This window comes from Notechis scutatus, chromosome 6 (assembly GCF_049901735.1).
Source record: "Notechis scutatus isolate UNSWTSFEM ecotype Mainland chromosome 6, rNotScu1.2, whole genome shotgun sequence".
NCBI lineage: Eukaryota > Metazoa > Chordata > Lepidosauria > Squamata > Elapidae > Notechis > Notechis scutatus.
The window spans coordinates 37,232,731-37,376,909 of record NC_142014.1 but is presented as its reverse complement, the minus strand read 5'-3'; the positions used below and the strand labels follow the sequence as shown (position 1 = coordinate 37,376,909).

The window sequence follows — 144,179 nt, the reverse complement described above, 5'->3', positions numbered from 1 at the left end:
GCTCCCTTACCCCTCCCTTACCTGGGTCAGCAGGTGGGCAGCATCAGCGTGGATGTCCGGCAGCATTTCAGCCACTTCTCAGGCCTCCATAGCTCCCACGGTTCCCACCGGTGCTGGCACCTCTCTCGCCAGCGCCGTCTCCAACAACAGTGTCTGAGTCAATCCCGCTTTTCCCCCGTCCCCGTAACAACAGGAAAAAAAACATTTTGAGGTACCTGGGAGCGCAGCGTGCTGCATTTTGGTTTAATCCTGAGCGGCTGGGTGGGCATGAGAAGAGCTGAGTGAGCATCTCTGCTGCTGCTAACCTTGGTGCTCCAGCCTCGGGTTCTGCAAGTTTGCAAAAGTCCCAGTGTTTAGCCCATTCCTGCATTCCAAGCACCCAGGCTGAGCCACAGCTGTCCCTCTCGCCAGCGCCACCTCCAATAACAGTGGCAGCAGCGGCGGGAACCGTGGAAGTTATGCAGGTGGCTCCCCCACCGGAGAAGTGGCTGAAACGCTTCCACAGTTTCCGCTGCTGCTGCTGCTTTTATTGGAGACAGTGCTGGCAAGAGAGGGACAGCTGCAGGCCTGGGTGCTTGGAATGCAGGAACGGGCTGCGCACTGGGACTTTTGCAAACTTGCAGAGCCCAAGGCTAGAGCACCAAGAATAGCAGCAGCAGAGACGCTCACTCGGTTCTTCTCACGCCACCTAGCCACTCAGGATTAAACCAAAATGCAGCATGCGGTGCTCCCAGGTACCTCAAAATCTTTTTTTTCCTGTTGTTACGGGGACGGGGGAAAAGCGGGAGCGACTCAGACGCTGTTGTTGGAGATGGCGCTGGTGCGCGGGGGGGTAGAAATTCACCCCCAAAAAGACGTCCTAGCTGTTTTTTCGGGGCTCAAAAAAAAATAAGGCCTGGCCTTATTTTGTGAGAAACACAATAGCACAGTTGAGAAAGTTCAGAAATATTTCACAAGAGTTCTCCACTCCTCTACTCGTTGTAGAATACTTTATGCCATCAGACTTGAAATTCTAGTCCTAGAAAACCTTGAATTACGCCGTCTTCGGTCTGATCTAAGTATTGTATATAAAATCATACATTGCAATGACTTACCTGTCAATGAATATTCAGCTTCAACCATAACAACACAAGAGCAAACAATAGATACAAACTCAAGGTTAACTGCACCGAACTTGATTGCAGGAAATACGACTTCAGCAACAGAGTGGTCAATGTCTGGAATACTCTACCTGACTCTGTGGTTTCTTCCCCAAACCCCAAAAACTTTAACCTTAGACTGTCTACTATTGACCTTACCCCTTTCCTAAGAGGTCTGTAGGGGGTGTGCATAAGTGCACCAATGTGCCTACCATCCCTGTCCTATTGTTTCTTTTATTTTTCTTATATGTACCCATTTCATGTATTCATAACTATGTTTTTACTTATACCTATTATTTTGTAAGCGATTGACAAACCAAAAATAAATAAATAAAAATAAAAAGGAAGGAAGGAAGGAAGGAAGGAAGGAAGGAAGGAAGGAAGGAAGGAAGGAAGGAAGGAAGGCAGGCCTAATCTCAGATTTACAGGCAGATGTTGCTTCATTGCCCCTGATGCAGCCAGAGTCAAGCTGAATTTTGAAAACAGAGAAAAGAACGAAATCAGCAATGTATCTTGGATCATTGCAAATAAGTAAAAATGGCCAAAAGCTTTCAGTTAACTTTCCCTCCCTTTTTGCTAGCATTTAAGTATTAGAATAAACTTTTCAAGCATAAAACATAACATTTCCCAGATTAAAAAAAGAAACTGCTGACATCTCAAAAGACATTTTGTATAAAATCTTACAATAATTTTTTTCAGACATATTGGTCATTGTACAAAATCAAATCCTAATCTGATGAAAGACCCCCTAATATTGAAAGAGAGGGTTTCTTCAACCTATGGAAAATTTAAAAGGAATTGTTCATCATCTCTTAAGTATTCTGACAGAAGTTTTGTAGACAGAAAAAAAAAACCAATAGCCATTTGATGATTTTAAAACATTCATTTCAAATTTCTTTCCTGAAAAAGATTTGTTGGATTTACTGGCATACAAATGGATGGATTTATTCACATTTTCCCCCTATGATGTGATGATAATATTCAAAATTTCTGATGAATTTTATTTCCACTAGCTTTATTTACATGCCATCTTTCCAGCAAGATGTCCAAGCTTCACATTTACGGTAAAAGAAAAGTCAAGACAAAAATCAGATTTAAATAACAACAGAATAGCAATAGAAAAAGTATATAAATAAATATAGCTAAGACTAGCAGGAAATAAAACATGATGTCACTGTAAAAGCATTCTAGCCTAAACCTTTATATATTTATTTAGAAATTAGTCTCACCAAGTTACTTTATCCTAGGTAAATAAATAAACGGCTGAATGAACAAAACCTTCAAATCAAATAATAGATGGAAAACTTCAAAGTTACCTTAAGGATATTTTATAACAAATTAGATAAAGCAGTTAAAGACACTGAGCTTGACAGCCAAGGTTTGTGACCTGAGTGCCACACGATAGAGTGAGCTCCCATTACTTGCCCCAACTCCCCAATCTAGCAGTTTGAGAGCAAGCAAGTGTAACTAGATTAATAGGTACCACTTTGGTGGGAAGTTAACAGTATTCTGTATGCCTCAGCCTATAATCATGTTGGCTACATGTCCATAGAAGTGTCTTCGGACAACCCTGGCTCTCTTGGCTAAGAAATGGAGATGGGTACTGCCCCATAGAATCAGACACAACTGGAGAGGAGAAATCTTTCCCTTTATTGCAACAAAGGATATATATTTCCTTGATGATTACTATCTTATCTGATTATCTTACAATCCAGGTGATTTAAGGGTGATGAGAATATTATGTATCACCACCACACAATTAAATTTAATTATTTTCATGAAATTCCAAATATGTTAGAGTTGATTGCTGAAGTGTTCATCTGATGCTTTCATAGTAAGTTCTGTTTTAAGAGGAAAACATTTTTCCTAATAATACATATTGTACGAAAAAAATGATTAGGTGGAAGATTACAATTATCAACCTGAAGCATACTTCACAGGTTTTCAAATAGTTTTTTTAGTGTTCTACTTAATATTACAAAGAATAATAAAATTGCATAATGCTGTCCTCAAATTATTTGTCTAGAATGTGGAACAGTTGAATGGAAGTACTGAATGGTTCTTTGAATGGAAAATACTAGAAACTGAATAGGTTTCTGATATGGATTTGTGCTAAGTAAATCAGATACCCATAATATATTTTTATATCAGCTGGGTGATATAAAAATATCAATTTATATTATCTCCTATAAGCAAAAACAAAAAAACAAAAAAAAAACAAAGTTAAATTTAGAATAAGTGTCTATCACGGGAGAAGAAGGAATTCAGAAGCAGCACAATTCCCTTGTCACCAAGGAGACAGATGGAGCAGATGCTGTTTCATTTTTAGTATTTTGCAGGCCAGGTGCATTGTCACAACAAAATGCAGTGACTAGCTGAAAGAAAACTCCCACAATACATCTGTAAAATGTGAACTAAATTGAAGTGGAATTTACTTTACAGAATTTACTCTACAGAATTCTACATATTGAATGCTTTCACAGTGTTCTAATTGTTCTGAGATGCTTCAGTCCCTTATAAACCTGCTTTTAATTCATAGGTTGCTTGAATATTTGCTTGAATAAGAATATTTATTCTTTAATCATTTATTACAGTCTGACATCCTTGATATAGGATGTATGTGTTATAATTGTGAATGGTGTATAATATAATTCCTCCTCTCAGCCTGCAAGTAATATGCCTACGAGATCATTTAGCCAGAATGTGGCATTTATTAGAGGAAAGTGAAGACTAGAGAATATGTTCTATCAATATTCTCAGTATGATTTTCCAAATGTGAAATTCTGCACTACCAGAGTACATTTATGCACACTTTATATGACTGCATATTCAACATAGGCAAAACATATGGGTACTTGAGAACGGAGAAAAAATGCATAGTTATCTTTTCTCTCGCCAAAGTAACAAAGACTTTTACCTCAAAGAGGAGAGATAAAATTTACAACCATGATAGCCAGACAGCAAAACAAAAGGAGATAAATCCTGACAATATTACCAATAATAAAATGGCAGCTTAGTGTGTGTGATTTTGAAAAAAATATCAATAGTACTGTATAAATTATATCCTATTTTGTTTATGTTATCTACTGTAATACTATAATTATTTCTGCTGAGGAAATCAATCAAATTCAGTAATATACAATATGATGTGAGGGCAAGCATTCTGGAGTGTACATTCTTGTTACAAACTCTGTCAGGGATTACAAAAGGCAATCCTCATTTCCATTTTTTTCCCCTTTATATGTACAGTCCGTATAAATAAGACCACATCAGTCTCTGGCTCCCAACATACATCTTGAGCATTTAAGCATGATGTTCTTATAATTTCAATAAAAGAGAATACCTGTAGCTCACAGGGCTGAACTGTGGAGTGTTTGCTCCTCTCTGATTTTGGTTGTTTGCTTGAGGATGTTTTATTACAGCAACTTGCCCCTGTTTATATAAAGACATTTGTGATTGCATAAATCACAACTGTATCACTATTGTAATAAATCACAGTTGTATTTGTGATTGCATAAATATGAACATCCTTCAGGTATGAGACTCACCGCTAGACAAGATGTGCAGCACATAAATCTAATAAATAAACAAACAGAACATTCCTCTTAATGCAGTACAGATGAATGAAAGGATGGGTGGCATTTGAACTGCTTTTGCATGCAAAAATATCATTAGAATTAAATAAATTCCATTCATCAGCACCATTCCAGGAGTAATAGATACCCTAATAAGAGAGTAAAAGCATGTAAATGTTACATCAAAATCCAGCACCCTATTATGCTGTGCAAATAACCTCCTATGTGTATGAAGAATACCATGCAAGGATTACTGAACATTGCTTTACAACCACTAAATAGGATTTTTATAATTGTTTAATAAAGCATTTCACTAAAATAGACATTTAACAAGTCCACAGCTTTGTGGGGGAAAAGAATTTAGTCCAACAAATTCTCCAATTATGTTAGTAGCTTCTTTTTAAAAATATAGATACAATCTGAAGAAACCACTGCCGCGCACCAAGCTATGCATATGTCCCAAAATATAAAACTAATTTGATGAGCTTCATTTAACAATCCAAAACTTCTTTAAAAAAAATAATAATTATTGGTTTTTAAGACAAACATACACAAAACATAAAAACATCAAGTCATCTTCCATATATATATACATACTGTGTGTCGGTTGGTTTACAAATTGTTTTGTGCTTCCATTTCGTAGTCTTCAATTACAATTACATTGTATATATTCTCATATTTTCAATCAAATATTAAATACATTAATATCATTGTTAATCAATCATTTGACTATACTTTTATTCATTCACGTTTTACAAAATAATCCATATTTTACTTAATTTGTTTTATGACAGTTCATATTATCATCTCAAATCTATCCTACAATCATTTTGTAGATATAATAAAAAAACATCATTATATATTTATTATTTTCTATGAATCTACATATTTCATTACCATGTTTTATTGTCTAACTATTGATAGAATAGATCCCAAATTTTATAAAATTGTTTATCATCTTGTTCTCTGATTTCAAGTGTCAATCTACTCATTTCAGCACATTCCAATATTTTCTTAATGATTTCCTCCTGTAATGGTATTTTCTCATTTTTCCAGTTTTTGGCAAATACAATCCTAGCCACTGTTAATATATTTACAATCAGGTATTTCAATTCTTTACTATATATTTCAGGTAAAATTCCCAATAAAAATATCTCTGGTTTCAAGTCTAGATGCTTTTTTGTCATTTTTTCCAACCACGTGTGGATTTTAGTCCAATATTTTTTGGCATCCGCACAAGTCCACCACATATGGTAATATGAGCCAGGTATCTGATAACATTTCCAACATTTTTCAGATTTGTTCTTGAACATTCTTGCTATTCTTGTCGGGGGGAAATGCCACCTGTAAAATTTCTTATACAAATTTTCTTTATATGCTGTTGACATTGTCATTTTATAATTTTGAGACCACAATTTTTTCCATTTCTCTAGATCAATCCCATATCCAAAATTCTTCCCCCAAGCAATCATAGTTTCTTTAACTTATTCTTCTTCTAGTTTAATTTCTAATAAATATCCATACAATTTTTTAATCACCTTTTCATCAGTACCTGTCAAAATCTTATCTAAGTCAGTCAGTTTATCATAGAAACCTTTTGTTTTAAAATCTTTGTCATACCTTGAATGTATTTGCGCAATTCATCTTTATAACTTGTTCCTCTAATTTTTGCATAGATTTAAGTTCACCCTTTTCATTCAATATTTCACCATATCTAACTGTTTGTTCCTCTTTATGTATTATAGCAGTGGTCCCCAACCTTTTTTGTACCAGGGACCAGTTTCAAGCACAAACACTTTTTCAAGGACCTGAGGGGGGGAGAAGAATCCGAGTTTGGTGGTTTGCTTGCAGACGTTTCATTACCTGACTAGGTAACATCTGATGTTGTTACCTAGTCGGGTAATAAAACGTCTGCCAGCAAACCACCAAGTTCAGGGAGCACCTCGGCCCTGCCTCCCTCAGCCCCATCCCTCAGGTGTCTCCCTCCCTCCCTCAGGTGTCTGCCTCGTTCCTCTCTCAGTCGCTCTCTCGCTGCTCCACCAGCCCAAGAAGAAACTGCTTCAAAGAAGCCGGGGGGGGTGGCTTTTTCTGTCGCCGCAGCACCTCCGAGCGCCCATTTACCCCCCCCCACCCGCCCGCGCGGTTCAATCCCACAGTGCTCCGTTCTGCCTGCCTGCCTGCCTGCCTTCGTTTCGGAGCAGCTTCGGCTGATAAAAAGAGGTGAATAGTTATTATTCTCACCAGAAACGAAGAAGGCAGGCAGGCAGGCAGAACAGAGCACTGTGGATTGAAGCGCGGGTGGGCGGGCGGGGTGGGGGTAAACGGGCGCTTCGGGGGAGTTGCGCAGACAGGAAAAGCCACCCTGCCGGCTTCTTTGAAGCAGTTTCTTCCTGGGCTGGTGGAGGAGCGAGAGAGCGACTGAGAGAGGAACGAGGCGGGAGGAAACCGAAGCCGCTGAGCCAGAGAGTAGGACAGGCTTCGGTTGCTTCCTCCCTCCCCTTCTCTCATTTGTGTCCTTGATCCCCGATCCCAGCAGCATTCACCGAAGGCGAAGAATTTTTTTTTCTTTGCGGCCCGGTACAGAGTGCTCCACGGACCGGTACTGGTCCGCGGCCCGGTGGTTGAGGACCCCTGTATTATAGGATAAGAAAATGCTTCAATAATTCCAGACAAATAACATTGCCTTTTAGTCTTCTCCCAGTTTAACCACAGAGACTCCTGTATATAATATCTTCTTGCAATCCAAAACTTCTTATAAGCTATACTTAATCAGTGAATACCATATTATAAAGAAAATTGGTATGGGATTAAATACTACAAAATGAATAAGAATCAGTATGATTTAGGATGCCTAATCCACTATTTCTTAGCCTTTAATTCAGAGGAAGGACATTCTATAAAAGAAGCGTTTCTGTTAGAAAATAATCTTCTTTTACAAGTAACACAGCAAAAACAGCAATGACTTATTTGATTATAACCCAATCCTGCAAAATTTAAAAGGATTTTTTTAAAAAAATATTTCAATGGGTAAATGAGTATTTTGAAGTATATTATTAATGTCTTCCACTAACCAGTGAGTTTTGATGATAGTTTTTACTATGATTGACGCACAGAAAAATATTAAAGACATGGGTGCACCTGTGTAACCATGTCTGTGTATGTGTGTTTCTGAGTCTGCAACTATAAACTTTTAATTGTATGGGTTTTTAAAAATTTTGTTCAATGCAAATATAAATCATAGATTTAAAGAATTCATTCCATTTTAATTAGCTGTGCAAATCCGTAAAAGTTCCATCAATTACAACTTGTATAAAAGCAAAATTTGAAATGCTCAGAGAGTAGGAAATTACATAGGACAATTTGAACTGTTCGTAAATCTATTTGCTCTAGCTACTTTTGCGCTGATTAAAAGATTCTTGGGGCAGCCTTGGTTAACCTACTTGATTGTTTCATCATTAAAAAAATAGTTATGGAGCAATGAGAGATAATACTGCACTATTATTTGCTCTGAAGACAATTCTACAGCATATAAATTATGGTTTCCAGGGAGATAATGCCCACAGTGGCTACTCATTTCAATATCTGAGAGATTAAGAATCTCTTTACTTTGCATGGGTTTAACCAAGTAAGAACAATTTAATGCTATCAAAAAATAATTTAGTGCTTTAGTAACAATGCATAGAGTATCCTTGAAAAGCAGCATCTCAGGTATTTAAAAAAATGGTATGTAGTATAAGCTATTTAAGCAGAAATAACAACACATTAGTTTTGTGCAATTCTATCAATCTTACATTTATTGAGACCAAACCCATTAAGAGTAATGAGATTTGTTAAGAGGGACCTCACTATCGGTACATGTGTGGGATATTCCTGGTGGGCCTAGGAAGAGAGTTTTATTTGTTGTGTCTGGTCTTTGTAACCTAATCACCATAGAGCAGGGGTGTAAAACTCACAGTATCACATTGTCCCATGACTTTTCCCCCTTTGCTAAACTGGGGTGGGCATGGCCAGCACATCACACATCCAGCCCACAAGCAATGAATTCGACACCCCTGCCCTAGAGATTAGATTAGACTGAAGGCTGGTGGTCCTTAAGACAACTTTGAGAACCTGTATATTCCATCAGACATGAGAGTCAGAATATATGGGATGTACAGCCCATGGGATAGTTGTTGATGGCTGTCATAATTTTTAATATTGCCTGCTGATTTGTATTTAATGATGTGTTGTTGTTATGTTTTTAACTATTATTTGCCACCCAAAGCCATAAAGTTGAGATAGGTAGCCACATAGACAGAAAGAAAGAAACAAGTTCATAAACCACCACAACATGTACAGCAAATTTGTACATTTGTGTGTGTATACACAAATATAAACACAAGACATTCTATTCTCTGTTAAAAAACTGAAAAAATGAGAATATATTACATTTTGCTGCATTCATTCTTGTGATGATGATCCTAACAACAGAAAACTATTGTTTATGGCCCCATGAATTTAGGTCCCAGCTTCTTGCTGGGGAGCTTAAACCTTAAGTATTTGGTGGAGAGGTAGACCTTCTCCACCAACTGGAATGGTCCTTGTAGGGATTGGTGTTTGTCTGCCTGTTGTTTACGTTTGCACCACTTTAGCTAGTGCTTTCTTGACATTTTCCCATGCCGCTTTTAGGGTTGCCAGCCAATCAGTCAAACTGACTAGGGAGGGGAGTTTCCTTGGGTATTCCGATATTGGGATGAAGTCCATGCCACTTATTACTTTGAAAGGGGTTAATCCCATGCTACTGTGAACAGCATTATTGTAACCAACCTCTGCAAATAGCAGGAGTCCATCCAATTGGACTGTTTGTAGTTCACGTGGCACCTCAGGCATTGTTCAACCATGGTGTTAAGTCTCTCTGCCCGCCATTGGTCCTTGGATGGAAAGCCAAGCTAAGGTCCTGGGACATCCTAATGGATCCCAAAAACTCCCTTCAGAACTTAGCAGTGAACTGGACCCCTCTGTCTGAGATGATACAATTTTAGATCAATAAAACAGTACAGTTGAAACTTAAATAACTAACTTGCAAAAAAAAAATGCAATTATTTTAGAGTAGAGTAGAGTAGAGTAGAGTAGAGTAGAATAGAATAGAATAGAATAGAATAGAATAGAATAGAATAGAATAGAATAGAATAGAATAGAATAGAATAGAATAGAATAGAATAGAATAGAATAGCAAAGTTGGAAGGGACTTTGTCCAATCCCCTGCTTAGGCAGGAAACTTTATATCATTTCAGACAAATGGTTGTCCAATTTTTCTTTAAAACTTCCAGTATTGGAGCATTCACAACTTCTGGAGGCAAGTTGTTGCACTGATTAATAGTTCTGTCAGGAAATTTCTTCTTAATTTTAGGTTGCTTTTCTCCCTGATTAGTTTCTATCCATTGCTTCTTGTCCTGTGCTCAGGTGCTTTGGAGAATAGCTTGATTCCCTTTTCTTTGTGGCAACCCCTGAGATATCAGAACACTGCTGTCATGTCATCCCTAGTCCTTCTTTTCATTAAACTAAACATACCCAATTCCAGCAACCATTCTTTGTATGTTTTAGCCTCCAGTCCCCTAATCATCATTGTTACTCTTCTCTGGACTCTTTCTACAGTCTCAACATCTTTTTACATCATGGCAACCAAAACTGGATGCAGTATTCCAAGTGTGGCCTTACCAAGGCATCGTAAAGAGATACTAACACTTCAAGTGATCTTGATTCTATCTCTGTGTTAATTCAGCCTAGATCTGTGTTGGCTTTTTTGGTAGCTGCAGCACACTTCTGGTTCATATTTAAATGATTGTTTACTTGGGACCTATGAGGCCCACTGGTGGTCCGTGAGAAAATTTTGGTGGGCCGCAGTGCAGTCTCCCTAGCAAACCCATGTCATGGCTGCTGCCTCCTGCCTCAGCACATCAAGGAAGCTGAGCAGCAGCGGAAAGAGCGCAGACCTCCTGATCTGCAGGAAGCAGCTGCCAGCGATGCCCTCAGGTGAAGATGTTGTGAGGAGGAGGCTCAACCCCCTCTCCTCAGGAGTTTCTCTTCCTCCTCTCCAGAAGCACTCACATGACCAGCGGGAAGGAGGAGATTGGGGCAGGTGCCAGAGGGGCAGTGAGCGCTTTGCATGTGAGCACTTCTGGAAAGGAGGAAGAGAAGCTCCTGAGGGGAGGAGCACGGTAGATCATGCCCTCCCTTCACAGGTCAGGGAACACCCAGGAAGTGCTCTGATGCCGCGATCTCACACGCGTATCAGTCCATCCGCTACCGCTATCACCCCTGTTGCCCCACTTCCCCGCCAGCCATCTGGTCTTCAGCACTAAGTGCATCAGCCTCCACCACCAGATTACCACCACCCAGATTACACCCACCCAGCATCAGTTCAGAGGTTCCTTTCCCCCCACCCCCACCCCTGGGGATAGAGAGCGGGGAAAAGAGAGAGAGAGAGAAAGAGAAAGAGGGAGAAAGAGAGAAAGAGAAGGGGGAGGGAGAAAGAGAGATGAGAGAGAGAGAGAGATGAGAGATCTTGATGTTTTGTTTTCTGTGGGAAATGGGTCCAAATGACTGAGTATTTAAGATTGCAGAAACAGGCAGCCAAGCTAAGTGCCTGAAGGACCCCAACCTGTCAGTGGGAGTCCAGGTGCTTCAGCAAGCGGCATGCTGGATTCATATTAGTGGTCCATGGGATTTAAAATTATGAGTTTGTTGGTCTCTGAGGTTCAAAAGATTGGCGACCCCTGCACTAGGACTCCAAGATCCCTCTCACAGTTACTATTATTGAGTGAGGTACCACCTATACTGTACCTTACTTTAATGAAATTTACATATGTTAAATGTCTTAGACCATATTTATCTACACCAATTTTTTCTTGGCCACAGTACAACTGTTGGAAAAATAAGCAGGCACAGAACTGTTTTAGAGGCACCAATTGCAAGATTTATGCATTCTTTTGAACTACAGTTGGTTTCAAACATAGTCTATTAAACAAGACTTAATGATCTAGCCCTCACATAATATTTCTGTCCCAAGCCATTAATTTACAAATCATACTGTCTGAGTTTAAATATGACATACTAAGCCAGAATCAAATAAAATATATTCTCATTAGAGCAAAGTATAAACAGTGCTCAGTATAAATTTTACGTCAATTTTGTTTGCAAGTCCAACAAGCATAAAAAACATGCACAGTATAATTCTTGCTTTGAATAGTATGTGTGTGAAAGTTGGTAGAAGGCAGGAAACAAAGGCAAGAGAAGGCAGAAAAAGGTTAGTTTCTGGTGTGCCACATACATAAACAACATGTCAGAAATTAACCTTTTCCTATGTTCTCTCAACTTCTGGGACCTTCCAGGTTGGAGTTGCAGACAGGTTTGTTTGTACTGGCAAACTTTTACAACTTGGAAGTTCATAGATAAAGTAATATCTGTACGAGTCTAGTTCAAAGTTTACATTTCCAATGGTAATTCCACTTACAATCAAAGTAATACTTTTGTACAGCTGAAAAGGCCCTCTGTCCCATGTCTGGTAGCAAAATATTGGTTCTCTGGTATCCAAAAGGAAAAGATAATACAGTATATTCTCCTTGCATTGCTTTTCCAATTATACTTCACTTTTTCTTTCAAGTCATAATTTTTATGCCTGATGTATTTGATTTAATTTTAATGTATGAAGCCATATAAATGCAGTTTTCCTCCTCCCTCCTCCCTATAGTTACGTTGTTTGTTGGATTGTTTTTTAAAGTGACATACATCCATAAGATCCCTGGTGGCACAGTGCTTAAAGTGCAGCATTGCAGGCAAACTCTGCCCATAGCCTGTAGTTTGATCCTGACATAGCTCAAAATTGACTTTCCATCATTCTGAGGTTGGTAAAATGAGGACCCAGACTGTGGAGGCAACATGCAAATAATGCTTCTACATTGTAAACTGCCCAGAGAGTGCTGCAAAGCACTGTAAGGTGGTATATAAGCATAAATGCTATTGCTATTGCTATAAGGACTGTCAACCCCTATGCAGCTGGACAAGAACTACATTGAGTTCAGCAACATAGATTGAACTCTTTCTTGGGGTTAATACAGAACTTTGGAAAAGGACAAAAATGATTTCCATCCTTGTTTACAGTGGGTTATTTAAGGCAGAGTCTGTGAATGGTTGGAAATGCTTCTTCTCAAGTTTCTTACTCACCTAGATTGAGTAGTCACTAAAATATTTGCCCTCTATCTCTTGTCTAAGTCTCTCTTCTATTCCTTTTCCAACCTCAATCTGAATCTCCCTGAAGCACTTACACAACTCTTCTGTGGTATCTACTTTCATGAATAGCCATAGCAATGAAATAAAGTAATGTGGAAAAATAAAAAATAATTACAACAAGAGAGGGGTTGTGGTTCGGAATGCATTCCACCAAACCCCCACAGTCCTTATCCCAATTTCCCAAAAAAAAAAAAAAAAAAGAATATAAATATAATATTCAATTCCCACCATAAAATTTACACTCTAAATAACATTTCAGATGACCTTTTCCTCATTTTGGACCAAGCAGATTACAGGATGATGCATATATTGGAACAAAACTAAAATCCTTAAAAGACCAAGTATTTGCAAACACTTTAAACCACATAACAAGAATTAATATATGTGGTTTTAATATTCAGACCACTCATATTCAGCACAAAATTGTGAGGAAGATGGGTTATGGATATTCTGAACTGTTTCCCACTGTAATGGTTTACACGTGAGACTTTTTAGAATGGAATTTATTTTTAAAATGACATTTTTCACTTTCAGTTCTATTCATCCTAGTCTGGAAAATACTTTGCCAACCAGACATAATAAATGTAGCAGGTGGTGTGAAGCTGATTGTGAACAATATATTTTTACATGCCTGGTTTAATTTTTATTGAAATAAAAATGGCTAACTGAAGTTCTTTTATAAATTAAGAAACTATAATGTGCAGCTATACTTTATTTTAGAAAAGAGAGTCTTCTGTTTGAATGCATTGACTATAGGCTTTATAATAATGTAAACATATCAAGGTGGATGGACTGAATTACAGCAGCATTTTGCACATTGGACGATTTGGAAGGTTGGCATCCATAGAAAATCTATCCATGTGGTCTCTAAGGTTTAATTGACAAATTAATTGAAAAGTGATATGAAGTCTTGCTTAGTGACTGCAATGATCCACATTCCTTTTAGATCTAATGCTTCTATCAATTGGGATATTAAAAGGAATTTGAAATACACCCATTACAATCTAAATCTATTACAAACAATTGTAAACAGAGGCATACATCTAAACCTACATTAATTTTCTTAGATGAAGATATAGTGAAACTTGGATAGTGGTGGCATAACCTTCGTCATCTTACAGCTGTTGATATTGTCAATTACATTATCCTTCAGGACTGTCTACTAGAGTTGGAAGCAGTAGGCACTACTTTTCTTTGTCCCCATTCCTTCCTAAATGGGAGGTTTCAATCACATCTTTGACTGTTATTTAGAAATGCACGTTCCAACCACAAATCTAAGAATTATCCAAATAATGTTTTAAGTTATCTGACAAGCAAGATAACGTTTGTAAATTCACAGTTGATTATGTGCCATCAAGTAATTTTTTATTTCTAATGAATGCATAGATAGATTTTTCTCTGTAATGATCTATTCCTAACCTGTTCTTTCAAGACACCCAAGGGTGCACACACTGCCACTGTTATTGAGTCCAATTACCTGTCTGCTGGTGGTCCTTTTCAATTTCCTTGATTGCATTAGATCAGGTGTGTCAATCTCACTTCATCATGGCAGTGTTACATGATGTATCGGGACTTTTTTCCCCTTTGGCCAGCATGTGACATATCTGGCCCACAGGCTGGGATTTTGACAGCCCTGTATAAGATCCTTCTCTAGAGAGCTAGGTGTTCACATAATATGTCTGAAGTAAGATAATTTTAACCTGGTCACCACAGTTGATACAGCTGAAATATTTAGTTATCATAAAAAATGGTTCAACCTGTTTATTACTCTGCTAATATTCCAATTACTATAGAGATGACCTCTGTAAGATCTCTTCCATAATTATTCATTTTGATCTTTATAGTTTGTAAACTTTTCCTCAATTCTGCTGTCCCTCAATATTACCACATTTACAAAAAATACTACTTCTGACAGTAAGAACAACCAACCAGTGGAACAACTTTCCTTCAGAAGTTGTGGGTACTCCAACAATGGAGACTTTTAGGAAGGCACTGGTCAATCTTTGTCAAAAATGGAATAGGGACTCCTGCTTAAACAGGGGGTTGGATTAAAAAACCTCCAAGGTCCTTTCCATTATTCTTTAATTATTATTGATTCTGATATGCTGTATTCCAAACAGCAATGATGAGCTCTGAATGCATGTATACATGCTTCTTGTAAAGCATCATTATTTCCTACGACTTTGAAATTACACCACATTTGGAAAATTCAACAGCTGATCTACCATGATATTAATTGTGTATCTGAGAAGCTTTGTTGCACCATAGGTTTACATTTGCTGCTGTCTTGTATGCTTTGAATCCTCCATTTCATTATATCTCTTTGTAATGTTTATTCTTGAACTGCAAATATTAATTCTTTTGATTCATCCTTAACAGGGTCAGCTGGTAACCATTGCCAATTCCTGATTTTTCTCCAGTTTATTTTTAGTCCATGTATGGGTCATGTAAGAACCAGTTTGTTGCAGTGGTTAAAACATCATGCTAGAAACTGGAACTATGAATTCTAGGCCCATCTAGACACAGAACCAGCTGGGTGATCTTGAGCCAGTCAATCTCCTCCAGCCCTTAGAAGGAGGCAAAGGCAAGCTACTTTTGATAAACTTTCCTAAGTGCATAGGACTTGTCTAGGCAGTCTCCAAGAATTAAATGAAAGGGGGGGGGGAATGCTATGTAATATTTTACTTCTCTATTTTATAATTAATTTTCCAATTATTCATTTTTATAAATATCCATATTTTGTTTTCGTGACTTTCAGAATTTTTAAAATATTATTATTATTCTATAAATAGCAAGGAGCTTTTTTTTTCTTTGTTTGCCTTGATATAATCTTTTAATTCACATAGGGGTTTTAGTGCAGTAAACTACAACTTTCTATTTTTGGTGCTAAATGTAATCAGTTACCATCACTTCATTGATGCAATCATTTTGGGGTTTTCCAATTCAAACTCTGTCCAGTTTAATTCTTTCAGGAGTATATCTGATTGCTTGGGGGTTTATGGCTTTGATTCTATTTCTGTTATTTAATTTTGACTTTAGATGTTTTCACACTTGTTCTAAATATTCTAAACTGGTTTTTCTTTTTAATTTCACCATGAAAATTTTTAGCTGGCTTGAGTATTTCTAGATATTGGTAACCATCCTGTATATGTGAATATTATGTAAGATTCCATTTTTTTACTTGTATACTTCCTTTGGTTCTGTTTCTTTTCTTTTCGTTGAATGTTATACATTTGTCAAATCCAAGTTTTTCTTACTATGATTTGGAGTATACAATATTTGTATTGATGCACCCTAAAATTGGCTTTGCCTTTAGTAACTATATTGGACTTCTGACATGTTTACTTTATGAGCAATGACAATCTTGAAATCCCTTTTACACATTATCAGGTGTCTCAAATCATCTGCCTGTGCATTTAACTTTTTTTTCCTGATAGGAGAACTTTGCATTTATGTCTGTATTCAATTCTCAACCTATGTAGACCATTTCTAATTTTACTAATAGCTATGCTTCCCAAATTTTGTGTCATCTGCCATTTTAAATAAACGGGAGACATGGGGAGACGTAGTGAGAGTAATGTTGAATAACACACACACAGCACACAGCTACACTGTATAGTAAAATGTAGGTTTTACTTCCAGTAAACGGTTAAGCAAAGTCCAAAAAACAGTCCAAGTCATACATGGTTATAGCAGTCAGTTTTCAGTCCAGGGATAATCCAACAACAAAGTCCAGTATCAAAAACAGTTCAGTAATAGACTCACATCAATCCAAGAATGACGACGATTAGTAACAGTCAATAGGGAAAATGCAGGAACCAAAAACAGCTAACATCAGAACATCAACCAACTAGCAACTAGCAACACTCTCTGGGAAACCAGATTTCTGGCTCCATCTTATGGCCGTTTGAGAAACCACACCCAATTACAATTTTAGCATTCCCTTAAAGAGACAGTATTAAATGTCTATCTGGTTTATATATTTCCAACCCAACTGTTAGGTGACTTACATTCCTAACATTCCCACTACATCTTTTTTGTGTAATCTTAACTTAGTATGCTAATTTTTGTATACTTTCATTTGGCACTATTTCCACTCTCCAGTCCCTCCAAAGGTTTTTTTTTTAAGTAAAAAATTTATTGAATGAACATTTAAAACAATTGAACACAGTATGACTTTCCTGGCAGTTATTTTGCCATACATGCTATAACATAAAATCACTTATAACAATTAATCTCTTCCTCATTTTACATTACTAAATTGGTGGTATAAATGTATATAATTTCCTATTTACAACCTTAATTTACATCCCTAATTTCCTTGCACATTCTTTTTACATAGTCATTATATCCACTATATTACATTGTCTTTAGCTTAAAGATTTTCCACCTTCCATCTTATAAAGTGTCACAATTTTTTTTCTTTGTTCCGACTTCCTTTTTTCGAGTCAATTTTCGAGCCAACAATTTGTTCCAGACTTTATAATATTCTGTCTTGCCCTTATCTTTAATTTCCAGTGTTAGCCTGTCCATCTCTGCACAGACCAAAATTTTCTTTATTATTTCACTTTGATTGGGGATATTTACTTTCTTTCAATTTTGGGCATAAAACAATTTTGACCAAAATTGATATATTAGATATATCATTCTGTTGCTATATTTTCCTTCAATAAATCCCAATAGGAACAATTCTGGTCTATTTTTTGGCCAACCATTTCTTCCAGCCATTTCTTAATCTGCCACCAAAATTATTTTGCTTTGGTGCATGACCACCACATAGAATAGTATATCCCTAACATTGTCTTTCATTTCCAACATTGTGGTGATACGTTTCTACTCATTTTTGCCAATCTTGTTGGTGGGAGGTGCCATCTGTAGAACATTTTGTATAGGTTTTCTTTGTAAGAAGTGGCCAAGGTTGGTTTCCTGTTCCTTTCCCATAACTTTTGTCATTTGTCTAATTCAATATTGTAACCAAAATGTTTTGCCCATACTACCATTACTTTTCACTTGTTCCTCCTCCATTTTGTATTCCAATAAGTATTTATAAATTTTCTTAATTGCTTTATCCTCTATTCCTAATAGGATTCTATCTAATGTTGTCGATTCTCCCTGTATACCCCATTTGTTTTTATCTTTCTTATACCCTCCAAAGTTTTTTTAATGCCAGCTGTTCTATCCTCTATACTCCTCTTAATCTCAAAACATTGACAACAGACTAGGAATAATCATGCCCATCTAATCAACCAACAGGAGAGTGCAGAAAAAGGGAGAAAAAAAATCAGACTTCAGCCAGTGCCCTAGCACCTAAGTTACAGTTCCTGGATAACAAAAATATATCTCTATTGTAAGTAACAAAAGGAAAAACAGCGAGTACTAGCCTGTGCTTTAAAACGCATATGATGTGCCTTTGTTTGTTTGATTCACAAAAGATGGAGGATGGAATGATGTCATGACATGAGGTTCAATCATGACAATTGGGGGCTTTTCAAAAGCATTCACATCTTTTCTGAGGTTGGATGATCAGCAATGGGCTCCAAATACTGTAGCACTTTTATTCCCTTTTCCACTTATTTTAAAATGATAGTCTCAATACAGGTAGAACTTGACTTACGACCACAATGGAACCTAAAATTCCTGTTGTTAAGTGAGATGTTTGTTAAGTGAATTTTGCCCCATTTTATTACCTTGCTTGCCAGAGTTGTTAAGTGAACTACTGCGACCATTTACATTAGGAACATGGTTGCTAAGTGAATCTGCCATCCCCGTTGAATTTGTTTGTCAGAAAGTTGCAAAAGGGGATCACAGGACCCCGGGACACTGCGACCGTCATGAATATGAACCAGATTTTGATCATGTGACTATGGGGATGCTGCAATGGTCGTAAGTGTGAAAAATGGTCATAAGTCACTTTTTTCAGTGCTGTTGTAACTTCAAACGGTCACTAATTGAACTGTTGTAAGTTGTAAGTTGAGTACCACCACCTTAAGGCTTCTGTGCAGATATTTTTAATCAATTTTTTAAAATAACAAACCTTCTTTTGTTCCTTTCCAACATGGTGTAATCTTTACATACTGTACATATTTATCTGTTTCCTCAAAGTTTGGATACCACAGAATATAATTAAAGTAGAACTTTATCAGCTTTTAAAGAAACACATTATCTGGCTTTTAATCGTAGAAATATTTTAATGGCTTAGCATAATGTCATTGCTTTCAATATACTGAACACTGAGAAATCGCATGGCGAAGGAATGAATTTCACCTGTTTCCAATGACTCATTGCACAGATTCCAGTCTCAAAGTCAGTGAAAGGAACTGGAAATGTGCATCTAAGAAAAACAAGTGAAAACAGAAGTTGTTTGAGGCAGGTAATTAGGAGACACTTTTTATTTTCAGTTATTTGTTAATTATCTGAAAGTAGATTAAGGAAACTAGGCACATCGCATATTTTTGTGCATGATTAGGAACAGGCATGAATAATTGCTACTACAGTATATAGATCTCATTCTTCATTGATTTCCCCTGTTTCTTATCTCAGTAATTCAAATATTTCAAGTGTTTTGGAAAGCAGATGGCAAGACATGCTCCTAAATAGGAAATTATAAAACTAAAATAGGCATATATTTATAAAGATAAGATTGTCAAAAATTTCTGCATGGCATTTAGTGTTACTCTTTGAGTGTTTATTTCATGGAAGTCCTTGTCCTTCAGTGAAGGGCATTGAAGAAGAGACATCATATATTACATTGGTAGATTTCTTGAAATAAGATATTAATGACTGCTAGATTAGCCCATTTCCAATTCTTCTTCCCACCAATTTCATCATTTCTGTTTATGGATGCTCTAGACCAGTTGTTTTTCAACTTGGCAGTCTTCAGATATGTGGATTCAACTCCCAGGACAGCCTATTTTGGGGGCATGATTATTTTCAAAGGAGAGAATACTTGATTTTTAAATTTAGATTTGGCACAGCAAAGGCAAAGAAGGACCCTAAATCCTCTGACAAATCCTCTGAAATTCCTGCATGTAAAAGTGCATTTTAAGCAATGTGATTTGATTTTTCCCTATAATTCCATTATCAAATGGCTATTTTGGACCAAATGTAAATAATGTTTTCCTGTGGGATGAGCCATGTGACATTATTATGTACATGACTGATGCAACACACAATTATACACTTTACCTTAGTATTATTATTTTTATAATAACTATTATTCCTCTACTACTAGATTATAATAACATTTCCAAGTACCTATCTCTTCCCACTTACGACTATAACCATGTTGCTTGTATCTTTACAATTTATATTGTTTTATTTGTTTCCTAGTATGATTTGATTGCTTATTAGTAACCTATGACTATCACTAAGTGTTGTATCTTATGATCCTTGATGAATGCATTTTTTTCCCCTTATGTACACTGAGACCATATGCACCAAAGACAAATTCCTTGTGTGTCCAATCACACTTGGCCAATAAAGAATTCTATTCTATTCTATTCCTGGTTGTACAGACTGGACAACAACTGGAGCTTCTTTTATATCAATTCTAATTTAAGAGTGCTGGAAGAACCACACATTTTGTCTACTTCATTTCAGTTTTATTTAATGTTTATGAATATTTTGATTACAACTGGACAAGATACTTGGTTTCTACTTCTGTAACCAAGTCAACCAATTTTAAATAGAACACAATAAAACACAACGGATAATGAGAAAGGGCTTCTTACAGATTTGTCAATACCACATAAATACCAATAGCATATTTCAAAGGAAACATAATGTGATATTCTCTGAGCATTGTTATTTTCTCACAGATGTTTCATCACCTGGCTAAGTATATCTTCAGTGCTAGATGGGTGTGGAGTTTGTTCTCTGTGTATATACTGTAGCTTGCCTGTTAATGTTGATGTGGTGTTGCTTTCTTCTTGGTAGTCCTTTGTCAGGCTGTTCTTTACCACTTGATTGTTTACCTGAGTTAGTAATTCCTTGATTAAGGTATTGTTACTGATTGATTGTCTGGTGTTGCTTCTGATGTTAATCCCTGGTGTTAATCCCTGTTTATCTATATATTGATTGTGGATGAAGAGATGTTTGGTCTTTTGTTTCCTTTTTAGTTTTTTTTTAATTGTCTCTGTTGAATGGTGAGTAAATGTGGTTAATTCCTATGAACTTGGTGGCTGATACACTGTTCAACCCTAAGCTACATATATTCTCCTCTATTGAAACATAATGTCTCCCTAAAGAAGATGAAGCAGATGTCAGTCTCATAGATATTGATATGACAGACCGTTGTGTTTAACTTTTCTTTCTGAATTGTCTGTTTAAAAGTAATGTGAGAAGTCAGCTTCAGATTTCTATATTATCTTTTCAAAGTCAAATGTTACAACTGAACCTTAGTTTGAAGGAACTGATAGCCTCTCCCTCCTCCCCTCTTTTAGCATCATTCCTATAGTTCAGTATGTTTTTTAAAAACACGGTTTGCTTCTACCCAGTTTTGTTTATGGAATAATTTTTTTCTTCATTTTATTAGTGTGGACATCTCTCTGAATGGAATAAAACTTAAAGTAAATTGCTTTTAATGCAACCAAAGGAATTGATGCACACTAAAGAGATATTCTTAAAGTTCTCAAATTATTTGTGCCTGTTTATTTGCTAACTCAGCTACTGCAGAGGGCAACAGCTTGGTTCTCATGCATTCAACTCCCTTAAGGACTTAGGCATCTAGTACAAATGGGGGAATGACCAAACAATGGAATATGCATTACATTACATCAGATGCAAGTTTGTAAGTAATGCAGTTTGAGTTGCGATTAAATGATGCACATTTAATCGCTTGTCGTCCCCCCCCCCCATGAATGTCTATAGTAAAAGAGCACATGCAGGTGACATTTCTGGCAAATGAGACATTAATTCACTAGCATTATTGGAGATATGGGAAACAAAAGTTGGTCTATTTTAAGAGGTTTTGAGGAATTACAGGAATTGATAGATTCACTTGCAGGAGAAGGACACTTTTTTAAAAAATCAAGTTCATAATAGTATTACAGGAGCAGTATAATCTAAGTTACTTGTTTGTATGACAGGGAAATTCCAAACCCATCCCTGAGTTATACTAACAAAGAAAACATTCATTATTTCCTGCCTAAATTGCTAACTCATTCCTTGTGCTTATTGTGCAGATTTTCAGTCACATTGGCATCCCTTCACACCTTCCAACTTAATATAGTTTGGAAGTCTAATTAGATTTGTTTTTCCTCTTACCTTGGATTCGCTGCAAAAAGCAATGAAAATATACATCATAAAATTAGGATATGTCAGATATCTGAGCTTATTGATGGCCATTCAGGATTTTCAATATATAATATTTATTTCCTTTTCATTTCATTTCATTTTCAATTTTTTCAGTTCATTCATGTCCAATTCTTGAAGACTGCCTGGACAAATCCCTGCAGTTTTCTTTAGGAGGTTATTTTAGTTGTCGTTTGCTGTTGCCTCCTTTCTAGGGCTAAGAGAAAGTGACTGGTCTAAGTTCACTAATGGCTTTCTAACTTATTGTGGGACTAGAACTCATGGTTTCCCAGTTTCTGGCATGATGTGTAGTGGCATGGAAGTGTAGTGGTTAAGGCATTATACTTTCCAAACATTACTTTATGATAAAAGGAACTTCCTTACTTTTGAGTACATTCATTCACCTGATATTTCTAGCTTTCATTTTTTTCTGAATATGTAATAACAATAATAATATATTAAATGTATCGGCCAACCAATTCTCAGCAACTCTAGAAGATTATCGATGTCAGTGTCATCCACAGGCTCATAAATGTCAGGATGGTGGTTATGCAATTAAAAATCCATCCCTTTTTATATGCAATACATATGTGATACCAAAAAAAAGTCAGCTATCAACTTCTTTGACTGTCCCTCCATAATGTCCTTGTCTGGTATGCAGATATGTTCAAATTTCTTATTATTATTTGCTTCTTTTCTAGTCATTCTTTTGTCTGGGCTGATAATGAAGAACAAAGAAACAACAATTTTTCGATCTCAATTTCATAAAGCATTCACATAATGAAAATTATATTTCCTTACATTCTGAGCATAGTATTCAATGCCATTTTAGCACAGTCAGTGCCAGCATTATGATAAATTTGAGGGATAATAACTGATTATCAGAATTTGCTGATATTTGAGATCTTCACTAGACAGTGAAATGTCTCTGAATAAACATTGTATGCTTGCAAATAACAGAATAAAAGAGTTGGGAGGGACCTTGAAGCAGTGGTGGGATTCAAAAAATTTTACTACTGCTTCTGTGGGCATGGCTTGGTGGGCGTGGCTTGGCTTGGTGGGTGTGGCTTGGTGGGTGTGGCAGGGGAAAGCTATACTGCAAAATCGTCATTCCCTCCCCACTCCAGGGGAAGATTACCGCATTACCTCCCCACCCCGCTAACTTGATTTCCAGCTCCATTCTCCTGTACAGGGCAACAAAAGAAGACCCAGCCAATCAGCTGGGACTTGGGAGGCAGAGAATAGATGGGGACGGGGCCAGTCAGAGGTGGTATTTGCCAGTTCTCTGGACTACTCAAAATTTCCGCTACTGGTTCTCCAGAACTAGTCAGAACCTGCTGAAAACCACCTCTGCCTTGAAGGTCTTCTAATCCAACCCACTGCTAAGCAGGAGACCGTACACCATTTCAGACAAAGAGTTGCCCAATCTCTTCCTTAAAACCTCCACCTGCAATTAGAAGATATTTCTGAGAGGCAGCTTAAATGGCAACCCCTTCAGAATCCTTGAAATTTAATGTCTTTAGATTTACCACTGAAAGCTCTTCCTCTTATCTGACCTACAAAAAGTGATGAAATCAGAAAAGCATTTTCTCCCAATTGTTTAAATAGTAAATTAAGAAAAATCTTGCTTTCATAATACAGATGCATTTTGTGCTACTTCAGTAATCACCCTTCAGCTGTGTGCTTCAATTTTCAGCATGTACTCATTGCACGATACTTTGAAGAATAATGTAGCTATTGCCAAAGTTAATTTTGTGAAGTCCATTTAATTTCTTGAAACACAGCTCAAGTGGGTATTTGAGAAATCTCAGCCGCTATTTTATATTTTTCTTTGTAGAACTTGTCATTGTAAAAGTGACAGCCTTTTTTCTTCTTTTGTCTTTTGTAGGCTGGTATGAGAAATAACCAACTAATACAAGCTGTTGGTTCTATAAATGTAAAAAAAAAATTAATGTTCTTAACAGTTGGTATTTAAGCACTGTTGAAAAGCTGGATCAAAGACAAAAATATTCAACTAAGTAAAAGAATTATGAAGAATGGAAAGCTGCATTAACCTCTACAAAGACAGAAACAAAGATTTATCAATAGCTTCAGGCCAACCAGGAGCTTTGCTCCAGATGTATTACTCATGCAGGAACAGTCAATCCTTTCATTTGAGAATGCATCAATGATACTAGTTGTTCTGCTGTGAAATATTTTTTTCAGAAATTTAAATCTCTCCAGTGTATTGGAATATCTCCATATATTCTGTTTGGACAGTGGGAAGAGAAAAGCAGAAAATAGGAATAGATGGTAATTTACATGAAGTTATTTGTTGCATTTTAAAACTGCACACGTCTCAAACCTCTCTCTGGGTTAACACACCCTAACTGCAATTCCTTCTGTGGTGTATGGTAGGTAGTTGTCCTTTATAGGAGTATGGTAAATCCTTGAAGAAGTTCTACAAGTGATGTAACAAAAATATTACCTTAATCCAAAAAAGCAGGAGGAAGTGAGGAAGAAACTTAAAACCTCCCTGCTTTCATTGTTTTTGTCATAAGAAGAGAGAATAAGAAAAACTATCAGGCTTTCAAGATTCTGTTGCAGTATTTTATACAAAAAAAAAAGAGAGAGAGAGTAGAATTCCTGTGGTGCTGATGATTTTTGTTTCCTTACTGGGCTAATCTTGAAGGATTGATAGCTCCCTGCCATCACCATGAATTTCTTACCCCTGCCCCCAAGGGAAGTCTTTTTAGATCTTTTACTGCCTGCTTTTTCATTATGATTTCCAGGGAAACTTGTGGTAATGCCTTTTTTTTAACCAGCGATAGAAAAATAAAATGGAAATGGAAAATGAAGATTTTGATCAGACTGTAAATAATATTAGTCTATTACCTAAGGAACTACAGTTGATGGGCCTGCGTGGAGAAAATAAATATCAGAGATGAAAAAAAAAACACAATCAGAATGAAAATAATGTCATGTTATCTTTATAACTAAACTACTTACGATATCCTTTCAGAGCTAAGTGGAGATCCTAAAGCAAAAGACTGCTCCTTGCTAACATACATAAATGCACATTGTACACACACATATTGTAGATTGCAATCCTTTATCAGAGGTTCAGATGCAATCTGCATACATTCTGCCTTTGTTTTAAAGGAAATAAAATGTGAAAAGGGAAGTGTTTGCTATGTGGTCTTCAGTCATGTCTCTGCTACACTAAACTTTCACTGAGCATCTGATCCTGTCTCACATATGGGAGGGGCTCCTCTCATGTCATATATTGTGAAAACCTTCCCTTTTAAGCACAATAACCAATCATTTTCATACTTTAAAGTTAATGTCTTAAGAAATACTCATGTCTGCCCCCACAGTTTACCAAACTTTCTTGGTTCCACAATGCCAATCTCATTTTTCAACAAAAATATGGCAACTGCCATAGTTTCCACTCATTTCTACACTTACTTTTTCTCTCTGTATCATAACCATTCTCATCCCAGTTACTAAAACTGATATAACCAGGCTCATTGTTTTAGATATCATTAAGATCAACCGGTTGTGTTCAAGTCACCATTATTTTAGTTTTACTTCAATAGAAGTAAGGTGCTTCTTGCACATAAACCTTTGTTTTATTTCTGCCTCTTGCATGGATGTTTCCTAGCAGTGGAAAGGATCTATGATCACCATCTTTCATCTGTAGCTTTCTTCCATTTTCCCAACTCTTTTTCTTTAATAGAAATACTAAGATTTATACCACACCAAAAAAAATAGTGTTTTTTTAAATAATTGTCATTTAATAAAGAGTAAGTTTTTGAGCTTTATTTTAAAGAGAATTTCAATTTTCACTGATAAAAATTTTGTTTTCCCTGTTTTTCCACTTCTCCAATAAATCTGATGAGGAAACATGATTTTCCTTCTTGTCTTCAAACTGTGAAGTTTGGGCAGGTAGGAAGGAACCAAGAACAACAATAGTAACACCTTCTCTCACTTAAAAAAGAAAACAAAGCTTAAAATATCAAAGAAATGTAAATAAACCTTCAAGAACCCTGTGACTCAAGCTGAAATACAAAAGCCTGTTTTGCAGAGGAAATAGATATTTGAGAAATCACACGACAGATTGCAGATTCACTCCAAGTTAGACTTAACAGAATGTAAATTCACATTCTTGATGGACTCTCAACTCCACTGTTTGGTTTTCTTTTTTAGCTGAGAAAATTTAGAAAATATAACTGTAGCCCTCAAACACTAGAGAATACATATCCACTACATCTTGATTTTGATTCATCCTCTAAAGTGGGATCTTTTATAAATGATAAAGCTCCAATTTGAATTACAGGCCTCTTTCAGTTAGACTCAGAACACCATTAATAGAATTTAAGGAAAGATATGTACATACATGTTCTAATGATTCCTTGTGTTGAATTTATTGAATAAAGCAAAGAGGAAGCAGATTTCTTAACAAATAAAAATCTAATTGCCACACATGAAAGGGAATTCATGTCCTTTAATAAAACTGAGTATGACAGAGTTTAGTGAAGCAAAATTCTTCAAAGTAAAGGCAGTATAAATATTGAATAAAATCAAAACAGTCTGCTGTGCCTAAGATGAGATATATGCTCAGCAGGTTATATTTGAAAAATATGCAATAAAAGCACCTTTCAAAGGATATCATCTTTTACTTAGGAACCAGAAATAACAAATTCAAAAAAGAAATCATTTAATAGGTATGTCAACAATAATGGATTCAACAGACAATCCAATCAATAGCATTGCTTTTAGGCACTTTGGAATAATTATCATATTTCCTTTTGATTCAATGATCCAAAATGTTGGACTGAGAAAAATGGAAAAGTGATTTTAAAAAATTGTAATAAACAGACCAGGAGACCATCTGATTCATGAATACAAGATTTGTCTAGTGCTCCTCACAAGTGCTCAAGAATTTGTTTCCCAAGGAGATCCTCATACAAAACGTGACAATGCTTCTCTTTCTTCATCAATATCACAAAATTGTTAAACTGCTGTAGTCTATAGACATAACACATTAAAATTATGTTTCATAAAGCATTTGGAACTGTCCTACATATTATGTTACTTGAAATGGAAACTCAAAATGGCCTATTCTCCTTTGTACTAACAGCTTGACAGCTCACGATCTATTGGGTCATTGTTTCAGAGATATTTCTTTACCAAAACAGAGAAATAGAATGACCAAGGTCAGGACAAAAAAAAAGCAGTGGGAGCAGGAGCAACTTCTGACTTCCTGAAGGTTTGACCATGGCTGACAATCCTCCAGCAGCTGATTGGGGGACTGGTCTACCTGGTCTCCAGTGCAGTGGTGGGATTCAATTTTTTTTACCTCCGGTTCTGTTGGCGTGGCTTGGTGGGTGTGGCAGGAGAAGGATACTGTAAAATCTTCAGTCAGAGGTATTTGCCAGTTCTCCGAACTACTCAAAATTTCCACTACCGGTTCTCCAGAACTGGTCAGAACCAGAGGTGGTATTCAGCAGGAACCGGTAGTAAAAAAAAATTGAATCCCACCACTGGTCAGAACCCGCTGAATATCATCTCTGCTCCAGTGGGCTATTGTGGAACTACTCTACCTGATCTCCAAGAAGCCAGTCTATCCAGGTTCCTGAGGGCAGAACTGGTCCACTGAATTTCTGAGAGACAGTGGATCTCTTAATAGAGATTGAATAAAAAAAGGATTTATATATTACTAACTAAAAACAATAAATAAAATACTTAGTGGAGTAGTCAAAGCACCCTCACCTCATTTCAGAAAAATAGATGATAGATAGATAGATAGATAGATAGATAGATAGATAGATAGATAGATAATAAATAGACTGATAGATAACAAACCAGTTGGATATAATACTTTCATCTACACAGTTATGTCCAAAGGAAAAAGAATTTTTGTCATAATTTCAGTAAACTGGTAAAATGACTAGAAACTGGTAATTTTTTCTTTTTGTCTATGTAACAGTGCCAAGTCCTGGAACAGAACAGAAAATTAGAACCTTGGAAGTCTTTGGGTTCATTCTGGACAAATGGCTGTCCAGTCTCTTCCTGAAAACCTCCAGGATAGAGTGTGAACAATGCTTGGTTACCAAAGCCACAGAACAACAGGAATATAGGAATAAGTCTTGATAGCAACAATACAGTCAGTCCTTGACTTACAATTAATCTGATGACCAAAGTTATAAGGCATTGAAAAAAGGGACTTAATGACTATTGCACTTACAACCATTGCAGCATCCCTGTTGTCACATGATCAAAATCGACTATTTGACAGCTGGTTCATATTTATGACAATTGTTGTGTACTGAGGTCGTGTGATCACCTTTTGCGATCTTCTGCCAAGTAAAGTCAATGGGGAAGCCAGATTCACTTAACAATCCTGTGACTAACTTAACAACAATTGTTAAATTCACTTAACAACTCTGGCAAGAAAAGTCATGAGGTAAAACTCAGTTAACAAATGCCTCACCTAGCAACAGAAAATTTGGGCTCAATTGTGGTCTTAAGTTGAGGACTATCTGTATAACTGTCATTAAAAGACAGAAACACATTTAGTTGATTAATACAATATTATGGTTTCCTTGGGGTGTGAATAGTTTTCATTATGGAATATTTCAACATCATTAATGAAAGTGAATATACGTGTCCCAGTATAATGTTGCAGGATCCAAAGCTTGGAAGACAAAACCTCTGTTCCTGGTGACCAACCCAAATTGGATCCTATTTCAACATCCATTTCCCTCCCCACAGAGAAATGGCTTTCTTGGCTGTGGGAAGGGCATGTGTCCTTGGTATGTGGGGAGGGGTCACAGGCTTCTGCACTGGTAGCATGCTTCATTTATGGGCAAAGCCATATCTCACCCACTCAGGAAAGAAATGTGCTATATCCAATTCTACAGGACTCTTAGCCTCCAAAAATTAAGTTGAATTTCCAAATGGAACTCCTGCCATCCAGAAGATCATCATAGCAAGCAGGAAATCAACTCCAAAGAAACAACAGTTGCATGGAGCATGCTTGACTCTATTTTCCAGGAGAGAATTCCAGTAGAATTGAAATACATCAGAACCATTTGTAGTCCATTTTTGTCATTATTTTTCATATCAGTATGTAACAATTCTTACAAAATACTAGATGATGAGGATGAAGATAAAGATAAGGCAATAGTAGTAACAATAATATTTGGCTTTGCAATCTAGTGAGTCTTGGCAGAAAATGTTACTCTTGGGAGCATGGCAAGGGTAATGTAACAAGTGAAATAAACTTGAACCAACAGCATTTAGGATCATATAAATTTTAAAAAATACATGAGGATTCACTGTAGTCTCTTGAACATGAGTGTTATCTCTGTTTTGTGACAGAACTTCTAACAGTCATATGAGGAACTAAAAGATCAAAGTCAGAAGTAAAGAGTAAAGGGATCAGATACCTTCATTACAATTAATAATGCACTGATATCAACCACTCTTTCCACTGAAAAATAACTAACTCTTGGTCAGCCGGGGGACACAGGCAGGAAAATGAATAAAAATTAGAACCTTGGAAAAATAGAACAAAAATATATGGCTGGAAGCTTCTAATTGCCAGCTGCTAACTTTCTGCTCTACTTATGCCATAGTTGCAAAAATAAAAACTAGTTAGGGTCCTAGAATCTCCTCCTGTTACTTTTTGAGTAACAATTAGGAAAAGAGCTGATAAGAAATATGAACTCGCAATAGACAATTTTCATCATACAGAGAAATACATATGAAGGAAAATGTGGCAGCAAAAAAAGAACATGAATCATTCCCAAAAATCAAATTTCAATTCCCAAAATAATTTTTCTATATTCTGAGTTTTAAATGGTTAATTTTAAAGAATACTCAGTAAGACTGATATTGTGTGATATTTTGTTTTTGACCCTAAAGCAAATCAGTCCACAAAAGACACATGCTAATAAAAACAAACACTTTTTAATATTTGAGAAATACAGTCTATGAGAAAGGAAGTAATAAATATTCAAGACTAAATAATAGCATTAAGAAAGATAAATTTACTAAGATGAAGTCAACCACAATTTGGGTTTTCACACTTTGTCCTCCATTCCATCAGAGACTTTGATTTCATTGAATGAAGGTTTGATGCACCTTAGGATCATTTAGTGGAAAAAAACACACTTGCTTTGATAATGGCAGAAACAGCTAGTTAACATGTCACAGCATGGTCACCTAGGCATCAGCAAGACCAGCAGTTGGCAATACACTGGGAATGGGCATTGCTGGGAACACCAGAGAAATGATAGTCAGTCACATTTGGCATTCCCTCATCTTGTCTTGAACGGTGTCCTCCATTTAGAAATGCTTCTTCTTCTTCATAGTTTCTGCCTTGACAGCCAAGCTCTTTGCACAGATGGTCAAGACCACAATTAGGATTCCAACCAGGAATGTGACCACTGGCCAAAGGAAGCAGTGCAAAAGAACAGATTCATCATGTGTACGTTGTAGCAATACATCATCTGGTCTGTAATAGGAAAGACAGCAGAATTGTGGGTAGAGAGTTAGAATCAGCCATCTATGAACCTTAAAAGATATGTTGTTTGCAACATCTCAGAAACAATGTACTGTAGTGATTTCTCTACATTTTTACAACAATCACATTTGCAGAGAAAAGCTAAATGAAATACAATTGATCTTGATATGTTCTTGGATATGTTAATATGGTTTGGAGCCCTGGTGGTGCAGTGATTAGGAGGCATTATTGCAGGCTGACTGTCCGCTGCCAAGAGTTCAATCCTGATGGCTCAAGGTTGACTCAGCCTTCCATCTTCTGAGGTCAGTAAAATGGGAGCCGAGAATGTTGGAGGCGCTATGCTGACTCTATAAACCACTTAGAGAGTGCTGTGAAGCACTATGAAGTGGTTATAAGTCTAAGAACTATTGCTTTGCTACTGAATACAGTTCTAATTCTCATGAAATAAAAATGCTCGCTTGTTTTTTTAATTTAATTCCTTATTTTTAACAAATTCACAGATTAAAAACAAACTATTTCAGAAATACCACTGCAGTATATATACAATAGCTATAGTATGCAACATATAGCATAGTATGTAGAAGTATCTACTGCAATATACTTGCTGGTACCCACTGAACACAGTGCAAATTCCAGCATGCATGCACACAGTTCCTAACAAAGTACAAAGTTAAATACAATATATTTGCACAAATTGCATTTTACTATTATATAGCCTTAGAAAAAATGATAACAAGCTGGAGACTGAATGCCTTCAAATACAAATATCATTTGGCTGCAAATCAACATTGCAGGTGTTTAGAAACAGAATCCGAAAGAAGGATGGATATCTTAGAAACATGCTTCCAAATTAAGTACGGGGTGGGGGGAGAGAAAATCATTTAGAATTGCCTTCATAGACCCCAAACTTGAAGATTATTGAAAAATAAAAAAAAATCAATGAATATAACAAGCACCTGGGAAAGACAGAAGTGTACGAAACTTCCTAAGGCATACCTGTCAACGAGCATCACTTTTCAACATCTTTTGGACTTTGGGAGAAATACTGTAACATTTCCCATAAGCCCCCCCCCCCCCTCAATCCCTAGAAGCAGAATTGGGGGAGAAAAAAAATGATCCCCCCCCCCCCCCCCCCCTCTCTTTCGAACAGGAGATTATTGATCTTCTGGAAGACCACCATCCTTATAATTTGTAAATAAATAAAAATCTTGCCTGTTAGGCAAACAAAGTACATGGAATGAAGCTGAAGGAAGCTCTGATTATGTGCCTGCAAATTCACTCCTGCTCCGTCCTCTATCTTTCTTAACCCCATCAACTTGTTAGTCAGGCTATTTCTTCTGGAAATAGTACTAGCACTAGATATTTATTTCTAGTACTAGCAGTAGTTATTTATTAATATCTAACAAATCAATAGAGATAAAGCAGGAGGTGCTGGTGTACTTGTAAGCTCATTTCCTCTTCCACCCCATCAACTTGTTAGAAAGATATTTCTGGACATGGGAATATTGATCTTCTGAAAGACTGGCGTTCCCTAATCAGAAATTCCAGTAACTCTAAATTCAGTCAGAACATGGTTAATTAAACTTTCCATTTCAAGCATGTGCCCAGGGAGCCTCAACCCTGCCCTGCCATGTTATGAAGACAAATTGATGGCTGTTTTTCTAATGGCAGATAGTGCTGGATAAAGAGACAAAATAAAAAAGTAGTCAAGGAATCAACCAATCACTGCTTTGAAACATTTCCTTATTAAAGCTGTAAGGTCGGTACAATGTGCCAGCCTTATTCCAGAGACACATGAAGCTCAATTGAGTGAGTAATCTGTGGAAACAGTGCGATTTATGCTGATATGCCTTTCCTGGTTGACTCAAGAATGGAAGAAATGCATATTAATCTTGCTACTTGAAAGTGTCTTTAGTATATCTTTTTTTAAGACTAAACCAGAATCTGCTCACTTCTTTAAGCAACAATACAATGTGTGTAGTTTATAACCATAGAGAGACAGCCAAGTTAAAGAGGGTTTGTGATCTTTTCACCCAGAGGCTCTCAGTCTGTATTAGAATTCAGCAGTTGGTCGCCACTCAAAAGAGAAAACAACCAACTAAGATGACAAAATAAAGGTTGGCAGATGTTCTATTCTCTAAAAGCAGAACATTCTATTCTCTGAAAGCCCTTATTTACAGAGGGTTCCTTTGCTGCAACAAAGTAATTATCCTAAGATGAATGACTCTGAAATGCAACATAGTGCTCTGCAGATGGTTATTATCTATTGCATTCTTTCATTTAGTAACTCTAAACAAATATTTGGGCACAGCATTTATCCTGACATAGAATAAAAGATTTCAGTGAGCTATAGTACAAGTCACAATGGAAAATAAACACTAGACTTAATTTGGCATAATGAGTGAAGAGATACATACCTGTCGAACTATAGTGTTGCAGAGAATGAGATAGAGAGATACAATACAAGTCTACTGCATGTGTATACAGTGGTTAACTATATACTGTATGGCAAGGGTGAAACATATTGCACTATAAGTAACCCTGTGTGAAGATTTCTCCCTCCTCTTATGAAATCTGTGCCAAGAGGCCATGTTACCTATGGTAGAGTCTCCAACCTTTTTGAGCTATAGGGTTGCTGTTGAATTCTACATCTGTTGTGAGTGTTTTGAGTGATTGAGGGATTGCCCGTCAACAGAAAAGTTGCAAAAATGGTCAGTCACAAAATGACCATTTTCTGAAAGACAGTCTGGTCAGGCTGTATTTGCCACCCACTAACTCCCCAAAGGCAGTTTAAGTTTCCAACACAACTATGACTAGTACATTTTCAATTATGATTTTTCTCCTGCTTCCCTTTTATAAGTTATTGTTCAGTAAAGATGCAAAAGGCTCAAATGTCATTGCCAGCAGAATTTAGATCATGAGTATAAAACACAAGGAGTTCAAGACCAAACTAACCAGAAGCCTATGCAATCAATTCCATCATTGAGATCACAAAGTAATTAAGACCAAGACAATAAGCCAGCTCTACAACCAAAACTTTGTTGCAGTTCATCTGTCAGCATTGTATCCTTGTTGGCTGTTTGCTTTTGAAACTGAATATTCCTGAAGGGGCTCCTGAACTTCCAAGTTCAGGAGGTTTTTTTGGTGGGGGGGAGAAGAAACAGATAAATCAACATAAGAAGCACCAAAGTGTACTATATACTGAGAATTATTTCAGGAAAATGCCTCATCCAGACAAGAATGTTATTATTTGGCAAATCTTTTGACCTAAGCACAATGGAAATTCTGGTCATCTGAAAGGTTCTCCTGGATCTCTTTGTGAGTCTCAATCTCAAGACAGGAGTAGGAAAGCAACAATGGACATAGTTTGCATGTTGAGATTCTGTACCTGTCAACAGTGGTGTCCCCCAAGGCAGCGTTCTAGGACCAACTCTCTTCATACTCTAACTAAATGACATCTGTGATCATATCAAGAGCAACTGCGTTCTCTTTGCTGATGATGTAAAGCTATTCAATACCACAGACAATACTGCTACCCTTCAAAAAGACCTCGACTATGTATCAGAATGGTCAAACAAATGGCAACTTCAAATCTCAACAAATAAATGTTCTGTCTTACATATTGGCAAAAAAATTCAGAAAATAAAATACAAGCTAAATAGTCAAGACCTTGTTGAAGATACAAACTCTGTCAAGGATCTTGGAGTACTCATCTCTAATGATATAAGTGCTAGATCCCACTGTAACTACATAGCCAAAAAGGGATTAAGAGTTGTTAATCTAATCCTACGTAGCTTCTTCTCTGGTAATATCACACTACTAACTAGAGCATACAAAACATTTGCTAGACCTATACTTGAATACAGCTCATCAGTCTGGAACCCATATCATGTATCTGATATTAACACAATTGAAAAAGTCCAGAAATACTCCTCTACTCATTGCAGAATACCTTATGCCACCAGACTTGAAACTCTAGACCTAGAAAACCTAGAACTACGCCACCTCCGGTCCGATCTAAATATAGTATATAAAATCATACATTGCAATGTCCTACCTGCAAATGAATACTTCATCTTCAATCATAACAATACAAGAGCACACAATAGATACAAACTCAAGGTTAACCGCACCAAACTTGACTGCAGAAAATACGACTTCAGCAACAGTCAATGTTTGGAATACTCTACCTGACTCTGTGGTTTCTTCCCCAAACCCCAAAAACTTTAACCTTAGACTGTCTACTATTGGCCTCATGAAGTTTCATGAACTGCAGCTTGATTGATTGATTGATTGATTGATTGATTGCCACCAAGTCAGTCTTGACTCTTAACAACCAAATAGAGTTTCTCCATGATGATCTATTCCTAATCTGATAGGTTTTCCATTGTTGCATAGTACTATAACTGAGTCCATCCTCCTTGCTGCTAGCTATCCTCCTTCTCTTTCCTTCCATCTTTCCTAGAATTACAGCTTTCTTTAGGAAGCTAGATCTTTGCATAATGGGTTCAAAGTAGGATAATTTGAGCCTGGTCATTTGCACCTTGAGTGAGAATTCTGGATTGATTTGTTTGGTGATTCATTTGTTTTATTTCTTGGCTGTCCTTGGTATTCTCATGAGTCTCCTCCAACACAATACTCTTCCTATCCTGCTTCTTCAATGCCCAACTTTCACTTTCATAAGAAGTCACAGGAAGTACAGGTAATCCCTGGATTACGAGCGTTCACTTAGCAAACGTTCGAAGTTACGCGGTAAGCACCCCCTAGTGTTTACAAATGAGTCCCAAAACTATGGCAACACCAAGGCAGTTGTTTGCCCTTACAAACAACCATAGGGGCTCTGCAACATTCGTCTTGCACATTGCAGGCCAAAATGGAGCTTCCAAGGGGCAGATCCACCCCTCAGAAGCTCCATTTGAGCCTCTGCGGGCCTCCCCTGGCATGTTGCAGGCCGGGGAGCTCCTGAGGGGAAATATTTTAGTGGGTCAAGGAGTGGGTGGTCTTAGCCAGGTGGCCTGTTCCATCACTAGACCCCCTCCATGGCCTTCCCCACCATGAAATTTATTTTATTTTATTTATTTATTTGATTTGTCAATCGCTTACAAGATAATAGGTATAAGTATAAACATGAGTAAGAATACAGGAAATAGATATAAATAACTGGGGACAATAGGACAGGGACAATAAGCATGATTGTGCACTTATGCGCGCCCCTTACAGACCTCTTAGGAAAGGGGTAAGGTCATTACCTCGTGTGCACTTAACAAACCTCACGTTCAATTAGCGAATGTATGGGCAAAAGGAGGGAATGATCCCATTCAAGGTACGAGATTCACTCCCTTGAATCCTTGGGTTGCGAATGGAATGGGAAGTCTCTATTACATTCATAACTCAAGGACTACCTGTACCATTACAGGCTGGAGTTGTGACCAAATTTGTTCAGCAACTGTATGAAGTTGCAACTGAATGAAATGAATGTATGCCTTGTCCTTGAAGTTACAGCTCCATAGTCTATGCAGTGCCTCCATAGTCACCTGATCAAAATGCAGGCACTTGGCAACCCGCCCACACTTACAACTGCCAGAGCTCTTTAACTGCTCCCCTCCCCATCCCTGTCTTTTTATTATCCTGCTGAGTGGCACTCCTCAGCAGCAGTGGCAGTACTGGAGCTGAAGTAGAGGCCTAAGACTTTGCATAGTTTCATCCAGCCACCACCAACCCCAGGCTTCTACTTCAGCCCCAGGGCCACTGAGCAGTCTCATCCTTTATGAGCAAAGGACAAAACCCCAACCATTCCTTCCACCCTCACTGCCCTACACTCCACTCACCCTGCTATCTTGCTGCCTACCAATACTTTGCTATTTTTCTCCTATTGCTGGTGAGATGTATCCAGCCTGGTCCTATGTAAGGCTGATGCTGGCTGGGTTAGGCCTTCTTCCCAAGGTTCCTCACACCATTCTTCAAATAACACAGACCATTGTCACAACGTTTCTGAGGCTTTCTAAAACGTCACTGGAAGGCTGCATCAAAACATGTTGGCCATTCTACAGTTTTTCTGACAGTGTTCAAAAAGCTTCTGAAACTAAATCAACATTTGATGATCCATTACCACAGCAAATTACTGAACCTACAATTAGACTTCCAGAATTTTAACTGCCTGCTTCACAGGTGTGGTGTCATTCTATTGTCTGGATATCACAAGAAGGTCTTTCATGTCTCTGAATGTTCCCAAAACAGTGTTTGAGGAATGTAACACAAAAGGGTGAGCCAAGTCAGGTCCTTTTAATACACAGTGGGGGTTTTCCCCCAGTTTTCAGAGCAACTGGAGATCCAGTTGACTCATCAAGTCAATTAATAGTTACACTTCTGCAAATTGAAGCAATCATAATGCTGCACCAATTCTCGAATCATCTAACTCTAGCTTGCTGCTATACTTCAGATTTTGCATTGGATATTTAGTTTCTGCCAGGTCACTGCATCTCCTTTCTAAGTCTTGCCAATGCTGGCTTTTTCCAAGGCTAGCAGGTGCTCTGGGCTTCTGTAAGATTTGCCAGAGATATAAGCTGTTTCCCGCATTTCCATCTTCCCCCCAATCTGTCATGTGGCTTCTAATGCTGCAACTGAGACACGCTGACCACCACCTTTTCCAGATGCTATTACTGCAGCCACTGCCAAGTTCTTTGACAATGATCTCATTCCAAACCTCTTCCTATGGATATTCTTCAGTCAAGCCACTCTAACCTATCTTTTGTCAACAGTCTGTGCTGCATATGGTGCACCCAGCACTCACCAAACCTCTTTAGCTTCTTCCTCTTCTTCATGGACATTCCCTCCACCATTCCCAGCACACTAATGTCCCTCATGTCACCACTTCATGCACAGCAGTGTAGGTGGCAAACCCATTTACAGAAATGCATCCATTTTAAAGACATAAATTCAAACATTTCCCCTTTGTTCTCTATTTCCTCTTTCCAGATTTGCAAGTGACCGTTTTATTCTGGGACATTCTAATTGGAGCACAGGAACATTCTAAATAAATAAAATGTTGGTTAGAAGTTGATGCTTTACCAAGCAGTAGACTGTTTCCTCTCTTTTTTAACTTTACAAATCTTTACTTGAAATTAAAATCAGGAAAGACGAGCATTAACAAATATTGAGAAAGATGAATTATGCCTGTGAAAAAGTTGCTGTCTTTGTGTTATCCAAATTGAGGTTTGGGAGCAGAAATTTCATCAATTCCTGTTGAGTTGCTAGATTTCCCCTCCAAATCTTCAAATGAAAAAGGCGATGTTATGAGGAAACAGTATAGATTATGATAATGACAATGGTAATTTATTAAATTTGTATGCTGGCTGATGTTTCCAGGGTATGTTACGTTCTTGGTTAGAGGAAAGTTGGGAAAGACCATAAATCTTAATGTAAATTTCATCCTAGGGACTTGCCATTCATTCTAGATGAATGGCATACTCATTCCAAGGAGTATATGCTGTAATCAATTAAGATTATGGTTTAGACCTCTGGAGTCCTTAAGATGCTTATGGCTATGATCTATAATTCCACAATAGTCAGCTACAAAGAAATATAGGAACTTCTGTATCTATCTCTGTATCTTTACTGAAATGGTACAGGTAGTCCTTAATTTATGAGCTCAAAATTTCCATTGCTAAATGAGATATCTGTTAAGTAGATTTTGTCCCATTTCACAACCTTTCTTGCCACAGTTGTTAAATGAATCGCTGCAGTTGTTAAACTGGCAACACAGTTGTTAGGTGAATCTGGCTTCCCCATTGATTTTGCTTATCAGAAGATCACAAAAGGTGATCACATGACCCCAGGACATTGTCATAAATATGAGTCGGTTGCGAAGCACCTGAATTTTGATCATGTGATTATGAGGATGTTGCAATGGTCATCAGTGTGAAAAATGGTCAGAGCTGTTGTAACTTTGAACGGTCACTAATCGAACTGTTGTAAGTTGAAGACTACCTGTACATGGTCTCCTGCAGGAGGTTGGACTAGAAGACCCCCAAAGTCCCTTTGAACTCTGTTATTCTACTTCTATTCTACTCTACTCTATTCATTTTCATCTTTGTTTACATTAGCAACATCCTGCTCTTCAAGCTGTTCATTATAACTTCTTGGCCAATAGGGAAATAAGAACTTTTCTATTTTCATTATTGTTACTAATAGAAGTATTTTAATATGTCTGGAAGACAAATTGTTGTTTGTTTTTAGTACAAAATTCTGTTCCCAAAGGTCAGAAATCAATCAAGATTTATAAGGGAGGAAATGTTCTACACTCAGGATACTAACCAGGAATATACCTTCATCTATGCAAAATCTAGTAGTTTGACTTCTAAGGAGTCAAGGTTGTATTTAGACCTCAGCCCTGATTTAGCTCAACCTTATCCTTAAATTATGTGCACAACAAGCAAAGGTACTTACCTGAGGTGCTGATTAAAGTAGCAAGTGAAAGGCTGAGATCCTACTTCATCTTCCCAATAAATTTGCCAGTGCATTACAATATCAGAGTTCTTCTCATTTTCCCGTTCGCAGGGGGGAATGTATGAACACTGTGGAAATAAAAGGTCATTAAATGGCATCTTCTTAGTATGCAGCTTTTCAACTTGGCTCTTCCTTAACAGTTTTCATAATTAAATTTAAACCATATGGCTCAGAAATTCAGCAAAAAGACAAGTGAGAGATTTAAATGAATACAGTTGTGAATATTACTATTCAAGAATGGTCACTGAACACTGAAATTCTCCTATTCAAAGGAGCTAAATTTTCTCCATCTCTCCATGTGCACATCTCTCCAGCCTCTAATTTTAGACAGTTACATAAAAAGGGGTATGACACAATAGAATAAATCTGTTAAGAACATAAGAAGAGCTCCACTAGTGAGACTAAAGCCTTTCTAGGCACAAATTGAATTTTTATGAGAAACTCATAAAAACAAGGACAAAAGCTTAGTAATTACTTCCCTTACTGCATCTTAGAGCAAGGTTATGTTGTGAGTATATGCAATACAAGTAGTCCTCAACTTACGATCACAATTGAGCCCAAAATTTACGTTGCTAAATGAGAAATTTGTTAAGTGAGTTTTGTCCCATTTTATGACCTTTCTTGCTACATTTGTGAATCTGGCTTCCCCATTGACTTTGTCAGAAAGTCGCAAAAGGGGATCACTTGACCCCAGGACACTGCAACCGTCATACATGTGAGTCAGTGGTCAAGCATCTGAATGTAAATCACATGACCATGGGGAAGCTGCAACAGTCATAAGTGTGAAAAACAGTCATAAATCACTTTTTTCAGTGCCGTTATAACTTTGAACAGTCACTAAGCGAACTATTGTAAATTGAGGACTACCCGTACATTTGGTGAATAGGATTTTCTAGCATTTCCCTACATGGCCGATATAAAATAATATTGTATTCACTAAGGAACCTACCCATTCAGTCCAGAATCTGCCTCAGATAGACAATCCTGGAGATAGACTTTCCTCTCCTAAAAATTAATTCCTCCAGATACACAAATCTTCCCAAACAGGAACACCGTTGCTTTTTAGTGAGTCATGCCTGACAACATGTAAATCGGAGGGCTGACTGTCACCCCTTCCTGTTGGCTGGGAAGAACAAACGTTTCAAGCAAAAGGTGTTAGGGAAATCTTTTGCTTCAAAGTAAAGAGGACTTGTAATCAGAGTTGTTGATTTATTTTTGTTTTAAACTGATTTATTGTCTCTAGTATCTTGATGACTCTGGTAACCATCTAGTTACTTTTTTTGTCAAAATGTGCTGCAAACTCAAGTTTTGTGTTTATTTCTACTTCAAGCTTTGAGCTACAATTTCACTATGGATCTCTGACCAGTCTCTTGCTCGTTTTTATTGCAGACTGATGTTTAAAGAATCATTTGTGATTTTGTGCTGCTCAGTGCCTTATTTACTTGCTTGTAAAGGTTTTGATAGTTTGACTACTTAAGATGATGAGGATGTTTTCTATTGTTCTTATTTTTAATACTTTTTTTAAATTTTACCTTATGCTTTTCCACCTCCATTCAAAAAAAGGAAGGGGAAGCTCTTTTCCATGGTCACCTGACTCGAAGGTATAAAAGGCAGGAGCTATAGATTTTAATCTCCTTTTTCATTACTATTAACACAATAATTACTATAATTATTATTCCCAGTCTACTAACCAGTATGTGTTCAGGGGTCCCTATTTGTCCCATATCTAAGGGTTAATGAGAGGTGTTAGGGTTTGGGGAATTAACCCCTAGAAGAGTATTGCAGCAGTAGTCAAGCCAGGAAGCCAAAGGAGAGCGGAAGGGCCCCAGAGTATACACACACTGAACACAAACACTGTTTGTAGTTTAAATAGTTTTTAATCCAGTTAGAGTATAAGCATTGTCATTCAGTCCATTAAGTCATTCACAGTATTTCCATCCAGTAAGACTCACTAGTATAGTCCAAGTAAAGAGTCCTTGCAATATCTTTATCAGCCGATAAAGATATCTTCTCCTCCTCCGGTTTCACTTTCCAGAGAAACAAACGCTGGATATTCAGTAGAGTTACGCAGTAAATCAGCAAACAGTAGCAAACAATAACAGTTCAGTCACAGGCACTCACAGTAAGTCGCAGCAAGACACAGTTAGTCGCAGCAGCACTCAGTTACAGCCAGTAATCACAGTTACAGTAAACTCACAGTAAGCTTTCCAGCTTCTAATGCTTCCTTATATTGTAACTTCTAGCCGCACCCTTAATCGGCTAATTGCCTGCTGCATTGTGCTTAAAGTGATAAGCACTTAAACCATGATATCTAAGTTTTATATATTTATTCACCCAAACCATATTTGGTATCAATGTTATACCTAACATACTCCCTTTTGGGTGAAATAAATATATAATACCTTTACAATCTTATCCCATATTTTTCACAACTCTCCTGGTGCTTACTGGCACCTTGGGCTTTAGTAAAATTATCAGCTAAATTGTCCTCCGACATACAGTACTCTAGCTGAATCATCTTACTTCTTACAGATTGTCTCACGTTTAGGTATCTTAGATCTGTATGCTTGCTCCTTGTTTTTACTCCAATATTTGTGGCCATTTGAATTGCTGCCTGATTATCTTCATGTATAATTATAGGATAATCTACAGTTATACCTATATCAATTAACATTTGTTTATACATTATTAATTCTGTACATAACAATGATAAACAGGAGAATTCTGCCTCCATAGTAGACAAACTTATATGCTGTTGTCTTATTGACTTCCAGCCTATTAATGTATTACCCAGCATTATGGCTGTTCCTGAAGTCGACTTTCTAGTGTCTATTTCTGATGCAAAGCTAGCATCTGCATAAGCACTCAAAATTAAATCACCCTTTGGTTCTAAATACAATGAATAATTCATTGTCTTTTAAGATATCTTAATATCCTCTTAGCTGCAATCCAGTGTCTTTCACATGGTGCAGAATTGAATCTAGCCAACTGATTCACGCAGTACGATATATCTGGTCTAGACCAATTACTTATATAACTCAAACTACCAATTAAAGATTGATAAATCACCTTATCAAACTCAGGGCTTTGTACATCAGTGTTGCTAAACTCCTGACTCATTGGAGTCTTAGCTGGCTTACAAAGCTCCATCTTGTAATCTTTTAGCAATTTGCTTATCTTATCTTCCTGAGATATCTTATAACCTTTCCGTGTTTTCTTTATATTCAAACCGAGATACTTCTTTATCTCCCCTAATTGCTTGATCTTTATTCTCTTTCCTAATGATGTTATTATTTTATTTGCTTCATCATTAGTTTCAGTTTTCCTGAGATATCTTAAAACCTTTCCGTGTTTTCTTTATATTCAAACCGAGATACTTCTTTATCTCCCCTAATTGCTTGATCTTTATTCTCTTTCCTAATGATGCTATTATTTTATTTGCTTCATCATTAGTTTCAGTAATCAATGCAATGTCATCTGTGAATAGTAATAATAATGATACTTTCCCATTTGTCTCCTTCTTAAACAGACATGGATCGGCTAAACCAGCTTTAAATCCTATATTGTCTAGTTCCTTTACAATATACTGGTTCCATTCATAGCCTGATTGTTTTAGATCATAGAGGCTTTTCTTTAACAACCAACAATCATTATTATCCTTATTTTCACTTTTAATACCAACAGGTTTTTTCATATAAATAATATGTTTTAATGGGGCGTGCAAGTAAGCAGTTTCCACATCTAGATGGTTAACTATATAGTTTTTACTAGCTGCCCACACTAAAGCTGCCCTCAAGGTTGCTGCCTTAAGACTAGGTGCAAACACCTCATCGTAGTCATTAGCATTCTGCCTAAAACCTTGGGCTACTAACCTTGCCTTATGGATTAAATTACCATCCTTATCTGTTTTTACCTTAAATATCCATTTGCAGTCAATGGATTCCTTTCCTACAGGTAATTTAGCATTTTCATACACCTTCATATCTCTTAATGAATTCAGTTCCTTATTCATTGCTGCATACCATTTTTCTTTTTCCTTATTAGGATACTTTTTAATTTCTTCTACAGAATTAGGAACTTGATTAATCTGGCACACTGTGTTAGCCTGGTACCTATCAGGCGGTCTAGATACGTGTAGTTCTTCTGGGAATTACAGGGCTTACAGGAGGACTTTGTTGAACTACTACCTGTTCATCTTCCTCATCCTGTTCAGCTATTGAATCTGTTTCTTCCTTTATGGGCACTATTTCATCCTGTATTTGTCTCTTTACTTTATTTTTAAAGTTACAGGGATAACTAATGGGATTTCGATAGGATTCAATAATTACATCTTTATTGGCATCCTGTTCTAATTTCTCCCATCCTTCATGTTCTAGAAATTGGGCACTAGCACTACATAACACTTTAGATGTGCCTTTCTCCCAAAATCTATATGCCCTATGGTTTGCCTGATAACCAACGAAGAAAAATCTTTTAGCTCTATGTTGCCCTTTTTTTCTGAGTTGTGCAGGAATATGCACCCATGCTGGTGCACCAAATGTGTGCAGGTAACTTAGATCAGGTTTCCTGCCATGCCACCTGGTGAATGGAATTTCACCTGTTGTTGTATTAACAACGTTGTTCAATATGTTATTAGCACACATTGTAGCCTCCCCCCACAAAGAATCAGGTAATCCAGAATCATTTAACATTGTTCTAACCATTGCCTGTAGTGTTTGGCCTCTTCTTTCAATAAAAGCGTTATGTTCTGGCCTGTATGGAGCAGACTTCTTATGCTCTATTCCAGCTATCTTAAGTCTGTTCTGGAATTTGTTATTAACAAATTCCGTGCCATTATCTGTTACCAGGGTTATCAGTTGTCGTTTAGACTTTCTTTCAGCAAACCTAAGCCAATTGAAAAAATGTTGATATGTTTCAGTTTTGCTTTTCATTAAATAGCAAAACCCATATCTAGAATAATGGTCCATAATGCTCAGTATATATCTAGCACCCCCATACTGGGTTTCTTTGGACCTATTATGTCTGCAAATACTACTTCTAAAGGTTCTTTTGTTTTGAAACCATTTAGCCTATTTGCAGGCAATACCTTGCTCTTATCTTCACAGCAAACATTACAACGCAAATATTTATCACAAGATTTTAACCTTATTCCTTCAGATAACTCAACTGTACGTTTTAGCATTTTAAAATTTACATGCCCCAAACGCCTATGCAATAAATGGATACATTCTTCATGAGGCTTTATATTATTAAATACAGTATGAGCCTCCCCTTTCTTACTATTATCTAATACATATAATGTTCCATTTAAAGCTGCAGTTACCCTTTTGTTATCTTTTTCAATTATGCAATTATTATCTTTAAAAGTAATTACATAACCTAATTTATCTAATACCCTTACTGAAAGCAAATTAAACTTTAGTTGCGGTACATACAACATTTTTATATCCTGGTTTATGTACGGACAACGTGCAAAACCTTGACCTTTCGCTTTCAGGTTCCAGCCATTTGCAAGTGATATATGTTGAGAACTTGTAGACATTTTTATAAATTTTGTCTTATCTCTTGTGATGCAGTGGGATGCGCCACTGTCAACCACCCATAAATTATTCTTCACATCAGAGTTGCTAAACGTGGCTAGTTCAAATGCTTTCTTTGGCTTTTTTTACATTCTGGCTTTTTCTCTTTTTGCAGAATCTTGCCAAATGTCCTCTGCCTCCACAATTAAAACACTTTTTAATTGTGTATGCTGTTGAAGATAAATTCTCTTCTTCCAGGTGCTTTACTTTGCTTTGCTGGTTTCTTTCAAGCTTTGAAGATAATTTCTCTTCTTTCTTATCTTCTCTCAGCTCATCACGCTCACGCCTTCTTCTGGCTTCTTCTAGTAGCCTGCCTGTAATCTCGGTTAATGAGAGGCTTTCTTTTGGCAATACTTCCAATGAAGTCACATAGTCATCATAGCTTTGATCTAATGAAGATAATATTATGTAGACTTGTTGCAGTTCATTAAATATAAGCTCTTTTTCTTGCAAATCTTGAAAAATGCTCTTCATACAGTTTAAATGAACTAACATATCTCCATTCCTCTGAAGATGCGTTAAAAAGCTTCCGTGTAAGATTTATATGTGCTCCTACACTGTCCCGAACATAAATCTTCCTGAGGTTCTCCCAGCAGTTTGCAGCATTTTCTTCTCCACGAATATGGACAAGCTGCTGATCACAGAGAGTCAGTCCTATGATGCATAAAGCCTGCTCATTCTTCAGTTTAAAATCTTGTAACTTTTCGTTATCATCATCATTAGCAGGATCCCAGCTACTCACATCTGGTGGGTTTGCTATAATGTCCCACAAACCTTCTCTCGCGTGAGAAGTAAACTACATTTCATTGACCATGAAACATAGTTTGTTCCATCCAGCCTGGATATCATGGACAGTTGTGACAAATTTACTTGTGCCATTACTCTTCAGATATTTTGACTATTTTAAACTAATTAAAACAGTTTGTTTTTACAGTAATGTGCAACTCACACCAACTCTCTCTGCTATATCCTGGTTAGTTAGACTATGCTGCTGGGCCCATAACCAATGTTAGGGTTTGGGGAATTAACCCCTAGAAGAGTATTGCAGCAGTAGTCAAGCCAGGAAGCCAAAGGAGAGCGGAAGGGCCCCAGAGTATACACACACTGAACACAAACACTGTTTGTAGTTTAAATAGTTTTTAATCCAGTTAGAGTATAAGCATTGTCATTCAGTCCATTAAGTCATTCACAGTATTTCCATCCAGTAAGACTCACTAGTATAGTCCAAGTAAAGAGTCCTTGCAATATCTTTATCAGCCGATAAAGATATCTTCTCCTCCTCCGGTTTCACTTTCCAGAGAAACAAACGCTGGATATTCAGTAGAGTTACGCAGTAAATCAGCAAACAGTAGCAAACAATAACAGTTCAGTCACAGGCACTCACAGTAAGTCGCAGCAAGACACAGTTAGTCGCAGCAGCACTCAGTTACAGCCAGTAATCACAGTTACAGTAAACTCACAGTAAGCTTTCCAGCTTCTAATGCTTCCTTATATTGTAACTTCTAGCCGCACCCTTAATCGGCTAATTGCCTGCTGCATTGTGCTTAAAGTGATAAGCACTTAAACCATGATATCTAAGTTTTATATATTTATTCACCCAAACCATATTTGGTATCAATGTTATACCTAACAAGAGGGGTAGAAGATAAAGCTATCCCTTAAACATTAATGTGGTTGGTGCAATAATTATCAAGAAGCTCCACCAAAGGAGGAAAGTAAGCCTGGGAATGTAAAACGTAGTAGATTTCTGAGAGAGGAAGGTTGAATTCAATTTTTCAACCTACAGGCTCAGCCTCTGGCTGTTATAAATATATATAAATGTAAAACATGCTATTTTTATTTCTAATCAAAATTAGAAATTAGATTCAGAATGAGCATTAAATCTAAGAGTTGTCTTATGAAATATAATAGATAACAGATAATCAGAGTTGGAAGGGACCTTGTATGTCATCTAGTCCAACCCCCCGCCCAAGCAGGAGACCCTACACTATTTCTGACAAATGACAGTCCAATCTCTTTTTGAAAGTCTCAAGTGATGACACTCCCACAACTTCCGAGGGCAAGCTGTTCCACTGGTTGATTGTTCTCACTGACAGAAAGTTTCTCCTTATTTCCAGGTTAAATCTTTCTTTGTTCAGTTTCCATCCATTATTCCTTGTCAGGCCTACAGGCGCTTTAGAAAATAGCTTGACCCCCACCTCTCTGTGGCAGCCCCTCAAATATTGGAAGACTGCTATCATGTCTCCCCTGGTCCTTCTCTTCACTAGACTAGCCAAGCCCAGTTCCTGTAACCGTTCTTCATATGTCTTAGTCTCCAGTCCCCTAGCGAAGTGATATATAGTCTATATAGAGACTATATAGTGAAGTCTGGCATTATCACTCTGGCCATTTTCTGACTGAGGCCAATGAGGAATTAGCAACACTGAAGGGTTAAGACAAGGAAACTGATCTGCCACCATTTTGGGATAGTCATCATCTCTCAGTATGTCTAAGAAATAGAAAGAAAGTTGGGATGGCTGTGCAAAAAACAAACAACACATGGCACAATATTTGACTTATCTGTTAGCTCCCCATTAATTATAATTATCACAATAATTTCTCTGAGAACTTTTCCGCCTCATCATTAAGAATTGCTGATAAAGATGAACAACTCAAATAAAACTAGAATGCAGAGATTTTTCAGTAGCTCATCAGCAAAGAGCACTCCAGAATGTCTCTTCCTTTCTATTTATCAGATGAGGAAGATTCTTGAGATTGAACATTCTGGATACAGCACAAGAAGTTGCAAATAGACAAGGCAGTGAAATATTATATACTTTCATAGCAGACAGCTGCCTGGAACTTTCTTTATCTGGTCTCAACACCTCCACTCCAACCGCCTAACAGCCAGGCCTGTCAAAGTGGCAGCCCACGGGCCAGATATGTCACACGCAGGCCACGCTCACCTTGGTTCCGCAAAGGCAAAAAACGTTGCAATATGTCACGATCTGGTCCATGACGCGATCGAGTTTGACACCCGTGCCTAACTGAATGAATACACTTTGTGCTTTTTGGGAGTTAGTTATAGGCATCTGTGGCTATTTAGCAGAACCAATGCCCAGTTGACTGTAACCACATGCAGCAGGCATCAGTACTGATAACCATTTGTAGTGCTTATACCATATCAGTCTAGCTCAGCATTCTTTACGCTGATGAGTATGAATTGCCCTGTAAAACTGGAGGTCTGTTCCAACCCAGAAAGGTGAAATACTTTACAGTAAATGAAAATAGTAAAAATGAAAATCAATGCAAAACTTGGTGCTCACATAAATCTAACACGGAAGCTTTTCCGCACGTATCTTCAAAAGAATGGTGATATGCTGAGTCATTTGAATACTATGAAAAGCATTTTTCCAAGAACTTCAAGAGAAGGAGTTAATTTTCTCTGAGCTACACCAGGTCTACATAATTCTATCTTCATTGGACGAAAGTTTTGATGACTACGTAACTTCCCTTGAAATATTGCCTAAAGAAAGCCTAACTTTAACTGATATCACTGGCAGATTGATTGAAGAGGCCAGAAGAAGACTTGAAAGAGATCAGTTAAGGAGGGAGCAACCTCAAAAGGAAAATAATGAATCTCCTACTGCATACGCAATTAAAAAGTGTTTTAATTGTGGGGGGAGAGGACATTTTGCAAGATTTTGTAAGAAACCAAAGCGCCAGAATGCAAGCCAGAATGCTGGAAGCCAACAAAGAAGAAATAAGAATTATGAGTTAGCAATGTATAGTAATGGAGTTGTAAAAAATAATTTATGGGTGGTTGACAGTGGTGCATCCCACTGTATTACAAATGATAACAAAAAATTTGTAAAAATGTCTATGAGTTCACAACATATCTCATTGGCAAACGGAAGGAAACTGAAGGCAAAAGGTGAAGGTATAGCTCATTGTTCTTGTATAAAGGAGAACATAAAAATGTTATATGTACCTCAACTTAAATTTAATTTGCTTTCAGTTAGAATGTTGGTTAGATTAGGATACATAGTTACCTTTAGGGGAGATACTTGTTTAATTGAAAAGGAAGGTAAGAAAATTACTACATCTTTAAGAGGTGACTTATATGTGTTAAATGATAATGGTTTAGAGGTGGCTAACACAGTTTATGATAATAAAAAACCTCATGATGAATGTATTCACTTGTTACACCGAAGGTTAGGTCATTTAAATTTTAAAATGATTAAGAGAACTGTTCAACTATCTAAAGGAATAAGTTTAAAACCTTGTAATAAGTATTTGCAATGTTCTGCTTGTAATCAAAACAAAAGAAAAGTTATACCGGCAAATAGAGTTAATGGATTTACTACCAAAGAGCCTTTAGAGGTAGTATTTGCCGATATAATAGGTCCTAAAAAGCCAAGTGTAGGTGGTGCTAGATACATATTAAGCATAATGGACCACTATTCTAGGTATGGTTTCTGTTTTCTAATGAAGAGAAAAACTGAAACGTATACAAATTTCTTTAATTGGTTAAAATTTGCAGAGAGGAAAACTAAAAAGAAATTAGTAACTCTTATAACGGATAATGGTGCGGAATTTACAAATAATAAATTCCAGAATAGACTTAGAATGGCAGGTATTCAACATAAAAAGTATGCACCATATAGGCCTCAACATAATGCCTTTATAGAGAGACGAGGCCAAACACTGCAATCAATGGGAAGAACAATGTTATCTGATTCTGGATTACCTGACAATTTGTGAGGAGAAGCTATAATGTGTGGGAATCACATATTAAACAATGTTGTTAATTCAACAACAGGTGAATTACCATTCACTCTCTGGCATGGTAGAAAACCTGATTTGAGTTATATTCACACATTTGGTGCACCAGCATGGGTACATATCCCTACACAACTCAGGCACAAAGGACAACATAGAGCTAAAAGATTAATTTTTGTTGGATATCAAGCAAACCATAGATCTTATAGATTCTGGGAACCAGGTACATCTAGAGTATACTGCAGTGCTAGTGCACAATTCCTAGAACATATAGGATGGAATAGATTAGAGCAAGATTCAGATAATGATGTTATTATAGAACCCTATAAGAGGAAGAAAGAAAAGACTAGTTATAAGAAAAGTCCTGTTAGGTATAACATTGATACCAAATATGGTTTGGGTGAATAAATATATAAAACTTTGATATCATGGTTTAAGTGCTTATCACTTTAAGCACAATGCAGCAGGCAATTAGCCGATTAAGGGTGCGGTTAGAAGTTACAATATAAGGAAGCATTAGAAGCTGGAAAGCTTACTGTCTGTCTGCTGACTGTTACTGTCTGTAACTGTGTGCTTCTGTAACTGTGTCTTGCTGCGACTAACTGTGATTACTGACTGTGAGTGCCTGTGACTGAACTGTTTTTTGTTTGCTACTGTTTGCTGATTACTGCGTAATTCTACTGAATATCCAGCGTTTGTTTCTCTGGAGAGTGAAACCGGAGGAGGAGAAGATATCTTTATCGGCTGATAAAGATATTGCAAGGACTCTTAACTTAGACTATACTAGTGAGTCTTACTGGATGGAAATACTGTGAATGACTTAATGGACTGAATGACAATGCTTAAACTCTAACTGGATTAAAAACTATTTAAACTACAAACAGTGTTTGTGTTCAGTGTGTGTATACTCTGGGGCCCTTCCACTCTCGTTTTGGCTTCCTGGCTTGACTACTGCTGCAATACTCTGCTAGGGGTTAATCCTCAAAACCCTAACAAGTCCAATTAAAGAAGAAGTCCATGAAGAGCAAATAGAATCAGATCAAGAAGAAATAATTGATCATGAAGAGATAGATAGTCAAGAACAGGAAATAAAATAAAGTCCATCTGTAAGTCCTGTTATACCTAGACGCACAACGCGTATAACTAGACCACCTGAAAGATATCAGGCAAGTATAGTTTGCCAAGTAAATAAAGTTCCTACTAGCATAGATGAACTTAAGATGTATCCTGCTAAGGATCAGGAGAATTGGCAAAAAGCAATGGAAAAAGAGTTAAATTCATTAAAGGAAATGAAGGTTTATGAAGAAACCAAATTACCTCCAGGAGAAAAATCCATTGGGTGCAAATGGATATTTAAAGTAAAGACTGGAAATAATGGGAAAGTAACTTATAAAGCTAGATTAGTAGCACAAGGATTTAACCAAAATGTATTTGATTATGATGAGGTATTTGCACCAAATCTTAAGGCTACAACTTTAAGAGCAGCTTTAGTATGGGCAGCTAAGAATAATTATATAGTTAACCATTTAGACGTAGAAACTGCATATCTGCATGCACCATTGCAGCATACAATATATTTGAAAAAACCAGTTGGCATAAATGATAATAAAGTAAATAGCAATGATTGTTGGGAACTCAAGAAGAGTTTATATGGATTGAAACAATCTGGCTATGAATGGAACCAATATATTGTGAAAGAATTAAACAATATAGGGTTTAAATCTGGTTTAGCAGATCCATGTATGTTTAAAAGAGAAAATAATGGAACGGTGTCATTATTGTTATTATTTACAGATGATATTGCTTTGATTACTAAGACCAATAATGAAGCTACTGAGATTATTTCATTATTAGCCAAAAGGATAAAATTAAAGCATTTAGGTGAAATTAAAAAGTATCTAGGATTGACAATTAACAAAACCACAACAGGATTTAAGATATCTCAAGAGGATAAAATTTGCCAATTAATTAAATTGTATAAAATGGAACTTTGTAAGCCTGCAAAGACTCCAATGAGTCAGGAAATTTGCAAAATTGATGCTCAAAGTTCCAAATTTGATAAGACCATATATCAATCTTTGATTGGTAGCTTATCATATATAAGCAATTGGTCAAGGCCAGATATAGCTTATAGTATTAATCACGATATAATAATGATCCACATCAATGTCATTGGCAAGCACTAAAGAGAATTTTAAGATATCTTAAAGGAACAATGCATCATGCATTGTATCTAGAGCCAAAAGGTGATTTGAATCTTAGTGCCTATGCAGATGCAAGTTTTGCAACTGACATAAACACTAGAAAATCAACATCTGGGATGGTTATATTATTTGGTAAAACTTTAATAGGGTGGAGGTCAATCAGACAACAGCATATTAGCTTGTCAACGATGGAAGCAGAATTTTCATGTCTGTCATTACTATGCACTGACTTAATTCTGTACAAACAGTTATTATTAGACATGGGTATAACTGTTAAAGATTCTATTATTGTGTACGAGGACAACCAGGCAGCTATACAATTAGCTACTAATATTGCTGTAAAGACTAGATCAAAGCATACTGATTTAAGATACTTAAATGTTAGAGAATCTGTTAAAAATGGTCTAATTAAACTTGAGTACTGCATGACGGAAGAAAATATTGCAGACCAGTTTACAAAAGCTCAAGGTGTTGTAAAATTTAAAGAGAGTTGTGACAATTATGATTTAAAGGTGTAAATGATATATTATTGTAATATTTATTATTATTACCCAAAAGGGGAGAATGTTAGGGATAACATTGTTTTACCCTAACTGTTTTGGGTAAAGATAATAAAATGATGAATCATGGTTTGTCAGATAAAGTGTATGTGACTTTAAGCTAAAGGAATGTAATTAAGGGTGCAGCTGTAAAAGTACTATATAAGCAGCAAGGCACTCTCTGGCTCTTACTGGCTGGCTTATTGAAGACTGCATTCTTGCTGGATCGGGGGGGAGAAGAAGTGTTGGATTACTTTGAAGATATTTTTCAACGGAGAGAAGATAAGTTTTGGACAGATTTATTATATGTGTACTGACACTGGCTATTCGACACGGACTTTGCAATTAGAGTATCCTTGACAAGACTTGACTGAATTTGGTATTTGACTAATGGACTGTTTATAATGACTATGCTATAATTCTTAAATGGAATAAACTATATTCTTGATAGCACAAGCGTATCTGTATTTTTACTGTGTGTTAATGAGAAGGCTTATCTCACACATTTACCTGTCTTCCTATCTGACTTCGCTGCACGTTCTGTTTAGTTTGTTTTCCTTAACACCCGTTGGGGAATCCAGGCTTAACAAGCATATGCACTTAAAATCAGATCATCTTTTGGCTCCAAATACAATGCATAGTGCATTGTTCTTTTAAGATATCTTAAGATACGTTTTGTCGCTTGCCAGTGTCGTTCAGTAGGTTCAGCGTTGAATCGTGCCAATTGATTAACGCTATACGCAATATCTGGCCTTGACCAATTACTAATGTACGATAGACTACCAATTAGCAATTGATAGATAGTTTTATCAAACTTTGGACTTTGAATATCAGTGTGGCTAAATTCTTGACTCAATGGAGTTTTAGCCGGCTTACAAAGTTCCATCTTGTATGTTTTTAGTAATTGATAAATCTTATCCTCTTGAGATATCTTATAGCCACCTTTGGTTTTATTTATGGTTAATCCTAGATACTGCTTTATCTCTCCTAGTTGCTTTATTTTTATCTTCTTACCTAATAATGATATTATTTCAGTAGCTTCATTATTAGTTTTTGTGATTAAGGCAATATCATCAGTGAATAATAACAATTATACTGTTCCATTAGTCTCTCTCTCTTAAATAAATATGAATCAGCTAAACCTGCTTTAAACCCTATATTGGTTAACTCCTTAACAATATATTGGTTCCATTCGTAACCAGATTGTTTTAATCCATAGAGACTCTTTTTAAGCTTCCAACAGTCATTATTTGTTCTATCATTCTTAATTCCTACAGGTTTCTTTAGGTATATTGTGTGCTGCAATGGTGCATGCAGATAGGCAGTTTCTACATCTAAGTGATTTATGATATAGTTCTTCTTAGCTGCCCACACTAAAGCTGCTCTCAAGGTTGTTGCTTTTAGACTCGGTGCAAATACTTCGTCATAATCACTTGCAGTTTGATTAAATCCTTGAGCTACCAACCTAGCCTTATGGGTAACAGTTTCATATTTACCTGTTTTCAATTTAAATATCCATTTACAGCCAATGGATTTTTTACCTGGAGGTAATTTAACGTTTTCATAAACTTCCATTTGTTTCAGTGAATTTAGTTCCTTCTCCATCGCTCTATGCCAATTTTCTTGATCCTTTGCAGGATATATTCTAAGTTCTTCAACAGTAGTTGGAACTTTACTAACTTGGCAAACTACACTTGCTTGGTACCTGTCAGGTGGTCTGGTTTCATGTGTTGAACATCTAGGTATTACAGGGCTTACAGGTGGACTTTCATGTACTACTTGTTCCTGTTTATCTACCTCATCCTGTTCATCTATTCTTTCTTGTTCTGATTTTATGAGTTCTTCCTGTACTTCTTCTTTAATTGTACTCTTTTGCTTACTGATATATTGTTTTGATCTTCTATAGGTTTCTATGATTATATCCTTACTTGAATCTTGCTCCAGTTTTTCCATCCTACATGTTCAAGGAATTGTGCACTAGCACTACAGTAAACGCTAGATGTACCTTTTCCCCCAGAATCTGTATGATTTGTGATTAGATTCATAACCTACAAAGAATAACTTTTTAGCCCTATGCTGCCCCTTATGTCTCAGTTGTGTAGGAATGTGCACCCATGCTGGTGTTCCAAATGTCTGCATGTAGCTTAGGTCAAGGTTTTCTACCATGCCACCGTGTGAATGGTAATTAACCTGTTGTGTTAACAACATTATTTAATATATGATTACCACACATTATTGCTTCTCCCCACAAAGTTTCAGGTAATCCTGAATCTGACAACATAGTACGAGCCATTGCTTGTATTGTTTGGCCTCGTCTTTCTATAAAAGAATTATGTTGTGGCCTATATGGTGCAGACTTTTTATGTTCAACACCTGCCATCTTCAGTCTATTTTGGAATTTCTTATTTATAAATTCCGTACCATTATCAGTTACAAGAGTTATTAGTTTTCTTTTAGTTTTTCTTTCAGCAAACTTCAACCAATTAAAGAAATTCTGATATGTTTCCGTTTTACTCTTCATTAAATAACAGAAACCATATCTTGAGTAATGATCCATTATGCTTAATATATAATGAGCACCTCCCATACTAGGTTTTTTAGGACCTATAATATCAGCAAATGCGACCTCTAGAGGCTCTTTAGTTTTAAATCCATTAATTCTATTTGCTGGTATTACCTTGCTCTTTTCTTGACTGCAAGCATTGCAGTGCAAATACTTACTGCAAGGCTTCAGTTTTATACCTTCAGACAGTTCAACCGTTTGCTTGAGCATTTTAAAATTTATATGCCCTAAACGTCTGTGTAGCAAATGTATGCATTCGTCATGAGGCTTAACGTTATTATACACTGTATTAGCCACCTCTAATTGATTATCATTCAATACATACAATTCATCTTTTAAAGTTGCAGTCACTTTTTAACCTTCCTTTTCTATTATGCAGTTTTCTCCCCTAAAGGTAACTACATAACCTAGTTTAATCAAAACTCTAACTGAAAGCAAATTAAACTTAAGTTGTGGTACATACAACATTTTAACGTTTTCTTTTATACACGAACAATGTGCAATACCTTTAGCTTTTGCTTTCAATTTCCAGCCATTAGCTAACGATATCTGTTGTGAACTCGTTTACATCTTAATAAATCTTTTCTTATCTTTTGTTATGCAGTGCCACGCTCCACTATCTACAACCCATAAATTATTATTTACAATTTTGCTGCTATACATGGCTATTTCAAAAAACATTTCATCTTTTTGATGCTTTTTGGCATTCTGGCGTTTTCCTTTTTTGCAGAATCTAGCCAAATGTCCTTTTCCTCCACAATTAAAACATTTTTTTCCAATCCCGTACTGACTAGTGGAGTTAATTTGAAATGTCCCAGCTTAAATATTCTGTGAAATATTCTGCAGGAGTTCAACAATAGCAAGAGAGAAAAACTCAAGAATGATCAAGGGAGGAGTAGAGAGAAAGTGTCAGAATGTAGTCAGTGAAAATAATGGTTTCAATACACACATCGTTGTACTTTTTTACTGTTATGAAAAAAAATACATAACAGTAAAATAAACTGCTTATATTAACTTATTAAGTTTGATAAATGGTCAGATATTTACCTCAACTAAAATAGTCATTTATTTATATATTTATTAATATGAACCTCCTGCCAAACTGCAATTTCAAATGTGACAGGAATGCTATTAAATACATGATTGGCAATTAATGATTAATTAATGTAGTTGTAAATGAAATGAAAAAACAGTTTCCCTCCTGGAGCACACTCAGCATGCCACTCAAAGGTTATTCAAGTTCACAAGAAAAAATTGCACATTCCTATTCTAAATATTAAATGATTCAATGATTGGTGAAAAATCATCCCGATAATATCAGACTTTAACTTTGGACTGCCATGTTTCTAATTCAGCACATTTAAATATTTAAAAGTACAACATTTAAAAAAAAAACTAAGTAAAATATATTCCTTTGGTATGCATTCAGAAGACTCATTAAAAAAAAGGCCACTACTAGAGAATCCACAAGTTGCAAGGTGTTAAACTTTTTACTTTAATTTACTTTTTAATCAAAGTGATTTAAACAATTCAAAGTTATTTTTAAAAATCGCTCAGCAATGTATCAATCAGTTACACTAAAGAGTTTTGATCTCAGTTGATAAATTTATTTTCTAAGCCTATTCCCAGAAAAATGCTTTACAGATAAATTGTATTAAGTCTTACTGCTAAATTAAGCTCAGTCCCTTCAAATATAGTTTGTATAGTGTACAATATTGATACTGGATGAGCACACATTAATGCTCAGAAATTGAAACTATACAAAAAACTATACAAAAAATTAAGCATCCAAAATATGTGAATTGGAAAGAATTAAAAATAAATATTTGATATTGCCATTTTTAATACTGGTATATTTTAAAATATGTATTTGTATTCGTGCTTAAATACTTTGCTGAATGAATTACTTGTTTTGAAATGAAAACATTTTCCAGTGGTATTGTTGCCAAATAGTGACCTGAAATGTTATTTTTAATTTGCATTTTAACATCTACATTCTTGTGTTAAACCATTTTGAACCTACAAGAGTATTTTTATTTAAAAATGCTAAAAATGAAAGAAGAAAATGCTAAAAATGTATTTTAGCTTATTTAAAATATTATTTTTAAAATTGAGCCAATGATAAGGATGTTGAGTATTCACCATGTACAAAAATTTACAGTGGGCCCATTATGCAGTATTAATAAAAACTGCAGCAGCACACACAACCACATAAGAGCCTTGCAGTACTGCCATTGATTGGGTTTAAAGATTTGCATATTTTTTTAAAAAAAATACAACCCCCTTTTCCAAATTTAAGAGGGCCCATTCCAAATATACTAAGTCTATATTCAAGGCAATATGCTTTGGTTGGTTAGAACTGTTTGAGTAGGGACAGTATTAGATGACATATGAACCAATGGTAAATACAGCTAACTCCTTCTCATGCTTTTATCCACAGTGGTGACTGTAAGTTTTGGCTTGGCCTGTCTGATTAAAGTGCTCAAGTGGAAATCAGAAGATACCTCCATTAGGCATGAAGACCAGCTGGGTGACATTGGGCTAGTCCCTCTCTTAATCCAACCCTTCTCATGGAGTTTTTGTGGGGAAAATAGGAAAAGGAGTGTTAGGTATGCTCACCTCCTTATGTATATATAAAATAGCAAGTTAGAAATCTAACCAAAAAAACCATCCTATGTATTTATTGTGTTCTTTGTATAGGCATCTGCTATAACTGACTGGGTTAGGGAAAGAGAGCATGCCCTTACTTGACTAATAGGGGGGTGTTCTGCATTTCAAGAGCGTTTCAGGGATCCTGGTCTGAGATATGCTTTTATAATTATATAAAAGTGGTCATCATTTTACCTGTGAATGTTTTGTCCTTTTGATATTCCAGGGATGGTGCAGAAATCTAAGGTACCTATAAACAATCCATGAAAAGAAGTGTTATGGCTGTTTCTTATTTTATTTGGCCCCTTAGTATTGATACAATGTTCACACCATCCAAATCCATGTCTTCAATCTTCATCAAAAAAGGAAAAAGTAATATAGCTACAGTGTATAACTACACCTCTTGATATGCAGGTGGTTGTCTTCTTGGAGTCTTCTCAATCTTCTGTTTGATCATTGGTCCTTGTATACTTCTAACAGGTAGCAAATCATCACCTAACTGGTCTTTAAAAGTAGAGATATATAGCAATGAATCTGGAATGTACAGACTGAGCTATAGATTTTATATACTCCAATGTCATCTCATTGGGATTTGGGACAGCTGTGAGGGAGTGACTGAATCTCTCTGAACTCAAATAAATGAACTTTGGTAATATCATAATATGGCAACAACAAAGGGAGACTTACAAATAAATTATCTTACCATTTAAACGATATAACTATGGAAAGCTGTGTAATAATGCAGAGCATTACTAAAATACTTTATCTGAAGTCCTATTGAATTCAGTAAGTTACCTAGAAAGTTCCTCCAGATTTAAATGAATAAGCTTCTATAGCAGAAAAGTACCAAAAGGAAATTGAGTTGACCCAAAGAATATTATAAATGCAAAGGTCTAAGTATGTGCCTTTAAGTCAGTGATGAAGCCCAGTAACTGCCTGGACAAGCCCTGGAATTTCCTTGGCAAAAATGCAGAAGTGGTTTGTCCTTGCCTTCTTTCCACAGCTAAAATAGAGTGACTGATCCAAAGTCACCCACTGGCTCCATTCCTAAGGTAGGACTGGAACTCATGGTCTGTAAGTTTCTGCTCTGAAGACTTAACCATTACACCAAACTAGCTCTTAAATACAAATGGTATATACAAAATTGTGCAAGCAGAAATTTTTCCTGAAATCCCCAGTATCTGCCGTTTTTTAATTGAATAGGCCTGTTGGTTAGCTAACATGTTGGTATGTCTTCCATACATTCCTATGAAGAACATGAGTGTGAATATCCTGTTTTAAGAAACATGTTATTTAGATCAACTCAGCAAGTTGTAAAGATTTTATATTATGGAACAACCATTTTAAGTTTGCCAATCATATAATACTGTAAGTTATATTAAAAACTCCTGGTTTTTGTTGGTTTTATTGTGACCAGTTAAAAATGTTCTGCTTTGAGGAATATTTAAAATCAGTTTTAGAATGACACTCTTCCTGAAAATATTGATTCTGTATCTGTCTTATGACATCCCTGAGTGGAGTCCAGAGAAATGAAATATATTTAAGTCCTACATAAATCAATGAGATAAGTCAACTAAATTGACCAGAAACAATTTAGAATTAGACTGTTTCCATCAACTACAGCAATTCTTAATATGTTCTACCCAAAAGGCAACATTACAAGTAGTCTTCAACTTATGGCTGGTTTATAATAACTGTTCAAAATCACGACAGACTTTTAACAAGCTAATTTCGACTCATCCTAAACTTAGGACGCCCAGAGTCACATGATCATATTTCAAATACTTGCAACCAGTTAGGATTTATGACTGGTTGCAATGTTCCGCAGTCACATGACTCTGATTTGCAATGTGTTTTTTTGGAAGGGGGGGCATTTTTCCAGCAGAAAACAGAAGACACTCATCTACTGAAAAGGCTGAATTAAAGATCAGATGGTTCACTTAAGAATTCTGTAATTCGCATAACAACCATAGTGTTTTGTTTTACCACCATAAAAATGATCAAAAAAATCAAGTCCACTCATGTGGTATCTTGACTTATGACCAAAATTCTGGGCTCTATTGTTGAGAAGAACCTGTATTTACTCCTGTATAAAATGTTTCCCATTACCTCAGTTATACTTGCTTTCTGAATCACAGCAATTAGTTGTTTTACTGCAATAAACCTCTATGAGATTTACCATATACATTATTGAGGTTTTGAATATAATAAGAGAAAATCTTCTGTTTGAAAAAAATGATAAATCAATAAGGTTTGATATTGTTCAAGTAATTTTATTCAAAATTGGTTCTCATCTCAAAAGTGCTGTTTTGGTTCAAACGTTTTTTAAGAAAAACAAATACTGAAATACAGTATTTTGCATTGCCTCATGAGTACTTTAAGAATCCAGAGAATATAGTTCTCTCAAATAGCTTTAGTTCCTAAGTGACATTGTTTATGAGGGAGTATTTCAGAACATTGTTTATTGCATACAGCCTCTTCATTTATTATAAATGACATTGAAACATGAAGATCTTATTCTATAGCTCTTAAGTGCAAAAGACAGGTGTGTTTCCATTGATAAAACATGTTTAGTGTAGAACAGGGGTGTCAAACTCAATTTCATTGAGGGCTGCATCAGGATTGTATTTGACCTTGAGGGCGAAGGGGGGGCATGGCCAGAGTGGTCGCGGCCAGCTTGATGTCACTCGTATCAGGAGCGCTTGTGGCGGCCTGAGTACTCTGCCAGTGAAAATGGGTTCCTGAGCAGCCTCCTGCAACCCTCTGCCAGAAAAAACAGCGCTCGGGGGGGGGGGCAGCATGTGGCCCTTGCAAGATCTATTTTCAACTAGGATGGCCTCCTGCAATCCTTTGCCAGCAAAAACAGAGCTGGGGGGGGGAAGCACATGGCCCTTGCGAGCTCTATTTTCGACTAGGATGGCCTCCTACAACCCTCTGCCAATGAAAACGGAGCCTGCTGCCCACCCAACCTCCATTTTTGCAGGCAGAGGCACTGCAGGCCAGTTCTTTCATTTCCAGGGTGACCCCACAGGCCAGATCTAAGCACCCTGCAGGCCAGAACCAGGCAGAGCATAATAGTCTAACAGCTGATTTCTTACCAAGCCTTTTGGTAAGATGTATATTCTTCTACTGTCGTTCCTATAATTGATATAACTATAATTTGGAGAACCGCCTTGTCCAGCTCTTGGTAGTTTTACTCTCTATCAAATCCCCTTTTAAACCCAACCATTTTATGAACATTATTCCATTTTATGGTAATGAAGAATACCTTGTTTCCTGAATTTATTTTAATCATTTTAATTTCCACCCTGAGCAAAATAAATATGGCCTATCTCTAGCTTACATATTCCCTTCAGGAAAAGCAAATGTAAAATGTTAACTGCTGCAATTACTACATCATCCTTAAGCCTCTCTTTCACTTCCTTTTTATTTAACAGCCCACCTATTTTCCTGAAATTAAAAGTTTTGAGGTTCTCATTGCTCTCTTTTTTGGCCGTATGCTTCTTGTTTTTCATTCCACTGTGACACCTCACACTTTTCCATCAATGCTCTTTGTTCTCGTTAGAACTGGTTTTCTTGGGAAGGGCTTAATATTTATAACCGCTTTAAGAATTGGGACCTAAGCCTCTTACAAACTTAACATCCTTTCTTACACTGTGGTATTGTGGTTTTCAGTATTTTCCAGGTACTCTGGAAAAAAATGGCCTTTTTTCAATCATTCTTTTCTGACATAAAATGTGACTATGTTGAACTCTGCTAGCATTTTTCTCTTGAAAATAAGCTAAAATGTTAATAGCGTTATGCAGTTGCGATTCTACAATTTTTACATCTTACATTAGATGATAGATAATTCATCCCTAGATCTAATGTATATTTGTCACTGGATATTACCAATTGTAGATGTTATACTCTCCTTTATAAAGAGAAACAAATCTGCCAGTGTGCTCTTCTCTATCCCAGAATGAGTCAACTTATCACAACCAACTCACTGTGACTTACTTTGCCATGGCCAACTTGTTGCAGGACAATCAACCTTTCAGTTTTATTTGAAATCTTTTAAAAATATTTTATTTTTTGCAATTCATATTTCATTCTGTTCCTCCTTTTGCATCCTTACTTTAATGATTCTATTCCACCATTTCTTTGATAATGTAACTCTTGTCCTGCAGCGAGCTGGTAGCAGCAAGTTGCCCTAGACCCTCTATGATGGAAGCAGAGTAGAAAACACTAAGATCAATACTAAATTGATAATGGAGCTCATATAGTGCAGTAATTTGGTGCAGCAATTATCTCTAACCACCATTTACAGGGCTGCTACTATCAGGATAAAATGAGGGAACACTTAGAAGAATCAATCTCTAGCCAATGAAATGCAAGATATAATGTATAAATATGGCATTAACTTATATTTTTCAAAGAACAGGAGCAGATAAAGTAAGCACAGATTGAAATAAAGGACCATACATACAAAACCGGGAGACTCAAATGTTTGATCGATCCCAACATGTGTTAACCTATCCAAAATACCATTAAAAAAAACAAACAGAACAAAACTGTTATAAAGACAACAATCTAGAACAAGAGGCAAGCGCACTTCCTATTTTGACTCAAATATAATTTCAGACTTTAGGCATAATCAAAAACTACAATCTGGGAGGAATGCCCCCACAAACTCAAATGGAACTAATTTATGCAGACCTTCAAAATCAGTCCTATTAAAATCAAGGATCTAATAAACCCAGTTAGTTTAAATGGCCTTAAGGCCTACGTTTAGACTGTTTCTGAATACTACACTATCACCAGCAATCTATCAAAGGATCAAGCAATCTATTGAAGGATCAAACTATAGGCTAATTGTGTTTATAATTTCCAGATTCATCCCAAATTGAGAAGGAAGAATTAACCTTTTTCCCTTGGTCTTTTGATTTTCAAAATATTAAGTCTTTCCCATAAATACTGAAAGAGGGGGAAAATGTGTTATCTGAACCAAGTATTTTCATTAGATATAGGTTCTGGTTCTGACTTCCAAACACTGGGCTGGACTCCTCTACATTAATTAAAAATATAGGAAGGCACATGAATACTTCTCAAAACATAAACACAAATGTAATACTTTTTAAAATCTTGAAATTATTATCTCTATTAGAAAGCATTGTAAACTAAAATATACAATTTAAAGAGGCTATGTGAATATCTTATCAATTCTATCCTGAATATATGCCAAGTAAAGTATCTCTGGAAAAAGGTGTTAAGAAAAACCAGCTTGCAAAATACTCTGTAATTCTTTTAAACAGTAGAGACAAATGACATCCACCCCTCTATGCTACATAAGTATGAGGATGATAATAAAAAAGAGATTGCAAGGATGGAGAGCAATATTTAAAAAAAACTATAGGATTTCTTCAGAAGCCATGGAATTAAAATGCACTCCCCTGGACAGTGTCACTGGCAAACTAGTATATATAATGACTCCTTTGCATCAGATTTAATGTCACGTTAAAAATAGACTACATGTAAATTTCCTACTGAAAAATGTTTTTATCTGTATCTTTCAAAAGTTGTTTATGTACAGAATGAAATAAAAACATAAGGGGATATTAGAATGAACTGGAAATAAAATTAGTTTACTACTCTGAGAATACATATTTTAAAAAACTTATTGGAGGTATTTCAACTTAAGTGAAATTATATTAAACAGTAATATTAACCATCATACCACTACTCACTTGGATTACTACAATGCAGCCTTTATGGGGATGACTGAAGACTGCTCAGAAATTGCAACTGTTATAAAATGTATCAGGTCCTAGATTAAATCAATTGTATTCTTACAACATCCATTTTATGGTCATCACAATGTTTACCAATGTATTTCCTGTTGCTATTCAAAGTGATGGTTTTAACATATAAGCATTGCAGCAAGGAAGAACCATCTTCTTCACACAGAAGCAGCATAACTTACCCTTTGCACACATTCTTTCACCATCTTTTAATGATGCTTCAAATACATGAAGGGGCAAGACTGCAGGTAACATTTTTTGCTTAGAACTCTCATATTCCAAGTCTTCTTCTGGAAATTAGGCTGATGCCTTCTTTGGCAGCTTTCTGGAAGCTATTAAAGACTAAACCTGTTCCAGAGTGGCTTTGGGTAATGAATTGCAACCTTTGTGCCTAAAGTATTATGATATATTTGTGTTTTATTTAGATACCAGGTTTTTACTATGTTTTATGTTTTATGATGTAAGCTGTCTTAAGTTGCTTTTTCAGTCCAGGGGATACAAATGCAATACATTATTAAAGAAATATTAACTCGTATAAAGTTAAGGAACCATGGAAATCACTATATAATTATTACATATTTGCTGTAGGATGCAGTTTTGGTATAGCCTATTGATGCTATTAGAGCTATTCAATAATAAATAGATTGTAAACACTCTCTTACTTCAGTAAAAAGGATTAGTTTAATTAATATGGCTTTATCAAATGCTTCCAGTTTTAATTGTATTTTTCATGCAAAAACCTACTATTTTTGAAATTTTCATAAAAGATTGCTGGAACAGCTCAGTAAATACTATTTTTCTCATACATACATATTATTCACAAAATATGAAATTCAATGTTAAGTAGATTGCATGTAATAAGTTGAAGTGCATGGTTGTTTGGTAAATCACTACTGTCAATTCTTGATTCCATATTAATGACAATCTAGGTAGAATTTCTTTAATTGACAGCATGTAATGCTTTATTTTGTTAGCATTAACATATAATGGATCCTGTTTTTGTTTTATTTAACCAAAAGGTTTGTAAATGTACAATATTGCAAATTAGACCACAATAAAGTGCATCTAAAGTTGTATTTTTTTTAAAGCCATGGCCTTTTGAAACAGCAACATTCTTAATTAAGACACATTGCTTAATTGGGCATGAACTTGTCCTGCAATCATCCCATAACTTTAATTTTAAATAGCACTTGACTACATGAATTAAGCACACAATGGAGAAATCAATTTAAGAGATCACAGCTGTATTAACAGAATTTTTATGACTTATGTTTCTAGGTCAAGGTTGTAAATATTATGAAATTGTGAATATTTTCAGTTATTCTTTTTGAAAAGCTTGTAAATAGTAAAATGTATTTAAATAATGGAGCAACAAATATTCGCATGGTATATGTTATCAGAAATAACTGCTCAGACTGAGGAAGTGCTTTGTGTTAAATAATAAAATGACAGTTGTCTTTTTTATATTTTTATGTCTGCCAGTTAACCCAAAATACATATAAAATGTAGAATTTTATTTGCTGTACACCTGATATAGAAATATAATACTAGCAGCTGATTTCCCAAAGTTTTTTTTTTAAAAAAGCCAACAATTTTCTTTTACACTACATAGAAAAAAAAATAAAATTAAAACATTTCACTGACATTATTCTGCTGTATTTTCTTACTTTGGTAATTTCAGATAAATTGCACCAACTTTTAAGATCTGATTGCAATATAATAGCTGAGTTAAATTTGCAACAGTAAAGGGTTATACACTTTCTTCTACTCACAGTCTAAATAATATAGTTACAGTGCCTTTCACAAATAGAATGTGTTCACGTTGGTTTGGTTTTGAACCTCCAGGAAAAAAAAATTAAGCATCAAATGAAATGTTTCTCTCCTCTCAAAAGTTTAAAACATACCGACACAAAGTTATTTCAATGTGAATTTTTGGACCACCTTCCTTGATTGCCCAGCTAATCCATCCCAACTGCTTAACATACATTATTTTATTATGCTAATCTGTTTGGACATGACAACATGTTTAATCAAGCATTTAGGCTACAGTGGAAACGTATGTAACTCTTATTCATGAAATGTCTGCAGCAAAACTATTCTTCATATTAAGTGCCACAATCATTCTTATAGCTTTGCATTTTTAATACTTCAACTTTTTATATATTTTCATTGTTGAAGAAATGATATCACAATTTCAAATCAAAGTCAACACTGCAGTGAGGAGAGCTTTTCTACTTTATTACAAAGAGAAGAAGCCTTTATGTGGTCAGAAAATACAAGATTGATCTTTTTTTTTTTTCTCTTCCTATGAAACGCTGCTTTTCAAACAGCCAGTGTGAATTGTCTCAGTTCACTTCGTTAAGTCCCATCACATTCACTTGGGTATGGATGTCCTTGGCTGCTGAAATCTGGCCCTTTAGTGCACAGGGCGGCATAGATGTCCCCTGACCAGCAGTTCCAGAATGTCCCGTTTTCATATATTGCATCCATGCACACCTCCTAAAAATGAGGTACAGCAGGGCAAACATTTTCCAAAATAGATGTCATATATATAATATATACACATTCGTACATACATACCTTTATTCATGTGATGTCCAAAAATTTAAAAAAAATGTACACATTTATTACAAAATCGTAACAAAGACTGGACAGTGTTTTGCTCATTCTGGAAAGATGAAGCTCAGTTAACACACAACTTTGGAAATGAACCATAAGTTGTGGCAATATCTTTCTTCTAAACAGATATTCTTGCATTAAGTTGGCGAAAACTGCCTTTTCAGAAACTGAAGGGGAAGTAAAATGAAGGAAGCAGACCTTGCTCATCTTTCCAAATGAAATACGAGAAGGATCTTCACATAAAAATGCACAAACATTTTTTTTTATTACCAAGAGTGCTACAATGAACAATGCAAATTTTATTGTCTATTTTGTTTCTTTTTTCCTTTTTTTTACATTTTGGAAACTAAGTAGTAAACTTTTGTCAGTGTACTTGCTTGTCTTTACAGACCCAAGCTTGTCTGCTGGCAAAAAAATAAAAAAATAATATAAAAAAAAAATCCGACCCTGCTCAAACTAAAGGAAAACGAATTATAAATTTAGTTGTTGGGCAGCACATAATTAGTAAGGCAGGACTTCAAATGGTGACCCTTTTGCATGAACCAATTGCCAGATCCTCAAAAGGAATTAAAACCGGGATGCCTGAGCCACTTCAGTTTTGCAGTTATGTTGAGTATTGTGCTGAGACAGCCATACCCCAAGACAAGAGGGAAGTCTTCAGAAGGCTTGCTGAGCAGGGTTGTAGTTGAAAGTGGATGGCAGATGAGGCCGTTCTTCTAGTTTATCATATTCCAGATGGAACTCCTACAAACCCAAATAATGATAATTATTCTACTATCAGCTAACAGGTCATTAGAATTAATGGTTCGTTATTAGTGCACATTTAACCTAAAGAAAGCATTGTTTCTTTCAAATAAACAAACATTCCCTTAGGACAGCCTTTGAGAAACTAAATTTAATGTTTAAAAAGTCACTATTTTCCAAAGTTTGCAATATGTCTTACATTTACTTTATACTAACAAACATGAGATCTAACTGCAGCTAGATTTAAAAATGAAGAATTCAAAATAGAGATTTGTGTTAATATTATGAAAATACAATTATGTGAGAATGCATTTGCTTCCTGTCAGATTTTCTGAATTTCTGCATATTTTTGTCAATGAATGTTATCAGGACTTAATGTGGGACTTACAAAGACATAAATGTTTGGAGCTTATTTCAAAATTAGATAATCCAACATGATATGTATGAAAAGTAATCACATCCTTATATTAACTAATTGGTTACACCATCTTTAGCTGTAAATATGAACAGCCAATTGCTTCCTGAAATTGGTTATCAGTCTCTCACATCACTGTGTCCTATTGGCCTGGTTTTTATTTTTTTATTTTATAGAGAAATATCTTAAATCAGTGACATGAGAAAATTCTAACATGAACTCCTGTTTCAGACCATGTCACTGCATTTCTATGAGGCTGAGGTCTGGATTTTGACTTCACCATTCCAAACCACTGAATTTATTCTCTACTCCATTCCATTGTAGCCTTGCTTATTTATTAGGGATCACTGTCTTCTTACATGACCCACCTAATCTTCAGCTAGTGCACAGAATTCTTTGTGGAATTTTCCACAAATTTAAACTTACGATAAATTCTTCAACTTCTGAGGCAGTAAAATATATTCAAACAATGCAAGTCAACTTCCATACCTGACAGTTGTGATATTTTTATTATAGAATACAATATTTCATTTCTGCAAACTAACTATATTGACCGAACCAGGAAGGCAATTATTTTTCACATCTGAAATGCATATTGGATTATTTTATTTATGAAATAACTAAAATCAGCAACAAACAACCTTTACTTATCAATATATCCCCTGTGAAGCTTGGATAATATTTAGAATATATGCAACCATTTATAAAATCCAAGATGGATGAATATTTTCTCACAGAATTGTATTTATAGCTCCAATCATTTAAAAACTACTTGAAAAAAAACAATAAAAATATTAATTGCTAGAAATTAGACAGAAGATGGTACTCTCTAAATGCAAGCTTTTCTCTCTTTATTTCGGTATCCGAGATGAATCTCAATAGAAGATAATATATGTAGCTTAGAGTTGCTGAAGGCAGATGGCTCTGGTAAGAGATTTATTTTTAAAAAAATCTCAGGTTCAAGAAAAAGAATGCCTCCCTATCTTCAGTGACCCTTGTGATAGATCAGTCAATAAGTAATGAATGGTAGATATTCTGCAAGTAACTATTTATAGTATTGTTTTTACACAATCGTTATGCAAAGAACAAAATCAATCTCCATCTTTTCCCCCTAAAAGTATTGTAAAACATTTATCTTAAGTCATACATGAAGAAGCAGAGAAAGGTACAAATTGAATGGTAATTAAGTAAAATGGTTTTCACTACTAAGTTGTTTCAAGAATATTACTAGCTTTTTTCCCATTGACAATATAATATTTCTATTACTTACACACAATAAGGACAATTTATTCATTTTATTAGCACAACTTATATGCCTTTATATTTCCAGAAACTGAATGGCATACTGTAGTAAGTAATAAGATTAAAAACAGAATTAAATTAATACAATCACAATAATTGAATCCAATGGACCATTATTTGGGGATAACCTGATTTTATTAATTTCCAAATTATTTTTAAAGAGCCATGTTTTTACAATTCTTCAAAAATGTAGTAAGAATGCAGTGGACCAGTATCCCTCAGAAGGGAGGAGGCCTTCATCAAGAATCCAAATTCCCTGAAGGTGTCATTCCTTTTCTCCCAGATATTGCCAGAATAGTAAATTCAATTCAGAGATATCCTAGGCCCTAAGCAATATAAGGCTTTGTGACAATTCAGCATATTAACTTTCATCCAGAAAGTAACTGATAGCAACACAGCTCTCACAGTACTGATGTGGCATGGGCACTCATAACTACCTAGTACAAATAGTTTTCAAGGTAGCTATATCTACAGTAAATTGCAACAATCCAGCTGGTGACAAAGTGGCTACAAGAAATACCAACTGAGGAGGGACTACAATCAATACACAAGATGAAATTGTGCAATGTTTCTCTTAGCCCCAAAATCCACCTGCTGTTCAACAAGATTACTAGAAGCTATGACTCCAAAAGGATCCTAACTTGCAAGCCAGTTCTATCAAAGGCAATCCAGAATAAAAGATGAACTATTTCTATATTCAGTCAGATTCAGCAATAACCACCCTTTGTAGGTCCTAGCCTATTTAGTCCTAGCCTATTTTTCCTCCTATTTTTCCCCTAAAAATCCTCAAGCATTGGGTCTGAGTCCTTAGTCACTACATCTCTAGCCTGACTAAGGGGGAGACCCATAATGGCATATTATCAATATGCTGCTTATATATCACTCTGTGCCAGCAGATGAGTTCTTCTAGTAGTTTAACGTAGATGTTATGTTGCAGGAAAGCAAGGACCAAATAATAAATTAAAAATGGCTGAAAAGTGACCTCCCTTCACTCATCATCACTAACTGGAATTGGCTACTTAGAAAGGAGGATACCAGTGACAGGCATGATAAATGATACCGAAAGCTGCTAAAAGGCCCATCAAGACAAATCAAACCCATCTATCCTTATCCCATCAAAGGCCATCAATGAGAGTAAATATGGTTTCAGTCTCACATGGCAGACTGGTTTGAATCCTGTTTCTGATTCTGAATCCTGATACTGACTGAAAGTATTCTGATTGAAATCAGTTGATTTGATCTAGCCAGGTTCTTTGTAACTATGGTTCAACCACTTCTAATAAATGTCCCTAAAAAGAGAAGTGTCTGAGAATGGCTAATTGCTAATTTGAGCGATGGTTTCTTGAGATGTATCCCCTTTTTCAAGTGGGAGGCATCACTTCTTCACTCAGGGATGCATTTCCCCAGCATCTTCTCATTTTCCTACACTTTAATAGATACAGCAAGAAATTAATCTATAGGTAGGAGCTAATAGCACAAAGGATCCTGTTTACTTCTTCAGGGTTCACAGATGTAAATCAATCCCTGATAACTTCACAACACAAAGCTTATATTACCTCAGCTGAGTCTGCTCATCCAGTTATCTGTTTAATTAAAAAAAAGCAAATTGAAAACAAAAAAATAAGCTTCATTTAGTAAGGAGTCAGGATATGTTGCTGACCCATAGAAATAAAAGATCAGTGACAATTGAAATAAAAACACAATGCATGGAAACTGACCCAATAATAAATTTAAAATATTTTTCTTCCACCATATATACACCTTAATTCACCTGGTACATTTTTTTAGAACTGTAGCCTCAGACAGCATTGCATTTTAAACTAGTACTAGTCAGCATGTCTCAGTAAATAGAGAAGACCGCTGAATAGCAGTAATTTCTTGCAAATATCTGTAATGTGTTTTTTAAACTCCAAGCATGTTTACTAATCCAAAAGATTCCATACTCCCAAATAAGAATCTATGATGAAATAGAGAACACGAATTTTAAAGATTTATCTTAAAAAAATACCTTCGCTACTTTTCTCCAGTTAAGACAGTCAAAGAAATAATATGTTCCTCTCTCGTATGTATTGGTTTTCATTGTTGGCTCCATGCCTGGTGCTCTGGTAATCCATACCCTCTCTTCTTTGTGGTATCTCCAGTCTCGGTTAAATCTTTCGTCGTCGAATCAGGAAAAAGAAGATTCAATTAGATGGACTGATTTAAATTTCTTAAAAAGTAAAATTAGAATTATCAAAATACCTTTATCTATACAACTATATTAAGTATGTTCTATGTGCAACAATAACATATAAAAATTATACTATAATTTTCCTTGCAGCACTTAACCTAAATGAAATGGTAGGTTAATTGAAGGAAATATTTAAATATTTAAAGTGGAGTTGCTAGCCTTACAGTATATGAGAGTTTTATAGAAAAAAGAAACACTTATCAAAACTGACCATTTATAAATAGTGGAGTCCACTGAATAGCAGTCATTTTTTGTGAATATCCATAACGTGTTTTCTAAACTCCAGGCATGTTTACTAATCTAAGATTCCATACGCCTGACATAAGAGTTCTGCACCATGTAAAGCATGAGAGGAGAAAGTCTACAAGTGGAAGGGTGTTTTTTTAATTGCATAGTCTTTGCTTGAACTTCCCATTCCCATGGCAGACTACAGTAATTGGTTTTTTTAAAAGAAAAGCTATTCATAATTTTAAAAAACATCTAAATATCTTTTATGACAAAATTCATTAAAATGTGACATACAGCTCTACTGCTGCTAATAGTTGTAATACATCTCCTCCATTCATATAATAGAGATAAAAGAGTAGATCTTCCCCGTAGCGACCAAGCTTTATTGCAGCCAACTGAAAAGGAAAAAAAGACTTTCAAAATCCAATTTAAGTTTTCCTTATATATATTACTAAGATATGATTAAAAAATAAAAGATCTTAGAAATGAACTTATTCTTTGATGTTACACATACACATCCATGTAGTTGGTAAGAGATAGAAAGGCTGCCAGAATTTCTAATTGGCTTCCCTAAATTTCCCAAATCTTTATTCTGGTACCTATATCCAATAAGAAGGTAAAACACACCAAGGAAACTTGGTCATTAGCATTAAACCTAAACCTATTTCTCAATAAACCAGAATCATGACCACCCACATAACTTAAAATTCTTGATAGTTAGGAGAGATTGAAACCAAACCTCTTAGGGCTGATATAATGACAGACAAACCAGTGGTAAAGACTTTCCAGTCTCTTTGACTATTTTTCTGTCACGCATAACTAAGTAGAGATGACTAGCAACATCCATACTTGTATTACATTTGAACAGGATCTAAGACAACATTGATTATGAACCATTGTCCAAGTATATATTTTTCTTTACTGCAATAATAGAGTATGAAGTATCCTACTATAATTTACCTATTTAGGAGAATTGAATGAAGAATTAGAATTTTTTTTTACTTTAGAACTAGCTTTCTATCATATCCTTATAATTCTGTATTCCGCCTGTAGGTAATTATAATTCTGTCCTTTGATAAAATAAATCTTCTGCAAATGTAATTGTTTTGAATATTCCATTAGATTGCCATTTTTTTATATACACGCACATTCCGAAAACACAGTAACACTTTTTCAGTGGAAATAGCAAAACTGTACAATATATAGATTGATTATACTGTTAAAGTAGAATTTATTATGTTAATAAAAATGTCTATTCTCCCAAAATATAAACTAAGAGCAAATGAAGTGATTTTATTTAATAAAACATTTTAAAAATATAAAACTATTTATTAAGATGCTTTATATTTAAAAAAACTTCTCTAAAATATAGAATAAATGCATACTATAATAGGAAAATGTGTTTCAGTAGGAATAATATTTAGCAATTATATATAGATTTTTCTTTAGCATTTGAAACATTTTACAATATTCATCTGAAAAATATTTCATTAAATTAATAGTACTGTAGAATGATACTTTATTCAGGCCATTTGATATTAATACCACTATATTTACAGATTGTAAAAAACATAATTGCCTGAGATTTTTTTTATTTCTACTTTATTCTGTTATAAGGGACCATAAAGTATACTCACCTTATCCCTAATGTGAATATTTGTTAAGTATTCAGAAGGAACATGGAAGTCTGAATAAGGGAATGAGATGTGATTTAATTCTTAATCCATGATACTAATTTTCAAGAATATTAGAGTATATTAAGTTAAAAATACATGTATTAATTGATCAACCTTACCTATGTCTTGAGGTCGACAGGGTGAAGAAGCCCAAGGTGATGCAAATTTGGGGTAAAGATTTCTGTACAGAAAAAAAGATACTTAATTGCTAAAGATTATTCCTTCTCAAAATGCTGTGACTTCGAATACAAAAAAAGACTATCTGTTGCACACTATCTAGCTTAAATAGATTATCTGGATCTACATTAATATGAAGAATTATATAATACAATAACACAAAACACTGATTAGAAATAGTGAGAAAGTATTTAATAATATCCAATATTAGAAGAAATTTGTGATGAATTTTAAACAATAATATTTACATTTTTTGATGTATAAGATGCACTCCCCCCCCCCAAGCGGGTGGAAATGTCTGTGTGTCTTCTACAGTGAATGTTGCTGAAGCCCCACCCGCCCACTGGCCCCCATCCTTCGGCCTCTGCATCCCAACAATTTGCCTCTGCAGCGAACAGGCTGGTCAGCTTCAGCACAGCCTGATTAGCATAAGCAGCTGATTGTGGGTTGGATCAGCCTCCCAACGATTGGCTGTTTCAGACCGCAGGGATGGTGCTACCCAAAACGGGCCGAAAAATGGGGCGCGCAGAGGCTGAAAATGGGATGCTGAAAATGGGCCACAAGGAGGCGGCACTAGGCAATGACAATCATTTCAGCCTGAAACAGGTGATCGCCGGGAGGCCAATCCAACCGACAATCAGCTGCTTGTGCTGATCAGGCTGTGATGAAGCTGACCAGGCTGTTTGCTGCAACGAGGCAAATTGCTGGGAGGCAGAGGCAGATTTTTGTTTCCTTGTTTTCCTCCCCAAAAGCTAGGTGTGTCATATACTTCGGAGTGTCTTATACTCCAAAAGATATGGTACATAACATTAAATTAGAACCTAATTCTCAGTATAAAAAGAGATGTTAACATGACTTAACTATTTTCACTAATTACTATATACTATAATCCTCTCTTATAATACTACCAATACTTTATTGATAATAACAAGTAACTTTGTTAGATCCAAATTAGCCAGATGAAGCAATTAAATGTAATTCTACTTTGTGGTGTAATGTTGTCATTTAAACTTGCCATTATGTCAATGCAACATAATATCAACTTTTGGCAATCATAATCATCACAAATAATGCAACTCATAATTTATTTTGAATTAATAAATGTACTTCTGTCATTTTACTCTTATATCTTTGAAAGAATTGAAATATTATAGACAATTCCTTCCCAAAATGAGTGTATTAAGTTGATATTTCACCGTGTTACTGTTTTGTCATTAATGGTCATTACATTTTTTCCATTGTTGCAACAATCAATTATTAACATACGCTATCAACAAAATATCACTTTTCTTTCATCATATTATTTTTTGATGTGTGTCATTAATCATATTAGTTTTTGATTGTGACTAAATTAACATTATTTCAATATTTCAAAAAGGTATATGCTTGGAATAATTTAAAACATGAATGAAAATTTTGTCTATTAATCTGATATAAACTTAATTGAATCAAAGAAATAGTGCAAACCTACCATACCTTTGCAAAGCCTTTGATAGTCTCATGTTATTTATAAAGTAAAATATGAGCACAATAATTTTTGTTGGGACTCACAGTTGGCTGAGAAACTACACACAGAAAATGCCCATTAATAATTTCATTTCAACTTGGAAGAAAGTCTCATTGGAGTGCTACAGGACTATTCCTTGGGTCCTGTACTATTCAACATTTCTATCAATTAACTTGGATAAGGGAGATGGGAAAATACTTAGCATGTTTGTAGATCATACAAAGCTAGGATGACCAGAACCAGAGGGTGAAAACTGCAATTCAGATGCAATGTAACAAATAACTTCCTAACTGAATATATTGCCAGCTAGTGAAAAAGGCTATATATATATTAAGTGATTTCGTTTTTACTACTGGTCTTTACACAGAGGCTACATAATCAATTGTTAAAAAATGTTCTAGTGCAGGGGTGTCAAACTCGCGATGACATGTTGTCGTCAACATATCACAACTTTTTCCCCTTCGCTAAACTGAGAGTGGGCATGGCCAGCGTATAATGCATTTGGTTTGTGGGCCGCAAATTTAACCCTCCTGTTCTAGTGGATTATGAATTGAGTAAGGGGATACACTGTCTCTATGGTTAGAATGGAGGCTTCATGATTGGCAAGCCTGAGTTTGAGATCTGAATACTACAGGGCAGGGTTAGCTCCCACCACTTGCTCCAGCTTCTGCCCAGTTAGCAGTTCAAAAGCATATAAAAATGTGAATAGATAAATAGGTGCTATTTTGGTGAGGACCCATGTGGTGAAGGGAGAGGAGCCTCCATTTGGGCATCCCCCAGGCAATGGGAAAATCAATGGCCAATAAAATCAATGGCAGTCCTGGTAGCTGCTTCTAAGTCCCATTGGCTGCCAAACATCTACTGCAGGGGTGTCAAACTCACAGTCACGGCGGCATCATGTGACGTATTGCAACTCCCCCCCTTCGCTGAATTGGCCGTGGACGTGGCCAGCACATAACGTATCTGGCCTGCAGGCCGAGTTTGACAATCCTGATTTACTGTCTCAGATGCAGTAGGCTCCAGGCTTTTCGTAAAATTGCCTAATGCACTGAGTAGAAAGTTGAGCTAGATCAGTGGTTCATAACCTGGGCGATAACCAGTTTTGGGGGGGGGGGCGATGGAATGAAAAGGGGTGACGTGGGGGCGAAGGAATTGAAGGGGGGCGATATGGGGGCAATGGAGCGAGAAGTTTTGGGGACACTTTTGAGACTTTTTTCGTACAGTGAACCGCTGCATATCTGTCGTACAAAAACATCAGATCACTCACTATTAGTGGACTGAACTGTGTTTTAAAATGTTCCTCCAGCTAGCTTCAGTACAGAATCCCGTACATATGTGAATACACATCACTCATCTTCATGTGCGTTGCGCAGCAGCCACTCTACCCATTAAATTTGTCTCTCTGATTTTTGTTGCTTTCCTTCTGTAAAAATTTTGTATCTTTTTAACCCTTTTTACAGTGTGCATGAATATATATTTACCTTGAATCTTAATTTAGTTTCAGAGTTTTCGTCTTAAAATTCTTAGTTCCTGCACTGTGGTTTGTTCTTATGCCCTTTTTATATTTCTTTTTGCGTCTTAAAATTCAGTTGTAATTAAATAATTAAATGTTACTTTTTTTCCGGGCATTTCATTTTCTTGCAATTGAATTTTGTTTTCAGTGGTCATTGCATTTAAGTGTCTTGAATAAATAAGATAATAATGAAATACATGTATCACGAATTTTGGGAGTAAAATGATGGGTGGCATCAGAATTTTTCACACAGTTGAGATATGGGAAAAAGACTGGAAATAATTATTTGCATTGATATGGCCTGATGACAATTTAAAAGAAAACAAAAAATGTGTTTACATAAATTGAAGAATTATTTCCCTGTGTTGTGATTGAGAGGTTATGTTGGGTGAGGGGGGGCGATGATAACTTCCTCAATGGCTCAAGGGGGCGATTCTTTCAAAAAGGTTAAGAACCACTGAGCTAGATAACTGTAAGTTCCCCACCAAACCTTTTGGTTTTACATTTTGGGGATTTAGCAAACTTTCTGTGACCAGGAATTACATGGCTGAAAAATCACAGAAAATGTAATAAGGATGAAAAGCAATATTACTGTGATTGAATTCCCACCTTCCCCATATCTGTCAATTTATTTGAGTTTTGAAAAATGAAAAGCCAATTGTTTAAAACTTCTCTGGGCTCCAACCTGCAAAAAACTTGTGCTATTGGTCAGTTAACCATTGAATATCAATTGCACAAAGCTGGAGACTACATGTGACTTGTGAAATATGAACTGTCCCCATTATATGTAAATTAGACTATATAAGCACCCTTCTCTCAAAATAATGATAAACTAAGCATTTAATCATGGTGCTGCAGTGGTTAGAATGCCGTATTGCAGGCTAATTATGCTGACTGCCAGCAGTTCAGCAGTTCGATTCTCACCAGCTCAAAGTTGACTTAACCTTCCATCCTTATGAAGTCGGTAAAATGAGGACCCAGATTGTTGGGGGCAATATGGTGACTCTGTAAACCTCTTAGAGAGGGCTGTAAAGCACTGTGAAGTGGTATATAAGTCTAAGTGCTATTATTGTTGCTATTTGTATAGAAATATGATAGAAGACTGATTACTTTTTCATTCCAGAACAGCTTATTTAACTACACTGCTCAAAAAAATAAAGGGAACACTTAAACAACACAATGTAACTCCAAGTCAATCACACTTCTGTGAAATCAAACTGTCCATTTAGGTAGCAACACTGATTGACAATCAATTTCACATGCTGTTGTGCAAATGGAATAGACAACAGGTGGAAAGCATAGGCAGTTAGCAAGACATCCCAAATAAAGGAGTGGTTCTGCAGGTGGTGACCACAAACCACTTCTCAGTTCCTATGCTTTCTGGCTGATGGTTTGGTCACTTTTGAATGCTGGCGGTGCTTTCACTTTAGTGGTAGCATGAGACGGAGTCTACAACCCACACAAGTGGCCCAGGTAGTGCAACTCATCCAGGATGGCACATCAATGCGAGCTGTGGCAAGAAGGTTTGCTGTGTCTGTCAGCGTAGTGTCCAGAGCATGGAGGCACTACCAGGAAACAGGCCAGTACATCAGGAGACGTGGAGGCCGTAGGAGAGCAACAACCCAGCATCAGGACCGCTACCTACGCCTTTGTGCAAGGAGGGAAAGGAGGAGCACTGCCAGAGCCCTGCAAAATGACCTCCAGCGGGCCACAAATGTGCATGTGGCTGCTCAAACAGTCAGAAACAGACTCCATGAGGGTGGTATGAGGGCCCGACGTCCACAGGTGGGGGTTGTGCTTACAGCCCAACACTGTGCAGGATGTTTGGCATTTGCCAGATAACACCAAGATTGGCAAATTCGCCACTGGCGCCCTGTGCTCTTCACAGATGAAAGCAGGTTCACACTGAGCACATGTGACAGACGTGACAGGGTCTGGAGACGCTGTGGAGAACGTTCTGCTGCCTGCAACATCCTCCAGCATGACCGGTTTGGCAGTGGGTCAGTAATGGTGCAGGGTGGCATTTCTTTAGGGGGCCGCACAGCCCTCCATGTGCTCGCCAGAGGTAGCCTGACTGCCATTAGGTATCGAGATGAGCTCCTCAGGCCCCTTGTGAGACCATATGCTAGTGCGGTTGGCCCTGGGTTCCTCCTAATGCAAGACAATGATAGACCTCATGTGGCTGGAGTGTGTCAGCAGTTCCTGCAAGACGAAGGCATTGATGCTATTGACTGGCCCATCCTTTCCCCAGACCTGAACCCAATTGAGCACATCTGGGACATCAGGTCTCGCTCCATCCACCAACGCCACATTGCACCACAGACTGTCCAGGAGTTGGGGGATGCTTTAGTGCAGGTGTGGGAGGAGATCCCTCAGGAGACCATCCGCCACTTCATCAGGAGCATGCCCAGGCATTGTAGGAAGGTCATACAGACATGTGGAGGCCACACACACTACTGAGCCTCGTTTTGATTTGTTTTAAGGACATTACATCAAAGTTGGATCAGCCTGTAGTGTGTTTTTCCACTTTAATTTTGAGTGTAACTCCAAATCCAGACCTCCATGGGTTGCTAAATTTGATTTCCATTGATAATTTTTGTGTGATTTTGTTGTCAGCACATTCAACTATGTAATGAACAAAGTATTTAATAACAATATTTCATTCATTCAGATCTAGGATGTCTTATTTTTGTGTTCCCTTTATTTTTCTGAGCAGTGGATATAAACTGTTTTTTCCCAATATGATTAAGCAATTCATACTGTCATCTGATAAGTAATATTAAATTCAGTGTAAACCAATAAAAAAAGAAATATTGAAACTATACATGAAAAATGTAAGGCTTTATAAACTTTTTCTGCAATGCAAATAATAAGCATAGAATATCCTGTCAACAGCTGCAGAAATATATCATAAATTTGTGTTTTTTCTGAAGTGCTAATTTTTTTATGAATACTATCCCTGATTTATTACAATCTTGTTGAATTACATATTAACATCCTGAAGCATGAATGCATATTTTACAATAATTGTATTTTTAGTTCATCTTAGTAAATATTTTAGAAGTGTGGTTATTCAAGAATAAGTAACTATAGCTAGTAATTTACATTAAATAATGATATATTAATTTGAAAACACTTACTCAGGAGAATTGAGGTTGAGACCTAAAGTTGTCAAGTCACTTCCTAATGCAAGATGTACCATACCAGGGTCTGTCTCTGCTGCCCTGATGAATGTTAACAAACCGATCATTCCAAACTGGTCTGTCACCATCCCTTGTGGAATGTTGGTAACCCGACCTAGAAAAACATAAATAAGAGTATTATCTAATAATAGAGAACCAGTGTCATCTGAAACATTAGTAAAAAAAAAAAAAAAAAACAGGTTTAGCAAGCATACCATCAGGTAACACCTGAATCCCCTTTTTCTGCTGGTTATTGTTTTGCGTTGTTGAACTTTTATCTCCAGGAAATTTTGGACCATCTGCACTAGAAGATGTTTTGCCTGATGTATTCAAATTCTGTTAAGAGATATTAAAAAAAATCAATATAAAAATTGTAAAAAAGATACATGACTATCTAATTTAGTTATCTGGTGTTTACAAAATACCACCCTCCAAAAGTTTCTCTCATCTCTTATGTTTGTATATTTATATAAGCTTATGAAATAAAGTTATCAATGTATCAACACATTGTTAGTAACAAACAGCTTGCCCATTGTGTACAATTCAAGGATGACAATAGATAAAATATTGTCTGGGATCATTAGTATTTTTAATGACAATAAATTAAACTTCAGTCCTCCCAATATTAGTTCTGATCAGAGAGACTGTGTTCAGCCATTTGACATATAGGTTTCTAATCTAGGTTCTGTGCAAAGCCACATGCATTTTACTAGCTAAGATAGACATGCCAAACAGACAGAGACTATGACTAACCACTTTAAATTCATAAGTACGATTGAGGACTCCAAACACCTTAGATTTACATGTCTTATATGTACTGTATTAGAACTTAAAATTGAGAAATATTAATACATTTATTTATTTGCAGACTCCCTGAAAGGATCTTGGGGACTCACAGAAGTCCCCAGTCCACACTATGAGAACTGCTACCCTAAAGCATTTCTCTGAATGCTACCCTTTAATCAGAAGTGAAGCAAATGGAAATTGGGCAAATTTCCATTAACAAACACAGTACTGCATTTGAAGAATGTTGTCCCCAACTTTGTTAATTAGTTTTGTTATTCAATATGGTTAGACAAGAAGGACTAGTTTGCTTTGTTTGTTTCCCATCATTTTTACAAATAACTCAAGGTGGCAAACAAATCCACACACCTTCCTCCTCCTATTTTCTCCACAACTCTCTGAGATGGGTTGGACTAAGACAGTGTCAGTGGCCCAGTTCCCCAGCCAGCTTTTATGACTAAGGCTTTCACCCATGATTTAACTGCCTTCTTAAAGATGCATGCATGGATACATGTGTGTGCATGTGTGAATTGTTCTCTCTGTAAATTAAGGCAAACTTACAGGTTTACTGTCATCATTACTTGATGTTGGATCTTTGTAGTTGGAGCCTGGTAATGCTGGAAAATCTTCATTGTGTATTGAAAAGTCCTGGGTTTGCTCGTTTGCTGGTTTTGTTACCATCCCAACTATATTGGGAGATAAATACATCACACTGAATTATTTAAATTGTAATTGCTATAATTTCCATTTTATTTCAATTTATTTGTACTATTTTATTATTATGGATTTTAATTTTCATATTGAAAGTAAGGGTTAAACATTTGAAAATTAAAAAGATAGAAACTGAGTAAATGAAATTGTACAATTTGATAATTAAAATTTTCTCTAGCATATGATTTTACTTTAACAAATATAGAAAAAGTAAAATATCCATTTCAAACCTTCTATTTGTAGAAACAATAATGAATTTAGAGGAATATATTGATACTATTCAGTTTTTGAGTTCTTTAAACAATTATTATAATGTTTAGCTATGAAGCTAACAAAAATTTTAAAGAAAAATATACAATTAATGTAAATGTGTAAGTTAGGTTTTAAAAGGCACTAGCAGTTAATTATTTTTCAAAACTGTTTGGTTACATTATTACAATATACCAAATTGTACTAATGATTTACAATAACTAAATGAAGGTATAAAACTGTAAGAAGAAAATACAGTATATGGTTGAACTACTAAAACTAATTGTATCTAAGATCAAAGGTATCGTTTATGCATGCACACGTGATATACAAGATAGAGGCAAATGGCTATATTAGCCCAGTCCCCACATGCGGAACCTCAAGAGGATTGTGTGAAAGAATCTTTTCTTATTCTAAAATTAGCTTGTCTTGATTCTAAATCTTTGCCTTCTGTTACTGTTGCTTGTGGAGAACAAGAAAAACTATATTTACAGTACCTTTTAGTATTTCATATGCATTACAATACGATCTTAATCTATTCTGGCCTCCTATATTTATCACCACCAGTCAATATAGCTATACCATGATAACTAGGACATCTAGACTTGCCTCCTATTGCCTTTCTGACAAGTTCCTGCATTTTATTTTATTTGTTTTGTTTTGTTTTGCAAAGAAAACTTTTGCTTTTCCACTGTCTCCTTCCTCGGGCTGAAAGAGAGTGACTGCCTCAAAGTCACCCAGCTGGCTTTGGCCCAAAGTCACCCAGCTGGCTTTGGCCCTTAATGTTCTGTTTCTAGTTTTGTGTCATAACTAGAACACCAAACTAGTTTTCTTGGTGCTGGTGTCACCTTTAAAGTTGCTGTTGACGACCTTTAAAGCCCCAAAAGGTTTGTGGGGATTACTGACAGGACCACCTTTTCTCACTCATTTCTATGTGTCCTGCATTCTGGCAGGAAAGACATGCTGTGAGCACCATTGGCCAAGGAGTATCAGACAGCAAGATCTTGAAGAAGATCCTTTTATGTCATTGCATCTGATTTCTGGAACATCATTTCTTATAAGATTAAGTTGGCCTCTATCCTGCTGGCCATTTGTAAGGCCCTGAAGATCTGGTTCTATGTTCAAGCCTTAGGTACCAGATATGTGAAAGAGCCCATGTACTGGTTGTTTTGAAAGATTTTTATGATTCTTAGACATCTGTATGTTTTATTTTTGATACATTTTAGAAATGTATATACAGTATTTTTATTTATTTAAAAATTGGACACCACCCAGAGGCATTTGAGATGGGAAACTGTATGAATCAAATAAATAATTGGGTGATAGAAAATTGTGAGAAAAGGTAAAAAGAGTAAAGACACTAATATAAACCCTCACCATTTTATACATATCTGTTCAAAATTCCAGTCAATTCTATGCATTTATTATCAGCAAACAGGTTTTGGAGTGGCAGCTAAATAACCTACAGGCAATTTTCTTTTAGGAACCCTTTATTTCTCAGGCAAAAGACAGATTAAATAATCACAACAGGAGGCCAAAGTTTAAGTTTAGCAATAGCTGTTATTAATACCTAAGATATCACATGGTCAATGCTGCAAAGACATGAGATTCACACTCACCATAGGGTGCCCTTCCAGCTAGAGGGTTTATTAATGGAGTTGGATTTCCACTTCCTTCCCTTCTATTTCTGTCGGCTAGTGCTGGAAAGTCTGAAAGATCTAGTCCTGTAACATTTTCACTGCCATCTAAAAGAAAATATGTTGTTTTCAAGTTTATAAATGTCCAATAATGTATCTGGAGAACCATGCATTCGTATCATAAATAGACAATTCTGTAGAAACTTAATAATAATTATATTCCGTTTCTTCCAAGTTACGATACCTGTAGCTTGGGAGAAAGAAGACAAGGAGTAGAGGAAAGAGAAGGAAAGAGCAAGTAGTGATTTAGCCCTTTAAAAGAAACAAGTTTAAATGATAAGTATTAGCCTTATGCAGTATCATGCACATGATACTGAAAACAGGAGAGTTCAAATATGCTTATATCTGCAGGAAATCTATCTATGCCAAGAGTCAGAGGTCCAAGAAATCTCTGTCCTATCTTGCTGCCAACTTCACTTGTCAGAAGATGGTAGAAAGAACAAACGGGTATGATACCCCAGACATAATTCTTACCAACAGGGAGGAATTGAAGAAGTGAAGGTGACAGGAACCTTGAGAGAAAATGGCCATGTTATCCTTGAGTTCATGATATCAGGGGGAGGAGGAATAGAGAAGAGTCAGACTTGTATACTGGATTTCTTGAATTCAGACGGAAGGTAGGAGGGATCAGGCTTGAAATCCTGAGGAGAAAAGTGTCTGGAAAGAATGGGAAATCCTACTAAACAAGGTACCGAAGGCACAATTATAAAAAATTCGTACCAGAACGAAAAACTGAAGACATCTTAAGAGAACATGTGGATACATTTATACTGTCTAAATGCTGAAAAGAAAAAGGGGTATGAATACAAAGTGGAAGGAATGGTAGTAAGTAAGGATACAAGGTAGTCAGCAGAAACTGTAAGGTATGTTTCAGAAAGGCTAAAGTGCAAAATGAGCTAAGGCTTGCAAAGAAATACTTCAAACAACAAAAAGGCTTTTTGGAAGAGGTGAGGTGTACATCAGAAACAAAAAGGCAAAATAAGGTCTGCTGTGTGCAGAAAGAGATAAATTGGTGATGGATGATGAACAGAAGGCAGAATATTTTATGTGTACACTTTCAGAAGGGAAATTAGGCCTTAATTGGCCATTTAAATTAGATTGGAATGTAGTATTTAATGCGATCTGTGGTAGACAATGTGCTTTTCAACATTTTTAATAATAACCTAGATGAAACTGAGGGAATAATGATCAAAATTTCCAATATGACAAAACTAGGAAGAATGTCAAATACTTCAGAAGAGAAAGAGAAGATCTAAACAGGTCTGAACACTGGATCAGAAATACAGGATGAAATTTAACAGGAAGAAATGTAAAAACTTGCACCTGAGAAAGGCACAAAAGTATAAGATGGGAAAGTTCATGTGAAAAAGATCTAATAGATATATTATATAATCTAGCTGTGTGATGAAGTGTTGCTGAAAAGGTAAATGCTATATAGTCCAGATCAGGGAAAATAATTTTTCCACACTACTGTATTTTGCATATTTCTGGGCATCATGTTTTTTTTTTAAAAAAAGACTGATACATGGGAGTGCATCAGTGAACACTAAGATGATGAAAGCACCAAGCCCTATGAAGAACAGTTAAAAAACTGTGCATGTTTAGCCCACAGAAGAGAAGACTGAAGTACATAATAGCAGTCTTCAAGTTCCTAAAGAGGAAATCTATTATTCTACATTCAGACAGGATCTGAATCAATGACCTGAAAGTACAGGAAAGGAGAGTCAGATTAAATATTATGAGAAATTTCCTGGCAGTAGGAACTGTGAACCAGTGGAATAGCTGCCCCAAGAAGTGGCATGTCCTCCTCGCTGGAGGCAGGATAAGCATCTGTCCATAAGGCTTTAGCAGATCTGAACTGAGTGGGACATAGGAATAAATGATCTCAATTATCCTTTCCAAATTTATGAAAATTAACAAATACTTGTGATCCAAAAACTATTCACCCTAGGCTTTTCTGTTCCCGAGTAGTGTGACAATATATACTGGCTGGGAATAAGCAGACACTTTTTTTTTTGCTTATATTGTAGATTTAATTGTAATTTGTATTTGCTTTTAGTTTTTTTATTGTATACTGCCCAATAACATGATCAAATGAGTTGGGCAGTATGATATGTATCTAATAAATAAACACAAAAGCCTATGATTCCAGCACTGTTACACTCTGCTTCATTCAGTCTTGCAGTTACTGTACATCTATGACAACATATGAATTAGTAGATTTGGTTCATAATTAAAACTGGAGGGCAAAGGATATAAGGGGCTATGGAAAAACTGGCAGAATCACCTCTTTCACTTATGAAAATGAAGTCTACTGAAGACCATGAATATCTATACAAATACTAGGAAAGTAACATAAAATACACACACAATAAGCTTCAAAATGAAACTCTAAAGAATGAGAATTTAAAATAGGCTTACCTGTTCCATTAAAAATATTACTTGATAAAGAGTTATTCATTCCAAATGCCTGATTCCTATTCATTCCAAATCCAGACATGCTAACATAAACAAAAGAAAAGAAAAAAGAAAGTTTACCTATATCCTCTAAATAATCCTCTAAATAAATATAGAACACCTTAGTTTGATCTGCAGGAGATGAAAAAATTATACATAACTAGCATGTCACTCGTATTGTCTATTTTTTATATCTTCACTCCTCCTCAATTGATCAGTTTAAACATAACATAAAAGAATAGCTTGCTTGATAATAGTGCCAACCAGCAATAAATGGGGGTCATATGGTTGATAGCAAATGTTTCTCATTTGTGAATAAACACTGGCTAAAATAGGAAGTGAGTTACTGACTCTGTTTTCTAAATTGGAAGTAATCTAGGCTGATAACCCATCTATGAACTCTTAATGATTATATCCCAAACACAGATAGGAGCCTGATGGAAGAATCAGCCCATAAATGCTATCCAAGAATTATAATCTCACTACTGCAACCTTTAACAGGAGATAGCTGCGCATTGTTATGTTAATGCCCCCAAAGATGCCATGAAATATAAACTGAATTGGATATAAAACATTTAAAAATGAACACTCTGTGTATTCCAAGGCCATTGTTTGAAACAAACTGTTATTAAAAAAAACATTGGGCTGATACTGCTGATCTGTAACAAAACCGAATTGAAAGTAAAATGCAGCTCTGATGATCTATAAAGCATGATCAATCCAACAAACTTTTAAGAATCAAAGAGATCCAAAACTTCTTCCTGAAGTTACAACAGTATATATCATCTTGTGTGTCACAATCCTTACATGGTTTACAAACAATAAAGATACTTCCTTAATGTCACATCTCATAATTCATAAGCATAATACTATTTCTACTTTGTCTTTCTTCCTGTTTCTCACTGTCACTAACTGTTTGTTTTTTCCATTTAGTCCTTTCTTTTTTATATGAAAAAACAATTCACAAGGAATATACCACTAGGTATATTTGTACCACCTATGCTTGAGAAAGGACTTAGCCATGAATATAATAATATATGCTTATTAATATGTTGTCTATAACAGATGAGATGCAACAGAAATATTAATCATTTAACTTAAAATGGATCTTTAATTGGTAAGTTAGAGACTCTTGGAAAAAGTATGAGAAACAGGAATAACTCGAACAACATTTACCCGTTTAGTTGAAACATTGTATTTGATACAGATATTTTCCTAAACAAGTATTAATAGTTGCTATTTTCAGTCAACAAGTAACCAAGACTGATACATTGAGTTAATATAATGGTGGGAAAAAACTGCCTTTTACTTAAGGGATCTAAAAGAAGAAAAATTAGACCATGAATTCCTATTTAATATTTGCTTTTTTTTCTACAATCTTTTAAGTTCGGATAGGAAAAATGTAATGGGAAAGAGAATCTAATCCAAAACAGGCTTCAGAAGTCACATATGGCATAGCAAATAATTTTGGAAAGAAGATTAGTTTGTAAGACATGCAGAGTTTGCTCAGAACTAAGGATATAATATCATCCCAGTGATGAAACAATCATAGCAAAACACAATTTATTTGCCTGCGGTACATCTTGAAATATGCTCCACTTTATCAGAAAAGTAGCGTGCATAGGAATGGAGAGAAGTGAAAACGGAAGCTCTTTGTGTCCTTCATATAACATAGGATATATCACTCTAAATTTATCATTACCTGTTCACAGTAAAAGGTTGTCGAGAGGGTTGTTGCTTTGGCATACAAATTATGCTGGGTGAACTTCGATTAGGACTGCCTAAACCTGAACTGCTCATGCTGTTTGTCCTGCTTGGAATTCCAATGCCCTGGCCAACCTGGGAGTGGTTCATCATATTCCTAGGATTCATAGGCAATATACCCCTGAAAAATATGATACAATAATATCATTATTTCCACTTTGTCCAAGCCAATCATTTCTACGGTAAGTGGACATTTTTATACTCACATGAAATGAGTCATTTTATACTGAAGACCACCAGTTGTCCATCTTTTTCATTTGTATCAACCGAGACTGATAGCATTTTTGAAATTTCAGATTTACATTGAACTCCAAAGTTCAATTAAGCTCAGATATTTTTTTAAAAAAATATTAGTGATCAAGATTCTTATGCTCCATGAAAGCTCTAAACGGACTTGGAAAAATCAGTATGGGCTTATAGGCCAAAGCTGCAGTTCTCAGACTGTGCACTATGGTGCCCCAGGATGCGGCAGCAAACACTCAGGGATATTTCATTACTTAATAAATAGAACTATTAGTAAGTTCATTGGAGGTCCCTAAGCTTCTGTTAGGGCCACTGAAATTCAAGAAAGCCCCAGAACCCCTAGGCTAATGCACCAAATTACAATTCCTACTGAATTTGGAATCCTGAAGAATCACAGAATATCATCAAATAATGCCAGTAATAACACTTTCATTTGCTATATAAAATCATTTACTTAAATGTATTTTATTTTTTGTAGTAGAATCAATATTGCATTAGAAGTTTTTGCTGTACACATTCACAAAGCACAAGCAACAATCCAGGAAACAAATACTTGGTTTATTATTTCAAAAATATCTAGAATGCAAACTACTTCTAAGAAAATAAAACAGTATAATAGAAATGTCCTGGAAAAGTATTTGTTATCAATAAATACCTGCTCGGAGATGGAGGCGTGTGAAGTGACATTGTTGGTACCCCTGTTGTTGGTGTTACGTGGCTTGGTAACTGAGTGCCTTGTGATAAGCTGCGATTTAGCTGAGGGGTATTGTTGCTCATCCCCCTCATTGGAAGGCCTAGTGCACCTATTGAAAAAAATACAGAAGGAGAATGGAGAGAATTAAGGGATAATCTTATCTGTTTGCTTTAACAATCAAAAATAATATCTTAATAAATATCAAAGGAAAATTTAGACAAGCAGACCACCATTTTATAAAAACAAGAATTTAAATTCACTATTCTCAATTTCCAAACTTTATTTTTTATTTTAAAAGGTTAATGAAAGGATTTTTGAGTAGGAGAATTATGGATTGAATATGTAGTTTGCGGGTTTTTCCCAGAATCAAAAAAAAAAATTTAAGTGAACAAATCCAAGTTAAATAGCTTCTATGTGTGGAAGAATTCCCTAAACGTCTTAGTCAATAATCTGCTTCATACAATTTAAAACATTAATTGTTGATTATCAATTATCAACAATCAATTGATGAAGATCAGAATAGTTTGCAGAGTACATCACAAGTTTGCATTTCCAACATTTGTTACTAGATATGACACTTACACTTATACTCCAAGTACAATCACAGCTGAAATCTATGCCAACTTACTAAACAATGACAGTAGACTTGCATCAAATATATTATTGTGTACTATTAATTAATTCAATGGTGTCCATCTGCAAGTGGAATGGATATTGCTGGCATAGTGGATTTTTTTCTATTTTCCCCTTAAAATAATTCTTCAGGGAGCTTCTGGAGAGGGGAAAGGCAACGGGAGTTATAAGATGGGAAGAAACAAAGAGAAAGGAAGAGAAACAGATGTGAAATTCCTCTTCCCCTATGTCTCCTGAGTAATATGAGTAGGACAGTGCTATGTTTTGGTCACAAATATAAAGATTTAGTTTTGATGCAAGCTATGCTTTAAAATCTTAATTTACAAAGGCCAAATTAAGATTTCCTGGAGGGATCTGAGATTTTTTAGCTTATGTATCATATAGTCTGCTTTTTGGAGACAGAAAAATAATAAACAAGGCAATATACATTTGTGATCCAAAACTACATTTGAATTTATGTAACAAATCAAACTATTCATATTAATCAAAAGCTACAGAAATATATAAATTGCTTTCTTAAAATATTTTAAAAATATTCCTTCTTTCAGTTTTCTTATGTATTAAATATATGAAAGAACTCTATTTATATCCATGGGGGATGCACACCCATGAGTTTAAGACAGAAAGAAGATCACATGAAAATATTAAGAACAGTAGTAAATAGAAACATCTACTATGTTGCTCATTCTAATATAAGCAATTCTTTTGTAACAGGACAAAGAATTTAGAACTGGGTTTCAAGAACATATTTCAAAAACAGGCTTATGCGGAATATGTAATTGAAAAAAAGAATGGCTTTTTATGCTCTATTTTAAGTCAACTATAAAGTACTGTTTAAGGTAAAACTATAGACAATTTATACCAATACAACAAAGGATAAATAAAATGAAATGTTTATCAAAGCTGAGGTGAGAAGGACTAAAGCTAACATGATTTGTTTGAAAATTTTATATATACATATGGGGGGTGGGGGATGATCAGGCAGGCAGGCATTTGGTATAATGAAAAACATCATGCATATTACCATCTCCCTAAATGAGAAGGGAGCACTGCCAACAATGTTGTCTAAAGGGACAAATTCATTCATCTGTATCTAATAGTTCAGCTCCCCAACAGCTTAGGACAGCTGCTACAAATAAGACTATTTTTTGGTGAAAAAAAAATCATAGAGCTATCGCTTTATATGTCAAATCATAATTTCCCCTTGAATGCTCTGACCAGATTTTCTATTCTCTGCTAATCTTGCATGCAGTTCACAGGTCTGAGAGAAAAAGGCAAATTTCTAAAACATACTACTACCATGCTCTCCTACACATGAACATGAGCAAGAGAAACAAAGCATTCTGAGGAGCCACTTAATTGGCATTTGGAATGGTAAGGATTCCTAAAGCACCCAACTCAAGAACTGCAATATAATCATACAAATAGAGACATTTGATTATGTCCAACTCTAATGAAGAAAACCTTCAGTCTCACACTTCAATTAGAGAGCCATCTAGGATAGTTGCAGACTTAATAAAGTAGACAGAAATTCTTAAATAGAAGCAGAAGTAATTTAGGAGCAGTTTAAAATTTACCCATATCTAGAAACATTTCTGACTCATTTTATTATAATGAAGGAGCCAACTAAATAACCTAGGTATTGATGGTTTTTATTTAAAATCCAAGAAGATGTTGTCCTTCCAAAAATATAATTTACGAATATTCCTTCTGTAATTAATAAAAGTTTGCTATTTATTTATAGGGGGAAAAAACTACTGCCAGATAAAAGATATCTAAAGTTTTTGTGAAATACTAATTTGGCATAAACTGAAATAGCAAGTTAGATGAGGTCTAAAACAGCGGTCACCAACCGGTGGGCCGCGAGAAAATGTTGGTGGGTCGCAGAGAAATCTCACCCCCCCCCCAAGGCAATTAATCCAGGTTGCGCAGAAACACAAGGCTGCGCCGCCCACATAGCCCGCGGGAACCCTCCCCACCCACTCACTCCTTATCCGGTAAACTTGCCTGCTAAATTGCTGTTTTTCCTTTTTCTGACCATCATCTGTTCTGTTGTGCCGGGACATTTAGATTAGCTAGGAAGCAGGAAATGATTGGATTTCTTGCTTCCTAGCTAGTCTTTAGATCTTCGGCTCTGCTTTTAAGTATACAGCCGAACCTCCCTTAGGACTGAAGGTTTGCTTGCAAGCAAATTCAGCGCAGACTCACAGCAAGCAAATTTGAGAGACTGAGCTAGCCGATGACAGATAGATAGATCACTGAATGATTCTGTGAGCAACTCAATCTGCCTGCTTTGCCTGATTTTGGGTAAAAGTTGCTCGTTTTTTATAAAAAATTCAATATTTACATACATGGTGTGTTGTGAATTAATTTTGTGAGTTTGCTCGCTAGCATATTTTATGTGACAGACTGAGCTAGCCAATGGCAGATAGATAGATTTCTGAATGAATCTGTGATTCTGTGCGCAACTCAATCTGCCTGCTTTGCCTGATTTTGGGTAAAAGTTGGCCTTTTTATATAAAAAAAAATCAATATTTATATAAATATTTATAATATTTACATACAAGCCACACCCACAAATTAGGCCACACCCACAGGACCAGTTAGTGGTCCCTGGGATCTAAAATTATGAGTTTGGTGGTCCCTCAGGTCTAAAAGGTTGGTGACCCCTGGTCTAAAACATAGTCCAGTACTATTACTATCTATTCTTGAGTAACTTAAGTGATAAGAACCTAATATGAGCAACTGAATATTTCATAAAAGTGCTAAAAGTAAAAAAGCTATTTATGAATTGTTCATTTTGAATGCCCTCAACTGAAACAACTGCTTGCAAGCATACTAAGAGAAAAAAAGTTTGTATATTTTAAGATGCAGTTATGCTGAATTAAGGATGTACAAAGCAATTAAAAGGGGTGTTTGCATGCTACCATGAGCAAAACATCTGTCCTCAAAGCACAAAAGTAGTAGCAGTTTTTGGAACACTTCTGCATCTGCTCTGAAACTTATTTCCAGTTGTCTGCATGTGTACACACAGAACACTTCTGCTGACAAAGCAAAGCAGCTGACTATCATACATATATACAGATAACCGAAGACAGTTTCAAAGCAGCTGTGCGGGACCTCCAAAGACTCTTTTTAAATACTTTGCACAGCCTTTAAAAACTATATTAATAGAAAAAAAAGTCTAAATTGAATGAACCTAATTTAAGGTAACTTACAAATACATACAACCATTGGCCTATTATAAAAATAGATTTCTTACTTTGTTGCCCATATAAACTTGCCCCAAACTGAGACAGCTGACCTGATGTTGATGGTGATGCCAGCATCTAAATTGGAAATCAAACATAAAAAAAAATAGTCAAGGATAGAATATAGTGGTTATAAAATATTAAACACTTTAAAGACAAGCACTGAAACTTTTTAAACACTGGTATTATGGTGTTATATCATGTGACAAGGAGGGACTTTTAAGTTATACCAAGGAGCATGGTAGCCATAAAAATTGAGTGATCTCATTTTCTCTCAAGCCAGCTCACCTCAAAAGGTTGTCATTGTGGGGAAACATGAGGAGGAATGAATGTTTGATGTTTGCTGTCTTCAGTTATTTGCAAAAATAATAAAGGAAGGATACAAATAAAGTGTCTAATGGAATTATGTTCATTATATGCCCATTGCTGTAAAGAAGCTGCAGTTTGTTCTATCCTTGGGGTTTCCTGGACATTCAGGAAGCAACTAGTATCCAGTTATAAATATCACTTTCTTGACCAAAGTATAGAAAGAATGATGGCCAGCCAGCTACATATACACTCAGAGAATTATAATTTCAGTTTGGCTTCAGGCTTCAAATCATCAGTTCAGGTAACTAAGGAAATTTAATACAGGTAGCTCTCGATTTACAATAGTTCATTTAGTGACTTTTCAAGGTTACAACAGCATTAAAAAAGTGACTAATGACCATTTTTCACACTTACAACTATTGCAGCATCTCCGTGGTTCATTCGATCAAAATTCAGATGCCTGGCAACTGACTCAAAATTTATGAGTTGCAGTGTCCCACAGTCATGTGATCCCCTTTTACAATCTTCTGACAAGCAAAGTCAATGGGGAAGCCAGATTCACTTCACAAACCCAATTTAACAACAGCTGTGATTCACTTAATAACTGTGACAAAAAAAGTCATAAAATGGGGTAAAATTCACTTGACAAATATTTAGCTTAGCCACAAAGTTTAGGGCCCAATTGTTGTCTTAAGTCAAGGACTGTCTGGACTGTAAAAATCCTTGGCTAACCGAACTCATTAATTTTACACAGAAATAATACAAATGCTACATTTAGATGTTTTAGATATCTTAGTTGAATTTTGTACTATTGTTGCAATTGTTACTTGCAGTGGCATTATAGGAAAGGAACTCGAGATGTTGTTTGCAGCTCTATTTGTAGGACCACCACTGGAGAGCATTTGATCCAAAACTCCCTCCCCTTCTTCCTTGTATCTATGCAAAGCCACTGAGAAAAGTTATCCAGCAACTGAGAACCTAGTATCCTAAGTTATACAACCCTGCTATACTTTTACAATTTTACAGAGTGCTCTGCTGTTATAAGAGTAAGAGCAGTAACTATAGCACTTAGCAACAACACTTAGATTTATATATCGCTTCATAGCACTTTATGGCACCCTCTAAGCAGTTTACAGAGTCAGCATATTGCCCCCAACAATCTGGGTTCTCATTTTACCAGCCATTTTACTGAAGGATGGAAGGCTGAGTCAATCTGGAGCTGGTCAGGATCCTGGCAGTGGCAGAATCAGCCTGCAACAATGCATTCTAATTACTGTGCCACCACACTGTATAGTAAAACTAATTGTGTCGGGGTGGTGATGGTAATTCTGTATAGTATTACAAAACCTGCTCTCATTAAGCCTAAACTTTAAGATTAAATGTAATATGCACAAAAAACTTACATCTTTTTCTGATCGATGTGGGAACATCGATGACTGGCTGTAGTACATATTTTCATCGTGGTAGTCACTGTCGACCCCCTCTACAAACTTCTTTCTTGAAGCACCAAACATGCTGTTTGTCACCTAGATGATAATATAGAGCATTGTTTCCTTTCATTATTTATAAAATAAAAAACCCTAAGTATTCAAGTAGCACAGATTATATTTGCATACATTTATGCAGGTTTAGTGTGATATATAGTAATGCATTTCTTTTTTTTTTTTTTTAAAACAAGTTTTATTAAAAGTTTCAACAACAAACAAATCATTACATATTGAATCTTTCCCTGTTTTTCTACAATAATTTCCCCAATATTCTCATAAAACACAAACAAACACAAACAAACATAAAAAAATCTTTTAGTAAAGTACCTTGGCCCCAGTTACCTCTCTTTGCATGGGCTAAAATAATAACACATATCACTCTTCACATTTCTATCTTATTTAATCCATCTTAATTAAATCATTAAATTGTATCTTTTGCCCATTCATTTATCCCTCTATCTCTTCTTATAATAAAAGAAAAATTTCTCCTGAAATCACTAATCAGAGTATGATGCCTTTCTATCCTCCCCTAAATTAGTAAAATTAACATTCAACATAACAAATACCCAATTTGGTTCTGCTTGGTACATTCTATCCACCAAAAATGTTTAAATACATTGTATCCTCCTTTCCTTCGATATTTTATTACATTTTAAGAATCAATCATTAATAAAAACTTCAACATTTTAATTTCTTATTAAATCTTAAAGCATTCTAATTTACTATTTCAAATATAAATGTTACAATACCATCTTCTGTACCTTAGCAGAATCTTTCTTACAGAAAATTATATTTCATCCTTTATCTCTAAAAAAATCCCTCTTCTCCCATCCAATTTTAAAGCTTTGAGGCTTTTCTCCGCCTTTCCCCTTTCTTTCTTCCCCACCAAATCTTCCTACCCCCTTCTTCTTCTAACCTCTGCCTTGCTGGGATCCCTTCTCTGTTGCATTCCTTTTTCTCTTGTTTGTTATCATTATATTTACTTTGCATCATATTTTTCTCTTTCTCAAATGTTTTTTAGATCTTAAGTCCTTCATTTTCCTTGCTCTCTTCCTTCCTTCTTCCTTAGATAAGTTTTGGAATTCAATGAAGATGGCGTCTTCGTCTCTTCCTTGTTGTTCTTCTTCCATTTCCATCTGTTCCATTGTCTGTTGGTAATTGACCAGCGCCATTTCTAGAAATAGAAAAGCTTTTTCCATGCCATCTTTGCAGATTGCTTTTGTTTGCTCATATTCATCCCTCAGGTCTTCAAAAGGAAAGCCATTATAAATAAGTCTTTTCTTTTCTTTATTCCTCTTTCTTCTTACACCAACCAAATATTCCGAGAGAAAGGCAAAACAATCCCAAAATCCACAATCCTCAATAAATCCAAGCAAGCCAAAATTCCCCCTTCCTCTTCCAGGGGTGGTATCAAACAAATAAAAAAAAGAATCCAAGTCTATATTTTAAAGCCTTATTAAGATTGTATTTCTGTCCTCAAGTCTTCAAGGCATCTCCTCCAACAAGATCCAAATTTATATATTTTCTTTATCCTCTCCCTTCCGGCTTAATTCCGTCGGGAGGGAGAGTAAACTTTCCCTTCAGCACCTCAAAACAGCCGCTTTTTTTCTCTTGTGGAAAAAATCATCAGAAAACCATCTTTTCCAGGAATTAAATTAAATAAATCTCAAAGCCCTGGGTCGACCAAGAAGAACTTTTACTTTCAATAACTTTCTCTTCTTCCTCCTGCGCATACTTGCCCGGCTGTCAACTTCTTTGTGGCGGCCATTACGGACCGCCGCTGCACCGTCCTGGTAACAGGGGTTCTGCCGGCCAGGGAGGGGGTCTGCAACACCCCCAAACCCTTCCTCCGGATCCCCTTACCTTCAGCTACCCTGCAGGGCAGCCTTGCTCCGCACCCGTCCGGGTCGAAGCCCCAAAACGGCTAGCGCGGCAGGATCGCGCAGCTTCGCGAATCCCTACCGCTCATGGCCGACAAACCGAAACCCAGTAATGCATTTCTGTATGTCTTTACATATGTACAAACTTTCAGGTTTTGAATTCGGATTTACTCATTTCACCTCTCTAGAAATTAGTTTTAATTATAATGGAGATAAGCAATTCAGACTTCATGATTCAGTAGTTACATAACCATTGTTCCAGTTTTAAAATGAATGATAAACGATAGCTAAATTAAAACTGGAAGCAAAACCTTATGAAAAATTGCTGAGGAACATAACAGAGGAGCAAGGAAATTCAAAGCTTATGCATATAATGGTATATGATTCTGAACTTCAGTTTAGAACTGTCAATAAGTTTCTTTCAAAACCAAATTCTACAGTAAGAAGCAATTTAATTCTTTAACTACAGATTTTAAAATTACTCATCCTTGTATGCATTTAAAAAAAACCATCATATGCAGTTGTAGGCTATTTTACCTTTAATATTTGGTTGGTTGCCAGATTTTTACTACTTTTAACAGCTTGTCTATATTGCGTTTATATTGTAGAACTATATATTTTTCAGAGAACCTAAGTTACTAGACAAACATCACATATAAACACGTATAAATAATTGTATCATCTTATGTTCTTATAACAACCTATTGAAGGTAACTATCACATCAACTTTGCTGATGAGTAATGGAGATACGTGTGCCAATTTTTACTCAGTCATAGTAACATTTTACCAAGAAGGTGCATGTTAATATTTGCATATCTGTACTACCACAATCAGAAAACCAAGTCATGGAGACAATGCCTACAATAGGATAGTTCCTTTTGTGCCCAGTCCTGAAGGCATTGTTTTTTAACTTCCATTTTATAGAAAGCCATATCCCATCCTCCTCCCAATACATTTAACTAGTGTTCTCACTTTATGATTACCACATCCTACTGCACAAATGTAATTATCGCCTACAAAAGGAAATGCTTAACAGACTACAGGGATTATCTTCTTCTTTATTCTAACAGGGCAAAGTAACGAGGAGAAATCTTTAATGGCAGGGATGAAAATCAGGAACAACAAAATACGGTCCTGAATATATTAAACTAGAGAGAACATTCCGTAACAGATAACTCTTTCCTCTTGCTTATAATTTGGGAACTATCACAACTAATGCCAAGTGTTAGACACAAGGTAGAAAAAGTTATATGACATTTTATTCAGGTATTTGAATTAGAAACAAGCTGCAACTGCTCCCATATATACAGCCTTGATACACAGAATCCCATTTCCATTCTATCTGGTTTATTAGATTTACATTTCACCTTCCTTCAAGAACTCAAGGCATCATACGTCTCCAATTTTTCCCCACAGCATATTCCTATATAGAGGCTGGGTTGAGACTTAGTAACTAGCTCACACACACTCACTCAGTTTCTTTGGCTGAGGACTTCAACCTTGGCTTCTTCAGTGCCCATTTCATATCTTTGTCAATAAAACACAATAACACTTTATGACAGCAGGTAGATGACTTAGTTGTCAGTAGAGCCTGACACTTCATCTAACCACTAAGAATGCTGAGACCAGTAATCCAAAGAATGCCACGTTATGTTAATATCAGGTATGAAGTCAGAAATATTAGAGACATTATTGAATCAAGTTGTACGAGTTGATTGAGTACTGTAATTTATTTATCATTTTACAATCTACACTGTGCACAAGATTCTTATATGACAATGGATATTTTCAATTAGTGGCAGAAAAAATACATTTTCACCATAAAAGTAACTAGACTTGCATCTGCAAATAGAATTAAACCTGTATCCTATTTCTAAGAAATTTTATGGGTTGTGAATCCAATACACTTAATATAAAAAAGTTGATCTGTTTTATCTTACACACCTGAATAATATATAAAGAATACAATTAGTGGTCCCAAAATTGTAATTTAATATATAAAGATAATTTGCTTTATAAGGTAGCCATTAGGCAGTCTGTACAATATCTGAAATGAGCTATAAGTTAAAAAAAATCAAATCTGGTACAAACCTGATACAGATAACAATGAGAAACCACTATCATTTTGGAGAAATAACCTTATTGAATGGGAGAAAGTATTTTCCTTGTTATATACTTTGATTTTGTTTCTCTTGAAATAATTAAGCTACATTAAGGTAGCTTACATACTCAGCTCCTAAGTCAAGTCATAATTAATGTAAATTCAAATAATATTTGATATAGTGAAAATTTATACCAGGTAACTTCCTTTCCTTCTCTCCTTGATTTCATTTATGTGCCACCCATCTTGTCAAGAGATAAGTTTGGACAGTTTACAAACATTAAATCTACTACACATTAAAATAATAAAGCAAAAAAAAAACAACCCAACCCTAAAGATGGGGAGGAGGGGAACACTAAGTAAATTTAATTTAAAAATTCAGTTAATGAAGCTAGTACATGCACAGTTTTGTTTGGGATTTTGGACACTGCTAATCTTCATATGTGCAAATTGGAGAAAATTCCTTCAAAGGAAAACTAAACAATTTTTTAAAGAAAGAAATTCATTATTATATTAGAGCAAAAATCTGATATAATTGAACAAGAATGTATTGTTAGAAACACTAAAAAAGGATGTTAGACTGCCTGACTATGGTTTGTTGTTCATTCGCTAGTTTGTCTTTGATTCTTTGCAACCCTATGGACCAGGCCCCTCTGTTCTCCACTGTCTTCCTTAGTTTGCTCAAATTCATATTCATTGTGTCAATGACACTATTTAACCATCTCATCCTCTACCTGTCTTCTTTTGCCCTAACTACAGTAGAATGTATTTATTTTTATTTGGCTTTCTATAACTACTCTGAGACTTTGTTAATTATATGTTTCAATTGTAAGTACATTTGTATTATCCTTTACTGTAAAATTTCATTTAATATATTTTTTCCTGAACACAATCACTCTGCTAAACAAATAATTCCCACAACACTGTCCAACTATTTACTAAGTCTGCATTACTATCACTATTAATCTTCTCATCACTCCTATCACCCATTTCCTCCCACTTGCTACTGTATGACTAACTTTGTTGCTTGTATCCTTATGATTTATATTGACTGTTTCCTAGTATGATTTGATTGCCTATTTGTACCCTATGACTATATTAAGTGTTGTATCTTATGATTCTTGACAAATGTATTTCTTAGGCACCCAGACAAATTCCTTGTGTGTCTAATCACCCTTGGCCAATAAAGAATTCATTCATTCATTCATTCATTATAAAAAAAGTATACCTAAAACTTTTTATTTCTTATTTTCATCAAGCTGGAACCAATTACCATATTTTCCATAGAAATATTATTTTGAATAGTGCAAATTGCAATGTGACCATTTTAAGGGATTTATTAACTGTACTAACTGAGATTTACCTGCATCTTATTTTTATAAATTTAATCTTTACAATTAAAGTTTTTTTTCCAGTGAAAATGATTTCTTAACCTATCAATTTTTGTATGTTGCTTTGGACTGGCTTGATTTCTTACATTTTAACTTTATACTCCCAATATTTTCTCAAATGTACTGCAGATTAGATTCTCTTTTACAGTAGAGGTAGACATATAACAAATAATCCCTGCAAATGATAAAACTAGGCAATAGTTGTATGATTAGGTGATCAATAAAATAAAGCTGAATCCTAAAATGGTAGAGGCATTGTAAACTTGTAGTTTATGTGCCTGGAAAATTGAAAGGCCTTTGTCTTTGAACAGGGATGCAATCTCTCTGAAAGAATAAGTGTACAGACTAGGTAAATTTCTGAATGTATATTTATTACTGAAGATATAGGTGACATACATTGTCTGGAATGCATTCAGCAATAGTAATCTTTAGTAACATTTTGGAGTCTTGTAATACATTCTACCTAGGTTTGTCCTTGAAAATTATTTGAAAATTTCAAGAAATACAGAATGCAGCTGTGAGATTATTTCTAGAAAAATCTTCAGAAACTATATAGCACTGCTCTTTTAAAAAAACTCTTATTACCTCATGTAGACATTTCTATGTCTCCTAGTTGGAAGAAATATGTCACTCTTTTGTTTTGCTACTCTGGCCTTGAATTTCCCTTTTTTGACAGCAACATTCTATTCTAGATGAAATTTATCTTTTTACCCTTGCATTTGGGATTTAGCCCTTGAAATGTCTCTTTGTATTACTTCTTGATTGTTTTTAATTAGTTGTATATATTACAGAATTTTATTCTTGTAACATTTGGTTTACGGTATTCCAAATAAATAAAATTAAAAAGTAAATATAAGCACTTTTGTCCCAATTACTAAGAATCAATACCTTTAAAGGCAGCTTCTGAAATGGGAGTTGGTATAATTACCTGAGAACGCCTTTTCTATCTACGCTGCAGGAGAGTCCAGGAATGGGATATGACTCCTCCCTCTGACATCATAAAAAGCCTGCCACTATAAAAAGCCAGCCCTTAGCTGGCACACCATCTTTTAGGCAAAGGTTCTTGACAGACTTAACGTGTCTCTGGAAGATAAACAGTGAAATTAGATTCACTCCCCCCCCTCATCAGGACCAGATGTGTAAGGGTGGGGCTGGACTCTCTTGCAGTGCAGATAGAAAGAGCATTCTCAGGTAATTATACCAACGCCCATTCTCATCCATGCTGTGACGTGAGTCCAGGAATGGGACATACCCACGCCTGCATGTCCACGGGAGGGCCAATATCTGGTTCAGTCACTCTGACTGTAGTACCACCTTCTGAAGCACGCTCCATCCAAGAGGCCTCAGCCGAAGCGAAGGAATCCAGGCGATAATGCCATATAATGCGAAGGGGACGTCCAGGCAGCTGCTCTGCAGATTTCCTCCAGCGATGCTTGAGTAGACCAGGCGGCAGAAGTTGCTGCACTCCTAGTGGAATGGGCTGTGATGTTCTTGGGAACCAGCAGGGACAAAGTTTGGTAGGCCTTGGAGATGCATGTTCTAATCCACCTATCAATTGTCAATGAAGCCATCTTGGTTCCCAAGGAAGTGGGATGAAACGACACAAACATGGCCTCGGATTTTCGAAAAGCAGCTGTCCGCTTGATGTATATCTGGAGGGCCCACCTTACATTCAACTTATGCCACTTGTGCTCCAACTCGTGTTGTGGTGTAGGACAGAAATCTGGTAACACTATGTCCTGAGCCCAGTGGAACCAAGAGTTTATTTTAGGAACAACATAGGATCTAGCCTTAGAACCACCCTGTTCTCATGGAAAACACAGATCCTGTCTGATGGAGAGAGCCGCTAGTTCTGACACTCTCCTGGCAGATGTAATGGCCACTAGAAAAACCACCTTAATGGTCATCAATTGGAGAGACACTGATCTAAGAAGCTCAAAAGGGGGACCCGTAAGGGCCTGCAACACTTTAGGGAGGTCCCATGTGGGAAAACTATGTACAACAGGAGGGTGAAGGTTAGCCACCCCCCCCTCAAGAACCTGCGTACTGAAGGATGATGGGATAAGGAAGCATAATCTTTCCAGGATAGAACTGACGGTAGAAAAGTGTTAGGTGCAAGTCCCTGATCTAGCCCATCTTGAAGAAAGATTAACACATTCGCAATAGAAGCCGAAGAGGGGTCTAGTGCCGATGTAGTGTACCAGGAATAGAAGACCTTCCAGGTAGCATCATAGATGCGCGTGGTAGAAGGTTTTCGGGAAGCCTGTATAGTATCAATCACCTGTCAGGGAAGTTGGAATTCCTCATAGATTGCCGCTCAAGCACCAAACGGCTAAGCGGAACCACTGAGGATCCAGGTGGAGCAAGGCTCCCTGATGCAGAGAGATCCTGTTGGCCGGGATCCTCCATGGCTGGGCTACAGACAGATTCACCAGATCTGCGAACCAGAGACTCCTGGCCCAATAGGGTGCTAGGAGAATTAGCTCCGCCCTTTCCTTGAACAACTTCCAAATTTCGGCCGGAATGATGGGAAGAGGGGGAAAGGTGTAGAGGAGCCCTGGGGGCCAGATACTCCAAAGTGCGTTGGTCACCTCCGCTCCCTGGGTTGGAAATCTGATGAAGAATCTGCTTACCTGAGCATTCTGAGGAGTGGCAAAGAGATCTACTGCTGGAGTTCCGAATCTGTGGGACAAAGCCAGAAACAATGAAGGGTGGAGACTCCACTCTGACTGATTGACTCTGGACCGACTCAACCAGTCGGCCTGAATGTTGTCGACCCCCAAAATGTGGTCTGCCCTGATGGATAGAAGGTGTCTCTCTGCCCACCTCTCCAGCGTTCTGCCTCTCTCATCAAGGCCCTGGACCTGGCCCCCCCTTGCCTGTTGACATGGGCCTTTGTAGCCACATTGTCTGTCATGACCAAAACGTGGCAACCCACCACCCTGTTCCAGAAGTGTTTCAGGGCTAGGAAGATGGCCCTGAGTTCTACCCAATTTATGAGGCATGCCCTGTCTATCTGAGACCAACTCCCTTGAGCTATCTCGCCGGACAGATGGGCTCTCCAGCCATGAAGACTGGCATCTGTGGTGAGCAGGATCCTGTCTGGCTTCTTGAAGGGATGACCCCGCCAAACTGCCTGAGATTGCCACCATCTGAAGGACTGAAGGACCTGTAGTGGGACATGGACCCTGATGGAAATGTGGCTGGTGCCAATGCATGAAATCATCTTCCCCAGGAGTTGAGACAGGTGAGACAAGGAAACGTTGTGCTTCCGCCGAATCCAGAGGATGGACTCGTTGAGGCTCTCCCCGCGTTCCGGTGAGATGAAAACCTTGCAGCATGATGTATCGATGATCGCATCGAGATGAAGCAGCCTGGTCATTGGGGAGAGGTGGCTTTTCTTGAGGTTGATCAAAAAAACGTGGTCTCATAAACACTGCAATGTGACGTGAAGGTCGTGATGGGCAGAGTGGACTGACTGCGACTGGATCAAGATGTCGTCCAGGTAACACTGGACCCTCACTGATAGAGCTTGAAGCAAAGCTGCCAATGCTGCTAAGATTTTTGTGAAAACCCCTGGGGGGGGGGACAAAAGACCGAAGGGAAGAGCCCGGTACTGGAAATACTCGTTCTGGTAACAGAAACGGGGAAACTGGCGGTGATGCCAGATAGGGATATGGACGTAAGCCTCTGTGAGATCAATGGTGGAGAGGAGGTCACACTCCCGAATGCTTTCTAGTATGGAATGCAGGGTTTGCATCTTAAAATGCCTGTATGGGATAAATCTGTTTAGGAGCTTAAGGTCGAGGATGGCTCGCCACCCCCCCACCCACCCGAGGCTTTCAGGATCACGAAGAGAGTAGAAGCTTAATCCTCATTGATCCATTGGAACCAGCTCTATGGCTCGTATGTCGACAAGATGTTGAATGGCCAATTCCATGAGGGCCCATTTGGAGCCATCCCTAGGCGTAGGACAGCAAACAAAAAATTGTGCGGTTGGAGAAAGGAACTCAAACCGGTGGCCCAACCTCATGTCCTAAGCACCCAGGTGTCTGATGTTGACTCCTCCCACCTGGAGGTGAAGAAAGCCAAACGGCCTCCGATGGGAGGTGAAATGGGGCATTCACAACCTCCTCCCTCTCAAAAGGGCCATTTCCAGGAGCCTGTTGTCGTCTGCCTGAAACCTCAGGACATTGATCTGGGCGAGGAGGAAATGTCCTCTGGTCCCTGGAAAATCGAGCAGTGGATTCAGGTCTGAAGGAAGAAGATCGATAGAACGGCCCAGGGTGATATTCCAATCTCTTCCCCACCGATGAGAGGACCTTCCTCTTTTCCTTGGTTTCTACCAAGTATGGCTCTAGGGCATCGCCGAACAGTCTTTCTCCAGCACATGGGGCAGACGCCAACTTCCATTTCCGCCATGAATTGGGCTTCCAATTTCTCAGCCAAAGGAGCCATCTGGCCTGAAGCAAACTTGGCTGAATTCAATGTAGCGTCCGCCGTCAATTCTGCCAGTATAATTATCTTGTTGAGATCTTGATGTGCCCTGAAATCGGTGGCTGGGAGCCTCTCCTACAGTTGGTGTAGCCAGTGCAATGAAGATCTTGTGAAAAACGAAGCCACTGTAGATGCCAATAGTCCAAGCCGCTGCCTAGTGGGTACGCTTGAGGATTTGCTCAGACCTTTTGCCCTCTGCCTTAAGCACATCCTCTGGCTCAGTGGGGGTGCCTGATGAAGAGAACAAGACTACCACTGGGGCGTCCACTGAGGAAACCAGCAGAGCGTTGGCCAAGGCCGGGCCCACGTTATAAAATTACCTGTCATGTGATGAAGGACAAGGCCCCGACCCGGGGGGCTACACTGCTCCTTCACTAAGTCAAGGAATATCAATGGAGAAGGGAGTACCTCAGTATGAACCACTGGCTTGGAGAACAGAGAGTCACTGTGCCTGGAAGAGGCCACCTGTGATTCTGGAGCCCCTCCTCAGGGGTTAGCTGGGCCATGACCAAAGCTTTGTGCAGAAGCGGTTTAAATAATGAAGGTTTAAAAAACGTTGCTGGAGGAGGTTGATCAGATCTAAATTCTTCCTCCTCTGACATATTAGGATTTCTGATCTCACCTTCCTCCTCCTCAGAATAAGAGGAGCGACTGTGTTCAGAAGGGTTGGTATAATCCCTCTCATCCTTGCCACAATCTGATTGGGTAGGCTGGAAAATGAACTGTTGTCTGGGAAGGCCTTTGTGGAATGAAGAGACTGCTTGGGACAAGTTAGGAAACTGTCTTGGTGGCCGAAGGAGTTGTTGAAACCCCTCAGCCAGGCCCTGCCTTATGGCCACTGAGACCATTTCCCTGATGTCATGAGGCCTATTCCCTGTGGGGGGTCCACTGGACACAAGCCTGCAGCAGTGAGAGTGAAGGTTGCCTCAGGTCTAGGCCTGTGGCTCCCTTGGATTATTTGACCTATGGGAAAGGAGGGACCAGGGCCCCAAGCTGCCTGTCTAGAGGATGGATCTAATTTGCTCAAATTCTGGGGTAAAAGCTCTTTCACCCTCTCTGGAGACCAAGCTAAAAGGTGGTTAGAGAGCTGGGGGCATCCCCCCCTTATAGAAACCTCTGGGTAACTCTGTACCTCCCATGGATGAGAAGCCTGCTGGATCTGGTCTCTCATCTGTGCCAATGTCTTTGCAAACTGCTTTTCCAGAGCAGCATGCCTTCTCTTTGCAGGCCTGAGCTCCGATTTGGAAGTCTTTTTGGGAGCTCAGGGCCTTGGCTCTGATCTTAGGAGCAGCATCTCTATTGGCAGAATGGCCTCTTTGTCTTCGTTTCTTCCTCATAGGGGCTTGAAAATCTTGGGCTTCTTCTTGGGGTCTATGACTTCCCTCTCCATTCCACAAAACAGAGCAACACAAGAGGTGCTGTGAGCTCCTCCTGTGATAGTGATGTGTGTAGTGTGCGCCAGGTGAGCTGAGGGAACTGTGAGACCCAATTAGGGAAACAAATTGGCCGCCTTTCAAAATGGCCGCCTGCCACGTGTGGCAGCCCTGGGATGGTTGCACTCCCTCCTTCGCTCCTTAGGCTCTTACCAGGCCCCAAGCGATTAGCGATAGCCAGAAACAGCCGCAAGGCAGCAGGGTTGAGCTCCAGAATCAGCTGTGAAGCAGCTAGATTAGCAGCTCATTTGGACGATCTTTGGGACTGTGTGGGAGGCTCAGTAGGACACTCCCTGAGCCCACAGTTCCTCAGCGAGGTGGCACCGAAGTCTCGGCGCTGCAGGAGAGCAGATCCCCGCTCTCCTGTGTTGTAGCTCGAACCGGAGCCTGGGAGCAGTAAGAAGCCTTGAAAAAGAAATCACTGTTGCTAAACTCTTTTTAGCTCAATATTACTCCTTCCAGAGACAAAGATCCAAGACAAGAAGCTGAGTCAAAAAGATGGCAGGCCAGCTAAGGGCTGGCTTTTTATAGTGGCAGACTCAGCTCTATGACATCAGAGGGAGGAGTATCCCATTCCTAGACTCTCGTCACAGCATGGATGAGAATTAGTAATACTTTCAGGAAGGTACTCAGCTTATAATGTGAGCTACTCAACAGTATGAAACTCACATAGGAATTCCAATTACTTTTACATGTAAATAGTAAGTACAAGTGTTTTGAAGAATACTGATACCACTAAATCCATGCATTAAATACTGTCCTGCTAAGGAAAGAATGAAGCAATCTTTTCCTTGATCAAATATGGAAACCAAAGTGCTTTGATCTTTGCTAGTTTTCTCAGTTTCATGAGAACATTTCTTCATTTCAGTTACTGAAACAATGTAATCTCTAATCTCAAAAGATAATTATAATTCTTGCTCACTTGGATTTATGATTTTTAAACCACAATTCTGAGTATCTTTCCATTTCCTTCAATATCCAAAGTGCACTTATATATACTCTGTTCAATGGAAAAACTCTCCTCATTGTAGAGAAAAATTAAGATTTCAATAAATCTATTAATTGTATTAGTGAGCAAAGCTGCCACAGCGTTCAGCAATCTTTTTACTTCCAGATTATATATAAATGGATTAACAACTTTTGTAAACAGGAAAAGCCCCTGAAAACCTAAATATCAGTAGAAATTATCCAACCATATTAAAGACATATCAATACACCAATACCTATCAGTTCAATGAAAAAATACTAGTGATGATGGCAATGAAATCCTGAACTACACTACAATAACCGTCCTGGAATTGGTACTGATTCCTTAGAAACTATGGGAAGAGAGAGAAGCAATGAACCTGTCAGCTGGACCCTGAAAACCAAACAAATTGCTACCATGCCAAAGATATCTCTATCTCTGCACTTACTTGATTTATGTTCTTTTATTTTTCAAGTAAATAGGAAACTACGGTGCTGCAAAGCACAAATCCAAAGAATACTTATTTTTATTTTCAAGAATCGGACTGGATCTCCAAATAAACTTGAGGCATTTTTTTAAAAACCATCAATGACAGGCCTGTGGCCCAGTACTATACTTGAATCTAACCACCTGCTGCCCCCCAAAATGAATTTTAAAAGCATCCAACAAGATTCAAGGAAATGATGGGGCATAATATTATTTAATTTTCTGGTAAAAGGGCACCATGTGACTTTCATCCCATCACAGCAATTGTTTTGTGAGAATGCCCATACATGTTATCAACACTTCAAACAAATATTAGGCCAGAAAAGCTCAAATACACTGATCCCAAAATCCTGTATCAATCTCAATGACTCTTTATCAATTAAAAATTTTGCAGCCCAATAAATATTTGCATTTTGTGACAACTGTGACTCACAGCCTCACCATTATGAGGATGGACTAGGCAATATGCAGGACATTGATCTGCATTTGAAAACTATTTGAAAACTGTAATTAATCTAGACTGAAGCTGCCTATATGCTGGTGGAGAAAGGCTGTCAAAACCATGTGACAATAATAACACTAGTTTTATTTATTTCAAATTTTTATTATTTTCATTATAATCTTTCTATAGTGGAAATATCTTTATTTTTAGGCATTGCTTTTAAGTTAGTGCTGCCCAAATAATGTAATAAATGCACACAACCGAATTACATATATTCCAAATTGATATTTATCCTGATCAAAGACTCAGAGTGGTTGAAAGAACCAACATGAATTATCATAATTCCCTTCCCCAGCTTTCAGGCCTATGATGCTGTTGCATTAAATATCCAGGTGGCTATGGCTAGAAAAACTTCAGCTCAAGTATTAGTAAGTTACCAGGTAAACCCTCAAATCTACAGTTACAAAGATAGATTTATCAAGATAATTATGAATTATCCAATAGAGCAGGGGTGTCAAACTCATGTCGCCACAGGGTCGCCATGTGACATATCGTGACTTTTTTCCCCTTCGCTAAACCGGGCATGGACTTGGCCAGCACGTCATGCATCCGGGCCATGAGTTTGACACCCCCTGCAATAGAGATGCAAGATCTTCTTTCTCCAAATTTCTCCAGATTAGCTAAGCCATTGAGGCAATAATTAAAGATCCAGTAAAAACAAGTACCGTATATGCCGGCGTATAAGACGACCCGGCGTATAAGACGACCCCCCAACATTTCCACTCAAAATATAGTTTGTTATATACTCGCCCCTCTTCCGCACGCCTTCCACTTTTGCACTTTTTTTTTTTTTGAGGCACTTTTGTGCACCGTGGAAACGAATCCCGTGAAGCCGAAAGAGCAGCCAGCCTTCTCCCAGCTCCCAAGGAAACGGGCTCGCACCGCCCGGGCTCCGCTGAGGTATCCGGCTGGGGCTGTCAGGAGTTGTTACCGCTGGCGCGCTCCAGTGCTCCAGTCCGCGTTGCCTCGGGAAGGGAAAGGCAAAAAGGAAGAGCCGCGCGGCACTTTGCAATGGCAGCAGCGGCTCCTGGTTTTGCCTTTCCCTTCCCGAGGCAACGCGGGACTGGCCAGCCGCGCCAGCGGTAACAATTCCTGACAGCCCCAGCCGGATACCTCAGCGGAGCTCGGGCAGTGCGAGCCTCGTTTCCTTGGGAGCTGGGAGAAGGCTGGCTGCTCCTTTCGGCTTCACGGGATTCGTTTCCACGGTGCGCAAAAGTGCCTCAGCCGCGGGCAGCCGCAGTGCTTCCCAATTACTATTTGCCGGCGTATAAAACGACCCGGCATATAAGACGACCCCCCCAATTGGAGGCATGTTTTTCAGGGCAAAAAAGTCGTCTTATACGCCGGCAAATACGGTAATCACTTTGGAAGTAGCTTCTCTAGTGTTGGACTTGCCAACCAAGCCAATACTTCTTTCAAGGCACTACATAAAGTGTGTGATACAACTATTGTAAGCAGCTAGGATATTTCTGGAAAATGCTGTCAAGTCTGGACTGCTTTGGAAGAAAAACTGTTTATACATAATTCTCTCTGAAGAAGTTATAGATAAGAATTCAAGTTAAATAGGGTAAAGTGTGCTCATGATTAACCTGGGGAAAATATCCATTTCTATATTCCCAATTAGAGAAGAAAAACTAGTATTGAAAGACCAGAATGTTAATTTCCATTCCCAGTCACTCTTCCCTGACCAACTATGATGTGCAATATGAAGCTACTGTTCTGCTGAGCAAAATATATAGGGGAGGGGAGACTTTTTTTAAAAAAAAGTTGATACCAATTTCACCATTTATCAAATTCCCTGCAGTAAAGGAATCATCAACCCTTGAATTTTAGTGAATATGACTAGACAATTAAATGTTAAGATTAAAATAAATATTATCTTGAAAAATTGGCATTTGGGAAAGTTTAAGCTTTTCAAAATACCGTGCAAATAATGCTGTAAGAGTTAAAATTATCATAAATATTACAATTAATTGTCATGTATGATTTACTGAGAATGTAAACAGCAGCAAATAAAATATTGCCAATTCAGTTTTAAGAGAGTTAATTTTTAGTACCATAGCCTTAAGATTAAATCTATTCCAGGAGCTACAGTCCTATTTGGATCTCATTTTTTCAACCATACATATATTTAACACAACAAATAAATATATAACAAATTTATCTTATTATTCCTAAACTTCTTCAAATGTTTAGCAAAAAAAATACTTATCAACCACTTAAAAATCTTGCTAAAAGAATCACCTAACACACACTAGGAAAATATCTACCTACCTAAAAACTGTAATTTTGCCCATTAATTTTTTTGTCTGTTGAAGCAAGCAAGCTTTGATGGACACTTCCTGTAAATGAAGTAGATTGAGTTATTAGAAAAGTTGTGTGAATTCACAACATTATCAAATACAGTACGTTTTATTTTATTAAAGAAATCAAACACCCAACAAGCCCAATTTATTTTATTGAACTCTGAAAGTACAACCCAAAACACTAGAACAATTTCAAAACATATGCTATTTATGCACTTGTCTTTATTAATCTGTTTCAAATTTAATCACCAAAGGTTAATTGTACTTTTTTCTTAAAATCTAGTTTAAAGAACTCTGACTTCTAAATCTGTTATTTAGGATGCACTTATTGTCACTTTTAAAAAACTTTTCCAATCTTACAGTATCACTGAGGAATAACTCTATACATGTTGCTGTTGATTTGATTGGCTCAATATAAATAATTTATAAATACATAAAGTGCAAAAATATTATTTAATGCAGGTAGTCCTTGATATATGAACTCAATTGAGCCAAAAATTTCTGTTGCCGAGAGAGACATTTTAGAAGTGAATTTTACCAAAATTTTACAATGTTTCTTGCCATAATTTTGAAGTTGTGAATCACTGCAGTTGTTAAGATAATAACAAAGATTCCGTGTTGGTTTTGGTTGTCAGAAGGTCACAAAAGGTGATAACATGGACCCTGGAATGCTGCAACTGTCATAAATATGAGTCAGTTGCCAAGTGTCTGAATTTTGATCACATGAACATGGGAATGGTACAATGGTCATAAAATGTGAAAAATGTCATAAGGCACTATGTTCTGTGCTGTTGTAACTTTGAATGATCACTAAATGCACTGTTATAGGTCTAGTCACCTGTACTGGATAATTTACTTTCTCAATTTTTTCCATTTAACTCTCCATTTATAAAGAATGTTAAAGATTGTACTATGCTTGTTATGCAGCTTATAAAGCAAACTCAAGGCCCGTGGGCCAGTTCCGGCCCACTGGATGCTTAGATCTGGCCTATGTGGCTGCCCTGGAAATAGCAAAGGACTGCCAGCAAAAAAGGAGCTTGCAAGGGGAGGGCTGTGCGTGGCCCTCCCAAGCTCTGTTTTCACTGGCGGAGGGTTGCAGGAGGCCATAGCAGCCGAAAACGGAGCTTCTGCGGGCCGTGTGTGGCCCCCTCCAAAGCTCAATTTTCACTGGCAGAGGTTTCAGGAAGCTGTCTCAGCCAAAAATGAAACTTGCAAGGGCCACGCGTGGTCCCCTGAGCTCTGTTTTCACTGACAGAGGGTTGCAGAAGGCCATAACAACCAGAAATGGAGCTCGGGAGCCCGTTTTTGCTGGCACAGGTGCCCCCAACACAAGGGATGTCATGTTGGCCATGCCCACCCTAGCATCCAAAGTCAAACACAAACCTGATGCAACCTTCAACAAAATCGAGTTTGACACCCATTCTTTAAAAGGATGCAAATGACCAACTGTCTACAAGGAATATAAATCATTCCATTCTCCACTATCCTGTCAGTGCTGAAGAAGCTTCTTGGATAAGAAGCGAAACATCTTCCAAAAAAAAATGCCAGTTGCCTCCTGAAAAAAACACCTTTGGGACAACTATGACCTGGATGATCGAGAATCTCTATATACTTTAAAATTGAATAAAGTAGCAATGCAGGGAGCCTGTTGGTGCAATAGTTAAAGTCTGGTCTAGAAACCATGAGACTAGACATGAAAGGCATGAAAACCAGCTAGGTGACTTTGAGCCAGTCATTCTCTTTTAGCTCAACCTACCCCACAGAGCTGTTGTAAGGGAACAGAAGGCAGGAGTATTGGGTATGTTCACAACCTTTATATATAAAAAGATAGGATAAAATGTAGTAGTAGTAGTAGTGATGATGATGATGATGATGATGATGCATATAAACTCATAGATACCATATAATAAAATTAAGGTTCAAAAAGTTGTTTCATTTTCCTTAAATTGTAAAACAATGTAGAATAAATGATCTTGTTCCAATACAAATAACAAGTCACATACAATAATTGATTCTTGAGGAAATTTTTAAATGAGTCTCCAATCAGTTTTTGGAATTATTAATTTTAGGAACTGACCATGAATATGAGGTCAGCAAAGAAACTTGAAATGTTACAGCCCCCTGGATCCCAGAAAAGCCAGCACCGAAGCTCCAGGGCTGGAGGAGAGCAGATCCCCGCCCTCCGCAGTTGTCCAGGCTCTACCGGGTCACCTGGAGCTTCTGTAGCCATGTGGAATCTCTCCTTTCGCTTTCGCTTTCTCTCTACGCAGCTGAGACATGTCCTGTTTCGTGACAAGGAGCTGAATCGAAAGGTGGGGGCTAGCAACAGGGCTGGCTTTTATAGGCTTGGCAGACTCAGCTCGATGATGTAGGAGGAGGAGTTTTTCCCTATCCTGGACTCTTATAACATCGTGGAGGAGAATGGAGCATTTTATTGTTTTCATTTTCTATTGTCATTTTAGCTCCAGAGAAAATCATGCTGCTGTTAATTATTGTGATATACAAAATAACACTATATAATATAGTTATAGTATGGTAAGAAATATTACGACATCAAAACATGATGGAATTATATTTAAGACAAGGCAATAAGTTTTTACGAGGAAAGTTTTCTGAGATATCTCTGGTTGCTATGTGATCTGAACAATTTCATGCAACATAAACAAACAAGGTATATTATTTTTAAAGATTTTAGAATTGACATTTAATTGATTTTGCTGACAGATTATAAAACTTTTATATTCCTCTGAAAGAAATTACATTCATCCAATTTATACTGATTTTCTCAAGAAATAAATACAAAACAAAGTTTATTGTAAATCAATATGTCAGACTTGCTATTTTTTGGGGGGGATTCTATGATTAAGATAATTTAAAATGTTACTGAAAATAAAAATGGCCAATTTTATAATGCTCTTTTATAAACACATGGTTTGTTCTGTGTTAATTCTTCTGGTCACATTTTGAAAAAGATGTAACAGAGCTGGGTGGGGGGGAAACAAGTGGCCAATTTAAATGATCAGGGCTTCAAATACTTCTTTCTGGGATGGAAAGGATGTTTGAGACTATACCTTGAGGGGGAAATAACCAAATGGAGACATAATAGAGAAGTTTAAAATCATATATGGGGTAGAGAATGTAAAAAGAGAAGTTTTTCTATTTTCAAAAGACTAGGAATAGGGCTACCCAACAAAGCTGATTGTAAGGAGATTTAGAAAACAAAAAGAAACCATCTATTTACACAGTGTATAACCAATCTGTTGAAAACAAGGTGTAGTGAAGACCTTTGGTTTTAAAAAGAGAACTGGTTAAGACCGTGCAGATTTATAGAACTCAGCCTCAATCTTATCTTACACTTCTAAGTATTAATTGCAATGGAACAATAGTGGGGAAATGTCTCCACCTCCTCCTTTTGAGCATACAAGAAGCACATGACTAGCCACTGTGAAACAAAGCCAAAGCTGGACTTAAAATAGGTCTTGGCTGCATCTAATACAACTATTATGTTTTTCATCCATAACACAGTCATATTCAAAAACACAAATAAAAACTCAGGCACTGAAAAAGTATTCAATGAGAAAATATTATGAAAATGTTGTATCTTTTGTAATATTTTCCTTCTGTTAATCCTTATGTTTTAGAATTTAAGCTGTGTTTCTAAAATCTATTCCTTAATTTGAAAAAAAATGCTAAATAAAATAATAATTACTTCAGAACCAAATATGAGCATCAGCAAAAAATATTTGGAGTAATCTCATCACTTGTTTTGCAATATTCAAGAGACCAGGATTTTTTATGATAGAAAGAAGACTCAGCTTGCTTCTGAAGTACAAGGATGAGTGTGATTCTATTATCTGAATATATCAAAAATAGAAGAGAAAAAAGGAACTATATAAGAGGATCCATAGAACAGATGCTTCATGTAACTGTGTTACAAAAGCCCAACTCAAAAACCCTTCAAAATTTACTAGTTTGTGCTAATCTGTATAATAGAAATCTTAGCAATTTATCATGACTTCAAACTAATAAAATGGTCTAAAACTGTGGTGGTGTAGTGGTTAGAACAACAGATTCCTTCATTGTTGAATACAGCATACCTGCAACTGTCTCTAAAAGATGCTACGATTACAAAGCTACATTTGTCATATATAAATAATATGACTGGCTTTGAAAACTTTTACAGCAGAAAGGAGAGGAATTATTTCCACAACAACCACAAAGCCTTCAGCTTGATAGAACATCTTCAACAATGATAATCTTCTGGATTAGCTTTGAGGATTGGAGGAATGGGCATTATCTTAAGAATCATATTCTTCCTACCTGAGGGTTTATTTTCATTTGGGAACAGAAACGTTGGGTCCACAGGAGCTTGAATATTGGATGCTACAAGGTTAGGCACCTTTTGTGCTGCACAAATACATGAAGCTGCCTGGAGAGGTCCATCAGCATGAGGTGAAAGATACTCAATTATATATTTTCAACTTAAGCCACGCAATGATGCAACAAAGGCCCTGATCTGTTGTTTGGGGACTATGAAAACCTGGGCGTTGTAAAATATATTCTGGCTAAAATCTAGTAAAATGGACTGAGCTGGAAATACTTCCATACTAGATGGAAAAATTTCTATGGAAATTTTTAGTCATTCAGGTCATGTTTGTCCCAAATATGCTTTTTCAAGAGGCAATTGGATTTGGGTTTTTTTTTTGAAGACATTTCGCTTCTCATCCAAGAAGCTTCTTTAGCTCTGACTCGATGCATGAGGAATGGAAGGATTTATACTCCTTGCAGAGAGCTGATCATTTATGAGAGAGTTGCTGAGGCCACTTGAAAATTTATCTGTGTCCTCAGGATGACCTGAGTAGTGCAAAAGGGTGTGGATCCTTCTTGGACCTGCTGAAAAAGACTGCGTTGTAGATTGGAGACAGATTAAGTTATATCCATCCGCCTCTGCTGAGAGAGGGCAGTTCAATTTTGACATAGATGGCCTCTTTGACCCCTCTTTCAAACCAATGGTCCTCTCCTTTCAAAATGTGGACTGCTGAATTTTGTCTTAATGGGTTTGTTCTATGTTGTGCCATGTTTATGAAGTGCTTGTTTTGTTTCAGATCTGCACATCTCACTTCATTGTACTGCATATACCATGTTGCTCAGTTTGTGTCTGGGTGTTTTATCCTTGGGATGGACAAACTTCTGCCTTAGTTTATTCTTGGGTTTAAAGTGTGGATGTATGTTGTGTTGGCTTAAGATCTTCCTGAGCTTTTCAGATATCCCTGCAACATATGGAATGACAACATTGCTTCGTTTATTGTTCTCATCTTTGTCTGTTATGGAGGAGCTCCTGCTGGGTCTTTTTTAGGATTTAACGAAGGCCCATTTGGGATAGCCATATGTTCTGAGGGCTTCCTTGATATGTTTTAGTTCTTTTTTCCCCCCATTTTTCTGGTAGGCACCACCTTCAGCTTGGTGATGCAGGGTTCTGATAACTCCCATTTTGTGCTCCAGTGGGTGATTAGAATCAAAATGTAAATATTGATCTGTATGTGGAGGTTTTCTGTAAACTTCAATATTAAGGCTTCTGACTTCCTGCATGTGTAGATGGAAGAATCACAGTCCTAGGAGTTCTGGATTCAGAGCTATTGCTGGAATAACTTGTTGGAATAACTTGTGCAGCCAGAAGACCATTTGCACAATTACATTTTATATGCCAATCTGGCAAGAGCATTCATGCCCTTGTCAATTCACAGCTGGACTATTGTCATTTGTTCCACATGGAGCTGCCCTTGAAGATTTTTAATATTAGATGACTTCAATTTTCATCTGCTAGTCTCTGGAACTTTCTTCATTAGTGGGTTCATGTCCTCCAGAGCAGCAGTCGCCAACCGGTGGGCCATGAGAAAATTTTGGTGGGCCGCAGAGAAATCTCACCCCCAGAGCTCCCCCTCAAAGCAATTAATCCAGGCTGCGCAGAAACAGAAGACTGCTCAGCCCAGATGACCCGCGGGAACCCTCCCCGCCCACTCACTCCTTACCCGGTAAACTTGTCTGCTAAGTTGCTATTTTTCCTTTTTCCGACCATCATCTGTTCTGTTGTGCCAGATTTAGATTAGCTAGGAAGCAGGAAATGGTTGGATTTCTTGCTTTCTAGCTAAGCACAGCCAAACCTCCCTTAGGACTGAAGGTTTGGTTGCAAGCAAATTCAGTGCAGACTCACAGCAAGCAAATTTGAGAGACTGAGCTAGCCGATGGCAGATAGATAGATCACTGAATGATTCTATGAGCAACTCAATCTGCCTGCTTTGCCTGACTTTGAATAAAAGTTGCTTTTTTATATAAAAAAATTCAATATTTACATGCATGATGTGTTGTGAATTAATTTTGTGAGTTTGCTTGCTAGCAAATTTTATGAGTTTGTTTGCAAGCAAATTCTATGTGACAGATGAGCTAGCCAATGGGAAATAGATAGATTTCTGAATGAATCTGTGATTCTGTGAGCAACTCAATCTGCCTGACTGCGTTGCCTGATTTTGGGTAAAAGTTGCTCTTTTTTTATAAAAAATTCAATATTTATATATTTATAATATTTACATACAAGCCATGCCCAGCCAGTCACATGATCACCAAGCCACATCCACAAATTAGGCCATGCCCACAGAACCAGTTAGTGGTCCCTGGGATCTAAAATTATGAGTTTGGTGGTCCCTGAGGTCCAAAAGGTTGGCGACCCCTGCTCCAGAGCAACCATGGGCTTGCCTTAAGTTACATGTGCAGTCCTAGTTTAGATCTTGTTTTTGAGCAACTTTTGCTCAACCTCTGCTTGGTAAAAGGTGGGTTCAAAAAGTCTGAGTGAGAAAAAAGACAAATAGGAGACTCTATACTATTTTAGACAAATGGCTGTCCAGGCTCCTGTTAAAAGCCTCCAATGTTGGAACACTTGCAACTTCTGAAGGCAAGCTGTTCCAATGGTCTAGATGCTGTGATGGGTCTACATCTAGAAATATTAAAATTGTGCAAAGAATGGTATTCCCTGGGATACTCTATGGAAGTGAAAGTTAGACTTTGAAGAAACAGGATATTGACCCTTTTGAACTTATTTATAGTTTTCAGTCAAGACATAAATGACTAGTTTGAGCTTCCATGTCTGACACCGGATTAGTACCTGAGACTTCCTACTTTAGTCCAGCATCTTAACCACTATAGCATTAATTACTATAACCATGAAGATGCTGGACCAGAGCAGGAAGCCCCAGGTTCTAATCCATCCTCAGTCTTAGAAGTTCATTGTATGACCTTAGGCCAGTGACTACCTGAATTGCTCTTGTAGGGATAAACTCCTGCACTCCTGCTCCTCCTAACATAATACTTCCCCCTTCTTTTTCCTAGAGTCCTTAAACATTTAAACTCAGCCTTCACTTCTTTGCCATTATCTAGTCCTTCACTACATAAAAACCCTGGCATAGGACTTACATGGCCTCAACAATCCAAATATAAATGAGAAACAATAACTAATATATATTATACCGAAGTATGTTTTAAATCACTTAACTGAATTTACAGCAAATACCTTGTCTACATCCTCAGACCGCAACAGCTGAAACTTACATAAATAGCTTGGACAAATCTTTGAAGTTTGACATCTAAGCCATCAAAGAGATAAACTGTTTTATTTTCAAACTATTAGACAAACTTATTCTTATTGTAGCAGATCTTCTACACACCATGGCCCCAATAATGGAACATTTATATGTGAACTGGGATCTAGGTATTCAAAGCAATATTCACAATTATAAAAGTTCTTTGCTTTGAAATGGGGCATTGGTCTTACCTGATATGCTTCTCGGTGTGCTGAGAGAATCCAAAGAATGGGTTAACTCCGCCTTTCTGCCCAGAGACTGGGTCCTTTTAAACTTTGTAGCCACGTCTCTCCTGACTGTGTCCCAGTTTTAATGAAGGCGTAGCAGTTGACTTGACGCATTGTTGTCCACTCCTGGACTCTGGACCAGACGGTTGCCAGGGTGGGGTTGGATTGTCTCTCAGCACATCGAGACGGAGCGTATCAGGTAAGACCAACACTCCTTCTCCAGTATGCTGAGCAGAGAATCCAAAGAATGGGACATACCAAAGCCAGCTTGTCCTAAGGCTGAGCTGCAGTCTGGTCCCGAGTCTCCAGGCCTATGTGTACCTTCTGGAGAACCCATCTGCCGAAGGCAGCTTCAGCCACAGCAAAAGTGTCCAGCTTGTAATGTCTGATGAACGGGGACGGTGAGGATGAAATCACTGCCCTACAGACTTCCTAAGGGAGCGCTATGTCGCCCATGCGGCTGTCATGGCCGTGCTCCTGGTTGAGTGGGCCATCACTCACTGGGGCAATGGGAGAGCATGAAGCTCGTATGCTTTGGCGATGCATCCACTGACCCACTGTCAATGTGTAACCTTGCTACCTAGAGTACAGAAGGCTGGAAGGACATGAATAGAGGCTGTTTTCCTAAAAGGAGCTGTTCTTTTAATGTAGATGTGGAGGGCCCTCCTGACATCCCAGGCGTGCCACTTCTTTTCCAGGGCATGGGTCGGGCCCAGACAGAAATCTGGCAAAACGATTTCCTGTGCCCTGTGGAATTACCCTTGGGAAGAAAGGAAAGATTCAGGTGCAGAACAACTCTGTTTGAATAGAATACACACAAGTCATCCCTTATGGAGAGGGCCACCAGCTCTGAAATTTGTCTGGTAGAGGTAATAGCCATGAGGAAGGCTCCCTTGCAGGTGAGGAAGCACAGGCTGGCCGCCCGTAATAGCTCTAAGAGCTCCAAGGAGAATGCCTGCAAGACCTTGGGTAAGTCGCAGATGGGATTTAAGTTGGTTGTTCCTTTAATGAAACTGCACACAATAGCGTGCTGCGCCAGGGACTCCAGATCCCCGCATGACAACACCAACCACAGAGCTGCCACCTGCCTGAGTATGGTGTTAGGGGATAGGCCCTTGTCCAGCCTGTCCTGAAGGAATTCCAGGATCTAGGCTACAGGTACCCTTGGAGCACCAGCTACAGAAGGCAAGGCAAGTCACAGATCCTGTTAGCTGATCCTCCTGGAGGCCTGGATTGTCCAGATCACTCTGGCAGAAATTTTGCCCTGTCTCAGAACTGTCCACTCAAATGCCATATAGTCAGTTGAAACCATTGTGATTCTGGGTGGACTAGGGCTCCCTGACTGAGGGATATTTTTCCCTGTGAAATCCTCCCATGGCCATCTAGGTCAGTGGGGAGCCAGGAGTAATACCTCTGCCTTCTCGGCCAAAACCTTCCTGATTTCCCCTGGGAAAGGCATATAAGAGGCTTCGAGGCCACTGAGTGTGGATTGCATTGATCCCCTCCACCCCTGGTGTTGCAAATCTGGAGTAAAACCTCAGCATCTGGCTGTTTAATGGGGTAGCAAATAGGTCCAGGACCAGGGCCCTGAACCATTCTGACAGCTCCCTGAACCATTCTGGATGCAGGCACCACTCCAAATGGTTGACCGTAGTCCTGCTTAGCCAGTCTGCCTGTACATTCATTGTCCCTGATATGTGTTCTGCCCTGATGGAGAGAAGATGCTTCTCTGCCCAGAGACCCAGTTGCTCTGCCTCTCAAATGAGAAACCTGGAGTGGGTGCTCCCTTGACAATTGATGTGGGCCTTGGTGGCTACATTGTACGTCAGAATGAGAATATGATGGCCAGAAATCTTGCCCTGGACCATCTGAGGGCCAGATGGATTGCCCTGAGTTTTAGCCAGTTGATGTTGTTCGTCAGGTCACCCTGTGACCACTGCCCCTGCGCCATCTGTGATTGAAAGTGGGTGCCCCAGCCGAAGAGGTTGGCGTCTGTGGTGGTGGTCAGGTGGCTGGACTCTTTGAAAGCTCATCCCTTTGTCATGGCCCAAGATATCCACCATTGGAAGGACTGGAGTACCTTATGTGGAGCCTGAACCTTAGTGAGTTGCTCTTTGGTTGGGTAGGAGAAACCACTGTAAGATTCTGGCATGTAGGCGTGCCCAGGGGATAATTGTGATACAAGATACCATCTTGCCCAGGAGCTGTGAGAGGAGGACCAGTGAAACTGACAAGACTGCTCGAATCCAATTCGCCAATGTTTTTATGCTGCCCTGACGCTCCTGTGATAAACTTTGCATAAAGAGGTGTCTCTGATCGCCCCCAGGCGTGGAAAACGGGTGGTAGGAGCCAGGTGGCTCTTCTCGTAATTAATGGAGAACCCGTGATCCTGAAGTGGGAAGACTTCAAATGTGGGAAGAGGACTGGATTAAGATGTCATCCAGGTAACACTGGATGTGGATTGGGATCACCCTGAGGTGTGCCGCCAGTACTGCCAATATTTTGGTGAAAACCCTAGGCGCTGAAGACAGGCCGAATGGTAGTACTGATGAAGTCCCACATTGTAGAACCCAAGGAACCGGCGGTGGGACAGTAGGATGGGTATGTGGAGGTATGCCTCCTTCAGGTCTATGGATGTTAAGAAGTCACCCTCATGGATGCTCTCCAGAATGGATTGGAGAGCATCTTGAATCTCCTGTAAATCAGATGGTGGTTTAATCGTTTCAGGCCCAGAATTGCTCTCTACCCCCACCCCAAAGCTTTTGGGACTACAAATGGGATGGAGTAGAATCCCTGCCCCTGTTGGTCCATCAGAACCAGTTGGATAGCTTGAATGTCCAACAGGTATTGGATTGCGGCATCTATGAGACCTCTCTTTGTGTTGTCTTTTGATATGGGACAATGTATGAAAAATCTCAGAGGTGTGCAAAGCAATTCGAGTGTGATGCCTAGTCTCACCGTGTTAAGGACCCAGGTGTCTATCGTGGTTGCCTCCCATTGGTTTGCGAATAGCCTAGGCGGCCACCAATGGGAGGGTTGGACTTGGGGTCACTTGTAGGGACAGAAGGGGCGACCTCCAGAGCCACAAAATGGTCTCTTGGCCTGGAATTGTTGTCTGTTCCTGTCCTGACTGTGGAGCAAATGCTGCATTTTATAAAAGGTAGTTGTGAAGATTGTTCTCTGACACCATCTGGCAAACTGAGTTTGGGAATTCAGAGACTCCCGTTTCCTGGTTGGATCAGCCTGAAATGAGTGGGAAGTGATGGGATCTCCCCTGGGAAAGTCTGTCTGCCTTCATCGCCCAGCTTTAGAATCTCTCTCTCCAGAGCTCTTTGACTGGGGGGGTGGGGTGGTTTCTTTCCTCAACCTTGCAGGCTTTTCTGGAATGTAGGGCTTTTGCCCTTAATCAGGCAGCCACTCTTCTACTGCCCGCTCTTGGCGCTGAGGGACCTTTCTGGTTAATCTGTGGCTGTGCTGGGGGGGCCTGCTCATCCCCACTCACATGAGTCACCTCATGGCTCTCTGAGGTAGCTGTATCCTCCATCTTCTGTTTCTCCTGCTGTATTGAGGTTTTCCAGTCCCCTGGTAGGAAGGTGCCAGGGTGTCTGCAGCTGAAAAGCACGCCAAACGTCAGCTCTGTTTGAATGAGCCGGAAAATGGCAGCTGTGCTGGGTGGATCAAAGATGCCAGCCACGTTGCTCTAGCGGTTATGCCGGTTGGAGCTTAGTTGTTGCAGCAGTTGTGCCGATAAAATGGGAAGCCAGCCGAATCGTTGCAGTGTCTGTGCCAGTCAGACCAGGGTAGCCAGCTGGGTCGTTGCTGCTCATTCTCCAAAAAACAGCGCGTGTTATTGGACATCCTCTCACCTGCTGCCTGCCATGTCCCTCACCGTGTTGTGTCACTGCCGCAACACCAGCCATCCATTAAAGTGAATGGAACTGTTGGGGAGTCAACAGCGGGTCAGAGGAGGAACTGCTGGGGGACAGAGATGACAATTGTTCTTTAAAAATTATGATTTAAATTGAGTTGATTTAAATCAAGCCTTTTTACTAGTGATTTAAATTATGATTTTAATCATGATTTTAATCGATTTGATTTAAATCAAATCCACCCTGCTTGAACTTGAATATTATGAGATGAAAGGCTATGTTTTAAAAAATAGAAAAAACAGCCTTAAACTATAAGATCTCATATTTTTCACTGTACATTACAATAGCATAATGTATGCTTCTGTTATGAAAGATTTAGATGTGTTATAATTTCATTATTTAGCTTCTTTGAAATAGCATATGATAAACTCTTCAGAATAGTACTGAAATTTATCTTCCAAATTCCACTGTTAAAAAGCAGTTTTTTAAAAAAAAATATTTTTTTTTTATTTTTATTTGCTTACAAGATAATAGGTATAAGTAAAACCATAGTTATGAATATATGGATACATATAAGAAAAATAAAAAAATATATAAAAGAAACAATAGGACAGGGACTTTAGGCACATTGGTGCGCTTATACATGCCCCCTACAGACCTCTTAGGAAAGGGGTGAGGTCAACAGTAGACAGTCTAAGGTTAAAGTTTTTGGGGTTTGGGGGGAAAAACCACAGAGTCAGGTAGAGTATTCCAGACATTCTGTTGCTGAAGTTGTATTTCCTGCAATCAAGTTTGGTGTGATTAACCTTGACTTTGTATCTATTGTTTGCTCTTGTATTGTTATGGTTGAAGCTGAAGTATTCATTGACTGGTAGAACATTGCAATGTATGATTTTATATACTATACTTAGATCGGACCAAAGGTGGCATAGTTCTAGGTTTTCTAGGTCTAGAATTTCGAGTCTGGTGGCATAAGGTATTCTGCAACGAGTAGAGGAGTGGAGAACTCTTCTTGTGAAATATTTCTGGACTTTCTCAACTGTGTTAATATCAGATACGTAATGTGGGTTTCAGACTGATGAGCTGTATTTGAGTATTGGTCTAGCAAATGTTTTGTATGCACTAGTTATTAGTGTAATATTACCAGAGAAAAAGCTACGTAAGATTAGGTTAACAACTCTTAACGCCTTTTTGGCTATGTAGTTACAGTGAGCTCTAGCACTTAGATCATTAGAGATGAGTACTCCAAGATCCTTGACAGAATTTGGATCAACAACAAGGACTTGACTATTCAGCCTCTATTTTATTTTCTGATATTTTTTTTGCCAATATGTAGGACAGAGCATTTATTTGTTGAGATTTGAAGTTGCCATTTGTTTGACCATTCTGATACATAGTCAAGGTCTTTTTGAAGGGTAGAAGTATTGTCTGTGGTGTTGAATAGCTTTACATCATCAGCGAAGAGAACGCAGTTGCTCTTGATATGATCACAGAGGTCATTTATGTAGAGAATGAAAAGATTTGGTCCTAGAACACTGCCTTGGGGGACACCACTGTTGACAGGTACAGAATTTGATAGGACGCTCCCAATTTTGACCATTTGTTGTCTGTTTGACAGGAATGCTTCTATCCAGTTATGCAGGTGTCCAGAGATACCATAAGATTTTAGTTTTAGGAGTAGTTTGTCGTGTACCACTGAATCAAAGGCTTTACAGAAGTCTATGTAGATTGCATCTATTGCTTTGCCCTGATCTAGTTGTGTAGTCCATATGTTTTTTCAGTGTAAGAGTTGCAGATTACAGGAGAGTTTTTTCCTAAAACCAAATTGTTTATTAGAGAGTAGGTTGTTTGTTTCTAAGTGGAGGATGATGGATTGGTTAATAATTGATTCCATGACTTTACAGGTGACGCAGCATAAAGAGATTGGTGTGCAATTTTCAACTAGGCTGGGGTCTCCCTTTTTGAAGATGGGGATGACCGTGGCTTGTGACCATAGTTTTGGCAAGGAGCTGGTCCTGAAAGATTTTTCAAAGATTATGCTTAGAGGCTCGGCTATGGCAGTGGGTAGCTTTTTTAAGAAGTAGGCACATATTCCATCCGGTCCAATAGATAGAGATGCTTTTAGATTGCGTAGTGCTTTTTCAACATTGTCTTCTGTAAAATCGATATGTATTAGATCATTGTAGTTGTCTGTGGTTTGACTAGGAAACACTGGGCATGATCCATTGATGTTTACAAATACTGAGCCAAAGAATGTGTTAAAGATGTTGGCTTTAATAGTGTCGTCCTTGTAGTCTTTACTATTAGGTCCTTTCAGGGGTGGGGTGGACCTTGAGTCTTTTAGTTTGTTGCTTACAAAATTGTAGAAAGCGCGGGTGGAATTGGTACGTAGAAGGTTTTCTTCTTGTTTAATGTGATAATTGGTGCATTCAGTTTTTATCTGGTGGCATAAATTTTTGTATCAGCTTTTGAAATTGGCAACATGACCAGATTTGTTTTTCCGCCAAAGTGATTTCTTTTTGGATTGAAGCTTCCTTATTGTTTTGGGTAATTTGTTTTTTCTAGTTTTGGGAGTTGTTAATGGTACTGGTAATGTGAAAAATAAATTTCATATTACATAAATTAATAACAATTACATTAAAAGACTCTTAAAACACTAAGTAGCTACTTTTTATATTTAGACAAATCACATCAGCATTACCTTAGAAAGTAAAATAAGTTTCTCTTGTGTTGGAAAAATAATAATATATTCTTTTTATCTCTAGACAAATGGGAGTTTTAAAGCAGTTTAAAATGCTGCAAAAATATGTACGTAATCTCATGTATTTAAACTCGGACCAAGGAACCAATACTTATGACTAGAATCTTAAGTTCACCTAAAGAGATGGCTCAGTGAATTTGGAGGAAGACACAAACATAAAAAGTACCATTAAACTAGGTCTCCTAAATATTGAGAACAGAAGAAATATTTGAACCATCAGGTATCTCTGTATTGTCTGTTTTCACTATGCCTTCAAAACAATAAAGACAACAATACAATATACCTTTCTTGTATTTTTAAAATTAACAGTGCCAATACAATGGCTGTCCATTCAGAATATCTAAAGAACCAGAATCCTCTTTCTATGGAAAACCTGCTCCAAGCCCCTCGAAGAGAAAAAAACTCAATCCAGGGGGGTAATTCTTCTACAATTTTAACTATTCAGAGCCCTTAAAGAGTGGTCTGAACACGCTGAGACCGAGTGAAGAACTGGGGACCGTTACCAGGGGGTGTGTCCTCAGTTTTCAACTCGGTCTGCAGAGCTATGAGACTAGCGACTACCCATCCTGGATTCTCCCTTCGGTTCAGTGGAGAAATGCTCTTCATCTGTAGATGTAAATATATCTTATATCAGACCAAAATAGATATAAATTGTTTAAAATACTACTCAGTGCAAGGGGAATAAATTTGTAAAAATTACAGAATTTCATTGACATACTTAGAATGCTAATACCTTTAAATTACTTTAAGCAAAATTTAGGTTTTTAGCACCAATTAGATACAGATAATCCTCGACTTACAACAGTTTGTGTAGTGACCATCCGAAGTTACAATAACACTAAAAATGATTTATGATCATTTTTCACACACATTTGACCACCCTCATGGTTATGTGTTCAAAATTCACACACTTGGCAACCAACTCGTATTTGTGACTGTTGCAGTGTCCTGGCACAGAATGTGATCAAATGTGATCACTTTGGACCATCAACAAGCAAAGTCAGTGAGGAAGCCAGATTCCTTAACAACCATGTTACTAACTTCAGTGATTCACTTAACAACTATAACAAGAAAGACCATAAAATGGGGAATCATTTAACAGATGTCTTGCTTAGCAGAAATGTTGGGCTCTATTGTGGTCGTAAGGGCTACCTATATATAAAATCTAGGATATGCTTCAGCTTATTTAAATCTAAATTATGATTATTATAATATGGTGTTTTTAACTTTTCTGACCTTCCACTTTATAATACTGTGTATTTTGCTTTCAAGATAACTGATCAGGCTGAAAAAAAACCCTACAGGAATAAGTAAAGTTACTAAGTGTCCCTTTGATATCATGGCAGGGTCAACACCTCTACAGTATTGGATTTCTACTGTACATAAAAGGCTACAAGGTACATTTAGCAGATATTGGTACAGAAGTATAATTTTGACCTTTACTCACAAGATAAACCTATCCCTTGGGACAGCCTTAGCCTGAAAATAGCACTGGGGAGAATAAAGTCCAGGACAATTAGTCATATAAAGCTGCATTATGAGCTTATTACATTATGTTTGCTAAACATGATTTATTACAAGAGGAATTTGGATTGCATAAAATTTCAAACCATATCTTTATTATTAAATTTATCATACCATGATTTCACAATTCAGTCTTAATGCAGTAGCAAAAATTTAAAATTCTTCAATTACTATTAGCATGAGTCTGAAGAGTGCTGTGATTATGTGTATAGATAATACTCATCCCACAGCTACAATTGAGTTTTGGTCATGAGACCATATGACCTGACTTGATTTGATGACTGTTTTATAATGCTTGTTAAGCAAGTCACCATGGTCATTAAGAGAATGATCATTATTAAAAATCTTCACAAAAGCAAAAATAATCACAAAATTCATTCACATGACCTGGAACATTGCAATCAGACATAAATGAGTCAGTTGCCAAGAACTTAAAATGTGATCATGTGACTATGGGGTGGGACAGCAGTCTTAACTTCTGAGTAACTTTGTAACTTTGAATGGTTGTTAAGTGACCAATCATAAGTTGAAAACTACATGTATTATTTACAGGTAGTTCATAATAAAGAGTTAGAATATACACATTTACAAGTCTATAGCTAAATATCTTTAAATTACTAAGAATGATCTTTATGATCTAGTGAGTCTAATACAACTATTTTTTCAATGTTTTGGCCATATCAGAAAGTGTTTTAAAAGGGTTTGTTATTGATTTCATTATGCCAAAACAATTGAGGAAACACTTTCTCATAATATGGGCTTATCTTATTATTACCCCATTCTGGTTTGAAATTTGATTAGTTTGTTAATATGGACTTAAAGTGATTGATATTATTTAAATATATGAAAGTATCTTTAAATTATATACTAAAAACTTTATCATATAAATAATTACTGTTTATAAAGCAAAGGGGGAAAATAATTACTCTTCAATGTTGGAAAAACAATTTGCACCTACAGGTTTACATCCTGAATGTCTGGTGTGTGTTCATTTTATTTGATGAGTTAGTTGTCTATCAATGTAATACAAGACCAATCAATATTATTTTGTGCGGTCACAGTTTAATGTGTTAAAATACTAGATTGAATGACTCCTTGTAGGTAATATGCTTTTTAAAAAAATTTCTAGCCTCTTTTTTTCCCTTTCTTTCTGTACATTAAGATGATAAAACAGCAAAATTGGAGAATCTTAGTAATTGTCTACTTGCAATTACAATTTCCCTATCTATTTAAATTCTAATGAAGAAGAATGGAATTCCATTGAAGAAGAATGAAGGTTATCAAACAGAACCAAATTAAGAAATCTGCTCAAGACCAGAATTGATAGATGTGGGGGTTCTCAATAATTTTATATAAAATTAGCTGATTATTTATATCCTATTTCATTCCAGCAAACAAAATTTACTTATTAAAGACTAGATAAATAAATAAAATGAGATAAATAAAAAAAAATCTGGTCTAAACAGGTTTAATAAGTTTAATAAATTTCCAATTTTGAACTTCTGCTAAGTATCACCTTCAAAAAGCTTCCAGATGATTTTTATCATTTGACCATATACATTTTATCTTTGAATTCCTCCATTAGATGAAAAAGATATAAATACCTAAAAAAAGGAAAAGCAACAAGAGATTATGCTTTACATGTGCTTTACCATCATGTTACTGAACATTTCCAAATTGCACTTTTAGAATCTAAAGATGTTTATATTTGGTGATTTTAGATATTACTGTTTTCCAACATTTACAAATGTCATTTAATAGATCCAGTAACAGAATAGGCGTTGGCTTACCTGAACACAGTTTCTCAGGATGCCTTGGGATAATCCACACATATGGGTTGAATCTGCCTTTCTGCCCAGAGCCTGAGTCATCAATCTTTGTCACACCTCTTCTTGTCCGGGCAGGAAGCCCCCTAGCCTGTCGCAACGAAGGTGAAGCCATTTGATGATCTTCCTGTGGCATTGGCTCTGCCTCCCACCTGGACACTGGACCAGACAGTTGCCAGGGTGGGAGTGGATTATCCCAAGGCATGCTGAGAAACTGCATTCAGGTAAGCCAATAACTATTCTCCAGCATGCCTTTGGGATAATCCACACATATGGGACATACCAAAGCTGGCCCATGGGCGAGAAGTCTAGTCCTGTGCACTCCCGTCTGTATGCACTCGCGGTAGCATTCTTCTTCCATAGGCCGCCTCAGCTGAGGCGTATGTGTCCAGTCTGTAGTGCTTTACGAATGGAGATGGGGAGGACCATGTAGCCGCCCTGCAAATGTCCTCAAGTGAGGCCTGCATTGCCCAGGCAGCTGTGGTAGCTGCGCTTCTGGTCGAGTGAGCTGTTAGCCGTCTGGGTGTTGGAAGAGTCTGGGTCTTGTAGGCCTTAGCTATACAAACCCTGATCCAGCGGTCTATAGTTGAAGAGGAGATTTTAGTGCCCATTGAAGATGGCTGAAATGAGATGAACAGAGCCTTGGTTTTACGATATGTTGATGTATGTTTGATGTACCTGCGAAGAGCCCTCCGAACATCTGATTTGTGCCATCTGTGCTTTCTGTCATGTGAAAGAGCAGGGCAAAAGTCGGAAAGAACGACTTCCTGAGCCCTGTGGAAACGAGAGTTTATCTTTGGGATGAAGGTGAGGTCGAGGCGCAGGACAACCCTGTTGTCGTGGAATGTACAGAGGTCTTCCCTGATGGAAAAAGCTGCCAATTCTGATATGCGCCAGGCCGATGTGATGGCCACTAAGAAGGCGACTTTGAGCATTAAGAACCGCAGGCTTACAGATTGAAGAGGTTCAAATGGGTCCTGAGTAAGGGCTTGTAATATTGTCAACAGCTTTCAAGAAGGATATATGTGGAAGTTTAAGATTGATAGCTCCTTTGAGGAAGGAGTGGACGACCGGATGATGAGCTAAGGAATTCCTCTTCCCATAGTGCAACACGGTGGATAGGGCTGCTACCTGCCTGCATAGCGTACTAGGAAAGAACCTTTTGTCGAGAACTGTTTGTAGAAAGTCCAGAATCTGTGGCACTGAGGCCACAGTCAGGTCTGTGCCCTTCTTGCTGCACCACTGATGGAATGCTTTCCAGGTAGTGTCATATATTCTGCTTGTAGAAGGCCTCCTGGAGGCTTGTATTGTTTTGATGACATTTCTGGAAAAGTTATCCGTCCCTCGGGATCCTCCTCTCAAGTGCCAGGCGGTCAATTGGAGCCACTGAGGGTCTAAGTGTTCCAAGACCCACTGGCTGAGAGATAGTCTGCCCTGAGGGATCCTCCAAGGGCAGGACACTGACAGGCTCACTAAATCTGCATACCACGACCATCTGGGCCAGTGGGAGCGATAAGCATGATTTCTGCCTATTCTAGAAGTACTTTCCTTATCATCCCAGTATGAGGGGAAAAGGAGGGAAGGTGTAAAGGAGACCCTTGGGCCGGCGGCTGTGAAGGGTGTTTACCCCTTCTGCACCCGGCAACAGGAATCTAGAGTAGAATCGGGGAAGTTGGGTGTTCGTTGGAGTGACAAAGAGTCCCAAATCTCTGAGCTATGTCCTGAAACAGACCTGAATGGAGATGCCACTCAAGAGTTGTCCACCCTGGTCCTGCTTAGGTAATCTGCCTGGACATTTGCTATCCCCAATATGTGCTCTGCCTTGACTGACAATAGGTGAGCCTCCGCCCAGGTTCCCAGTTGCTGCGTTTCGGACATGAAGGATCTGGAGTGGATCCCTCCCTGACAATTGATGTGTGCTTTGGCCGCCATGTTGTTCGTTAGGATCAATACGTATTGGCCGGTCACTGTGCTTTGGAAGTGTTTGAGAACTAAGTGAATGGCTCTCAGTTCTAACCAGTTTATGTTGTGTTGAAGGTCCGCTGTGGACCACTGACCCTGTGTGAGCTGAGACTGTAGATGGGCCCCCCATCCCAACAGATTTGCATCTGAAGTGACTGATGCGATTAGGTTTTTTGACTAGGGACTCCTTGGTGATTGCTGGGGAAACCCACCACCTGAGGAATCTGAGGACATCCAACTGGAATCAGACCCTGACGTTGGAGGTGCTGGTGCCTGCCTTCTGAAATGGTAGGAAGAACCATTGGAGAGGCCTGGCGTGCAATTGGGCCCATGGTACTATGGCTATGCATGAGATTAATTTTCCCAGAAGCTGGGAAAGCACCACCAAGGGAGCGCTTGATCCGCTGTGACATGTGCTATTTTGTCCTGATGCTCCTGGGATAAATATACTTCACATAGATTTGTGTCTATCACCGCACCCAGATGAAGGAGGCGGGTGGAGGGTATTAGCTGGTTTTTCTGGAAATTGATTGAAAATCCGTGGTCCTGTAGAACCTGGATTGTGTAAGTCAGGTCTGATTTGGCTTGTTGGCTGGAGCTGGGCTGGATTAGGATGTCTTCCAGAGAGCACTGGATGCGCACTGGAATTGTTCTGAGGTGCGCAGCCAGTGCTGCCAGCACTTTTGTGAAGGTCCTGGGGCTGTGACAGTCTGAATGGTAGGGCCTTGTATTGATAATGGCCCACCGCATAATAGAACCTGAGAAACCTCTGATGGGAGGGGTAGATGGGGATGTGGAGGTAGGCCTCCGTCAGATCAATGGACGTTAGGAGATCGCCCCCCCCCCTTACGCTCTCCAAGATGGACTGCAGAGATTGCACATTGAAAGTCTTGTATTCTAAATGAACACTGAGCTTTTTGAGATCCAGGATCGCTCTCCACCCCCCACCCCCACCCTCCCGTGGACTTGGGAACTACAAATAGAATGGAGTAAAACCCGTGCCCCCTCTGGTCCTGGCTCGATGGCCTGGATGTCCAGCAAATGCTGGACCGCTGTGTCCATGAGCTTTCTCTTTACGTAGTTCTTGGAGGTTGGGCAACGGGTAAAGGTCCTCGGAGGATTGGACACAAAATCCTGGGTGAGACCAAATCGCACTGTTTTCAGGACCCAGGAATCAGATGTGATGGTCTCCCATCGGTCTGCAAATGGGGCTGCTGGCTGCTGATGGGAGGAAGGGTCCAGCATTCATTTGGATCGATGGTAGAGATGACTTCCTGTGCCATGAAAGGGCTGTTTAGATTGAAACTGTTGTTTGTTTCTATCTTGAAATCCCGCTCTATTTGTGGGTCAATCTGATCTGGGCTGCTAGGACCTTTGGAATTGCAAGAATTCCTGGCCTGAGTCTGAGGAACGAAATGGCTGTCTACAGGTGTAGGGAGAAGCCCTCTTATCAGCCCTCCTGTTAAGAGAGGAGAACACCTTTCTCTTGTCTTTATTCTCAACTATGAAGGGATTTAAGGCTTCTCCAAATAGGGAAGAACCCATGTAGAGGGAAGAGGCCACTTTCCATTTGGGTCTAGCATCTGCTTGCCACAGTCATAGCCACAGCAGACGACGAGAAGTGATGTTGGAGGCCAGGGCCCTGGAGGAGAATCAGGCTGCATGCAGGAAGGAATCAGGCGCAAATTCAGCGGCCGCCACCAGTTTGTTGACGTCCTGATGCATTCTGATTTCCTCAGGGGTAATCCTAGCCTGTAATTGGCGAAGCCAGAGAAGGGATGTCCTAGTGAAAAAGGAGGTGGCTGCAGCTGCTTTAAGGACCCAGGCGTTGGCCTGGTGTGTTTTGCCAAAATTTTGTTCCGCCTTTTTGTCCTGTCTTAAGGGCCTCTGCTATGTCACCTGATATTGCAGAGGGAGAGACCAAGGACGCCAAAGGTTCATCCAGAGCGGGAAGTTGAAGTGATTCAGAGAGAGGAGCCATATTAAAAAAAAATTATCATTGCCCCCCCGGAGTAGGGAAGAATCCAGGTTGAACTACGTCCAAAAATAACTTGGGACAAGGAATCTCCTGATGGAGAATTGTAGGTTCAGAAAAAAACCTGCTGTTGGGTCCCTGAGTATCAGGTGAATCAGTTGGTATAGTGGGCAGACGATCAATTTGGGCAGTGGTCCTAGCCTTGTGGAGGAGGGATTTAAGCAGTCCTGGGCTAAATAGACCTGTGAACGGGGGTGGATCAGGTGACAGGTCCTCATCTGATAAGAACCCCTACTTCCCCTGGATTTCCTCCTCCCTCCCAGATGCCCTGCTTCTAATGGAGTGGGCTGGAGAAGCCTCCCTCTGGTGCCTGGAAAAACCCATGGAAGCCTGGTATTGCACTAGCTGCAATGGCTGAGGATCAGATCTTGGGGAAGAAGACTGGCTTCTCCCCCTCAGGGAGAAATGGTCTGAGCAATAAGGATCTTCAGATCCTCTGATAATTCAGAGGCCACCCTATTTGCTGAGCTCATTCCCGCTGCAGCTGGAGTAAAAGTAGCCTCAGGTGTTCCAGTCCTGTCTCTGATCTGCAAATCTGCAGGACGAGGAAGCATGCAATCGAAAGGAAATCTCTTAAATTTGGATTTCCTCAGCAGGAGGGATAAATTCCTGCTCCCTATCTCCCTCTGGTGACCAAGCCCCAGGAACTGCAGGTTCCAGGAACTGTGCTAAAGGCTGCTGGGGGAGGGGGCTAACAGGCCCTGGATGGTTTGCTTGCTTCTGAGTTCTGAAGAACTGCTTTTCCAATGCTCTTTGCCTCCTTTCTTCTGCTCTTGTGGGCTTTCTGGAATAAAGAGCCTTTGCCTTTATCTTGTTAGCAGCCTCCTTATTTACAGATTTGGCCTTCCTGGGACTCTGCTTGGATCGTTTTGCACTCGTGGGCTCCATGCTGCCTTGGTCAGCCATGCTGCTAATGCCCAGATTGCACGAAGGAGAGCTTTCTCAATCCTCCAATCCTGCTGCTCCAAGGGGAATTCCAAGCCTGGAAGCCTTCCCTGGGCTGTGGCAGTGGCGGCCCTACCAGTCTCCTGGATAGCCTGCACAACTCACCATGAGGCCAAAATGGCCACTGCCTGCCCCCAAAATCAGCTGGAGACCTTGAAAATGGTTTGTCTGGAGCTACCCAGTTAAGCCTGGGAATTCCACGACGTGCTGGGGGCAATCGCAGCTTCAGCGCCCCCCCCCCCCGGGGTAGGAGGTCATTTTGGGACTCCCCCTTGACTGCCTGGCCTTCAATTGGTAGTTCAGGGAGGGTGCGAAAAATGGAGCAGGCAGAAGTTCCAATTGCTGCCTGTTTACAAAGATTTGGATACTTTGAGGAAGTTTTTGCAAACCTTTGGGAGAATCCACACTTTAAACTGCTGCTTTCTGCTGAAATTGTTGGAGCCAACCTTTGCCACATCTCTATAGGGCCAAGACTGAGTCGTAACTGGGGCTAGGGGCCTTCCTACCCCAACACGAAGAGGTGTGGCAAAGATTGATGACTCAGTCTCTGGGCAGAAAGGCAGATTCAACCCATATGTGTGGATTATCCCAAAGGCATGCCGGAGAATTACTACATTTTTGATCTAAATCTTAGAAGATATCTGCAGCAATACAAAAGTTATGTAATTTTAAGTCACTAAGTATTTTACTCTTCACAAGTAGTTTTTTCTTTTATTTTTTGCACTTTAGTCTCAAATAAAAAAATGAGAATATTTCCCTCCTTATTCTCATATTTCAAATATTTACTGAGACATCCTTAAAGAGACAGTGTTTACTTCTTTGAAAATGTACTTGTTTCTATAGGTAAAACATTACATTTTCTACCATAGTTTCAAGATTCCTGTTTATAATAACGGTTTACATCACTGTTAGCTCACAACATAGAAACACAGAAAACTGACCGCAAAAAAAGACCCAGTGGTCTATCAAGTCTGCCTTTGAGTTTATTTTTTATATTTTTTGTCAGATGATGGACATGTGTGTTTTTCCCAAGTATGTTTAAACTTAGTTACTGATGATTGGGCCATTACCTACACTGGAAATTGGTTCCAAGCTTCCACTATTCCTTCTGTGAAGTAATACTTTCTAAAATTAATTTAGAACTTCCCTCTGTCAGTTTGAGGTTATGTCTCTGAAGTTTACCCAATGCTTCTTTAGAAACAGTAGGTCATAGGATTCCAAAGATAAACACATGTAAGTACAATCAATTTTAATATGAAAGTTAAGGATATTTGTACATATTGCTACCTGAAATATACATACATTTGGCTCAAACATGTTAATATTACAAGTCAATGATAAACTGTAGATGTGTGCAGAACTGTGTAGGAATATCGAAAAAGGAAGATTTTTAGGCTGCTATATAACATATAAATACTTATATAAATATTTTCTATATAGCTCTGTGACATCAAAGTTCATATTTACTGGGCATGCATTCTTAGATCTCATAGATATATTCAACGAGATTCTGCAATACATCAGCTTCAATTCCAAAAATGTGTCTCAGTGTGGGAACACAAATGTAATACATATCTAAATTCTTAAGTTTTAAATTTGTCAACATTGTACTGTAATCTGTGGAGATCAGTCATATTATCCTAAGAAAAAATGTAGCTACTTCAAAGAATCAGGGTAGAATAAGGTGCTCTAAAAACAATCCCTATTGATAATATCAATGAGACACAAATATAAATAAGTAGTTACTTAATATCTATGTCTCAAACACATCAAAAGCTTTCGTAACTACTGCTCATAATTACTAATTACTACCAACCGGCCTTCCTTTGAGGACCTGTATACTGCATGAGTCAAAAAGAGGGCTGTGAAAATATTTACAGACCCCCTCATATCCTGGACATAAACTGTTTCAACTCCTACCCTCAAAACGACGCTATAGAGCACTGCACACCAGAACTAGACACCAGAACAGTTTTCTCCTGAATGCCATCACTCTGCTAAACAAATAATTCCCTCAACACTGTCGAACTATTTACTAAGTCTGCATTACTATTAGTATTACTATTAATCCTCTCATCCTTCCTTTCACCCATCTCCTCCCACTTATGACTGTAACCTTGTTGCTTGTAACCTAATGATTTTTATTGACTGTTTCCTAGTATGATGTGCTTGCTTACTGTACCCTATGACTGTTATTATGATTCTTGACTCTTGATGAATGTATCTTTTCTTTTATGTACACTGAGGGCATATGCACCAAGACAAATTCCTTGTGTGTCCAATCACACCTGGCCAATAAAGAATTATATTCTATTCTACTGCTCATAACAACTATCACTAAATTAGCAGATTTATTTAACTATTTTTGTTGAATCCATTCTTAATTCAAGATCTCATGTAATTTACAAAAACTGCTATTTTTAATTTGTTAATATTTTAACAACCCAATTGCACTCTCTCGTTGATTTACAGTAAAATCTTCAGTACCAAATCTGTCTTGTGCTTCATATACTTTCTTGGATATAAGCAAGATTATTAGCTATCTTTAGTAGCTGCTTTTTGATCAGCAGATTATATTTCTGTAAAAAGATACTTTCTACTGATTTATTCAAATCAAAGGAATTGAAAAAAAAGGCTAGGTAGGTGGTGTCATGTGGCAACTCATCTCTGAGCCAATATAAGGCAATCATTTAACCCAGGGATCCCCAACCTTTCGACGCGCGCCCGGTTCCGCATCAGCTGGCGCCGCGGCCGGTATCCGGCGTCAACTGGGCGCCGCCATCTTTTATGACGAAAGGCGCTTCCGGTGACGCCACCGAGCGCTGTTGTCAAAAGATGGCGGCGCCAGCTTCCGTGAGCTTTTTCGGGTAGAAATGGCTTTCTACCCGGAAAAAGCTCACTGGAAACGCTGGCGCCGCCATCTTTTATGAAAAGCGCTCCGGTGAGCTTTCTACCGGAAAAGCTCACCGGAAGCGCTTTTACAAAAAGATGGCGGCGCCAGCAACCAGCGCCCGGTAAGGCTTGTTCCGCTGGCCCGGTACCGGTCCGCGGACCGGCGGTTGGGACCCCTGATTTAACCCACTGAAAAATGTTCTCTTCAGTCTTCAGGCCCTACAATTTTTTTAGTTCAGAAAGGACATCCCTTCATCATAGCTACCTTTCAAACCATTTCTATAGAAAGTATAATAAACTTCAATAAATTAAATCAATTTAAATAAAATTCTTCAGATTTCTAGTATTTTTAAAAAGTAAATAAACTTTAAAGATACATTTCTTCTTTTTTGAAATGTAACTGTTAAATTTATGCTAGCTTTCTGAAAAAATATTCTGATTTTTAGCATTGAAATATTATCAGTTAAAATATGAGTATTTTAGTAAGTTAAAAAAGAAAGATTGGAACTATAAAAGCATGATTCACATAAACTGTAGTTACCACTGGGATCTGCCAAAGCCTTGGTACACTAGATTATTAAATGTAGATAAGTCTTCAATAGAAGTCTTTTAAGTAGGGAAACTACATATGCAACTGATCACATGCAGAACATCACATATTTTTCAACTACCTACAAATATAGAATCAGCTTAGAATACCTAATCATGAAGTTTAATAATACAATATTTCTTCAGAAATTTAGCAATAAACCAGCTCACTATAAGCACTATAAACATTGTAAGATTAGTTAACCAATACTTCAAAACTGCAATCTTACATTGAATTACTTGAAACTAAGTTCTATTTATCTACCTATAAGATTGTACTGTGAATTCTTTAAAACTCAAAAAAATACAAGTAATATACTTAATCAACATACTCTGCCAAATGCAACTAACAGAGAAGCAATTCAAAACATCAAAAGATATTCTTCTTTAATTATATGTTAAATTTTGATGTTTCCCATTTTCTAATCCCAATATTCAAAATAACCTTATCTGCTTTATACTCAAAATTATCTCTATTGCATCAAATGTATTGTAGAACATTCTAATCAATTGTTTTTCAGTTACAACATTTGCAACATCCCCATGATCACATGATCAAAATTTAGATGCTTGGCAATTGACTCAAACTTATGACCACTGCAGCTTTCCAGTGCTGTGTGATCACTTTTTGCAATCTTCTGACAAGCAAAGTCAATGGGGAAAGCCAAATTCACTTAACAACCAGATTACTAATTTATCAACTGCAGTGATTCATGTAACAGTTGTGCCAAGGTCGTAAAATGGAGCAAAACTCACTTAACAAATTCTCACAACATAAATTTTGGGCTCAATTGTGGTCGTAAGTCAAGGACTATCTGTATTAAATATTCAATAGTTAAATGTCAATATGAAAGGAATGCACAATCAGAGAAATGCATTTATTTTGTTTTATTAAGGCAAATGTCTTATTGATTAGATTCACAACTTGCAATATGCTTTAACATAATTTTTATATTTTACTTAACACTGTGTGATCCTAGCTATAGTAGCTGGTCCTACAAACCATGGATAAAACAAATCACAGAGACCATGGTATCTGAGAGAGTTAGTATATTCAAGTTTAATTTAAAAAATGAGAATTTAAAAATATGTATCTGAACAGTTGAAATAAAGTCATTTTATATTATCAGTAATTACATCTACATATCCTATTTTATTTATTTATTTTATTTATATTGCCGCCTATTCGCCCATGGCAACTCGAGGCAGCTTATACAATGTAAAATCATATTTAAAACAAACAATAAAAATAAAAACAATAAAAATTAACAAAAAGAATCAAATAAATTAATAAAGTACAATAGAACAAAATTTGGGAAAACAAACAACAAAACAAAGCAAAAAACAAAAAGACAAAAAAACTAAAAACCAACTCCCACCCCCCACCCCCATCCTGACGACAGCAGATCACGCTAGCCATTTGATGGGTTCCATCCCTCTCTGGGTTCCCCAGGCCCGCTGGCAAAACCAGGTCTTCAGTACCTTTCGGAAGAGTATTAGTGAGGGGGCCATTCTAATCTCTGGGGGAATGATGTTCCAGAGAGACGGAGCCACCACAGAGAAGGCCCTTCTTCTGGGTCCCACCAGGTGTATCTCCCTCGGGTGGGACCCATAACATTCCCTGCCTCCTCGTTCTAATGTGTCGAGTAGATGTCACTGGCAAGAGATGTTTCCTATAACCCTATTATAGGAGAAACAACTTTTTGGTGTCCCAATACTACATGTCCCAATACTACATTTGGAGGGACACTGACACTGAGAGCAGTATTACAAATGGGTAGAAATGAGTAGTTTTTAATTCAATAACATTACATTAAGCAACACACATTTATGTTGGATCACTTATCACACTAAGTTTTAATTTCTTTAACTTTGGTTTGTCAATGACAACTGGCTAGTTCCGGGCAACATACAAAAAAAAGTATAGTTTACACATAACAGTGGGCCTTCTCTGTTTTGGCACCCAGGTTGTGGAATCTTCTTGTCCTGGAATGACAATGGTCCCATCTCTTCTGAGTTTCCAAAGATCTCCACAGATGGTTACACTTGCAGACCTGGGATTCCAAGGGACTGATAAAGTAGTAAGCTGGCTTTTATCTTTATCTATTATTTTATCTTTATCTATTATTATTGCTTTAACTCTTATAGTTTTTAATTATTTAATGATAAAGGTTTTAGATATTGTTTTGTTGTACACTGGCCAGTCTCATTTGTGAGATAGGTGATTGTATAAACTGCATAAATGAATAAATAATACACAAAACCAAAAAATAAAGCAAGCTATTATGTCTTATCATGATCCCGTATTTCTTAACTGAAGAACTTAACAATTTGAGTGTTCTATCACTATTAACACCAAACATTTAAAATACTAATCAATCTTTGTACAGTACTAAATTATTCCTCAGGTATCTGACATTGCACTCAGGTGTCACAATAAACCAGAAAGATTATGAATTCTAACCATAGATTACTCAAGGTAAGACTTGGTGGAAAAAATGTGTACAATCACTCAATCTACAGAAAAGCCTCAACGAAAAATCTATGTTTACAGTATAAAAATATCCAATAAAAGTGTAAAATATAGGAATGCATTCAGACAAATTATAAAATATGAGAGCAATTTAATCAATAGTTGATGTTCACTAATAATTTTTGAAATGTTGATAGTTTTTCATGTGTTTGTGAGTTCTACAAATGGATGCATTTTATAAATGGGTAGAAAGCCATGTTCTATTCTCCTCCCAACTATATGTGATGAATTTATTTGAGAAACTGCTCAAAGCCACCCAGCCAGGTTCCATGCCTAAGGCAGGACTGGATTCACTTTTCTCATTTTCTAGTCTAGTACATTAACTGCTAGACTAAACTGCTTTTAAACTATTAGAGGTCTAAGGAAGGGTGCTTAACAATTTGGTTCAAATACTGAAAACCTTTACACCTTACAGCTGAAAAATAGTAACCACAGAGTCTCTGTACCTGTCTAAAAGTAGAGATGTTCTCAAGGTATATGTTCAAAGTTTTAAAAATAGACTCCAAATTATCAACCATCATTCCCATTTTCCACTACATAGTACCAAAGTACCATAGTGACCAAAGTTTTAAAAACTAGTGTTGTGATTTTTAATCAGTTTTTCAGTTAGACATTATGGGGAAACCCTGTTTGTGGTTTAGCTATTGGGGGAAGGGGAAAGTTTAAGCAAGGAGAGAAGAGTTGACTGACTATACATTTCTCTACAAATGCTTTGCTAAGTATTTACAAACTATAAAGCAATTCATAATTAGTATTACTTACACCTCACACTTCCTGGAAATTATATAAAAACAGCAAATTGCTGTTAAGAATACAGTATGCTCCTACAGGTACTTTGGAATTCTACAGTTTACATATACAAGGTATCAGCTTTTGTGAACTGCAATCCATTTCTTCATTTGCAGCAATAGTGTCTTCCCCCAATAGCAAAACAACTGCATAGCATTCAAGTAATCAGTTGTCTAAGATATTTTGATACTCTTGAAAACTTTCCAAGAGTTTAAGAAGCAAAAACTGATATTAAGAACACTACATGACACATGCTAATTGTAATTTTTAAAGGCATCTTATTATTTAAAAAGTGTGGATAAGGCTCATATAAAATATAGTAATACATTCAGTGGTCCGCAGAACTACTACAATGTAGGGAGAAAATTTCTGTTATACACAGGGTATCAATCTTTACATACCTACCACATAAGAAAAGGATTACATCATGGTTTAACCTAAGTAGATGCACTAAACAATCTCTCTCACCCAAACCTAACTCCTGTTCACTAAAATGTGACAAGTCTGATCACGTCCCTACATGCAGCAACAATGCAAACAAAGGATCGCTTTGCATTTTGCAGTAAGGAAGAAGAAAATATATTAAATCTGCCCATTTAAGCGTACTCCAGTATCAGCTTATCACAGAGGAGCTGCAGGGCTTATTTGCAGAACGAATGCTTTCAAACCAAAACAAGACCTTCAACACTTCGTCCCGAATAAAAAATCGAAACCGATCAGCTAGAAGTTTGTCCTACAAACATCGCTGGGCCGGAAAGAGATTTTTTACAGCTGCCTGGCGAAGTTCTTGAGGCAACAGGGTCTAAAGGCAAGGAGTTATGGGCCTTTTTCACCGGGAAAACAGGCCCGAAAGTAATACTCCACCTGCGAACCAACACTCTTTCTCACACACACACACATATGGGGGAGTAGATTCTGCACTGTCCGTTTCTTACCCCGAGTTTCAGGCATCAGGGGGAACGCGATGCTCCGACGCGGACCCCGAACGGCGCTCGCACCCCGGCGGCATAAAGGGCAAGGCGAGAGACAAGTAGGCCGAGCGCTGCCTCTGCGAGCGATGCAGACGAGAGGAGGCTTGTGGCGGGAAACGCAGCTGGGGGGCCGGAGAAGCGGCTAAAGCGGGACCCTCAAAGCCCCGAAATGCGCGGCTCTCCTATGCTGCCTCCCGCGGCGGGGCCTCCCCTATGCTGCCTCCCGCGGCGGGGCACCGAGGAAAGGCGGGAGGCGGCAGACGGGCTGGGCCTCGGGGCTCCTGCACTCCCGTGCTAAGCGCCGCGCCACCGCCGCGACGTGTTCCTCCCCCTCCTATTTCCCTCACACATCTCCCCCCCTTCTCGCTCCCTCACAGAGACAAAAGCAAACGGAAACCGAGGAGGACGAGACAGACCGCAAGGAGCCCAAACCGCACCAGGCCCGACCGAAGCCCTTCCCCGGCCGGCCGCGGATTCCCGGGCAGATTCGTAGTTGGGCCGCAGCAGAGGAGGTGGTAGCGGGGGAAGAATAATAGGGCCGAACTCACCGCATGAATTTTCTTGTCCCGAGGATCCAAGATGGCTGAGCACCCCGCACGGAGGATGCTGGGGGAGCGACCTTTACCCTCTGACCCCACCACTGCCGTCGTGACCCAGCCGCCGCCCGGCAGCGACTACGGGACAAGCGGGAAGACAGACGCGGGTAGGCCGGCCTAGGACTGCTTCTCCGACCGAAGACTCGCTCCCGCCGGGGCCCCTGAGAGAAACGAGGCGGCCTGCCTGCTTCGCGCGCGGCAGGATTCGAGATTCGTTCTCGCCGCGCTTTGCCCTGCTGGAGCGGCTGGAAACGGCGACGGAGCCGTCACCGCCGGGATCTCGGGGCCCAACTTCCGAGAGAGCGGCCTTGCACGAACCGCGAACTGATTCCGAGACATCCGGGGAAAGGGGGGGGGGGCTTTTTTACATGGTGGAAGGAGGAAGCTGCTGCACTTCACCCGCACACGCTCATTCGGGCCGTTTGGAAAGCACGGAAACGGTGGCCGTGGTTTTTTTGCCCCACGTTTAGAGTTGAAGTTGGGGAGAACCCTCCTCCCCCACCGCCAAGCTATACTATTTTGCAGTTCCTATTCCGCAGTCACTTAGGGATGTTTTCCAAGTGACATTTCTGAACAAGTAAATAACGATCCTGGACTCTCTACAGGTGTATTTCAAGAGGCGTATGTGCTGCTTCCTCATTTTTGTTGTGCATGTAAGACTTTTGTGTAAGAATGTGACTACGATGTGCAATCCTCAGAAAAACAGCTTGTTAATCGAAGGACAGACATGTATTTTCTATTTCTATCCAATACCGAAGGAGGGATGGATTCATATTCCAATATGGGAATACAGCAACTCCAGTAATAGGCCTTCAGCATTGATTAAAATAGAAGAACTCCAAAGCTAAGTCACTGTTGGGGATAAGCTCCCTGTGCCAGTCTATTTTTCACCTCTCATACCTTTGGTATTTGTTGTGAGAATAACAGGGATAGGAGTATTAAATATAACTTCCTGAGTTTGGAAAACCTTCAGTAAATTATAAAGTTCTAGAATTGGGTATGGTTCCTTTACACAGGACATCAGATACAACATTGTATACCCTAAGAGTTGTGTTTAAACTAAGGCCTTAGGATCCATGTGTATGGTGATAACATTCTAGTGCCACACTAATTCAGTGTGCTAATCTTAAAGGCAATTTAATTTTTTTATTAGACCAGGCACATCTATCACATATATTCTTCAGTTCATAAACTGACTTGTAAATCTGGGTTTCTTTCCCAGTGAAAATAGAAATAGTGCACAAATCTACAACTACAGCATCTCGTACTTGAATGGCAGAGTTTTAAAAAAACACCTGAATGAAACAACTCCCACGACCATAATCTTGTAATTCCTGATCTTTGTAGATCATAATACTTTGGATAATAAATTATTGTTTTTCCATGCCTACTATTTATTCTATATAGCAAACTGGTACAAAAATAGCTTTTTTAATAAATGAAACAATTGGAAGGGACAAATAGTTAAATTGCAGGACATAAATTAAGCACTGTAATTTAATGTACTTAAATTAATGTAATTTAAGGCACAAGACTAGAAACATACAGTTCTGGTACTACCTTAGGTACTAAGCCAGCTGGGTGTCCCAGTCACTCTCAGCCCTAGAAAGGAGGCTGTAGCAAACCATCAGGAAAACTGTAGGAATTTGTCCAAGTAGTCAGATATTAGGAGTCAACATTGCCTCAAAAGCTTAGATACAAATTGTCTAATTAAAGATGTATAAACTTTTTGCATTGAAAAACGTTTGCATTTAGAAGGTTGTCTCTTCTAAAAATGTGTTCAGAATTGCAGTTTTTAACAATGTGATTAAGTTTTATTTGTGTTACCCATACTGAAATCTCTGATTGAAGTCAATATTTTTTAAAAAGGAAATTCCTTGCACATCTCATGTAAGCATTCAGCTTCTAATATGTGTACAAATGATCATCAACCAAGAACGTCAAACTTAACTCCTGGTGACTTCATAGACACATTTTGAACTTTCTTGGTAAAACTGCAGAATTGACTTGCCATTGCTTTCTACTGTTTTTTTTTTCAACTAACCTGTATAGCCTATTTTCTAATGGTGTTTCATCCAAGTATTACTGGATCTAACCTTGCTTTTATGATCAGCCAAAAGAACTGCCACACCCTATGTAGAAAATGTGTAGTACCAGAAGTAGCATTAATTGACAATTGTGTTGGGAAATTCCCTTACTGAATTTACTTTTTAGGGAAGTATAACTTGTTCTACTTGAATTAGGAATCACAAACTTTTTAGTAGACAATTGTGAGACACATCTATTGTCAATAAAGACAGCAGCACTTAATTGATCACAGTTCATTCTCCAAAAGCTGAACAGCATTGGACTGAAAAAGATTGAAAGGTTGAAAAAATATACATAACACTGACAGGCCATTTCTGTGCTAATCACAAAGAAACTGTGTAGACTTGTCCGTGTTGCTTCGAATAACTGAACTGAGCTGAAGTCTTAATTCCTGTTTGCTTAATCATTCAGTTCTTTATAATTCTTTGTATACAGTGAGTTAGTGCAGCATCTGAAGATGTTGAAAGACCCAGTGCATGGAATAGCCAAGAGTCAGACACAACTGAATGGATATTGTCATCAGTGAGCAACAGTTTTCCAGGTTTGTCTGTCAATATCTGCTTTTCTGAGTATTTGTCGGCTCATGGTCATAATATTAATGATGATAATGTCTAACCAGCTTTTTATTTGTTGATTTCTTTCTAAATTGCTTTTAATTTTTCCAAACATCAGAGTCTACTCAAAAAAATCTTGCTTCTGTATTATGAATCAAAAAAAAAAAATTCACTATCCGCTTGTATATTCTAATCTAATCATTCTAATGAATGATTTATTCATCATTCTATTGAAAAAAATCCTCAGAAGTTTTCTCCAGCAACTCCACTGTACAAAGGGATCAATTTGTTTTTGTTTTTTCAGATTTCAGGTTTATAACTGGAAAGACCATATATTTACAAATCATTGCTGTCAGTATGGTTTTTGAATAATTTCTAATGGTCTTTGTCTCTAAAAAGCAGATGCCATTCTATTTAATGATTACAGTCTCTTTTGCAGCATTTTTGGTGTCCAGGAAGATAAACTCTGTTTCTGCCATCATTTCTTCAGGTATTTGCACTGGACTGATAGTAATAGCTAATTTTGTTTTCCTTCAAGCCACTCTTAAAAACTGCCTGGACAAGTTCCTTCAATTTTCTTGACAACATTTTGGGAACTGGTTTGATGTTTTAGATCTGAGAGAGAATTACTGACCCAGTCACACAGCTAGATTTCTGCTTAAAGCAGGGCTAGAATTCATCGTCTCTAATTTTAACAATTACACCAACCATTACATCACCAGCTGGCACAACCCTATTTAAAAAAAATATTGGGCATAAGAGCAGCTTTTGTAACTTCCACTTTCAATTAGACGTTACTTCAATAAGACATTACTTCAACAGAATTCATCACAATCTTGAATTAGTTATTCCATGTTCTATTGCTTCCTAATCAACATATATATTTTAACTTGCAGATAATGTACTGTAGTCTGATAACATCTATGTTTAGGACAAACTACAATACATTATAAACTGTAATTCCTACAATTTAAAGTTTTAGTATAATCAATACAGCAAATAAATATATTTCAAATCCTCTTTTGCCTTTTTTATTACCCTATGGAAATTTGCAATGTGATCATAGCTTCATCTGTTTCCTCTGAACTCCTCCCACCACTGGTAGTTCTTGTTCCTTATATTGTTTGTATATGTGCAATTACTTAGTAGTTGAGCATTCTTTAGAACTGCCCTTCTAGTATTGAAATACTGTATATACAGTATGTCACAGAAGTGAGTACACCCCCCTCACATTTTGTAAATATTTAAGTATATCTTTTCATGTGACAACACTGAAGAAATGACGCTTGGCTGCAAAGTAGTGGGTGTACAGGTGGAAAACAGTGTAAATGTGCTGCTCCCCTCAAAATAACGTAACACACAGCCATTAATGTCTAAACCCCTGGCAACAAAAGGGAGTACACCCCTAAGTGATAATGTCCAAATGGGGCTCAACTAGCCATTTTCCCTCCCTGCTGTCATGTGGCTGGTTAGTGTTACAAGATCTCAGGTGTGAAGGGGGAGCTGGTGTGTTAAATTTGGTGTTATCGCTCTCATTCTCTGATACTGGTCACTGGAAGTTCAACATGGCACCTCATGGCAATAAACT

At 37.6% G+C, this 144,179-nt stretch overlaps 1 protein-coding gene across 10 annotated transcripts; it reads right to left on the bottom strand.

Annotated features, from left to right (window-relative positions):
* Positions 1 to 65,582: 65,582 nt before the first annotated feature.
* CNOT2 (CCR4-NOT transcription complex subunit 2) lies at positions 65,583 to 139,947 on the bottom strand. Of its 10 annotated transcripts, none has more exons than XM_087967975.1 (17): positions 139,902 to 139,947; positions 126,329 to 126,416; positions 108,769 to 108,836; positions 93,153 to 93,275; positions 91,452 to 91,518; positions 87,518 to 87,665; positions 86,558 to 86,740; positions 84,820 to 84,899; positions 82,321 to 82,446; positions 80,303 to 80,427; positions 79,174 to 79,294; positions 78,917 to 79,073; positions 72,699 to 72,760; positions 72,541 to 72,590; positions 71,198 to 71,298; positions 70,454 to 70,598; positions 65,583 to 66,728 (listed from the first exon to the last, which is right to left on the bottom strand). In XM_087967975.1, exons 4-17 carry the CDS (start codon positions 93,261 to 93,263, stop codon positions 66,642 to 66,644), a joined length of 1,563 nt encoding a protein of 520 aa, XP_087824101.1. In that variant the 5' UTR covers positions 93,264 to 93,275; positions 108,769 to 108,836; positions 126,329 to 126,416; positions 139,902 to 139,947; the 3' UTR covers positions 65,583 to 66,641. The 10 variants fall into 10 exon arrangements, with proteins under 10 accessions (XP_087824101.1, XP_087824104.1, XP_026523513.1 ...); XM_087967978.1 differs by having other exon boundaries at positions 91,494 to 91,518; XM_026667728.2 differs by lacking the exon at positions 126,329 to 126,416.
* Between the last annotated feature and the right edge of the window lie 4,232 nt (positions 139,948 to 144,179).

Coding starts and splice junctions, on each gene's coding strand:
- CNOT2 (XM_087967975.1), bottom strand. CDS start 93,263: ATGTTTGGTGCTTCAAGAAAGAAGTTTGTAGAGGGGGTCGACAGTGAC. Junction 79,295..80,302: donor GTAATGATGACAGTAAACCT/GTAAGTTTGCCT, acceptor ATCTCTTAACAG/AATTTGAATACATCAGGCAA. Junction 66,729..70,453: donor ACTGGAGAAAAGTAGCGAAG/GTATTTTTTTAA, acceptor TTGGGTTTGTAG/GAGTTCCATCTGGAATATGA.